The 144,179-nt window shown below is 43.6% G+C and overlaps 2 protein-coding genes and 2 long non-coding RNA genes across 4 annotated transcripts in view; 1 reads left to right on the forward strand and 3 right to left on the reverse strand.

Moving 5' to 3' along the window:
• Positions 1-1,256: 1,256 nt before the first annotated feature.
• On the reverse strand, positions 1,257-78,366 carry garnl3 (GTPase activating Rap/RanGAP domain like 3). The gene is given in 33 exon segments (XM_084687131.1): positions 1,257-3,538; positions 3,541-3,646; positions 3,746-3,863; positions 4,037-4,258; positions 6,821-6,880; positions 7,938-8,073; positions 9,306-9,424; positions 9,819-9,926; positions 10,229-10,295; positions 10,851-11,009; positions 11,090-11,256; positions 11,762-11,878; positions 15,208-15,312; positions 15,996-16,022; positions 16,204-16,318; positions 16,495-16,569; positions 16,666-16,788; positions 17,410-17,525; positions 17,710-17,816; positions 18,153-18,198; positions 18,309-18,417; positions 19,748-19,851; positions 20,133-20,231; positions 20,321-20,396; positions 20,629-20,655; positions 20,780-20,843; positions 21,383-21,447; positions 21,917-22,035; positions 22,923-23,022; positions 25,363-25,437; positions 47,516-47,585; positions 77,834-77,992; positions 78,108-78,366. Coding segments are annotated over 32 exon segments (3,162 nt in total). The 5' UTR covers positions 77,935-77,992; positions 78,108-78,366; the 3' UTR covers positions 1,257-3,478.
• Positions 70,923-73,032, forward strand: LOC146236025 (uncharacterized). The gene is made up of 5 exons (XR_014740974.1): positions 70,923-71,167; positions 71,323-71,424; positions 71,541-71,667; positions 71,823-71,948; positions 72,073-73,032. It is a non-coding gene; the product is annotated as an uncharacterized LOC146236025 (long non-coding RNA).
• LOC146236026 (uncharacterized) lies at positions 74,620-77,800 on the reverse strand. The gene is made up of 3 exons (XR_014740975.1): positions 77,297-77,800; positions 77,129-77,216; positions 74,620-74,717 (listed from the first exon to the last, which is right to left on the reverse strand). It is a non-coding gene; the product is annotated as an uncharacterized LOC146236026 (long non-coding RNA).
• A 32,462-nt stretch (positions 78,367-110,828) lies between the features above and the next one.
• LOC146236027 (carboxyl-terminal PDZ ligand of neuronal nitric oxide synthase protein) overlaps positions 110,829-144,179 on the reverse strand; it is a 36,348-nt gene continuing 2,997 nt past the window's right edge. Inside the window, exons 3-11 of the mRNA XM_084687395.1 lie at positions 128,965-129,057; positions 128,730-128,788; positions 127,197-127,305; positions 126,632-126,773; positions 126,368-126,519; positions 123,926-124,087; positions 122,598-122,802; positions 121,280-121,607; positions 110,829-113,243 (exon numbers count right to left, since the gene is read on the reverse strand). Coding sequence (XP_084543521.1) covers positions 112,682-113,243; positions 121,280-121,607; positions 122,598-122,802; positions 123,926-124,087; positions 126,368-126,519; positions 126,632-126,773; positions 127,197-127,305; positions 128,730-128,788; positions 128,965-129,057 — 1,812 coding nt within the window. The 3' untranslated portion in view covers positions 110,829-112,681. The remainder of the gene's footprint in view (positions 113,244-121,279; positions 121,608-122,597; positions 122,803-123,925; positions 124,088-126,367; positions 126,520-126,631; positions 126,774-127,196; positions 127,306-128,729; positions 128,789-128,964; positions 129,058-144,179) is intronic.

Here is a 144,179-nt window from a genome sequence, read left to right on the forward strand (position 1 = left end):
AATAGTGAGAATGCTGTTCTCACAATAAAAATATGTGAGATAACAATGGTTTGGGCTCGCCGAAAAAAACCTAATGAAAAGAAACAGCAAATGTGATGGACACAATTTGCAATAAAATGAAACGCGTAGTGAGGAAAACAGGGAAATGTTTCGTTATTTTGAAGCAAATTTGCTTTGACAACCAATATTCAGCTGCTTTCGCTGGCTAGCGAACAGAACGACAATATAAAGTGGATATACTTTCAGTAGCCTATAGATCAGTGCATTTTGTTACATAATTAATGCATTTGCTCATGTCAAAACCACCTGCACATTTCGCTGTATGGTGAATTAGGCTTACAATTCTGACAACTGGCTCAATTATTGTGCATGTAATGACTTAGTCTATGTTATGAACTAAATGTTTAGATGTTTGTGGTGGTAAGACAATTGAACAGAGAACCAATAGCCTACATGTTGATCAACATAACATAAGCAATTTATAACGTAGGAAACAGCAGACAAATGAAGGCTACATATCATTGCATTGATTACTTGGACAAGGTCAGATTGCCTTTTAATAAAGATGGCAAGCCATGAATGGGGTTATTATTGAGAAATAAGGTGTAACAGTTTTTATATTTAGGGAAATGCATATTTCACACCTACAAAAAAATTGGTCTGCTTGATTGACTGTTAATCTGAATATGTACTTTTGACTGTTGATACTTACATTTCTGGGTCACTGATGCTTTTATGCTTTTTCTCAAGTGTTTGATTGGGAGACTTCTACTTGTACTTGTGTCATTTTTTTATAGGTAAAGCCTACTATTACTTGAGTATAACTTTTGAGAATTTGCTGCATAACTCCTGTTAACAATAAAGCCCTCATATGCATTGCAGCTTTATCTGACTTGAGTCTTTGATCATTACACCCATCACCTCAATCAAACAACTAACAAACTGCACTGAGTCTAAGTCCCCCAAAGCCTATATGTCAGATCGCCTGCTAACAGGTAGCTCATGATGACATGACTTTCTTAAGTCACCCTAATCCATCTCTCAGGTAACATTGCCCCCTGCCTGGATACAGATATGTTACTGGGTCCCTTTGCCCTGTGCACCCAGGGCATTGTTGTCTGTTGTAATTAATTAAATGTACTTGAATCAATTTTGTTAAACAGATGTTAGATAGCTACCCCTAACATCTGTTAAGACAACGACAGTACAAATGGATCAAATTCCATAAATATTTATTACATATCAATGAACAGAAATGACTACTCTCATAGCAGTGGTCTACAGCACTTGTTTAAAATAATTGTTCAAATAATATTAATAATAATTTTTAATAATATTTTTGTTTCATTTGAGGCCACAATTTTAAACACAAACATTTACAAGTAGTACTTGGCATTAAAAACAATGGCGATACAATATTTTAAGACACTTGGTGTTTTTTTTAAACTTTTTTTTTGTCATTTTGATATCACAGAGAGGTTCAGCAACAGTCTAAACAGTAAATATTGATTTAGATACAAAACCACTGTGAAAACGTCAAGGGGAAGGAGAAAAACAGAAGAGGGTGGGCTAAAATCAAAAAGAGAGAAAAAGGAGTAACAATCAAAGTGATTAAGCAGTATTAGAAATCTTCAGACAGCAACCCCCTGTTGACCCATGTGTTATAGGAACCAGAATATTGAAGAACAAGTATACTTTTCTTGTAAAAATAATTCATTTTTTTTTCATTTTTTTGAACACCCTATGTTGTGTAATAGTTGATGGGATGCACATTGACTCAGGCAAACACAGTGAGAAACAGAGAATAGTGGGTGAGAGAGAGTGGAGAGTATCAGGGAGAAGGGGGTGTTCATGCATTTTCAAAAAGGGGTTCCATTTTGCAAGAAAATAAAACACTTGCGCCAATATGAGAGTTGCAACGCTAACTTCCTGTCGTCAACATATGGACTCTCAACAGTGTTAGTTATATTGTATTTGCTATTAGAGTTATTCTGGATTATGGCTGTGTCTTAATGCTGTTTTTACTGACTTCTGGTTGTGCATGCATTAATCACTCACTGTTTTCTCCTGTCCCATTGCACTTGGTGAGCTCAGACTTCCACCTACCAAACTCACAAGTCTGAGATCGATCTTTATGGAGAATACATAGATATCCTATGAGGAAGTTTTTTTTATACATACAAGCTACATAGGACTCCCAAGTGCCATGTAGTGTGGGTTTGAGAGTTTCAGAATGGACATCAATGCTGACGTGATAACACTTCCAGTGGTGGGATGCTGCCGTCTACAACCCTCAAAACATGAGTGCTATAGGACCAGTAGGTCTGGAGAGGCAGTTGCATCATAGGAACTGTAGTTTTGTGGAGTATGCTGACGATTGGCACTTCTGGGAGATTTCACTTTCAACCCTGTTGGTCCACCTGTCTGCCTCTCTACCTGTCTACCTTTCTGGTTCATCTGTCTACCTGTCTCTCTATCTAGCTGGCCCTCTACTTGTCTGTCTCCCTAACTACATACCTGTCCAACTATGTACAGTTCTTGTCTGCAGTACCTAATAACCTGTCTCACTACTTGTCATCATCTTACCTGTCTGTCAACTAGTTTGTTGGTTCACCTGTCTGCCTGCATACCAGATCATCTATGCATCGTTGTGTCTGTCTGTCTGTCTATTTGTTATATGAAGGAATAAATAAGACAGGCCAATGTGTAGAGCATAAAACAATACATTTACTAAATAGGTGACTTAATTGTATTTTTCTCATATCTATAAAGGTATACAATGTTTTTCCATGTGTATGCATCTTAACATATAAACAGATGTACACATAGCTATGCATATATTACACAACATTTGAAAGTGGAAATCATCACATAATAATATGCAGCAAATCTGAGAGCTGCGGGAACAGAAAGGGAGTTTGAAACACACGGTTCGTCTTCGTGCCTTGGTGCGTTTACATTCAGTTTTGGTGTGTTGAGGGGAACCATGAGCAAAACTCACTGAACTCTTCCCTGACATAGTCAACACCTGCCACCCCTTAATTTCTTTGGGTTTGTTCGCGGCTGTTAGACACACACTCACACACACAACACACAGCACACACACACAAACACACTTACAAACACACACACCTTCACACTCCAGGCCTGGGGGGTATTCCAGAAAGCAAGTTATGTGACATACCCGGGTATGTTAAGTCCCCAGCTGACACTCAGCGTTGTAGCAACATTGCCAGTAGGTTGCTGCAACATTGTGAATCAGTTGGTGGGTTAACGAACCCGGTTATGTTGCATAACCTGCTTTCTGGAATACCCCCCTGATGGTAGGGTAAAAGTGTGTGGAGGCAAGCAACAGGGAGATAAACAAGAAGAAAAAATAAAATCATCTAACAACAAGCAAAACCAACCCACACAAGGAAAGGAGGAGCCCAAAGATGTGTGAATGAGGTGGGTGGAGAAGTGCATGATGGGATTGTCTTCACTTGAGGTCCAGGACATCTTCTTCGAAGGAGGTGGAGAGGGTGAAGGGGTTGGTCAGAAGGGGGGAGTCTCCTCGCAGAGCACCGTTTTCTCTGGCTCTGCCTCTGAGCCAGAGGAGCAATGCCGTTGAACTTCAGAGTCTGTGTCAGCTGACTCAGATCCAATCCTGATTGGATTAAAAAACAAACCACATACTGTTCAGTCAATCACACAGCAGGCAACAGTATGATGCTGACAATGCTGATAATGATCAGCATTCAGTCACCTTTCGTTAGTTGACGTCAAAGCCCGAACCCTGGGCTCTTCCTCAGTAGTTTTCCTGCTCATCTTCCTCTGTTTGACCGTGCTGTTGTCTGGCTTACCACTCGGCTCCTCAGTCAGACCTGCACACACAAACAACATACATATACATACACAGTTTTGTTACGCTCTCTTGAATACTTCATGTAAGGATCATCTCAGTGTGTACCTCCCTGTGTGTCCTTTGCTCACCTATCTTAAATGTGTTTACGTAGAAATGAGTGTTTGTGTGATTGTGTTGTATGCAAAGCCTTACCAAGCAGCTCCTTGCGCGTGCGGCTGGCAATCTCCTTGATCTCCATGCGGGACAGCGAGAGGGAGTGTGTGGCTGGGCTGAGGGGGGTAGGGGCCACCATGCTAAGGGGGGCGATGGAAGTCACCACCTTGTTGACCAGCGGGGACTTGAGAGGCCTCTCGATGCTGCGACCCACCAGGTTACTCAGCGGAATCTTGAAGATGTGCTTACAAGCGGTTTCACCTAGGATGGGGGGTAGAAAAAGACACAAGAAAAATTTGAGAGGATAAGGGATAGAGAAGTAAAGAGAGGTGAGAAAGAAAGTGAGAATAGAGTGTAAAGAAGGACAGATTTAGAGAGAAAAACTAGATAAGACAGAGAGCAACGAGGAAGGATTGGTGTAATTGGTGAGATGGTAAAAAGAAGCAGAGAAAGAGAACAAGACAAGACAGAGAGCCAGAGGAGACATATAATAAAAACAATTAATGGAAGAGGAGGGATAGAAAGCCAAAATTTGAAGTCAAAATAGAAAGAGACTTTTGAGACTGTTACATTAGAGAATCTTGAATCAATGTTATGGCTCAGAGGATTAAATTAATTTGCAAACATTGTTTGCACATAGCACAAAAACAAACACACACTTGTCAGCCTGAGGTATTAACACAAGTTACTCAAACCACATAAAAAATACACCCACGCTGCAGTCTATCAACTGCTGAATGACACTTTGGGGGAATGTATAAATTCTTCCTAATTGTCTTATTAACATGGTTTAATATGACCACTCAGTTACAGCCTGCTATGGTTTATCATTTATCATTTATTTTACTAAATTAATAATTTAACAAGTGCTGAATTTCATTGGACGCTTGGATCTCTGAAACGGCACTGTCTGAACAGTGGCCATGTGTCCGCCTGCATGTAGCCACCAGGGGGTAGTGCTGTGATTCTCCATCGCAGACTTATCACACGGACACATGCATCCGCTCACACACACACGGGACACACACACAAGCATGCATGCACAATTATGTGACTAAATCAATGAGGAGGCTGCATTGCGCAAAACAGAACCCCACATCCTTCAAATGTCAGGGGGTCAGAGGTGAAGGAAACAGCAGAAAGGGTGAGGGAGTCACAGTGATGTCTGTTGCAAACCCACAGCATCACAACCCCCCCCCCCCCCCCCTCTACCTTCACTACAATAATAGACGACAACTAACATGGCAGTTCAATTGAAACAAGCATGCAAGTCATGTGCAATATACATTCTATCATCGGGCAGCATCCATATATTCCACATGCGTTTCTGCTCCTGGGGAATAATGCATAAGCATAACCTAGTTACCTCACTAGCATGAGATTCTGATAAGGCTAATAGCATGAATGGCTATTGCTGTCCCATGTTGTGACAAGGTCTAGACCTGATTATGATTGTTTTGTCCAGTCAGCACCACAGGGACCAGGTTATAGCTATTATGTCCCAGCCTTTTCGGGGAAACGGACTATAGCACATTGTACCGGAGGCAGGCTAACTACTTTAGACTGTCTCAAGAAAATAGGGTTGACAAATATGGGGCTTTCTGGCGACTGAAACAGCGTCAGTAACAGACTCTGTCTGATGTTACTGGAGGTGGATGAATTGCAAACTTGGTAAGTGACTCTGGTTTATGGATTAGCTGTTAGCAAATCTGTGCTAGTCGTGGTAGCAGTGCTTTGTGAAGGAATTATGGTGGGCGTAAACGAGATATGATCAGATTGGATGAATGACAAAAAGTCCCCAGCAGCAGAGACGGGTAGGTGCACAGACCAGGACTGAACAGGCACTCTAGGGATGGCAGGTTTGTCAGTGCCCCCACTCCCACTCCAGATTGTGGTACCTCTATTTGGATCACCACTTTGGATCGGAGAGGGACTTTGACAAAAGTATCCATGGCGACCGTGCAATCTGTAAATGTTGTAATGCTCAGTAATGTTATAGCAGACCTGTCTTCTTCTCCCCCTGTCTCTCTCTCCCTGTCTCTCTACCAACAATTTGTCACCCTCTACTTTCTTTCCTCCCTTACCTTTTTCTTTCTCTCTACTGTGGCAGGGAGTCAGGTGGCTGAGCGGTTATGGAATTGGGCTAGTAATCCAAACATTGCTGGTTCGATTACTGGCTGTGCCAAATGACGTTGAGCCCTTGGGCAAGGCACTTCACCCTACTTGCCTCAGGGGGAATGTCCCTGTACTTACTGTAAGTCGCTCTGGATAAGAGCGTCAGTAAAAAAAAAAGACTAAATGTACTGTCTTTCCTCTGCATACCAGTTTTTCTATCACTTTTGCCCACCCCTCCCTTTTCTCTCTCCTCTCTTTCACTTCTCTCTACACTCCTTTTTTACTCTCTACACATCTTTATCCACACAACCTCTCCCTCTTTACTCTCTATTCCCTTATTCTCTCACTATCAATATCCCTCTCGCCCCTTTCTCTCCATTCGTCTCTACTTTAAGTAAATGGACAAGTAAGTTTCCTCCCTTTGTTTCACTCACAACTTTTGATTTACCTTTGTATTTATGTCTTTCCAGCTCTCGCTCATAACCTGTTCTCACCTTGTTGCCTCAAGTGTTTGTGACAGTAATAGGGATAGGGTTAGGGTTAGGAGGCAGGTAGAAGAGAACACCGAACATTCACTTCATGTTCAATTGTCTGTTCTACATGCCAACGTGTCTGATAGTTAGACAGTGTAGTATGTGAGTGCGTGCATGTTAATGGGGGCAGCATCCGCATGGCATGGCGTGACACACAAGGTGACCCCTCCAGTACCTTCAGCGTCCTTAGACACGTACAGGGAAAGCTTGGTACCGTACGGAATCCGTATAGAATCTGAACCAGGGGAGGAAGAAGAAGGTTACACAGCAACACAAACACGCACACAGACACACACTCACACTCAGAATAGTTTCATCTTCTCAAGGGACTGTGAAAACCCTGTTCCAGAGGCATCATGGCCAGTCTAAGAGTTGATCAATTGGATTAAAATAGGAAGCACCCAGGAACAGATATAGCATCTTCCTCCAAATCCAAATCCCCTAGCAACAAGCCCAACCCATCAAGCCAAACAAAGGTACCATCAGCTACTGACCGCACACACACACTGTTGGGCTCCTCATTTGGATGTGTGAGTGATGTTCTAAAGCAGTTTCTGTCCGAGGTGGCCTGGTCAGTAGATTTACTGCTATTGTGTCTGATGATTGCTGCCTCGTCGGAACAGATAGAAGTCAGCAGACGGACATCCTCCTTGTCTGTTCCCAGCTATTCCCTGTCCTTTGTGTGTGTATGTGCACATAGGAGTGTTTGTCTGTACTCACAGTCCTTGTGAGTCATGAAAAAGACCATTTGCATCAGAAATATGTCCTCCATATGACGTTACACAGCAGGAGAAAGTAGACCATTGTTAATCAGAGTCAAATGTAGGATGGAGGGATAGATAGATGAGGGAAAGGGTAGAGGTAAAGAAGGGTGGGGGAGGTGGAGAGGAGGGCTGATATTGATCTGCCCATCCCAGTAGGTCTTGCTCTCCCTTGGGAGGTTTTGTCACTTTACCTGTGTTTGTGAATGCGTGTGCCAGTCTACTTTATGGTATAACATCCCCTTGGAGAGTGTGCTCTAAAGGATTCATTGTACAACTGCAGGTACAACACAACAAGGCCCTATGGGAATATTATCTTTCAAACTGCTACGACGAGCAAACGCTGTCACTGCAGAATCAAACTAATTCTAGACAGGCAGGCTTGAACAGTGTAAGAGAATTCCAGTTCTTGAATTCTGCTGTTTTTCTACGTTTGGAATCGATGTGAGAGTAATTGTGCAGACTGCCATGATATGTATAAGCTCTTGTATGGGCCCTGGGCTGACTGCGTTTCCAGGGGGGCAGTCTTACCATCGCCAAGGGGGGAGGGGAACACGGGCATCTCGTATCCGGTGGGTGTTTGAGGAGAACTCTGGGAACTGGTGTCTCTGGAGCTGCAGTTGGTGGCGGAGTTGACCGGAGCGGATGATACAAAGTAGATATCCGACTGAGAGATGGAGCGAAGAACAGGGAGAACAAAACGGAAAGGAGAAGAATATAGAAAGATATATGGCAGAAGGAGGAAGAGTATTGAAGAAGATAGAACAGGACCGAGAGAAGGACAGAAAACACGGAATGAGAGATGGGGTGGCAGAGGAAAGAGTAGGTAAAGAGTGGGAGATTGACAGAGCCAGAAACAGAGAGGAAGGAAGACATAAAGAGAGGGGGATAGAGAAACATTAAAAGAATAATTAGCAAGTCACGAAATTCCATTTGAATAGTCAGACAGTCTGATTTTGCGGCATGCTCGTTTCCATGTGCTGGGTGGTAAACCTCCCAGGGAATGACTTGAGGCCGAATTATACTTCTCCGACTGCGTTACGGACAGACGGACAGACGGATGGAGTCGGACGGATTGGTTGAATTTATACTACTCCGACGGCTCTGCGTGCTGAAAACAATAAACTGCCAGAAGAGTAGGTGGCGCTGCACTGCGATACTAGCTAGGTTATCGAAAAGTCGGGAGCAAATTTACAAATCAGCCGTTTCATCAATAAAATAAGCTTTTCATCAATAAAATAACCTTTTCAGCAACTACACTGCCCATTTCTCGTCACATTTGAATTCAGATGCTGATTTACACGTACTGTTTAGCTGAAATATGAATTGTAAACTTACAGCAATGGCGGTCAAAGGATTCTGTTCGTCTTGTTGGTCATAGCAACCCCGCCCCTGCCCCTGACACAAGCGGTTCTTAATACGGACCAATCACCGCCAAGGGGTATCCGTAAAATGTTGAACGGACGGATAGTCAGAAAAATCAGGAGGTGAACGTAAAGCTCTCCGAGGGGCTCGGAGAGGGCACGGAGAGGGCGTTCCCTGTCTCCGTCTCCGTAAAAACGCAGAAGTATAAATTGGCCTTTATGACTGTATTACTATTGCTCTCTGTGCAGCCTGATTGCTAGGCTAATTTCCCTGTGGGATAATAAGGGCTGATTGCAAAGAGAGAATGCAGAGAGGGTTTCGCCTACAGTTCACAGCATTTAGCTGGTTTTATACTAGGATCACTATCGTGTTTGCAAGATACTTTTACTGATTAGTAGAGATCTTGTGTTGTGTTACGCTGTATTGTATTCTGTTTTATTTTGTGTGATTGTGTTTATATTTGATTATAGATAGTAGGACCTATCTGTCTGGTGATGAGGACACAACTGTATTGTCCGGTTCAATCATTCTCACCCTGGATGCAGTCAACTGTAGCTCAGGAACCACGGCTGTGTACACCAGATTGCCGTTGACAACAAGTCGGATCTCGATGGAGTCTGTGGTGAAGGCCAGGATATAGGGGAACGTACAAACTACAAGAACAACAACATCCGCAACATAGGTTAGGGCTCGTCCTGCACCAAAATCATGTCACTGTGTTGTCTTTCTGTTAATTAATGACTGATATATAGTCAATAAAAAGTGTCAGAAGTATGGAGGAAAACTACTGGTAGTAATTTGTCATATTAACATATTAACAAGCAGCAACTGTTTATTGCTAGAGGGGAAACGCAATGTAATCAGTCTCACACAAACACACACAGACACCCACACAAACCACATAAGCAAATAATCCTCCTCAAAAATAAATTAATAAAACCCTCAATTGTCGCGGGTGGGCCAGACCAACTGCATTGTTACCATGGTGACGGCTGCAGCCATCCAAAAGCTGGTGTGGGGCGTGGCCTGGTTGCTGTGGTTACCTACCGATGGCGTTGGGCATCTGGTTCCAGCTGAAGTGGAAGTCTGAGACGTTGGAATGGATCATAGGGGTGGAGCCACTAAATGGACACACCTTCTTGTAGTAACAGATGTCTAGAAAGAAGAGAGAGAAAGTGAGAAGAAAGATAAAGAACAGAGAATATGAACATTCACACAAGAAAGAGTGTGGTAGACCTGTAACATACCAGTACAATCACAATACATGGTCTTAAATATTTATGTGCAGAATCTAACCTACAAAACAACAACTCTTTTTTTAAATGTATTTCTCAGGAGGGATTAAATTCACCAGGTAATCATGCATTTTAATTACAATGTTCATCAATTTGATAAACAAGCACACACAAATTCACGCACACACACACACACACTCTCCTTGGGGAGAGAAAATTTACAGTTGTAACACAGCAGCAGGCCTGCCTCCCCATCCTCGTACACATCGATGGCTGCCACGAAGTTTACCTGCACAAACATAACCCCCAACCTTAGTCAGCAACCTGATCACAGCATTGACAGCACCACGCCACTCAACATGAATGGCTTCTCCAACCTTAGCTCCATATAAACAAGAATTGCTAATATACAGATGACATGGGTTTACAGTTCTTTGACTGTACATGTGTGTGAATCATGTTGACACAATAATTCCCTCGCTAGTTCATTAGTTACATGATAAGGAGAGTTATTGTTTAGTTAGTTGTAATTCTGTCATTTTGTTATTTGTTTGCTAATCCAGGGTGTGCTGTTAGCTGGGATGCTAACAGAGCTGGTCCAACTGAAGCTGTGAGGAGCGAGGTTGTTAGAACAGCTGCCCCAGAGGCTCATTCTGTCCGAAGGTGCTGAGGGAGAGTATTTACCCAGTAAACCAGCATGGTTGTTTGTGCGTGTGAGTGTGAGAAAGGGTTTGACCCCGTGTTGAGTATGTGTATGTGTGGGTAGTCCACAAGGTTGCTATCTGTGACCCAATGTCTTATATACATTAAGAGTGTGTGTGAATGTGTGTGTGTGTATCCAGACCCGGTTGGCATCTACGTGGTGCAGCCGGTAAGCGTCTCCAGTACTCTCGTTGATCAAGTCAAACTGGTGCTTGTACGCCACACAGATCATGTTGTCATTTTCCCCCGTTGGCCCGTCAACCAGCGCCATGACGACTGGGGGATCACAGAGGCAGATTTCCTGCAGGGGAGTCACAAGCTCATTAGTATGTACTGTATACAGGAGGATGTGAGTGCATTGTCTTGTGTGTGTGAACCCACCCGTATGTACTGGAATTCCTCCACTGGTGAGTCCGCTCCCATGGCAATGGCGCCAAACCCGTCAGGGCGTGGCTGTTTCCTGGTGATTAGGAGGAGCTTGTTCCTTATGGCCGCCACTATGCGCAGCTCCACCCCGTGGTGTGTGTTGATGGAGTAGAGATGACAGCCTGGTGGAGAAGAATGGAGGGATGAGAAAACAGGTGGGGCAGTTAGTGGAGAGGAAGATAAAGAAAGAGAGTAATATAAAATACAAACTCAGACTACTAAATACAGTCTCACAAGAGGATCCAAAGAAAGAAAATGAAAAACAAGACATACAAGACAAAACCACAACTCAAGAAACAATAACTCAAAACAGTTAATGTTAGGCTTCATATCTCGCCAGCGTTTTCTGAGCCTGGATGAGTACTAAGAGCCGCTCTTTCTAGAGCTGGTTAGGAGCTAGAACAATAGGGAAGGGAGTTATTGGGAGGTGGAAGAAAAGAGAAAGAGAGACAGAGAAGGAAAGAGAAAGAGAAAAAGGGGTTACGAAAGTGAAGTGTGGGGTGAAGAAGAGAGAAAAGGAGGGGTGAGGAAGAGAATAGTTTGGCTGTAGTACAAAATGTTGTGTATTGTATGTGCTTCTAGCTCCAGGATAAACCGTTATCCTTGAGAGGGATTGTGTGTGCTTACCTTTAGTCTTCTCCAGCTTGTTCTCTCGGCTGTCACACTTGCTCCTGACCAGCTGCCTCTCCTCCAGTCCTCTCTTGAGCGTGCTCAGTCTGAACACATAGAGACGAGCATCTTTCCCTGAGTGGGGAGACAAACCCAATCACCACTGAGATACACTATCCTACTTCCACGGACCTTCATTTTGTAAGGGGATGATACATGACAACAGTCATCATACTTCCTGAGAGATTCAGTAACACAAGGTTCTTATTATTGGGGATATATCCATTTACATTTAGTCATTTAGCAGACGGTCTTATCCAAAGCGATATCCTTACATAGTATTTTATGATTTTGTTCATTCATTCTGTTTGTGCAACCACCCATAGGCAAGCAGCCTGTGGGTGGTTGACAAAGATGGCTGGATGGGGATGGACAGGGATGGCTGGATCCAGGCGCAGGGCGCAGGGGTATTCATTACAACAATAGAAAACAGGAGCAAAAAAACGTTTCTATAAAAAGTGGTTACTTCAAAATAAGTACTAGCAGGTTTGGTAGACTGGCCAACAGACAAACAATACCCCACAAAGGACAGGGTGTGAAGCAGTTTAAGTAGCGGCAGTAAGTGTCAGAGGGAGAACAGGAGAGTGGAATTTGCAATCAGTACTCCGAGGACCGGGATCTGCTGTGAAGGGTGCTTTCATGAAGTCCGGTGAAGGGTTTGCATTTCCCAGCCCTATGGGAAGGTTGCGGAACAGGCGCAGGGACAGACCTTGCACTGCCAGTGCTGAGGGTTGGTGAATGAGCTGACAGAAGGCTTGCCTAGACCACTATCATATAACATGCTACTGTTTGTTAAAACCCAAAGTGGTTCTCCGAATGTCTTTTTCAATTCCTTTTCAAGTGAGAGAGTACAAAGGCTGTTATTTTAGAGCGAAGCTCTCAGGCATATTAAGTTGAAAATAGTTCAATTTTGAAGTTAATCGGTGCAGGGCGTTTGGTAGAACCCCGGTATTTTTTTCTGAATGGTCCTGTCTCCTTTTCTGAGAGAAAAGTGCTCGGGGATTTTTAGAATGTTTGTTTGGTCTCTGTTTTAAAGACAGGTGTGTTCGACATGGACTGCGGCTGCATGAAACGACGGGCGAGAGTAGCCGCTTGCAGTCGGGGAGGAGTTGAAAACGGCTCTGTGAAGTCGGACATTTCAGCTTCTCGTGGTTTGCTGCGTTGACGTCAGTCACGGCCGATTAAGCGCTGTTTGCTTACTTTACTTTATTTTAGTCCTGTCAGTTTAACACGTTATTAACGGCGTTAACGCAAACCCAAATTAACGGCGTCAATTTGATCGTGCGATTAACGCTCTTTTTGGCCTAGCAAACTTTGTAGTTTTTTTCACATGCTGTTGCAACAACTACCTACGTTAGAAAAAAACACCACACCGGATCTAGCTAGACCGGAAACAAAACAACAGGCACGCCACACACACTTGTTTGGCTTGCGAGCCGGCTAAAGAGTAGCCTGGTCCTAACCAGACCCTCGTACATTTAATTTGTACAGAGGGTCTGGGATCGCTCCATTGACAAACGTTAGCTTATTGCAAGCGTTCGCCTTAGCCAACTCCTTCACCACTACTGTAACGGAGCTAGCTGCCATAGCTGGAAAATCCCGAACCCCGTGGGGGTTGGCCACAACATCATGGCCACCAACAAAACTCAGCAAGGAATGTTCTTGCTCCGGCTTTAACCTATGGATATTCGGCAGCGTTGCCACAACCGCAGAATAGTTTCACTCGCATCTTTCTCCGCCGCCATGACTGAACTACTCAATTACATTACATTGACATTAACGTCATCGTTCTCAGCCACTCCCTCTGTTCGCTGATTGGACCTACAAAAAATATGTTTCTGGAAACCGACTTCAGAGCCGAGCTCCCAGACCTAGTACAGAAGCAAAATCCAAATTGAACGGAAGTACGTAGGAGGGCAGAGCCAGGCTAGCTAAAGAGTAGTAGCAGAGCCCGTTTACGTATATTAGACATTCTCTGGTATTAGGCAAACGTTACATTTAGAGTGGATGGCGAGCACGAGACGCCAAAATGGATGCCAATAAGATTCTGAATGGAAAGTTTACTTTTAAAAAGTTGCCAAATGGTTCCATTGAAAATACCAAAGTACTCTTTGTGTTTTGTCGTTGTAAACTGAGCTATCATCGCAGCACGTCCAGTCTGAAATACCACTTGATGGCCAAGCACACAGCTGATGCGAATTCTCCGCCCCGCCTCGTTAAAGCCAGGCGATTGCAATGTTGTTTTCAAAAAATATATATTTGCACGAAGCAATCCGAACCACTTTTCCAAAAAGAGAAAAAGAAATCAAGGGACAAAAAGAAATCAAGGGACATTTAGAAAAGATAAAAATGTGCGATTAATTGTGATTAATCGCGAGTTAACTATGACATTAATGCGATTAATCACGATTAAATATTTTAATTGTTTGACAGCACTACTTTATTTATAATTAAATGTAGTCTTTCCGTTAGTGAAGAGGCGGGGTAAAGCCCTTTCTTCCAGACATTTTATATTCAATTCAACTGTTTGGTCCGGATTTGAGCATTGGCGAAACTTAAGGTGTCCGAATATTACAAAACACGCGTCAAAGTTGTTGTGTGTGAGTCTGGCCAATCATGAAATAGCTGTGTCGTCACTTAAACCTGTGCAGTTGCTCTTGAGAAAATGCGCTCGGCTACACAGCCGGCAGTTCTCGAATCGATCTCTCGATTCACTGTTTCAAGTCAGCCGCCTGCAGCGCCACATGAAGTCGGGTCATGTCGAACGCACCTATCATTTGGAGCATGTCTGCCTCTGATGGTGCAGGCTGACACTCAATCTTAAGACTATTCCGCATTCTTCTTTTGTTCAGAAATATATATTAGAATTCAGCCTGCTGTTGATTGACAAGCCTGTGTATAGATTTCTTTCTCTCTGTCCACCTCCATAGTAAAACAGTGGAAAGGTCATCTCAATAGGTCATCATAATCCTGCTGGAGACACACACAAACACGCACACGCACACACCGACACACACACACACAAACAAACAAACAGTATACACATGCATATACACACATATACTGTATGCAGTATACACACACTCAGACACAGAGAGAGATCAATGAGTTCACTGGAGCGACTGAGCGAAACAGCAAGAAGGAGGCGAGTGAATGTTCAACGCAGAAGAAAGAGAGGGAGAGACAAAGGAGTGAGAGAGCAGGGGAAGGGGGCTGGGGCGATATGGAAAGAAAGGGGGGGACTGTCTAGAAAAGAAAGTGTAGGGAAAAAGAGGAATAAACAAGCCCCCTATGAAAGTATATGAATTTATAGATGTATGGACAAATATTGGGACTTGACTGGATGACTGGATGGATGAAAGGATGGACAAATAAATACAAGTATGGGGTCAAGTTTCCTTTACCTTTATCTGCCCGGGTGATGAGCAGGTCCTGAGGTTCTAGAATGTGCATCTGCTTGACCACCATGGTCTTGTCAAACACCTGCACTGGAGGTACCGCTGGAAGTTCTGCAGGATAAGATCAAACTCTGTAACAGTGATCCCAGGGGCGTCGCTAGACCCTTTTTACTGGGGCACGTGCCCCAGTATAAATCTGCTGTGCCCCAGTAAGAAAAGATTTGTTAAAAGTTTGAGTTTTAACAATTTACTTTATTAGTCAGTACATTCATTTACATTGATAATCCTGGAAAAATAAACACTGTATCCTAACTAAAGAAAGTTTCTAAATAATAGACCAACAGATCATCTTATTTTTACATACTAACCGCATCAATCCAACTTATTATATTGAAGCTCTAAAAACAGTATTTGCGAGTCATTGCGAATAAAATTGTCTATTGTCTCACATTAATTGACTCACACTAACTATTGTCCCTACCAAAGGTGATATCAATTTTACGTCCCTGAACTGTACGTGAAATGAGTAGGGGCCTGTGCCCCTGTAGAGCTTCTAGCAATGCACTTGAGTGACCCTAACAACCCTGATCTAACATTGTCTCAGAATGGGTCTTTTCTTGGTGAAGTGACCAGCTGCTAGCCCTGTCAGATAATATAACTACCAAAAGACAGAGATGTCTGCAGGGGTTGAGAGAAACAAAAAAAGACTATTTGAAAATAGAGTACTCAGAGCAGTGATATTCTCAGTTTTTGTACAGCACTACAAGAGCAAGAGTTGAGTCTGTCAGACTCACCGGTGTTTGCAAGCATTGGATCAGGTGCTGAAACACAGTGAAGCAAAAAGTTAAACTATAAATTACTATTGATGGGATTATAAATTCTGTTTTAAAATCCAGAATATTGATCTGGATTACAGTTTTTGTTCAAAAATTACGTCATTCATATTTCAATGGCTAACAGGAGATAACAACAACATTCTACTAATGATTCAGATCAACTCACCGTCCAATAACATTACCCCTGCCATCTCCGTGGCAACCAGCAGTGACTGACCCCAGGAGTCGGCACACACGGTCTCATGGGGAAATGTACTGCAGAAAGACTGGGACTCCCAGGGCTGCAACACCCCCCCCCCACACCCCCCCCCCCCACACACACACACACACACGCACACACACACACACACACACACACACACACACACACACAGGGTTTAGAATAGATTTGAGAAACTGTCTAGGGACTCATACCCATCCCATTATAGGTAATTGAAAGGCCTAGTCAGATGCTCACCTCCTTCCTACACAGGCCTGTGGTCACCAAACTGGTGGGGGCGTCTCCTCTCACTATGGTCTTCAGCTTCAACGCCTGGACAACACAAAAACGTGTGTTTGTACATGTGTGTACTTTTTGTTTGGTCCATATGTGTGTGAGAAAGAGAGCAAGAGAGAAAGAGTATGTTACCTGTCCTATCCTGACAAACTCAGCCTGTCGTGCCTCCTCCTTTTTACGTGCGGACTTGGGCGACTCTGGGAGCACGTCACTGAAGGAGCGTCTGTTCAGCATGTTCTGAGGAGAGAAGGGAACCTACACATGGGAGACCAGCACACACATACACACACATACAAACACATGCACACACAGAGGCACAGAGACAAACACACAAGCAGAAAATGGTCTCAGAGGCAGACCCTGGCAGGAAGCAACATTACAGCCAAGAGAAGGGTGAGGCATGTGTCAAAAACAACAGGAGAGAAAGAGAGGGAGAGAGAGAAGGGGGGGGGAGACAGGCCTGGTGAAAACAAAAACACGTTTGTGTGAGGTAATGTGTACTTTATGCTCTGTTTGTTCCTATCTGTGTGTGTGTAGGAGAGAAAAAGAGCCTCTTTAGAGAGAAAGACAGCATTGCAGTATATATTTTGAGGCAGCAGGCTGAGACTGAAGGAGACTGCAGTGGAAAAGAACAAAACGAATTAGAATTAAATAGAACTGAGGAAAGCAGAGTAGAAGAGACCACACTAAGACCATAGAGTGGAATGTTCAGGACAGAGGGATTAGGAACAATTGCAAAACGGAATAGACAATAAATGATCAGACCCCACTACTACATTCATGTTCCTAACTCAACAAATATGACATAGTCCCGACCGGAGCAGATATGACCATATTCAGCCTGGCCTGAGTCCAGACCTAGAGCTGAGTCTGTACCTTGTGGAGATCTGGGATGAGGTCCTGGTAGAGGGATCGGATCAGCATGTCCAGAGTCCTCTGACGTTTCTGAGCAAACGTAGGCGTGTCCAGGGTGGCTTTCTCCCCATTGATTACTGCAGGAAGGAGGGATAGCCACAGTGGGGAAGAGAGAGGACAACACAGGAAATTAGGGACAGAGTGGGAGAGAAAGAGGCATAGGGGTGGAGAACAGAGAGGATGAGATGGAGAGACAACTACATGTTGATCTCGGCTCAACAGTACTGATACAGACAGCTCAGTCCTTGGTGGCAATCTTACATTTGACTAGCAAAAAGTCCCTGAATTCCTGGTGGTCTGTAAACACAGGTGGGGAGGGAAGGGGAGGTCCAAACAGGGGAACACTCTCCTCTGAGAATATCTTCAACCTGGGACATTCAGACACACACACACACACACACACACACACACACACACACACACTGGGTATCATTGTAAAGGTATGCAGCCAAACAACATTTCACTGTCCTGGTCACACACATACTGTAAGGTAAACACACAGTGGTCAGACACACAGTGTTCCCCTAGATACTTTAGGTAGTAAATAACCTAGGGGTTATTTACACAACCCCTAGGTTATTTACACAGTGTAAAAATGAAATTTTTACCAAAAGGTGTAAAAGATTATTTGTTGGTCATGTGTTGAACAACAAACAGAATTTAAATGTCAAGAGAACATGATTGTGAAACAAAGCCTGACTCACCTGTAACTGTCGTTCTGACTGTTATATCTGACCAATGCAAAAATATCTGACAAGGATGTTGAGGAAGCAGGTTAGGGGAGTTGTTCTTTCACCATCACTATCATCATCATCTACATCCTCATCATTGTCATCATCATCTAACTCAATAAGGGATACGTGTGAAGTGGGAGCGTATCATGGACGGTTTGAAGGATGGAGAGGCGTCATCTCCCTCCTGGAATACGATGGTGACTATGTCGTTCCCAATATGTCTCTTCCTCTCCACCTGAGAGAGGAGAGGAAAGGAGAGGAATGGAGAGGAGAGGACAAAAGAAGAGAGGAGAGAAAGGAGAGGACAGGGGATGAAAGCAGAGAAAGGCGAGGAAAGTAGAGGAGAAGAAAGAAGGTAAGGGAGAGGAGAAGAGAGAAGATGAAATAAAAGGCAGAGAAAAGGAGGACGATGAAAACGTCCTCAAAAGTGAGAAGGAAAGAATGTTCAAAAGTGAGTGAATATCATTAGACACCAGTAGGGAGATGCCGTGGCTCTGGCTCTGTGGATCAGACTGGTGATAAGGATGTTGTAGCCAAACACAATTAGCTGACTGTAAAGGTTGACTCATCATGAGCAACATCTCAAAGATAGCTCTCCAACTTCCTTTGATGATTAGATTGTTCAGTGGAGTGTGTGTGTGTGTGCGTGCGTGTGAGTTTGCATGTGCGGAGAGTGGAGGTTGTTGTGCCTCAGAGCTCTGTGATTGACCCCTGACCCTTGCAAGCTTGTTAAGAAGCCACAGTGATTAGAACACTTTCCTCTGCAAGATGTGAAGCACTGTGGAACCCTGACATTGGTGAACACCTCCTTTCATCCATCCCACCATTCATCTTTTTCTTCCTTGTCCTCTCACATTCTCTCATCGCTTCCCTCTCTCATTTTTCATTCACTCCTCTCTCGATATTCCATTCATCACTTTCTCTTTCTCTCTCTCCTCTCTTTCCCAGCCTCTCTCCTTTCCCTGCTTGAACAGAACCATGCACCCCAAGGCAGAGAGGGTTGAAGCACAGACCATAATAATATCTAACACATACAAAACACATACACACCACACACATCGACATGTTTGTGTTTAGAATTGGATTGGATTCATTTAAAACAGTCCAATCGATTTAATAGGGAATGCCACACACACCAATCACCCCTCCTCTGATCCTGTCAGTTCTTAGAGACTTTCACTGAAAATGTCAAAACATGTTCATTTATTTGTTTTCCTGTGGACCTGTAAGTCAGTGACATTGTCTCATAAATCAATTCCTCCGTTTTTTATTCATTTAAAGGAATTTGATGGACAAATGTGATGTGTACAGTATTTCTTTAGCCTGAGTGACAGTGTATGATAGTCTCTCTTTCTCTCTCTCTGTCTCTTTATCTCTCTCTCTCTGTTTATCTTGGTAAATGGCCTGCCACCATTTTTCTCAGAATTTCAGCTTTGAACATTAATGCAATGGATACACACAACACACACAGACTGAAACAGAGACATACAGACAGACACTCAGACACATGCAAACACACACTCATACAAGGACAGACACACACACAAGCAAATGCACGCACACACCTGCTGCTTATTCTCCTTAGAGTAGGGGAGCATGGTAGAAACATGGAACATCAGCTCATGGCCCTGGTACACTGTGTAGATAGAGTTCATTCCTGTGGTATCGTCTGGAAAAAAAGAGAAAAAGAGCGAGAAAGAGAGAGAGAAGGGAAGGTGGAGGTGGGCGGGCATGAGTGAAAGAATACAAATCTGTTCCAAGAGTGTTTTTATGCAGTGAGAGAGTAAGAGAGAAACAAGAAAGAGATAGAGAACCATCGAGAAGCGAGACTGGGAAAAATGAAAGGGAAAAGAGAGCAAGAGAGAGAAAGAGAGAGAGAAAAAGAGCAAAGGGGTCAGAGGAAGAGAGAATGCAAAAGAATAGAACGAGGCGGAAGGGCCTGTTACTTACTCTTGGTGTCTAAGCCTCCTCTGTAGCCTGCCCAGCCATGTAGGGATATGCTGTCTCCTAGCAGGTTTAGGAACTTATCAAAACTTTCGCTGCCCATCTCTGGAGGACATACACACATAGGAGTGTTGGCTGAAGTTAGACAGGTTCTTTGCTGAAGTGAATGTGAATGAGATGGAAGAGAGACTCACCATTACTAAACATCTCGTCATCTGTCAACTGGCCATCTTTGGCGTACAGAACACCAAATTTAAAATTGACAGAACCCTGTAGAGAAGGATTCGTTGAGATCACATCCTGTTGAACCCAACCTATGAACTGTACTGTGTGTATACATGTGTGAGAAAGACAGAGGGAAGGGAGAGACGAGAGAGCGAGAAAGAAGAGGGAAGTAGGGAGGAAGAAAGGGAGCAAAAGTGGGGAAAGAAGCGGGAGATAGAGGAGAGAGAGAACTAGAGAGAGAGAGAGGAAGAAAGTTCAGGACAGATACTCTACCTACCTCTTGTTCCTCTAACACCAGGAGGTCCTGCACAAGAAATCTGTATCAGTTTAACTGTTGTTACCTTACACACACAGGACGGACGCATTTTTGCACTCTGTACATGTCACGGACTCGCACACACTAAACAGTGTGGATCAGAGGCTCTCACCTTCTGTATATCTGGATTAAGAATCTCCCTGGGCCCTTTTTCAAACCTGTCTAGGTTCATAGCACTGGGAAAGAGCGAGATAGAGAGACAGAGGGAGATAATTTATGCCAGGGCTGTAATCATAATATGACAGATCCCCCTCCCCCAATATTAAAATCTGGTCAAAATGTCCCCCCAATATATTGATATAAAAATATAAATTAAATATACGACAGGCAACCACGCACGCTGTCTGAAATTATCATAAAAAATGTAATCATATTCATAACTAAACAAAGTTTTGACATGTTGACTCCATGGCTACGGCCTTGATTTATGCCACAGAATAGATTTTTACCTTGCGTCACTTGTTGACACACTGGCTCACACTGAATCAAACACTTGATACCTTCACTCTGTGATAATCCAATGTTATATATTGTATAATTTGGGTATTGTAAGTACTGTATCTTTAGCATTTCTTTCTATTTTATCATTATTTTTTTAGAGAGGTACTATATAATGTGCAATTTCTCACTTTTTGGCTCATCATTAGGGAGGTAGAGAGAGGGAGAAAGATGTTTAGGAAGAGTCTGTCAGTATAAAAGTATTCGTAACCCTCACCTTAGGATGGATTTGACTGATAGTGTTTTGGTGGGACTGTAGGGCAGACTGATTTTCAGGGTGCCCTGAGGAAGAGGACGATAGAGAGAAATAAAGAAAGAGAGAGAGAAAGTCAGAGAGAAAGAGAGAGAGAAAAAAGAGAGGGAAAAAGAGAGAGAACAGTGCTCAGTCATTCATGCCAATCAAGCATAATTTAATTGAACTGAATAATGTAATTAAACTGAGAGATAAATAGAGAGAAAAGAGAAGATCTTACCTACATCCAATCCACACACATGCACACACACACACACGCATGCATACACCCACCCACCCAAACCCACACCAACGCCCACACGTTTTTTTTATCTATCCTTGTGGGGACTATATTTGTTTCCCTAACCCTAACCCAAAACACCCCCAAAAAACTAAATCCCAGAGATATAGCAATTGATGTGGGGACCAAGAGCATTTCCCCACAAGGAGAATGTTGCTATCCTTGTGGAGATTTCAAGGGTAGTAAAACAAGGCCACACACACAGCAGTGATACTCACACTCTTCCTCCAGAGAATGGCCCGGTACTGAGGGACCCGTTGGTTGTTCTGGTCTGACAGAACCACAGACAGGTAAAAAGGGTTCTTCTCGGCATCTGTACCCACGTAGTTCTGGTGGACTGGAGGGGGAGAAACACACAAACACAATTTAGTGAATGAACAAATAACATCATATATTTATGAGGAATTCTCATCAAATTTTACAAATAGTGAAGACACTTAAGTATAGAGAGATACAGATAACTCCATACAGCATCATGTCCTCCACACTGGTAAACCCTCCCCCCACCACCCATCCCGCACACCTACGGGTTTACACACCTACAGTACACCCCTGTAAGAGGGTCGTAACGGTAACTGCCAGAGTAGCGATTTAATGTAACCTCGTTTCTATCATTGAAGAATCCGCATGCCAATGTTGCAGATAAACAGTTAGACAGTGACATATCTTCACTAGTGCTGCTCTTGACACACATGCATTAAAATTGAAAGCACTATTAGATTGCTTGTTTGGTTGTTTGTCACTATGAAACTACTCATGTCTGAGAGGAAATGTTTGTTGCCTTGGGGAAGGCTGGTGATTATTTTTGTGGAATATGTGGAATGTTTAGGTGCTGAGCATCTGTTTGGTGTGTTTGTGTGTGTGTGTGTGAACTTGTGCTTGAGAGCGGGCCAGTTTGTAAGTGTGCACAAGTCTGTGGGTATCTATGTATATTCGCTATGTGTGTGAGTGTGTGTGGGTGTGTGAGTCTATGCATGTCTGTCGAGAACTGCATCACCTTTAATCATGGCCATTCGATCAGATGCTCTGGTCTGCAGCCTGTAAGGTCTACAGTCTTATGTGTGTGCAGAAATAACTCCTCATGTTGACAGACTGATTACAGGAGGAGCCAGCTAAATGCTAATAGTATTAGCCCTTTAGGATGAGATTCTGGTTACTGTCTGCCTCCTCTGGCTGTGTGCATATGTGTGTGTGCGTATGCTTATTCAAACAGCAAAACGGAACCTTTCCCCAGGAAGTATTTGAAGAACCATCTGGTGTGGTATTCTGGGTTCTCCAGATGGACATCGGTTCTTCTCCAAGTTCCTGGAGTGTAGTCCGTAGTCTGTGGGAATCACACGTGCAAACACACAGAGCACATTTTTACCTTGTCATCATAAAGAATACAATGACTCTGTACAGTTTTGTCCCTGGGAGATGCTGATTACAACCCTACTACATGCGTCACACACACACACATACACTTGCATTGCATTTGCATCAGGCAACATCCTGTTTTGTATTGTGTATGCCGTACATATGTGATATGTAAAGGGGCTAAGATGTGTATTGTGACTGATAAAGTATCTTATCTAATCTTCTCTTTTCCCAAAACCCTAACTCCCACCTTAACCCAAAAACCTCATGTAGACCCTTAACCTCACCCTCAAAACTATTACTAACCCCTAATCCTTAATGAAATTCTAACTCTATCACTAATGCTAATCTCAACCATTAACCCCCTAAAAGCCCCTAGAAATAGCATTTGAACTTGTGAGGACCAAGAAAATGTGCTGAGAAATAAAACATTTTACCCTTGCTTTAATGTTCTTGATGGGACTTCTGGTCCCAACAAGAATAGTTAAACAAGGCTGCACACAAACACACAAGCGCAAAGAATTGTGTCCACAGGTTGTGGTGTGGAGATGGAGAGAGGAGAATATCCTGTGTTATCTCAAGATCTCCTCCCGTCAATGCCTCTGTTAAGCCATCCGTAAGTCCCCGAAGATCAATACACCTCCTTCTCATTGAGTTGCTTCACACACACACACGTACACACCCACATGTACACGTACACACACATGTACCACAGAGCCAACAGACAAACCAAGGCACCAGTCTGACCACCAAAGCAAACCAGAATGCCTGGTAAACCACAGTAAGACTCACAAACCCTTCTCCTAAAACCAACAAGAAGAAAGGGTTTATCACTTCCTTATCTTTCAAGAGAGGCTTCAAAGGGTCCTACTCCCTACTTGCTCGACATGGGGTCAGAAGGAAGAGCACATGGCCCTACAGTATTTAGTTATCCAGTAGACAAAGGAGTCTGAGGAAAACTGACCATTTATGGATTTACAAACATTCCTCAAGGACCACACGACTCAGGGATACTTCGATGACAATAATTGATGTGTTATAATGTGTGCTTTTCTCATATTTTAAAATGTTGTTTTAATTGATTTGAAGTTTGATAGTAACTTCCCTAGGTAGAGATAAGTCAGTCAATCTTGATATCCATATAATTAAATTCTACTAACAGATAAATTTTTCAATGTTGTATATATATTTTCAAGTATAACCAATGCATGAACACTTTAAGCCCTGAACCCAAAGTTACCGGTCATTTCACACCTATACGTGAATCCCAGAAACCAACCAAATCATAGGAATTTACCTGGAGTGTTTCTTTGTAAAAATAGGTTAAACAGGTTCTGAATATAAATCAGGTATATTTATTCTTAAACAAGCAAACCATGCTAAAACACACATACGCACACACACAAACACACAAACAGACACAAACAGGTGCAAGAACACACATGCACACGTACATACACACGCACACACACAGTTAAACACACATATTTACTGACATGAGAAGAGGTTGGAGAAGAGATAAGGAAAAGGTTTGTTTGGAGAGAAAACATTTAAGGTCGCCATGGCGACTGCTAAGTGCTTGAGCACAGGGGGTTGCTGAATGAAATAAAGGCTAAAAATGGACACCCTTCCTCACCACCACACCGGAGGGGCCATAGACTGCTATTGATATTGTTGATGTGCAGTGTTTTAGCAAGCATGATGACATTCCTAGATTCAAAGTGTCTAGGAATGTGTAAAAGTGTCAAGCAAATAAAATGAAAAACGATATGAAATGTAAAGCATGGATTTAACAGGGTTGTATGGATCGTAGCTCAATTGCTAGAATACAGCTATTCTCCCCTTCCCTTGAGTGTGTATTTGAGTATGTGTGTATGTCTATGTGTGTAATGGGGGTTGGGTGGGGGGCCTGATGAATAATGTGTATTATGTATTGAAAACATTTACAGAAAAAAAGGCATAAAAAATAATCCTTATACCAACATGAAGACGGAGGTAAAAAGCAGGCGAGTCTCAATAAAACCCCTTGTTTTAAAATTACAACATCACTTTTAGCTCTCTTCAATTGCTCATTTATTTTTTTGAAATACCACATTTTTCCAATGGCATTGCAAGGCAAGACAATTTGATGTAAATGTGGTCTTAAAAAAAATGCTATGTGTTTTTTGGAGAGCTAAAAGTGAAAGTGTAATTTTAAACCGGGTCTCACAGGGTTAACTTTCTAGGTAATGAGAATTGTATTCTACTGTGGCTGAGCTTTGAGACGCGTGTGTTTGCGTGTGTTTGCCAGAGGTCCAGGACCCCTCACCTCATCTGATGAGCCGTTCTCCACTCTAAAGCGTCCAGCCCTCTGAATGGCCCCGTCTGCATCACTGGAGATCAGCTGGAGAGATGAGGGGGAGAGGGGCAGGAAGGGAGGGTTGGAGGCACAGAGAGGTGGAGGGGAGCGAGGAAGGGGGAGGGAGGGATAATAGGAGGGAGAAAGATCAGACAAAACTTTCTAAATGAGACAGCGTCAATCAAAGGAAGCATCTGGACGAAAAGTGACATGATGTTAGGAGGAGGAACACAGAAGACACCTGGGGTCTCATTTATAAAACTGTGCGTAGGATTCTTACTGAAAGTGTACGTACGCCCAAAAGCCTAAAATGGCGTACGCACACAAAAATTCAGATTTATAAAACCGTGCGTACGCACACCTGTACGCAGGGGGGGTTCTACACGGGGGCCTACAGGGGCCAGGGCCCCTGTAAAAAATGTCCCTGGCCCCCCCTGTGGCCCCCTGTGAGCTGACTGAAAAAAAAGCAGTCATCATGAAATGAGGAAGGGACATTGCAGCCTTTTTGAGGATATTTGCACAGTATTAAATAAATATATTTAGTTGCAGTTATCTAAAGGTAGGATATGTGATGTTATCCTGTATTCCATGCAGTCGGGGAATCTCCCCCTCCTGAACTCCCGCAGTGGACAATCTGATGGTGAGGAAGCGCTGAATTTTTATTTTAAATTTGAGTTGGATTGTACAAGGTGTTTATGAAACAAGAATCATTCAGTACAAGCGCAAATAACACTGCTGGATGTAATCTTCATGATGATCATGAAATTGAATGAAAAAAACGTGTGTGAGGAAAACAAAATATATAAATATTAAGAGTAATGTTCTTCCCACATTCAATTTCTGCAGTCTGCAGACTCTGCAGACTACAGTACGGTCATCTGCGTCGCCAATTCCAACTGTTTTCAAAATGTGCGTAGGCACGGGCGGAAATCCCGGGGGGGACACGACCCCCCCAATCCTGGGAAGAATATGATTTGTCCCCACTAATAAATCACTGTAAACATAACTATGTAATTTCAATAACACTTATAATAATATGCAATGAAAGCGCTTTGCTGATTATGGACACAATGGCGCTTTTTAAAGTTTTAAATGATTGCGAACCCCGCCCTTGGTCCCACAATGGTTTGATCCACAGCCCCAGCGCTCAGCAGTGATGCAGGTGCGTGTGTGAAAATCGGACAGTATCTGTATGTGTCGTTGGTGGCTGATGTCCAGTAAGTAGTTTAGTAAGAAAGGATTGGTTTGACAATTTATTTCTAGCACTCAATACAATAACACATTCATATCTGTCACAATTTTCCCTGCATTGATCACTATGTTAGCTAGCCAGCTAAGTAAAATCACCAGCTTTTTGCATTATAGTCAGTAACTGAGAGAAGCTAGCAATGCAGTAGTTGTGTTCCTTATCTGACAAGGTGACATGAGTGTCTACCATCTGAAATGCACGAAGCCAACGTAAAATTAATCCAGTTAATCGCACCAAAGCAATTTCACTATGTTTGCAGGGTTCACACACACTAAACTAGCTGCATTTGCATAGCTACCAAACAAACCGATGGAGCAAACATTAGCACCTCCTCCATTTGGCGTTGTCCAAGATGAAAACTTTGCTATCGTCAATTTAATCCAAGATCAGCATGGATATTGTAGTTCTTCGAAATCCATTTGCCATGGTTAGCGATACTGAACAGAACTATACTATATTCTACCATTTTCATAATTATCTTAAATGGTCTTATTGCAAAAGCTAAATCGTCTCCAGGGACTTCGAAGCACCTGTGTGCCGATCTGGAGTAAACTGGCGATAGCAAAAATGATGACAAATGCCACACAAACGGAATTGGGGCTCGCTAGCTCTGCAAATTCAGATATTCTGGGTTAGTAAAACCAAAACATGAATTATATTAATATTACAAAAGGTTGCAGTTTGCATTGTGTAAAAGGTGAACTCATACAGCTGTCAATCCTTGTCAATGCAATCCGTTTCACCTTTCCTAACTGTCTAGCTACCTGGTAGATCGAAACCTATTCTAGAAGAATCTTAATAAATGATAGAAGCCCATCTCCTACTGTAAATAAACAGCACATTATGTGTGCGGCCAGCATGGTAGAAAAATAGCAGAAAAAAGAAAGACGGACATCAGAGCATTTCAGGACACCAAAACGCAAAGAAAGAACCCTAGTGGCCTAATCTCAAAGACTAGTTGATAAAATGTTCATAAAAATGATGTGAAATGTGCTAATTGAATGTTTCATAATGATGCCATTAGGCAGAGGAGGCACCAGATGACAAACAGACAATAGAGCTGGAGGTAGGCAGGAACAAACTGGCAGAGACGGGGGGGTCTCGGGTAAGTTTGTTGAGTCTCTTGTTTGGCAACATGATGGGTTCTCTTCTTCAGACTTGTAAAATAGGGAAATAATTGGACAATGCCATGGATACCCCCACTCTCTACCTGAACTGGTGACTGAACCAAGATTAGTTTGAGGCAATGGTATTGTTGTTGTGATTAATTGTGTAGTATTGGGTACTGGTACTAAGTAGGATGGCAAACACCTTATGTCTTTTCTAGGAGACAGACTGTGAGTCAGTGTGGGTGGTAAAAGGGAAAGAGCCAGAGAGAGACTTCAGATGACAGTGTCACAGCCATGGCAGGACCGGGGGTCAAACTTTTTGCCAACAGCACCAGTATAGGAGACAGTGGCACAGCACTGTCACCTCAGTGGTGGCACAGAACCATATCAGCCACACCCACAATTTATAGAACCGCAAACTCTTGCCAACAAAGTGTTGACACTTCAAGAGGTTTTGCAATTTTCCCCGATGTTATGATGGTTCAATTGAGATTATTTTAGATGAGACTACACCACGCCCTTTGTAATTACATAAACTGCACCCATACAGTGTACAGTACATACGGGCCTTTCTTGGTATTGCTGGTTGTAAATACTGTATACCTGCATTCATACTTGACTGATAAGAAACACTACTTATAACTACATTGCAGCAATCATTTTGGTGTCCCCCTCAGAAATTGCTCTTGAGAAAATGTCATATAATTGTCCCCCCCAAAGTTGATAACAGATTTTCACCACTGTGCGTAGGCCTACGGAAGGGTCAGAGTTTGCGTGGAGGACCGCACATTCTCCCGTCAAGTTTGTTTTTTATAAATCACAACCTTTGCGTGGAAAGTGGCGTACGCACATTTTCAGCCCCGTTTTGTGTGTACGCAAGCTTTATAAATGACACCCCTGGTGTTTCTCCTAAAAGAACAGTTTCCATACAGAGTTCGGTCCCCAAGCAATCCCAAGCATAGAGAACAGTCAGAGTCAAACAGAGGCAAATATCTCAGTATGTATTTCCTGTTCCTGCCTGTTCAGTTGTTTTGTTTTGGGAGTTTGTTGGTGGTGTGGTGTGTTGTTGTGTTGTTGCTGTGCTCTCATTAACAATAATGATACAGATCTTTGTTTAAAAGGATCATCCAGTGACAACAGAGGACCAGCTGGAGCCAGCTAACAACGAAGGGAGGAGGAGAGGGGGATAGGATGGAGAGTAGAGAGAGAGAGGTTGGGGTGGGGGGTTGATGAAGAGCTATGGGGAAAAAAGTGGGGATTGACAAGAGAGAGGGAAGAGATAAAGATGAGAGTAGGAGGAGAGGATTGGAGGAGACAGTCAGTGCAGGCTCTGAAGTATCCATGCCGCATTCACCTGTCTCACCATCAACATGCCATCTTCTGTGATCCCCTGAAAACCCCTTCGCCCCTCCTCAACCCCGCCCCTTACCCCTTAGAGCGAACAATGCCTGGTTGCCAGGCAACGGAATACGATTTCTCTTTCTCTCTGCTCCCTGTCACTCTCTTAACCCCTTGCTCCGTCCCTCTGTCATTTTTCCCTGTCTCCCTACCATCACGCTGTCCATCGCTCTCTACTATCTCCATCTTCTCTATCTCTGATCTGAATTTCCTTATTCTCTTATTGTCACATCTCCTTTGTTTTCCTTTCATCTCCTCTCCTTTCCACACCTCTCCTTTCCTTTCCACTCCTTTCCTTTCTTTTCCTTTCCTTTCCACTCCTCTCCATCTTCTCCTATGAGCCTAAAAAGGTCTCTGCACTGCCAACATATCACCAGACACAGAAAGCGGTGTGTTTCAGCATAAGTAGGTGTGCGTGAGAGAAGCCTGTGTATGTGCATGAACATATGTGTAGAGCCTGTGTGCATATGTGAAAAGAAGCGGAGCTGATTCATGCAGGAGACACGAGACATAGCGTGCCACTAGCAACTTGTCATATCACGCTGTCAGGACACACTTTCTTAGCAGGGCGGGCTATTTAATCAGGATATTGCTGCACTCCGCATCTCTTAGTGCAGGGGTGTCGAATCCTGGTCCTCGAGGGCCGCTGTCCTGCATGTTTTAGATTGTTTCCCTGATCCAGCTCACCTGATTCAAATAAATGGTCGCTATAACAACCCATTTAACTTATAGGTCCATGTTGTTTAATTGTAACTTGTTTAACTACTTGCTCTTATGGTTCTTCCCTTTGGCACTTATTTTGGTTGATCACAATATGTGGTTCATGTTTTGGCTACTCGCAATGTTTTGGGGCTATCTTGTTGTTATTATCAGTGACCTATGCACTTTGTAAAGCTCTCTCTTGGAAGTCGCTTTGGATAAAAGCGTCTGCTAAATGAATAAATGTAAATATAATTTAATTAGGTGTGTGTCTGCTGATTCTCGTGTTAAACGCTGCGTCGGATCGATCTTGTTCCAAGGTGGCGTGAACAAATTTGTAGTCAGGTAAGGACGTCAATAGGCGGATTTCCGCTGTGTGGGCCTGAATCTTTAGAAACGTTTGGTCGAGTGTGGGAATGTGGCCGTGATTCGGCGGCACAATGTGGGATCTGTCTGTTCTGCGAGTAGTACAGCGTTTCCGCAGGAGCTGCCCTGTATGTAGGCTATATGTGGTCATCGACGTCTGGACTGATCCGTGTTGGATCTGGAGTGGTAGCCGCGCGTTGCTGGGCTCAGTAAGTTGGCGTGTTCTGAACTTCTGGTGTGGTTGTTTCTCCTTTTCTACTGGGCTGTGCCCTTACACCGTGTCTTTCAAATGGTTGGTCCTCCGTAGTAATGCAACTGGTGTGGCGCATCGCTCGTCAAATTGGCTGGTGTCAATGCTGATGTCTTCTACGGGTCCTCTACTGTGAGAGGGTGTATACAGTGGCCCTGAAGCGCTAAACACAACGGCAAATAGCAAAACACAACGGCAAATAGTAAAACACAAACGGTAAATAAGAAAACAACAGCAAATAGGAAAACACAACAACATTAACTTCTGACGGAAAAGGTAGGGCCTATCTACCAGAAGACGGACCCTCCCGATTGGACAGACTGACTGTGTGTTTTAACACACTCTTTTAAGGAAAGAGAACACCTATTCTGAAAACATGGATCCCTCGAAGATACTATTCTTTTGCTGTTTTTAAGAATGATTTTGATGCAAGGCATAGGCTACATATGACGTGATAGTTGATATGTTGTCAACTAATCACAACATCAGGATGAGTAGGCCTATAAGCACTTGAACTCACGCGTGTCAAATTACTTCTAGTTATCGGTGTTCGTTGGCATACAAAGTTAGTCTTCTCTTATTAGCGTAGTTAGTGATTAGAGCTAGCAACAATGAATTGCAGATCAAGGGTTCCTATCGTCCAGCTAGCTCTCAACGCTCGTCAGAAATTTCAGGTCCACGCACTAAAAACAATGACCCTCTCACTGGCGTTTTCCTATTTGCCGTTATGTTTTCCTATTTGCCGTTATGTTTTCCTATTCGCCGTTGTGTTTTTCTATTTGCCGTTGTGTTTTCCTATTTGCCGTAGTGTTCTGCACTTCAGTATGGAGGATTATAGGGGCCAAAACTAAATAAATAAATACTATAACAGAAAGCTTAAATAAATGACTAATTATATAATTTAATGCCTAATTGACATACAAAATATATAAATTACTAATTAAATAAGACACTAAATATATAAATGTTACATGTATTTGTGTGTACATTTATATATATTTACGTTTTAATGTGTTCACATTTATTTATTTATAATTACATTTATTTCTTTATCCTTACATTTATTTATCCTTACCTTTATTTCTTTATCCTTACATTTATCCACGGTGTAACTTGCTGCACCTAAATAAATCCGTTGTCCCCGGTCACCAAGTCAGGGGGCGGGTTAAAGCCTGTGATTGGTGGTTCAACTTGAATCAACTGCTTTTGACTAATCCAAGATGGCAGCACCTTGTGCGGATTCAATAAATGAAATATTGCATGCTACAGTGGTAGCATGTTGGCGGTAGCGGAAGAGATAGAGGCAACTGCCAATTCACTTTTTTTAACATTATATTGAGAGCTTTGCTGAAATTATAGCAATAATATTGACCCTAACTGACACAGACATCAATTCAAATGTGTTCACGATCGTCGGCGAGATGATACAGCATAGGGGTGGGCAAATCGATCTCAAGACCGACAGTATTGAAACCAACGTTGGTATCAATAGCCTGATTGATACTAGCGTGATAAGATCGATACTTACGTTTAATTCTACATTGAGTACACAACTCCCATCATAGTGGTTGTGCAAACACCGTCTAACTTCGCTCGAACTCACTTTGCCCCTCCCCTGCTAGGCTGAGTTGTTGCCGGCGTGTAGGCCTACATGCAGTAACACGACTCAGCAGCACACATTAAAAGTATTTTTGACAAAACTCATTGTCCTGTGTTTTATCATGATCATAACCATGAACAATTAATTAATCAATCAATTAATTAAATGAAAAATCATTGAATGATCATTGAATTAAAAAATTTCATTCAAATATTCATATTGATGATGCATTCACTTAATCAATTATGAGGCATTGCTTTCCCCGACACAAAAGTAGATAAACTGCTTTTCTAAGCCAAAAGTATTGCAGTCACCGTCAATGTTGGGATGTCGAGGCAGCGCCTCAGTTGGGATGTCGAGGCAGCGCCTCCGTTGGGATGTCGAGCATGTACACGGTGATTCTTCAACATAGCAAGTGTGGGTACTCTTGTTGTGATCACAGATTCCTCACAGAACTCCTCTTTCTGTCCCCTCTCTTCCATGGTGAAATACCTCCATTGTCGTTCATCAACGGTAAAGAGCGAGCCCCTGTTCGTCACCGATGCCGGGAAGCCATGACGGGTTACTGGTTCTCCAACCGGCTGGAATCCTGTGCCGGCGCTGTGGTCTGGATCCTAACTGTACAACAAAAGGAAATACTCTTGCCTATCTCACATTGCCGTGAAATGGTGATTCAGTTTCACTTTCAGTGTGCATCCTGATTATATTGTGTTCTGGGGAAAGTGCGTACGAGCCACTGTGGAGGAGGACTATTTCGGTGGAGCAGCAATACGGTCGCGACTACGGTGCACTCTAACTTTGGGTCAGCATACGGGTCGTGAGTGGTGTATGGACTGCCGGCATAACTAGTGATAAGAGTTTCACCTTATCATTCCTCCGTTAAAGTGTGGCCTATAGGTGGCTAATTCTTATTTATGCAAATCTGTGTATTTATGCTATTCCCATGTGAGGCTTTGGGTTATGAGCCTATTGCCGTTTTTCTGTATATATACCTAGTGCCGTTGTCGTCGTTATCTACCGCTTGTCCGGGGAGCGGGTAGCGGGGGCAGCGACCTAAGCAGGGAGGCCCAGACTTCCCTCTCCCCGGCCACTTCCACCAGCTCTTCCTGGGAGATCCCGAGGCGTTCCCAGGCCAGCCGAGAGACATAGTCCCTCCAGCGTGTCCTGGGTCTTCCCAGTGGGACGTGCCCAGAACACCTCACCAGGGAGGCGTCCAGGAGGCATCCTTAGCAGATGCCCGAGCCACCTCAGCTGGCTCCTCTCGATGCGGAGGACCAGCGATTCTACTCTGAGCACCTCCCGGATGACCAAGCTTCTGACCCTATCTCTAAGTGAGAGCCCGGACACCCTGCGGAGAAAGCTCATTTTGGCCGCTTGTATTCGCGATCTCGTTCTTTCGGTCACTACCCATAGTTTGTGACCATAGGTGAGGGTAGGAATGTAGATAGACTGGTAAATAGAGAGCTTCGCCTTTCGACTCAGCTCCTTCTTCACCACGACGGACCGATGCAGAGCCCGCATCACTGCAGATGCCGCACCGATCCGCCTGTCGATCTCACGCTCCATTCTTCCCTTACTCGTGAACAAGACCCCGAGATACTTGAACTCCTCCGCTTGGGAGATCTCCTCCCCGACCCGGAGATGGCACTCCACCCTTTTCCGGTCGATAACTATGGCCTCAGATTTAGAGGTGCTGATTCGCATCCCAGCCGCTTCACATTCAGTTGCGAACCGCTCCAGTGAGAGCTGAAGGTTGCAGCCCGATTAAGCCAACAGGACCACATCATCTGCAAAAAGCAGCGACCCGATCCTGAGGTCACCAAACCAGACCCCCTCAACTCCCTGGCTGCACCTAGAAATTCTGTCCATATAGGTAATGAACAGAATCGGTGACAAAGGGCAGCCCTGGCAGAGTCCAACCCCCACCGAGAACAAGTTTGACTTACTACCGGCAATGCGGACCAAACTCCGGTCGTACCGGGACCGGACAGCCCCGATCAGGGAATACAGTACCCCGTACTCTCGGAGCAACCCCCACATGAGCCCCCGAGGGACCCTGCGGACTCTGCGGAGGGTATAGAGCTGGTCCGCTGTTCCACGGCCAGGACAAAAACCACATTGCTCCTCCTGAATCCGAGGTTCGACAATCCGACGGACCCTCCTCTCCAGGACCCCTGAATACACTTTCCAAGGGAGGCTGAGGAGTGTGATCCCCCTAAAGTCGGAGCACACCCTCCGGTCCCCCTTTTTAAGAGGGGAACCACTGGACTGGTCTGCCAGTCCAGAGGCACTGTCCCCGATGTCCACGCTATGTTGCAGAGTCGTGTCAACCAAGACAGCCCTACAACATCCAGAGCCTTAAGGAACTCTGGGCGGACCTCATCCACCCCAGGGCCCCGCCACTGGAGCTTTTCAACCACCTCGGCGACCTCAGCCCCAGAGATAGAAGGGCCCCCCCCTGCCTCCACGTCGGAAAGCGTGTACCTAGTGCACGATTACGTATTGCGGTGCTGTGGATTTGCTGTGGATTTGCTGTGGGATGGCTGTGGATTTGCTGTGGATTTGTTACATGCTGCTGTGCTTTTACTTGTCAGGCATAGACCCATCTTCACAATAGTCCCCTGGGGGTTAGCCACCGTAGCTGTTGGCACCAGATGTAAAATTGTGAATTACTTACAACGGTAGCAATAAGTACAACAAGTATTTTAATTTCAGAGCTAGATATCAATACATTTATATTTTTATAAACTGGCTCACCATGTTGGTTGTTTGCCCAAGGATCATAAAGTTCAACCTGCTATCCGTTACACATACACACAGCAGTCCAGCAGTCTTATACATTTGTCTCGTCTGGCATGTGGTTTTGTGTTGGGGAATAAGTCGCTGCACTCTGCTCGGATGTCGAGACTGTGTCTCGTTGGGTGCGGCAGGGAGCCGATGCAAGCAGAACCATTATGCCAAATTCAAGTATTACAATTATGTATTGTACCGTGTGAAAAAAAAGTATCAAGTCAATTCTATATACGGAGTCTTCCTGCATGAAACAAGCAGAGCTGGTTCATGCAGGAGACGCGAGACATAGCGCGTCACTAGCAACTCCTGATATCACACAGTTGGGGCACACCTTCTTCTGCCTCTCCTCTTCTCTACTCAAACATGCATAATAATACGTCTGTAGACACATAAAGACTCAGCATGTTTCCTGGTGCTGGTGGGAGAGGTTTATATCTTGTAAGGCTCTGTCTTGCTTTGTGAGCCAGAGAGTGAAAAAGAGGAAGAGACAGAGAGAAGAGATAACAGTGGAAAATAAATGTCAATGCACTGCACTCTCTTTCCTTCTCTCTCCATCTCCCCCCCCCCCCCCCCCCATCTTTCTCTGTCTCTCTCTCTCTCTGTTCCTCTTACTCTGTCCTCTCTTTTAACACTAACTGTCCAATTGCAGCAAGATAATGGAGGGGAACCCAATGCAGCGTGCAAGGACAGCAACATGACATTAGGTGTGTATGCATGTGTGTGTCGGGGGAGGGGTTAGCTGTCAGAGAGAGAGAGAGAGAGAGAGAGAGAGAGAGAGAGAGAGAGAGAGAGAGAGAGAGAGAGAGAGAGAGAGAGAGAGAGAGAGAGAGAGAGAGAGAGAGAGAGAGAGAGAGAGAGAGAGAGAGAGAGAGAGAGAGAGAGAGAGAGAGAGAGAGAGAGAGAGAGAGAGAGAGAGAGAGAGAGAGAGAGAGAGAGAGAGAGAGAGAGAGAGAGAGAGAGAGAGAGAGAGAGACAGAAGGTGAGTGAGAGAATACATTTGTGTGTATAAGAAAGTAGAGGTTCAAAACACTAGTATTGTTTATTCATGCTGGATTGAAAGAGAGGCAAAGAGATTAAGAGAAAGAGAGATGCATTTGTCTGCCTTGTGAGTGCAAAGGAATATCTAGATGTGTACTGGTGTGCCTTTGTGTGTCTGTGTGTGGTTGTGTGTGTGTGTACACTACCCATCCTGTAAATCATGCAGCAGCAAAATGGCACAAGAGGAAAGCTTGCTCTCTCCTGATCCCATGTGTGGTTGGCTGGGGAAGGGAGGTGGTGAGTGGACAGGGTTGGAGGGAGGAGATGTGTGAGAGTGGAAGGGAGACTGTGCGGTCTTCACCTCCGTGCTTTAACAAAACAAAGCCAATAAAGAGCACTAAAAGAAAGAGAGAGGGTAGAAAGGGGGAAATATCCAGTATATTTACAAAGAGAGAGAGAGTCAGGAGAAAAAGGAAAAAGGGATGAAGAACTATACAGCCACTGGGAAAGAGAGGGAAAGAAATGGCAACACAAAAACGAAATAATAAAGGATGACAGTCTCCACAGTATAAGACCCCATCGTTAAGGGGGTCTAGTGTTTAGAGGGTGTACATGCACATACATACACACACCTTAAAGAGCTACCCTTTGAGACAGGACTTGAACATTTCACAAACTCAATTGAAAACTCTGCAGTTATAAGAGGCTGTGTAATTTCCCTGAGGCCTGCACAGAGAAGTGTAGTGCAGGGAGAACGTTTGTGTGCGTGTGTGTTTGAGAGAGATTTAGAGAGACAAAAAGTGAAATAGAGAGAGAATGTGTGTGAGTGAGTGAGAGGGGAGAGATAATGTAAGAGTGTGAGATACAGAGTGAGGAAGAGGAAGTGAGAGGGGTGAAATAGAAAGGGAAAAGAGAGGGAACAGATCAATGCTATTGTCCTGAATGATAAAGAAGAGCTCTAATCAGAGAGGCTGCTCATGCACACTCACAATTCACTGGAGAGAACCAGGGAACGGAGAGAGTTATAAAGATAGTGAGATAGATAGATACATATAAAGAGAGATCCAGAAAAAGAGAATGGAGGAGGAAAGGAAGATTGAGGAGAGGGAGGGATGCAGAAAGGGAGATAAGGAGGATGGGGAGGGGAGTAGAGAGGGATAGAGAGGAGGTAGGGAGGTGAGTGACAAGCACATGAGAAAGGAATGAAGATGTACAAGATGTAAAAGAGAGTAACAGAAGGGAACATGTAAAGGAAAGAAGAAGAGTAGAAAGATGTGGGAGACAATACTGGGGATGGGGTGGGGGGGGGGGTCACACTCTCAGTGAGACCTCTTTATAGACATCTATTTTCTGCCTTCCTGTTTTCTGGAATATTCCAGAACAACATAGTGTATAGAGCAGCATTGTACTTCAGGTTCCTATATGGTGTGGTATGTATTACCGTAGTGTAAAATGCCTCAGGGGAAGGCTATGTCAGCTGTGGGTATTGTGTATGAGGTGGGTGAGGAAGTTGTCAACTGTGACCTTTCTAGGAGTGACAATCTCTCACCATCACAGAGAAAGGGAGGTAAGAACAGAGATAGCTGATAGAATGAGTGTGAGGAGGCTTGTGAGAGACACAGAGATAAATAGGTGAATGTTAACCAGAGAAAAAGACAAACCTAAAACAAGGGGAGACAGAGAGAAACAGAGAGATATAGATAGAGGGAAAGAGACAGAGAGAACAGGTGTTGTTGAAATCAGAATAAGCAAGCTAAGTGTTGGTAAATTTCCGCTCACACACTTGTAAAATAGCCAGTCCCTGATCACATTTGACTGGAGGGGATAAAGAAGTCTGGGGTTGGGGGACCCCTGATGGTCTCCCAGTGATCACTGGGACATTAATGAAGAATCAATGCTATTAGCTATCTCTCTCCTAACCTGCACAGGCTTGTTTACATTGGGCAGATTTATGACTATGTCAGGATAATCCTATTCAATTCCAAACTAAAAGCCTTTAGTCCTTTCCATTCAACTCTACTGACCCCTAACTCACATAGGATATGGACACAACGGCGACATCGCCACCATCGCACACCAGCAACATCACCACACACACAACACTACTATGCTGAAGAAAGCTTGGACAGACTGGGGCTAGAATATGATTATTAGGGTTCCTCCGGTAGGAGGGAACCTGTTGTTTTTGTTGGTGTTCCTATTATTTCTCCATGAAATGGCTCAAAAGCTCAAAAAGTCCTTGGCCACTTTTTTTCTTCAAATTTGGCCCAATGATACAACAGGTCACTTACTACTCCCAGATTGCTAATGGCCCACATACACCCATAGGTGGTGCTATAAGCCACGCCCAAAGTCTACGTGATTTCCCCTGCGCCCCCATTTCTCCAAAATGCCTAGAAATTGGTACACATGCCCCACACACACTCATGGGAAAAAAGCCTGAAGAACCCATAAAGTCCGCCATGATAGATTTTGGTGTACAGTGAAAATTTGGGTAAACCTACAAAACTGTTCTCCTCTTGACTCGTAAGTCCAATTGTCTTCAAACTTGGTATATATGTGTAGAATACATGTCGTCCTATAGGGGCAAATGGAATAAGGAATACAATGTAAAATGGCTGAAAGGGGTGTATTTATGTAAATGTCCACATTGCTTCAATATCTTTCTGTCAATAAATCAAATATAATTTTGACTGATGGTTTTTCACACCTTACAGGGTTCAGAATTACATCACTCTTAAGTACCATAAACAATTTCACTTTGATAAGTCAAAAAATGACTTAAACTTCGTCCCAAAGCTGACCAAAGCTAATACTCTGTCCCTTCAATCGATCAAATCTCAACAGTTGATGTGTAGCAGAGAGGATAGAGAGGCTGACTTGTAACCACATAATCTTGAGTTTGAATCTCCATTTAGCCAAGCATGAATTTATTTTGCTCTCTTGTTGTCCAACTCTTGACCTTTTACAATGTACATTTTTATAATATTTAGCCATTTTGAGGAGGAACCTGCATCGCTGCTTGCAGGTATATTTTATTATTGATATTCAAAATAGATAAGGATACTCAGAAAAATGATGTTTGCATTCATGATGTCATTCAACTGGTCAAACACACCTACAGGGACACACACACACAGTGACATAACCACTTTCAGTCTTCTGCCAGAATAATGACTGGTGCGAGAAGCAGACCACACCTAGGGGGCCCTGCAGGGAAGCCCTGGCTGCCTCAGGGTACTTGTATATGGGAAGGCCCCCTCCAGGCAAGCCTGGGGATCATAGGGCCTCAGCAGGAGCGGGCCAGCGCAAAGCAGAGCACACATGAATGTTTGATGGGAGATGGTTTTCATCTTGACAGACTGCTCCAGCTCTGACGGAGAGGACTGTGTCATACCAGAAAGAGAGGGAGAGAGAGAAGGAAGGAGAGAAAGAAAAAGACAGGGCATGTGTGAAAGACCAGCAGAGTGACACACACAGATGTCAGTCGAGGGTAGATGATGTGCGTGACACAGCAGTCAAAGGTCTTTCAGGAAATGATGCTAACAGTAGGAGGCAGACTTGGAATAAAGCTGTCACCTGGTCATCAAGCTGTCAGCTGACACACATCAACCCCGTCACCCCTGGGAGGAGTGTGTGTGTGTTGGTAATGGAGGCATCAGCTCCTATTGCCTAACTGCCTATTCTCAATCGGAGGGACACACATACACACACACTCTGTGCCCACTGCAAATCTACTGTCTCTATCATGTGTGCGTGTGCCCATACACACACACCAGCAACTATAAAATAATTTCCACATAAACAACCAAGCACACATGCCCGACACATTTACAAACATACACACACACCATCCTCCTTAGCTCTCTACTACTTCCCCTCCCTCGTTGCTTTGTGGGGCTATTCAGAGCAGTTCAAAGGCTGTGTGATGTTCCCTGCAGACGGAGTGAAGAATAATCCAAATCTACTTCATACGTGACAAGTGTTTGATTCTGCCATCACAGATAGTGTAACAGGTGTAAATTGAACTAATGCTGTATTCAGCTTAGTGTTGTGGCTACAGAATGTACAGGAGGGGCACTTGACTTGAGGTTGGTCACCAGAATGGCAGTGGGGTGCTAATGGCAGACACTGGATTGCAGATGGAGGGAGAGAGGAAAAGGTAGAGAAAGGGAAGGAGGAATAGAGGGAGGGAGGCATAGAGGGAGAAAGGCAGAGAGTGAATGATAGAGGCAGGAAGGGAGGGAGAGAGAGGGAGGAAGGGAGAAGGGATAGAGAAAAGAAGTGGGAAGGAGGAGAAAGGGAGAGAGGAAGTGATGGCGGGAGTCCTAAAATTCTACACAATTTATCTTTATATCACCCTACTCTATATTAACCTCTTTCTCTCCCCCCCTCTCTCTCTCCTTCAGTCTTTATTTGTCCCTCTACCTAACTGTCTCTAATCTGGAGTTTTGAGACACCCATGTAGGCCAAGTGAAGCCGTTTTTAGTTTTATCCCGTTCCCATATAAAGTGGCCGCTTTTTGTAACAACATTTAAAGAGTCCAAGATGTTTTCTCAATCAATCTTGTCAATATCAAGTAGCGAAAACGAGGAAATTAAGGCAAAACCTTCAAAACTACGTGGTAAGGATTTTAAACAGTGCTATATGCATCTCACGTCCATAAAGAAAGAAAAGGTATTTTACCTGCACACGGTGGGATACATTCAGAAACAGGGCCGAATGGTGGCTTGGCTAGCAGGGTGAGAATCAGAAAATAGCGAAACATACAAACATTGTCTAGAAGTTGAGTTTGACAATGTTCCCGAAGACACTGGGTTTCACTCCACTTGCTACAGGCATTTCATTGACATTTATGGCAAAGGCAAAAGAAAGGCATTTTCGGTTGCTTTCGGTGAGAAAGATAAATACCTGACTGCATTTACAAATCTGGGTAGCAGTTTTAACCTGGACCAGACTTACTTTGTTCTTGTTCAAGTATTTTATTGTCAGATGCACAGAACAACACAAGGTCAGACTGGGCACTGAAATTCTTAAGACAAGACAACGTAAGCACCTGGCATGACCTAACATATAAGTACATTGAACATAAATTACATCTATGCTAAGCTTAAATAAGTAAACCTCCTAAATATACAGATAAATATAAAAATACTATACAGTAAAGCCTAAGTACACATAATAACCTATTGCTAACCCTATAAACCTATTCTAAACTAAGTGAAGTACAGTGAAGTATAATAGTGCAATAGTGCAACCAGGAGCTGAAAGTGACAGTGTGTAAGTAGCTAGTAAGAAGTGAATCAATGACCATGTCAATGTCCATTTAGGAGCCTGATGGCGAAGTACAGTGAAATACAGTAGTGTAATGTTACTGATAGTGCAACCAGTAGCTGAAGTGACAGTGTGTAAAGTGACTAGAATGAAGTGAATCAATGTCCATATCAATGTCCATTCAGAAGCCTGATGGCCCTTGGATAGAAACTGTTGTCCAGTCTGTGTGTGCGTGACCGAATGCTGCGGTAACGCCTGCCAGAAGGCAACGGGGTAAAGCAACTGAAGTATGGGTGGTAACGGCCTCTTAGAATCCTGACAGCTTTCCTGAGGTAACTTGTGTGGTAGGTGTCCTGTAGGGCTGGGAGCTTCCTGCCGATGATGAACTCAGCAGAACGGACCACACTACATAGGGCCTTGTGGTCCCTGTCTGTGCAGCTCCCATACCACACTGTGATGCAATCGGTCAGAATGCTCTCTATAGTGTATCTGTAAAAGTTAGTGAGGATGACTGAGTCAATGCCGAACTTCTTCAGTCTCCTCAGGAAGAAGAGGCGTTTACGGGCCGCTTTGACCACCTCGTCCGTTGGAACAGACCAGGTGAGATCATTGCTGATGTTCACCCCAAAGAACTTGAAGCAGCTGACCTTCTCCACTTCGGGTCCGTTGATGTGTAGGGGTGCATGCTCCTCCTCCTGCCGCCTCCTATAGTCCACAATCATCTCCTTGGTCTTGCTGATGTTGACAGAGAGGTTATTGTCCTGACACCATGATGAACTACTTTGTAACTACTTGGCAAATATGTGTGCCACCTGTATGGCCACTCATCTGCCAAAACCGTGAACAATGCAAGATACAAAGCATTCTGCATGGCATCGTCAGCTTTGCCAGAACTATCCATGCTCCCGACAAGTGACGCCCTGTATCAACACTGCAAAAGCGCAAACTATCAAGCAGCCATAATGAGACATTCTCTGATGGGTATAATGTGTGTGGCACCTTGAGGATGGGGAGTTAGCAGGCACCTGGAGGACTCAAGAAAGCTGGCAGGATTCTACGAGATTGTTACCACCCATCATTCAGTCTTTACACCCAACACACTGCGTTACATTGTACGCACGCAGTGTTACAATGTAACCCGTTACAGTAGTCAGACAAATTTTGTTAGGTAACGAGTAACTTAACGCGTTACTTGTTTAATTGAATGAATCCGTTGCTAGTTCCTTGTTCAAACAAGTAACGCGTTACTTAATTTAGTCTTTTGGTCGAGAGCACTCAGCATGTAGCTAAAAGTCTAGGAAAGTTGAGGCTACTTTTCGCTAGGTACCTACGAAAACGTCTTTATCTGCTAGACAGATAGGTTCCCCTTCGTTCTTTTGGTGCGCAGTCTCACGAGCCCAATTTACCCGGCGTCATGGAGCCGAACAGCTAAATAGTTATTTAAGACTTGCATGTACAGGCCTACGTAATGTGATATGGGTGTGACTCCAGAGGGTGTGATGGCAAGGCCACACCTTAGGCTTGCCAATATAAGTGGGTGTGAGATGGTAGGGTCACATCCATACTTGAGGTGCACGCCGGCAGTATTGTTTGTCATCCGGGGCTGATTGCAGCGAGTGTCGGGAAACTGATGGTGTCTCATCGGCTTTCTGTGTTTTGGATGTGGTCTATGTCACTGTTTCCTTGAGCGGTTAAACGCTGTTATATACCCGATCCACTACTGAGCCTTATAATAAAAGCTATATTTTTGTATTAATTCTCAGTGCCTCTTTAGTGAGGGAAACCTGGGTGTACTGGGCATTACAGTAATGTCAAATTAAATAATGTATAGACCAATTATTTGTTTGTAAACATTCGGGATGCGCACGCAATGTGGCTGCAGAAAACCGGGAGAGGATAGCATTTTAAATGGCAAAAGGACCACACGGATAATACAAATAGGTAGATTTAAAAATACCAAAAAGGTTGAGGAGGACAGCCTTTAAGAGAGAAAGCGATTACCCATTGATTTGTTGCATCTGAATTTTGATTCGGGTCACGAAAGTCTTGAAATTTGAGTGAGAATGTCGCCCGGTAGCCTACAGACCACATAGTCGAGCGGCAACCATGTCTTCACGTCATGTCACAAAGTTCATAATTTTACAGTTTTACAGTCAATTCTACATCTAAAAAGTCAAGCAGTGCAGCTTTTAAGAGATACGGGAATTCTGCTTTAAGCCAGCTGGTCCGATTATTTTTCTGATTTGTTTAAACTGGCAATCTGAGTGAGACTGCATCCCCGTACACTGTTTTGACGTTAGCCTCAGTCAGTCTCGCTCACTGGCAGTGTGGACAATGTTGTATTTCACTCCATACTACACCAGAAACGTCAGGGAGGACTGCGTAGATACGAGCCTGATGAAGATAGCCAGCATCTCTGATTTATTTAACTGAGCCTGTTTCATTCGTCATTTGCCTGAGAAAGCAACCTCCGTTCGTTAGCCAGGCTAGTTTTGCCCGGTCACTTGGTCAGGCTATTTAAGGGTATTGGGGTCAAGTGACTTTTGTGCATAGACAAGTGAAACGTAACTGTATTTGTCCAAAGGCCAAAAGCCTCAAAAAGTTAATATCAAGCCCTGTAATCCAGTGGCCACAGATATATGACCTGATCGACACTCCAAGTGTAATAGACCGGGGAGAAGTTTGTCTTTTGCAACCGACATGCGCAGTTGAGCCTGCTTGACAGTTGTGTTAAATGTGCCTTCTGGGCATAAGAGTGACCAAGGTGAATTGTCTCAGAAATAAAAAACTTTTCTTAATGTAACGCAAAAGTAACTCAACGCCTTACTTTTACAGCAAGTAACTAAGTAACGTAACTAGTTACTTTACAAGGAATGTAACTAGTAACTGTAATTACTTACTTTAAAAAGTAACGTTACCCAACACTGCTGATGAGTAGGGATAATACTGATGAGTAAAGATGATTCTGATGTGTAGGGATAATACTGATGAGTAAAGATGATTCTGATGAGTATGTTACTGATGACTAAAGATGCGCTGTGTTGTATTTTAGGTTGATTTTGAGCTGCAATTAATCAATTGTAGAATTGTCAAATGTTTGGCATTATTCAGAATTAAGCCAGGCGGGGTAGCATCTTGAGTCATTTTAGCCAACTTGGGCCAGTGTGCTTCTTTCCTTTTATCTGTCTGTGAATACACTGTGCCTACTGAACATTTTGATGTATTTGTTTGTATAAAACATCCCAGTTTTGCTAAATTTACAATGTGTATGTTTAATTTTGCTTGGTGCCAATCCGTAAAGTATAAGCATATTTTCTACAAATTTACCATATTTCATGGTCTACATTCACACTTGAGTATACTAATGCACCAATACCTGTCTAAAATGTTTGGGTACATGTATAAATGACAGTCTGAGAGCTATTTTGTGTTGATAAAATGAATACAAATAAAATTACAAGCAAAACCAGCAGCATAAGAATTTCTTTTTATTTTATTTACAATTACATACATTTATGGATCGTGACAAAAAACTGCACTCCGCTATTTTGCAGAGAACTTTTAACCCTTTACTGCCTGGGACAAAATTCTGAACATTCCATATGCTGTTGAAATATGATGTTCATATTAATTTTCATATTTTATGAATTTTCATATTAAATCATACACCTTAACTGTTCATACCATATTGAAGAGGAGAACTAGGGGATTTTTATGATGTAAATAATTATATGATTACTTATGGAAAATCATATTTTATCAAGGTGGTTTTAGGCAGCCATTTTTTACAAAAAACGTTTCCATCCACCATACCTCATCAGACAACTTAATTTTTAACCACTTTAATTACGAGATAGAGAAAAACTTTGAGCAGGTGGAATATCCACAAATCTGTGGGCAATGTAGAACAGAAAACAGATTAGAAATATCATATTTTGATTAAAAGTTATGACCATTCTAGCGACTAGTGGAGACATAGGGGAAACCGGAATTATCCTCCCCCAAAAGTAGCTAGCGCTATGGCTGGATACTCCTCTCGATAACAAAAAAACGTTGGAGATTCTTCCACAGTAGACCGAATTGGCCAAGCAAGGCATGTACATTTAGCTTACAATGTACATAATCTAGCTAGTTAATGTTGTTTTTCCAAGCTTTTTTAGAAATCTGCTCAAATCGAAGCTAAACAATGCTACTACCGTCATAGCTGCCTGTCACAAACAGCCAAGCCGGACACGTCATTCTTTCCTGAAAAAACTCGCGTCACTGCCACAAACAAATTCTTCGTAAGGAAAAAGTTTAGACTTTTAATTGACAATATTGACAACACATATTAAGAAACTTGTCTTTACTCATAATATCGTCTCCGATTTCAATTCGAAGCTGTAAATCTAACACTGTAGGCAATCTCCCGTTGTCTCCGCTCTGGCTCCGCCTCGGAAAACAATGGCTGCCGTTGCTGACGATGTATTTATTTCCCCCTCCCAGTAACCCCTTAACCAATGGTATGTGCTTTGAGCTTAACTTGTCATGAGTATCTGGCAGTTTTCAGAAATAAAATCGGTGATTGGACGGCAAAGATATTAAGGCGGGAACCATGGGAATTTTATTTCCCATATTTGAATGGTCCGGCAGGATAAAGTCCATAAGGGTGTTGTCTATGCAAAAATGCATTTAAAAATGAGTGCCCAGGTGTGGGAACGAAAATCACTTTCTAGCCACTTTTTCCTACCTCACCTTATGGCCTAATACCCAGCCTACGAATCTATGCGTATTATATGTGAATATGCACGCAAATGAACACGTACACACAGAATAATAATAATAATAATAAATGTGTATTCTCTTTGTCCCTTGTTGTATTTGGAAAATGAAGCTACAGTATCTACCCCCCCCCCTCTCTCTCTTTTAAGGCTCTGTGTAAAGTCATCACACACTCGCTTGCTCTCTTTCTCTCTCTTGGTCTCTTTAATGGGGATTCACGCTCAGAATTATTATGAAAGCCATTCTGTCCCAGCATTGTTTAATGAGTTTGGAGTAACACTACCAACCATGAAGACCACAAACAAACAATTACAATTCAAACCACAGGGCAATTTTTCTACTCCTATCTCACCAGACAACCGGCTAAATTAATTACACATTTGATTACCTCGACATTAGAACAGTGCGGATGCAAGCTGTAATTATCAGTCCGTAGCTTCCCTGCAGCATGGATGAAACTGGGCCTAAGCCAGCTCCTACAGCGAGACCTGGCGTCAGTGTGTGTGTATGTGTGTGTGTGAATCATATTGTTGCCGCAGCCTTGTAAAGCTAAGGTGGATGCCACCTCTCGGAGGCATCTGTGTCTATGTAGTGAACGAGAGGTGATAACATGATTGCTGGCAAGTCACAACATCGCTCTAAAGATCGCCTCAAATAAAATGATTCCGAATCCATCTGTGCTTCTGTTGACTCTTTCTTTCCACTCTTTCTTTCTCTTGTTTCTTTCTCTTTCTTTCACTCTGACAGTTGAAACAGATAGTAGGACAGGCCGCGGTCAGAGATGCCTACGGCAGCCTTGCTATTCAGAACAAACGCACCTGGTTCCAGCTGCATCATGTGTACTAGTATCTTACTACAATTCCAGGTGATAGACACACACACATATGTTGTTACACAATACACATATGTACACATATGTATGGCACAACGTTTAACTTGTGTGCCATACATGCCTTTCGCACACACACTTTACCATGCCGCTGGAGATAACAGATAGGCAACAAGTGGTAAGCACCAGGGCTAATCAGACAGAACCCAAACAAACACACACTGTCTCGGGCAGGAAGTGACATAGCTGTGCGGCACTCCACAACTTCCTGTGCCTGTTGCTTATCAGGACAGGCAGGCGCCAAATAGTTCCATTCTCGCCACACACACAAACACACACACACACAACCTCTAATAGCACAGTCATGACTCAACACAAGGGTAATAAACCACAGTGCTAAAACTCTGCAGCAATGTGTGCGTGTGTGTCTGTGTGCGTGTGTGCGTGCGTTTGTTTTGAGGCAGCAGTCCTATGCCTCAGTCTATGTAGGCCATGATGGCTATGCTCATCACGACAGACCACACCCAAACACTTATGACTCATTCTCCCTCCTTCCCCTCCTACGTGTCTTCCCCTCCCTTCATCCCTACACACCGACAAAAGGGGAAAAAATAAAGGACAGACGGAACTAAAAAGGGGTCCGGACATGAAGAAGAGTGATGAGAGAGAGAAAAGATGGAGGGGGGAAAGGTGAAGGAACATTCTCTGCAAAGGGGGGTGGAGGGTTTGGGTTGGGTGAGGGGAGTGGGAGGTGGAGCGCAGGGAAAGAAGGACACGCACACACAGAATAATAATAAGTGGCAAGTGTGTAACTCACCAGTTCGACGGAGCCATAGTGTTTTCGGCTGAAGTCACCACGCCTACAGCCCAGGTCCTCAGAGGCTGAGCTGCAACACACATGCATGGTCAGTCAGGACAGTCCCTCCATTGGAACACACACACACACACTAATAGACTAACACACACATAAGGATTACTGTAACGTACACTTGCACACTCATACAGGTTGCATGTCTCTTTATCTCCTATTTCCCTTGACTCTCACTCGTGTTACTCTCCTCCGTTGTCTCTACATTTCCCTCTCTCTCTTTTTCTCTCTTTCTCTCTCTCTCTCTCTGGTTGTCTGTCTCTCTCACTCGCTGTTTTCTCTTGGGGTGGAAGTGTCTTTGCCAGCTAGCTGGGAACAGACGCAGTAGCAGTGTATGTGTGTGTCTGTGTGAGTGTGTGTGCCGAGACCAAGGCCCAGATTGAATTAAGTACCAGTGATAGATAGAGTCTGCCTGGGGGAAAAGACTACTCTACCGCACAGTCACAAGTACAGCAACTGTGTCTGACTGACACACAAATAACAGACACACTATACATATTGCAAAGGTTTATGCAGGTCTATAGTGCCAAGCCGACAACATCGGCTAGGTGTCTGAAGGAGTCTGTGTTTGCAGGTGTATTGTATGTCCTGTGTATGTGTCCTTCCAAGTGTGTCTACGTGTGCATGTCTTTCTCATGTACAAGGGTCTGTCTAGCTCTCTGTGAGAGTGGGCTATCATTACATTGCCATTAACATCTACTGCAATGAAAGCATTGATTGCAGTGTGAGCACCCTGACAAAGGTCTTCTATTGTGTGTGTGTCTATGTGTGTGTGTGACAGAGAGAGAGAGGTTGTGAGTATGATTGGTTTGGTATGGTTTGTGTTGTAAGAGCTTGTCCTTTTCAGCTTAAGTTTTTATGGCATATACAGGAGCTTGTGTTAAGTGTACAATTCTCTTTCTGAGTGTGAATTTGCACAGCAGGGTATTAGGTAGTACATGAGGGTCTGTACATATAAAAACACACAAAGTAAATAGGGCAGGTAAATATATCTCTTTCCATCTGTATTCTCTCTCTAAACTCACTCTGTCTCCGTCTTCCCCCTCTCTCTCAAGTGAAAAGATGAGCAGAGAGTGGAGTAATAATACATATAGGGGCCGTCTATTCTCTTTCTTTCCATCCATTCCTCCCTTCTTTCTTTCTTTCTTTCTTTCTTTCTCTATTTCTCTTTCTCCATTTCATAGCCTAGAAGTCTTGTGTTTCCTGTTCTCTCTCTGTGTCCATGTCCCATGTCTTTGTCTCTCAGTGTGTGCTTCTCCCTCCGGCAGTGGCGGCAAAAGTCCCTCCATAACACACAATCTCTACAACTCTATCTCATTTACAGTCTTATATCCCTCTTCTCATTCCCCTCTCCTGCCCTTCACCTGTCCTTACAAGGGGGGGACACCAGGAGATTGAGTAGGAGGGGGGTTGGTTATGTTATGGAGAGGAGTGGGGGGGAGGTACTGATAAAGAGATGGAGAATGCTCTGACGACCTTCACATACTCTACATGGGGCTGATGAAAAATATCCAGTGGAGGAGAAAAGACAAGAAGAGAGGAGAAAAGAAGAGACGGGGGAAAGGTGAGTGGAGGTCTTTTATGGGTGGATAGGGGTCACAGCCGAGTAGGGTTGGTGGTGGTGGGAGGTTATAATAACACAGGTATTCATGAGCCTGACAGTGGTATGTGCTGGCTGTATGGTTCTACACACTGCCGGTCTTCTCTGCTGTGGCCCATCTTGCTACAACCCTAAACTTTATTTTGACAGGACATGCAATGAAGAAACAGACAGAAATCAAGCATGTATGCTTGCTAAACTAACCCAAGACATGGAGACTAGGATTACTGATGATAATGATGACCAAATGGCTAAAGATAATAATGAGTGATGAAGGTGTTGATGGATGAGGAGAGGAGTGAAGATGATAGTTTGACCCTAATAATAAATAAACAACCAAGAAACAGAGCCGTGCTGTCTCTCTCTCTCTTTCTCTTACTCTCTCTTACACACACACACACACACACACACACAAAATCAGGGCATGACCCTATAACCCCGAGGTGAAAGATCCATTTAGCATTACAAATGTAGAGCTAAAACCTTTTTTCTGTAACATTTTGTCAAGGGATCCATCTATTGTTACAAAATGTTTTGCATATTTAGGGTGTGGGATAATGACTATGTTAAATCATCTCTGTTAACAACATGTAGCCCCAGCACTATTGGCTCAGGCTATAGGGCCCAGTCACTCCTCCACCCCTCCCTCTACCTAACTCTGCACCCGCTATGAAAGGGCTCGCCCTATACTGCAGCTGGAGCTGCACTCTTAAACACTGGAGAGAGAGAGAGAGAGAGAGAGAGAGAGAGAGAGAGAGAGAGAGAGAGAGATGAAAACAAAACAATCACTCGGACATTACGGACTAAAGATCAGTGACTGTCAGTTAATGTGTCCAACAAATACATGTCTGAAGAACACTATTCAAATAGGTGTTCTTTTCATCTTGAGCAGCGCAGACTCCATTCTTCCTAGAACTAAAAGCATTATCATCAATTATTTAAACGTTTCCGTGTTCCTTCACGGACAGCGTCCACCACCATAGCAGCAAACAACCCTATCGATATGCCAATGCGTTTTACAGCGCTCATGTCAAATTTCAACATTACGGACGCTCAACTATATCCCAGGGCTCTGGACAATCTTGTCGTTTTGGAACTGTGTCCATCGGTGTGGTGACAGACAAGGCACCGAATACCGAATTTATAACAGGTTGCCTCAATGCGCACGCATCGTTGTCACCTCAGGGTACTTCAGATTCAAACGCATAAATAACCGAAAATAAAATACATATTCAGAGGTGCAGGCATCTCTATTGGACATGGATTTCATAGGCTATGAAAGGGGTTCGCGAAAGAGTAATGCCACAAAGCACAAGACAACTGTTGTCACTTTACAAATAATTCCAGAACCCTTAACATAAAACCTCTCTGGAAATCCACGTAAATTTTGAAATACTGTTGACTGACATGATTATATGCCACATTGTACAAAACAAAATAATTACAATGTACCAGAAAATACTGCAGTGACAGTGGCTCCGGAGCGTCGTATGACAACAGAGACAGGGGAGCATTCAACAGATAGGCTGGTGTCCGTAAAGGAAGCCCCAACAAAAGCTTTATGTGAATAAATTAATTTGTTAATTTACCGTTGGTTGAAAGTCAACAGTTTGGTAGAAGCTGGATCAACACTGTTCATGTCCCCATGCGATATCGGTCCAGCAAAGAAGGCGGTATTCTCTCCCTCTTTCTCTCACTACAAACGCGTAACCATCACTGTTCTCCAACTCCCTATTTACATCCAAGCACCTTCTTTTCGCTGTACTTAATTCGAGTTTCCTCCACTGTTGAAATGTGGGTTACCTACGGGAATGATCTCTGACACATGCCAGAAATTTGTTGTGTTTGACGAATAGTTATTGTGGGGTGTGTGCGCTATGAGTCTGTCCCTAGCTGTCCAGTCCGGCACGGATCTCCGCCTATGGACACATTTAGCTCGCGCGCTCGGCAGCGTGCACTGCCTAGCCTCCTAGTATGATTGCCACAACATGTCTCCACACAGGCACAAACAAGCACATACACTCTTGGCACCGTGTCAGTCACCTCTCTAATCAAGGGTGTTAGAAAAACATTTTTGTAGTAATTTAGCAGATGCTCTTATCCAGAGCAACTTACAGTAAGTACAGGGACATTCCCCCGAGGCAAGTAGGGTGAAGTGCCTTTCCTATGGACACAACGTCATTTGTCACGGCTGAGAATCAAACCGGCAACCTTCTGATTACTAGCCCGATTCCCTCGCCACTCAGCCATAACTGTTTAGTTTTTGGGTGTTTGGGCCTTTTCGAATGATGACTGACTAGATCACTGATGAGGGTGGTGTCCAACAAAAGCAAGTAGCCTGGTGTTTTTAGCTTCCCATTTCATGTAGCCTGTGTGTAGGGCCTATTTGATTGATTTCTTAAACATGGGTCTCATAAAATAAACGGACAAGTACTACTAAAATAAAGTAAAACATAAAGAAAAGTGGTGAAAACAGTAGACTGGATCATTGTGTAACTAAAAGAGTCAAATAATAGGCTAATAATTATGATTGCAAGAGTGGTCTTCATGCATTTTGCCTTGTGTGATTTAGTTTGTAACTTGAACGCAGTTACATCACCACCAATTATGTCTCCTGTTACTGCAGAATGCTGTATCAAAGTACCAAACAAGAGCAATTGTTGTCAACACGTGTCGAGCTTCATCATTTTCAGTGCATAGCATTGTGTGTGCTGTGGATCTCTGTGTGTGTGTGAGAGTGCATGTGGTGTCCGCATGCCTTTGTGTGAGTGGATGCACGCGCAATAGTGTGTTCACATGAGTAATGAGTGTTTTGAATGATGATAGTGCTAATTGCTCTGTTAATGGCAGTCCCCCAGTCTCTGTGGAGTAACCATGGCCACACAGGTGGGGTAATTAGGTCCAAATAGGATGAAGAAAGGAGGGGATGGAGGGTGAGGGGGAAAAAATCCTAAGAAGTGAAGAGTTGTGAGGGGGCTGATGCAGAGGGCAGAGATCTTGAGAGAGGGGTGGGGGTGGCCTTGTGGAGGTAACTATGGCCACATAGGTGGTGTGAGCAGGCATGAGGAGGGGATAAAGGGTGGGTGGGAAGGAGAGCAGGAGGGGGGTGAAATTATGCCTGAGAGGTGTAGAGATGTAAGGGTCTGAAGTGTAGAGTTTGCGGGGGGGGGGGGGGGAGGGACGACGACAAGGAAGACAAGGAGGGTGACACCAAGATAGATAGATTACAGCATTTAAAAATATAATGGATATGGGATGGATTGTACACACACTGAGGTGGGACATGACCAGCGGACAATCCAGCCCAGATTTCCAGGTGTCTCTGTTACTGAAAAGCATTTATATGACACTCAATAACACCCACCTGAGGGGGAAAAATGACCTATTATCCATGTTCTATGGAGACTAAAAGATATGTTCTGCTTTGTACTATCAATCTCAATGTTCCAATGGTTGTTTGTTTGTTGATAAATGGTCATTTGTTTGTCAATGCATTAAATGTATGATGCATTAGATAAAATGTGTTGGACATGTGTGTGTCAGATAGGTGTATGTGTATGTGTATGTGTTTTTCAAGGACACTTTATCTTTCTGTGTTCGGAATTCATACTGCACCCACTTATACCGAAAAAGCTGCTAATTACTTTCTTACCCCCGATGTGGTAGCTATAGGAAGATGCTTGGAGTGTGTGTGTACATGTGTTGGTATAAGTGTGTGTGTGTGTGTGTGTGTGGGGGGGGGGTTGATCTCCAACACTCAGTCATTCTTCTGGCTGGCTCTTATGGCCTACCCATAATCCCACTTGAAGCCAGATCCAGGAGATGATGATGTCATATACTCACAGAGAGCCTCCATTCTATTCCCTCTCTTTTCACCCAGTCCTGTTCAGTGTTCAACTCTTTTTTTCTCTACTCATTTACTCTCTCTTGACCTCTCACCTTTCTCATTATACTCCCAATGGGCCTCATTCACCGATAAAGTTATTTCTTAAATTTGTTCTTAAGAAAGTTCCTAAAAAAAATCTATGTGTGATTCATGAAGTGTTCTTAAACAGCCGAATTGTTTGCAGGTGTGTTGTTAGAATGATGAATCCCAATATTTTGTAAGTTGAAATCTCGTGCCCCCTTGCTCCCATTTAGCATAGGTAAACGCCCCGTTAATTCCCATAAAAGGGCATGATATGGCAGGGCCGTGTGCACACTCAGAGAAATGTCAAAACGATGTGGTATAGACGGTGGAGGCCTCGACAAAAGACAGAAAAACGTAATAATAATTCTGAAGTGGAGGTACAGCTGCAAGAAGTTAGCGACAAATGACACATCATATTTAATAGCGTCAGCTGTGGATACAAAGCAGTAAATAAAACCGATGCATGGTATGCAATTACTCATGCAGTGAACGCTGTATCTGGAGAAGAGCACAGAATTGATAAAGTGAAAAAATAAATGGTCTAACTTTAATCTGAATTCTTAAGCAATAAATCATAGAAATCAGTTGATTGTTACAAATATCCATGAGGACTGCTCTTGGTAGCCTAAAGTGTTCCAACAGGTAGCCTACTTGTCGTCTGTGCAAATAAATCGGTATGGTCAAGGAAGATGTGATCCCTCCTCAGTGAAAGATCTGCAATATTTTGCAGCAGCAATAAATATGCCATTGTGTGGTGTAGTCCTAGTGTAAGGAGTAATCCTATTTTGGGCCTATAAATACAGTGAGAAGTCACTTATTATTTGATGGCAAAGTTCCCTGTTAACATAATTGATTTGAATTGAAGGCAAAGCAAGGCTAGTTTACAGTTTTTTGAATGACCCATCTCAGAGTATCTTTATAGAATGTACGGTTACTGTATTGAAAAAAAAAGACAGAAACATAATTGCTGCAGTAAAGGCTTCATTTGCAACAGTGCAAGAAATTTGCAATATAACTTCCATTTACAGTATTACTCTAGCTCTGGCCCTTCTCTGAGCGCCACCACATATTGTACCTCCTCTCCCTCTCCCTTGTCCCACTCCTCTCCCTTGGCCTGGTACTTGTCTTCCTCTCCCTTGTCCTGGTACTTGTCTTTCTCTTCCTTGCCCTTGTCCCACTCCTCTCCCTTGTCCTGGTACTTGTCTTCCTCTCCCTTGCCCTTGTCCCACTCCTCTCCCTTGTCCTGGTATTTGTCTTCCTCTCCCTTGTGCAGGCTTTACTGTATTCTTACTTTCTTGTGTTGCTCTATATTGTTCTTTTTCCACACCAGATCATCCCAAAGAGGTCCGTTGCATATGTACAGTATTTGCATAACTTCAGCTGTTTCTCAGTAGCAATGGAATAAAGTACAGGGGATATATTTGTTTTCAATTCACAATATAAACAGCTGTTCACTTTAACTTTAGCCAATAATTTAGGTTTTGAACATGATGTTATCTGTTTTGCTGACAGTGTGAAAGCATTGGTAAATTGGGCAGTAAAAATCAATTGTTTTGGTCTTGATTGAGCTTGTGTGTAAAAGAAGTTCAAGCATTTAAAATGTGTATTTACTAGTAAGTAAGTAAGTTAGTAAGTAAATTGTATTTATAAAGCACACTCACAACACAGCAAGGCTGACCGAGGTGCAGAACAAAAGCACAAAAACAGAATCCAAATACATTAAAAAAACACTATAAAATACACAGTAAAACAAAATACAAAACAGTCAACAACAGAAAAACAGTAACAGCACAAGTCAAGTGGTGGGAAGCGCCAGAACATAAAGGTGGGTCTTAAGCCTGGATTTAAAAACAGACAATGAAGGAGCCTGCCTAATAGATAGGGGAAGCTGATTCCACAGCTTAGGACCAGCAACTACAAAGGCCCAATCACCTGTGCATGCACAGCGTGATCGATTTACTCTATGCATTTTGTGTCAAAGCAACAAGAAATGTGTTAATTGTATAGCCTACACAGACGGATGTTGTGCTCACTGTGTTAAGAGTTTAGGAAACTTGTTAAATGTATTGAAAAAACTGTCATAGCAATGGTAAAATACTGTATTTCTATAGGCCAAGCACAATTCATACACAATGGAAATTCCAAGTGCTTTACAAATGAGCAGAAGTGTAAGTGTAGTGTGTATTTATTAAAACAAACAAAACATTTGTAAAATTATGAAAGTTATTGGTTGGAAAATTATAAAGGAGAGAAATATTCCATTTTAAATTAGAATGGACGAAATAGGTACAACTACTTATTTTGCGCAAACATGTCAGCTCTCAATTGTGCGTAAGAGTGCTCTTGGGTGTGCATAAATTCCGTTCTTACCTAAGAACAAATCCCAAATAAGAAACCATTGGTGAATGCCATAATCTTCGTGAAAACAGCGTAAGTGGGGTTTGAGAACACATTTGTTCATAAGAACATTTGGTGAATGAGGCCCAATGTCTTTGGCTTGATTAACTTGCTGCCTTTTCAACCTTGTAAGTTGTGTGTGTGTGTTTTAATACCAGCCCTCCACTCTACTCTGCATTCCCAGGGCAGAGACAGAAATGGTTAAAGTCAGTATATCACCATCCTACCGCTGGCCCTAGTCTTAGCCAGCCCTAGACCCAGTTTATCACTAGACGCATCCCCTGCCTAGCCCTCAGTTTGTAAGTATAACAGCCCAACTGAAAGAGAGTGGTGGAATCAACTCCCCACCTCCATCAGAGACACAGCTTCCACCTTCAAGAGAAGGTTCAAGATGCACTTGTTCCGGGAGTACAACGGTACTTAGGAATGGTTTGCTGAACCCAATGCTAGTTTCCTCAAGGATCACAATTACTTTTGCTTAGACTGTTGCTCTTGTTGGTTAGTGGTAGCTGATTTAAACTGTTTCTTGTATTCTATTTTAGTTAATCCTATTTTTATTGCTTTCCTACAGGTACACTTGCACTTAGAGATTAATGTTTTAATTCTAACTTACTTAACTTCATGCTCTTATGGTTTCTTCCCTTTAGCACTTATTTTTTGGTTGTTCACAATGTGTGCTTCTTGTTTTTGGCTACCCGCATGCATTGGGGCAATGCATCTTGTTGTTATTATCAGTGACCTATGCACTTTGTAAAGCTCTCTCTTGGAAGTCGCTTTGGTAAATGAATAAATGTAAATGTAAGAGAGACAGGGAAAGTGAGGGGGGGAGTAGTAAGTGATTGTGTGAAAGAGTGTTGGAGGAGGGTGATTACATATGGTGAATGACCTGAGTGCAATAAAGGAAGGAGAGATAGACAGAGAGGAAGGAACTAACAGATAATCAGATGCTAGCTAGTCAGTCTGTGTCTACAGAATGAAATGGCGGATTACACGCACGCACACACACATACACAGGCACACCATGCAAGATAAGGCATGAAATGTGAGCCAGGGTAAAGCTGATACACCTAGTAGGCTAGCTGGTCTAGTCTCCACCAGACACACCCACCAGGTCTCACACATCATCCAAATATACACACGCACACACCCACCCTACCACACACCTCATATACTGCTGGAATGTTCAGACTGCAGCTGCCAGGTCCATCCATATTTCATGAGTAGAAAACCCCCACTGAGACACACTGCATGGGAAAATCACCTGACAAACACCATTGGTGGACTTTTGTACTAATATTGTCCTCTCCAGAGGTTGTTTTGGTGATGTGAGAGCACGAGCATGTGTTGTCAATGTTGCAGAACGCTTGTTCCACAGGGACAGTGTGGGAGCGCTCAGAGGGGAAAACTTGAAAAAGGGACTGAATGACACTTTGTCCACTTATCCTGGGATTGAGTTACAAACAGCCAACCTGAGATGCGTGAACAACCTCCATAATTAGTGCCCCGGGGGTATGAACACACACACACACACACACACATTAATGCCTCTCACCACACTCATCCCACAGTACCTATTCACATACACAGAAGAACAAACTCACACACACTACTATCTCCCCAGTCGATACATATTGACCCCCCCCCCCGCCGCCCCCAAACTGTATTGCTATAAACCATTGTTTCTTTGAAGTGTGCAACCCTAACAAGGGAAGTGGATGGAGCACTTCCTCCATTAGAGGTGAGCCCATCAGTGGGGTTTATCTGTCAAGAATCCTATAATACGTACGTCAGCCTCTGAAACGCACAGATAAAATGTCAATAGGGTCTTCGAGCCAACAGGTCATGTGACGGGGCACCTCTGGACCAGAGTGGTCATCGGGAGAATCGGGAGGATTTCCGGTGGCCCGCTCTGCCCACTCATACATTGAGCCGGCAGATCGCCTGCTTTCTCTTTGTTTTTTCACACACCAAATAAAACTATAGTGTTACGTTTGTTAAGTTACTGTATGACTGATAAGTAAGCTAATAGGCTCCACAAGGTGTAATTTTAATAAGCGCATGATCAGACCGAGCGTTAAAAAATTCTATTTTCAGTTGTAGCGCATGCTCTCTTTCTGTATGGAAGGCCGTTTGTGCCAAAACCCCAAACAAATTGTAGGCCTATGTGTAGGCTATTAGGCAAAAACCCAGTCCCATATATTTATGCACAAAGTTGAACACTTTATGAAATGTCTAAAGTTGGCCAATTTAGATAATGTAGGCCTTGCTTAATATTCAAAGCCAAGGGGGTTGGTATATTTTGCAGTGTACATAATGCAGTGTACATTTAAACACAGTTTCATTTGTAAACATTTCTAAACTGACGGAGGCCAAACACACCATATAACATAAGGCTACAGCAAAATATAGGCTTTTGACTTGACTAGGCATTCATTTGCCTAGTCTTCGGCTTAATAATAATTATTATTATAACAATGTATATATTATAATTATTTACTAACTTATTGTCAATCTTTTTTTATATACAGGTCTACTGCGAGCAATTAAACCACAGGTCAGGTAATAAAAGATAAGCACAGGAGAAATCGTCAAATCATAATCAATCATAAGGCCTTGCAAGCCCTGGAAATTTAAAAAGCAGGGAATGAATACTTGGCTAGTGTTCTACAGTTCATAGAAAAAATCCTCACAGAACTTTCCTCTTAATATTAAAACCTACAGTAAATAGACAACGACTGAAAATGAAGACAATGGCCCAAAAAATATATATTATAGAAAAAATTGCCTAATCATTCAAACTTTCCGCAATCTTGCAAGACTCTCTGGGTCACAGGTCACGTGCCATTCGCTTCCATTTCTGCAGAAGTCGGGTACCTTCTGCAAAAGTCTGGGCACAACTGTTCAGAATGTTTCTGGTCGTCTTTTTCTGCCTAGCGCAGACACTACGTCAAAAGGGAGGTGTCTATGTTGGTCCCAGCATCAAAAAGGGGGTGGGTATGTTGGTCCCAATGTCAAAAAGGGGTTGGTATGTTAACGCCAACCAATAGCATGGAAGCATAGATGGTCCAACAATCTGTACAGATGTTAAAAACTGCAATTTATGTTGTCTGTACACGGTTACATTTGAAGTCTCTACACAAACGTTAAATTTGGGGTTTTGACACAAACGGCCTTCCATTATTGTCAAACACAAGCAAGTGTACCAAGGTTCTTGCAATGGAGACACCCCTAAACCATCATTTATTGTTGTGGAGGGAGTTAGCACGATTAAGCTGATGCGAAAATAATAAAATGGATGGGGAAAAGATGCCACAAGGAACTGAAAAAGCCAGGTAAAAAAGAAAGACGTCACTGGATAAATCTAGGGTCCTGCAAGGGGGGTAAAAATTGTTTTTCTCAAAGGCCCAGAGTGTTTGAGGGAAAAATTTGGGTTGTAATTTCCGGTAAATATAACAATATGAGTCCAACGTAATGTTTATATTACGTAAAGCACAAAAAACGATTTAGCATTGAAATTAATGCAAAAAATCTCACTTGCGCACTAGCATTCATGTAAAGTTCAGATTTCAGTTCACATCAACACCTTTACTAAGTCTTAGGTTTGGGCTAAGCCATGAATGTTTACAACGTGTGGCTCGGCCCCTGGTGGGGATGTGCTGGTTTTGGCCATTACACTCCTGGGCTGAAAATGGGTCCCACTCCGGCCCTGCGTCTGGAGTCTATGCGTGACTGCCCTCTTGCATGTTGAAGATTGTGCTCTCCAGGAGCCCTTTTAGATAATGCTGTTACAGTAACGTGTACAGTAATGTGTGTGTGTGTGTGTGTGTGTTTGTGTGTGTTGAGGGATGTTCACAGTAATATGCCACAGGTAATGAATTAAATCCAGTGACGCCACACAGCAGTTGACAGTACACACAGCCTTGCAGGTCCACACCCTCCACACACACACCAACTACTCAAATCAACATGCATTATGATGAGTACACAAGACGCAGGACAACCCCCTTCTGTAACCTTGACAGACAGTTGTTTTTGTCTATCCTTTTGATTAAGCCCATTGATCTTGTGTCATGAGCTTATAGAAAGGCACTCTGTTGGAGATATGGCTATATGACTATGATTATATATTGACTATGAAAGTGGCCACTTTCTTACAAGTGTATTGTCTAGTGCATGTGCTATTTCCAGTGCATGTCCAGTGCATGTGCTATTTTTTCTACATTTCTCAAAGCTGAAATGCTGCTTTCTTTGAATGTTTAATGGTAGCCTTATCAAATGTTATGAACTACAAATGGAAGTATACCATTTTGGTACAACACGAGTTGTTTTTCTTTATGTCTCATATATTTCTTAGAATGTTGCCACTTTCCAATTTTTTTACAGTGTGAGAGGACGTGCATGTGGATGTGTGAATGTGCATGTAAGTGTATGTGAATGTTTGTATGTGTGTCTGTGGTGTGTGTGTGTGTGTGTGTATGTGGTGAGACTTGGCCTTTTCAAACTATCCCAGGATTTACAATCCCCAGATACAAGTTAAAGGCCCTGGGAATATTTGTGTAGCTGTCAGCATTGTGGTGTATAGGTGTATTCACTTCCAATCATTAAGCGTGTGTGTACATGTGATGTGTTTGTGTGTATATGCATCAGTTACTTCTGAAGTTTTCTGAAGTTGAGGGTTGGGGATCAGAAGCTGTTGACTCAGTAATCTCTCTAATCTATGCTCTGTCTCTGGACTCCACATCCTTAAATCCTTCCCTCCTACACACCCCCTGTATGTGTTTGGGTTTGTGTGTTTGTCTGACAGACCACAATGCCTTTCCCACAAGGTACACACAGCCTTTGAAAGGCTCACTTTGATATGGTATAAATTGAAGACAGGGATCATAATGAGAAGTGTCCCCTCATTCCTCACGTCAGACAAAACGAGTGCTGCGTGGAACCATTTCACCCCCATTGAGAAACCCTCTGAGCACTTGTGCAGTTCAGACTTCAACCTATTTGAATATGAATTGATTTTAGGAAGTCAACACCCATACCCAAACTCAAAGTTATGGAGGGAACTGATATTGAGTTAGTAGAGAACTTCACATATTTGAATATTGTGATGATAGATTGTGCTTTTAGGCTAATGCAGATGACATTTTAAAAATGGTGCAACATTGTCTTCTTGAGAATAATTTTTATTTTAACATTTTTACAGGTCCACAGAACTTTTATTGAGTTGGTGCTGTCTTTTTGTATTTTGGTGAGGTTCGGGAACCTCAGTCTGGCTAATGACAATAGGCTTGGTCGGCTTGTCAGAATGGCCAGTAAAGTTATTGAGGTAAACCAAGCACGGCTCTCTGATCTTTACAATCCGCAGGTTGTAAAGAAGGCACATGCCACACTGAACTGACCAACTCTGCAGAGGGAGTTTTAGCTGCCTTAAGGTAGAAGATTTAAAGGGGCAATTGACTGTTTTTTGGTATTTCACACTGTTCCTTAAGGTCTCCAAATAGGGTATGTAACATTGTTTGGGTTGAAAATGGCCCGGGTGCTGTTCTATGCCCACTGACAGATCCTCTGAAATGTTCCCGGGAAAAAACACTAGCTTTTCTCCTTTTATGGTATGCTCATTAATATTTAGATGAGCTGCTCGCTGATTGGTTGGTTTTCAACGAGTGAAGCTCGAGTGAGCAAAAACGCAACATGGCCAACAGCAGCACTCGCTGAAACACCGAAGTTGGAGACTTTAAATAAAAACGTGCAAATAAATCTATTGTGTCTACACAACACTGTTTTCAACAGATTGACTATATATCATTTGAAATGATAACATGACTTGTTTCCACTTCTGTTGTTGAAGCAAACTGGATTGACTTGGGTGGGTAGAACGTTAGGCTACAGCTTAGCAACCAAACCATATCCTGATTCTACTCGGCTTCAGTTAGCTAGCTAGCTCTAAATAACTTGCTGAAAAATAACATGACCAAGATCTGGACAAACATGCATCTTGAATTGTAGATTTACATTACAAAGGTTATTTATTTGAATGAAACACAGTCAGGAACATGAATCAACGTTAGCCCCATTGCCAATAAACTAGACTAAATTATCACACATTCTACCTATGCTCTTGCGTTAGCAAGCTAAACTTGTTTACATGCCTACAGTCTAGGTGTTACTAGTAACAGTTACTAGCAATGCTACCGTATCCTGTATCAAGCACCTGCCTTTCTCCAGTTCTTTCAAATAGATTATCTAGACAGGCGTTAGCAATAAGTCAGACTGCTGTTCGTTTTCTGGCTATTTTGCAGAAGCTTCCCTTCTAATGCCGACTACAGCTAGTCTAGCTAGAGTCATTTGATGTGTGTAGAAACTTATTTAGCATTCTACCTGGTATGCTATATTATACAGGAAACGTTAGCATTGCTAATAACTGTTAGCACAACATCATACTGTCCTTATAGGCGGTTGCAATGAGCATACGGTCGGAACAGCACCTCTTTCCAGGTTCATCTTCCTAGCAAATCCTGCTTGCAATTGTCCAAGGTTGTCAAAACTGTCTTGGGTGAAATGTTCAGAGCAAATGAATGATTGAGTGTCGAACTTCGCTGGGATCTTCTCATAGACAACAGCAGCCATGCCTGTTGAATGTTTGGCTCCTTGGGAAGACTGTGAGTCTTAGCCTTCCCTGTACAGCCTGGAACACAGCTTTTACAACCGTGGTCCATTTTCAATATCCTTGTTATAATTCAAAACGTTCTTCTTTGTAATTCCTTATAAGTAGCTTACACAGAGCAGCGCGCAGCTAAACTAGTATCGGAGATAGGCGCTACCTCGGGCTGGTCTGGATGTAAATTCTGGAGCGTGACAAAGATACAGACCAGAGCCAATAAGAGGGCGATCACCGGTCCTACGTAGGACCGGTAGCTTTGTTGAAAAGCTAGTGTTTTACAGACAAATTTTTTCTTTTCGAGATTTGAATAGGAAAGAGGTGTCAATGGACTTTGATATTCACGGTATGTTCATTTTACCCACCGAACTGTCGTCATTCAACTATGACAAGGTAAAATCGGTTTTACAGTCAATTGCCCCTTTAAAGCGCCATCTCATTGGACAAAAAAATATTTTGTTTGCACAGCAATTAGTGGGCTGAATTGGCACAAAAAAAAACCTTGCACTCAGCAATTTTCTCATTTTTTGTCTTCACATAAAGTGATCTGACACTGTACTGTATTGCTTTGTGTTCTCTGTGTCCTGCCCGGTATGTCGTCTTTCATGATAGATTGAAAGTGATTTCTCCTAGCAGGATAATAAAATGTTACTTTATTTTTTACTTTTAGTAAATACTGCTGCTGCCCTTATATGAATAGATTGTTCAACTTGTTTGGGACATACTGCTGTGTCAGGTAATTGCACCTTAAACTGGCACAGACCAATTCATATTGTTCCGCAATTGGATCAATGTTTCTGCAGTTGACACTTCTTCTGCTGAACAAAAGCTTATGGGTCAAAATAGCCAGAAAACCTGGCTTATTACCATACTGCAAAATGCCACCAGATATAATAGGTGATCTTGGATGGCTTTGGTGCACTGTATAAAGTACTGCAGAACCATAAATATGAGTTGGTTAAGGAATAGCCTAGATTTTCTCAATGGTGTGCTGGTCTCTTGTTCGTACTCAGGTGATGGTTTAATGACTGCGTGTCTGCTGTGTAGGTAAGACTGTACTACACTGTAGCTTCGGCAGACAATGCCAGAGTAGACAGTTCCAGTCTGTGTGAAGATTTTTCCCACTGTGGAGACTGATGAACCAATGGGCTGGCAGGATACCTCAGCAGCTACCTGCCCCCGCTTAACAGCAGTACCTGATAATGAGCGTAAATGTCTGAGAATTGGAAGTGAAGAAAGATAAGCTTTCTCATACCAGTCCCTATAATAGTTTTTAGTATGCTGCGTTGTTGGGCTGTATGAGACAGTGGCAGGCTTTTTGGAACTGCTGACTGTGTGTGTCTATCTGTCCATGTGTGTTCATGTATCTAGCTTTTTGCTTATATATCTGTGTGCTGTGACAATGTTTTGTCTAGTAATGTTGAGTGTGTGTGCATGTCTCCTCATGCATGCAAGAACTGCATGTCTGTGAAAAGTGTGTATTTTTTTCATATCATGGGCAGTGGGGTGGGGGTGGGGTCGTTTAAAGGGGAAGGTTAATGTAGGGGAAGGTTAATTCCCCTGAAGTTTAACAAGGAAACCATCATCAATCGCCTGCACTCGACACACTGACATTTTGCTGAGGCCACTTGGTCACTCCCTGGCATTTGGTATGCAGGAGAAGAACGAGACCAGGGTCTGAATCCAAGTGAACCCTGGGTCTGGTGTGTGTGGGGGTGTGGCTGTGTGATGGGAGGGTACGGGGAGGTTTCCCCCAGATCATCCTGCCTGTCACCCTACCATCCCCTACTGGTGGAGTAGCAGTGCTGCCAGTTTATCCTGACTTATAAACACACAAACATACAGGCTTGGATGTGCCTGTTCACTGCCGTGCAAGACTAATGCATGCTCCCGCCCTTTCAGGCTGCCTCATTCCTGTGATCAGTCTGCCCTCTCGTGGACATGTTTTGTGTTGCACATTTAAAGGGTATTTTAATGTAGTCATTTGATCCACTACTGCAGATTGCCCATGATGCAGTCGATTATAAAGATGTCAGTGAAAAACACAAATACAGATTCCTTGAACTATAGATGGTGCATAGTGCCCGTGATAAAAATGGTGGCACACACTCCTGGAATTATAGATAGGGCACAGTGCAATGATGTCCGTGACACAGATTTCTATATTTATAGATTATATGCTGGTGATGCCAGTTATTTTCAGTGGTTTTGGTACCTATATTTCTTGATTTAATTGAAATTCTCTGTCATCTCTGAAGTACTAGTTCAACTTCCACTTCTATTCTTGTCAAATGGCCAATGCTGTGGTAGCTTACATTTATGCAAACGATTATGTAGCCTTCATTTGTCTGCTGTTTCCTACGTTATAAATTGCGTATGTTCTGTTGATCAGAATGTACTATGTTGGTTCTCTGTTCAATTGTCTTACCACCACAAACATCTAAACTTTTAATTCATTCAGAAGTCATTACATGCACAATGGATGAGCCAGTTGTCATAATTGTAGGCCAAATTCACAATATAATCGCTTGTACATTTGCAATGTGCAGGCAGTTTTGACATCAGTAAACAAAATGTAACAAAATTCAGTGATCTATACTGAAAATATATCCACTTTATGTTGTCGTTCCCCTTTGAATATCAGTTCTAAAAGTGAATTCGCTTCTAAATAACGAAACAGAATTTCCCTATTTTCCTTACTATGCTTAGTTTAATTTGATTGAAAATGTCTTTGTTAACCTGTGTTAACAACACATTAGTTCAATTGCGGTTCTGCAGCCCGTTTGATTATAAAAAGGACACCTGCAAAATATTAACTTTGCACGGTGCCCGGTTCTCAAGATCAGACAAGAGGACCAATCAGAGTGAAGGGGTTGGACCGCGAAGAGAGAAAGCCAAACTGGAGGCTAATAATCTCTCATTATTTCATGTTGAAATGCTTATCCAAACAACGTCAATGGCGACACTGCACTCTGTTGGATTATAAAGAGGACACATGCAGAATATGAACTTTGCAGAGTGCCCAGTTCTTGAGCTTATCATGGGAAACTAAACCCATTCGAATTTGTACACACACACAAAGATTCCTGGCATTATTAGAGAGATGTTGCAAAATGTAATACGTAGTTTATTTACAATTTATGCCAGAATCCAACCTGGAGGAAGGATTGAACATTTTGTCTTCAACTGTGTGTTTCCTTGTTGAGCAGGTCTGGTTGCACTCATATCTCCTACAGACTACTTCCAGAGTGAGTAGCAGCCTCATGCAGTAGGAAACAGGGAGAGGATGTGGTTGGGTTTTCAGTTCTGTAGTCGTGATTGTACAATGTCCACAACTCACCACTGGTGTTCTGGATCCATATCTCCACAAACTCCACCGAAACTTTATGAAAACAGATTCCCTCTTTCTATTTCTTTCTCTTTTCTCTCTCTCTCTCTCTCTCTCTCTCTCTCTCTCTCTGTATCTCTCTCTCAATTCTCAGAATCTCTTTTGGAACAAACCCTAACCATATCTTTCTTTCTGTTTCTTTCTTCTCTCTTCTCTCTACACTTAAAAAACAAGTTGAGGTTTTGGCAGACTTCTGTTAACCACAGGGCAGAAAAGTATGAGAGAAACACTCTCACACACAAACACAAGCACACACACTTCTTCTGGGTATGTACAGGTCAGATACTCTGATATTTGAATTAGCAACACACACACACCTCCAACTACCAAAGAGGTGGTTATGTCGTTTATAAAATGGTGACACAGACACACAAATGTCTCTAGCATGTGGCTGGCGGCTGGGCTCAAAGAGGCCATGTCTTTACCCATGCCCTGCTAGAACGCACGCACACACACTCACACTCCTCATTGGGGTGCTTCCAGCTTGCTATAACGGGAAACGTTTTTCCAGGCCGAGCTTCCCGGAGCAGTGTTCGCTCTTCTAATATGTAGGTATGTGTCTCTGTGGCTTAAATGGAAGCAGATGTCCTCCACTGGAGCAGGAGTTTACACAGGGCTGTAATCAAGGCTTAGCCCTTTCCTATTTTTCTTTGCTCTATTCAGTCTATTTATGGTGGAAATGAGCCTGGTGTGCTGTATTGTGTGTGCGTGTGTCTTGTAGCATATGGAAGTGATTATCTTGGTGCACAGTGAGTCTGACTGTACTCTACCCTCTACTCAATTCTAGAATTTTCTGTATCTACTCTTCCTTGGTCACAGGAGTAGTGAAACACATACTGCAATGCACATGCCCTGAAAACAATACAAGTAGCATTTTTTTAGGACTCATTTGATAAGGTCTATAATCTCTATTTCAGATCATTCTGCAAGCATGCCCATGGCTGTCAGTCAGGTTTCAGTTTGGTTGAGAGAGAGAGGCAGAGAGATAGAGAAAGAGAGAGAGAGAGGGAGAGGATATAGTATAAAACTTGTCGAAGCTGTGGTTAGCCACACGGATAGCCTGGAGGGAAGGTCTGCAGATATGATTACGGTGACAGATGCCACCATGCATTGGCTTACATTGACACAGAGCTTTAGACCAATAACAACTCAACTACTCTCCACAACACAACAACAGTTCTATTGTATTGTTTTTTCCATAGTTGAAAAGGCAGCTGGTCCCAGGAGTCCTGTGAGTCTGGCATCAAACAGGATATCATATGGCCAGTCTGAAAGGATATGACACGCTGTCATGACTTCAGGGTAGCACACATAAGGATACCAGGGGTCCCTGTCCTATGGTAAGGAGCACAGTTTTATGGAAAGTGAATCGTAATGTAAAGGTATGCTCTGGGAGGACCACTGAGTTTGGTTACTATAACCTGACAGGGGGGGGGGGCATTTCTAATAGCAGAATAGAAAGAACAGGAAATATGACAAATACAGCGAAGTGTTCAGTAATTGGATGCTCAAAACACAGTTTGACCCTGTGGAGCCAGTGCTACTCCTTATCTATTTATGAGCCATTATTGGCCTTTAACGTCTTCTTATCAATTTAGTTTTAAATCCACAATACATTATATCATTAGGGTTAGGGAGATGAGGATTTTCTCACTGTGAGCATCAAGAATTGATCTTGGATATTGGTTCACATTGGTCAGACTACTGACTGATAGCATCATAAAGAAATAAGTGTGTTTACATATCCAGGACCAGTGCAAACATTGCATGCCCAGTGCAGCTCCGCTCTCTTCTATCTTACTCTTGTCCTGCAGTGGGTCAAGCCTTAAGGCTGATTTATACTTTTCCGACTCCGTTATGGACAGACGCACGCACGGAGTCGGACGGATTGGTTGAATTTATACTACTCCAACAGCTCTGCGTGCTGAAAGCAATTCACCACCAGAACAGTAGATGGCGCTGCACTGCGATTCGAGCTAGGTTATCGAAAAGTCGGGAGCAAATTTACAAGTTAGCCATTTCATTAATAAAATAAGCACATTTTCAGCAACTACACTGCCCATTTCTCGTCACATTTTAATTCAGATGCTGATTTACATGTACTGTTTAGCTGAAATATGAATTTTAAAAATTTACAACAATGGCGGTCAAAGGATTCTGTTTTCTTGTTGGTCACGGCAACCTCGCCCCTGACTCAAGCAGTTCTTAATATGGACCAATCACAGCCAAGGGGTATCCGTAAAATGACGGACGGACGGATAGTCAGGAAAAACAGGAGGTGCACGCAGAGCTCTCCAAGGGGTTCGGAGCAGACCCCCACCCCTCGGCTTGAAGCAACGGCCCTGGTGGATTTAGGTGGTATTGCATTTACTGTTAGGTTCCCGTGTCTTCCGGTCGTTTTTATTCAATTAACTCCAGTCAACATTTACAAAACTATCTCCCCCAATAATTGCAAACTAGCACCCCATTTATTTGCCCACGTCAATAAAAGATGCCTGCAAATGTGCTCGCGGATACTAAAAGGGCACGAGCACAAAAGTTCACATTGGTCGATAGCCGATTTACATTGAGCTGAATGAGCCATAGATTTATATTGAATGAGCACAGGGAGAAATGGCTTGAGTTGCCTGCCTTGTTGTAGCAAGTTTAGCAAATCGTTGTCACACATACATGAAATGTTATTTTAAAACAGATTAGATTTTTCGTAAAAACGTTCATGACATGATCCAAATATATTATGTTAAGCGCGAGCATAGATTGTTGACATGTCTATCTGGAGCAAAGACGAAGATTAATACTTTAACTGTTAACCACAATAGGAAATTATATATATCTAAATAACATTAGTCTTGCCTTCAGAAGCTTTTGTTAAACACACCCATTATTCTTTTTTGATCGTGTCATCAAGCCAGACTGCTTTTGTGGGACAATGAAAGTCCTCAGTGACTGGGTGACTACTTCACCCAGAGCCATAGAAAAAGGCTTTTTCTATGGCTCTGGTTTCACCCCCACTTACATCTGATGGAAACGTCTTGTAGCCTATATGGTTCTATGAATATGCCCCTTTCAAAGGCAAATGTTCAATAAAGTATATTTTAGACACACTTCTGGAGCTTTTATTTATTACATTATTGACACGTCTTGTTAGATCACGTTATATCCATTAATAGACATTTTGTTTTGTAGGATGAACATATAAAACAATATTTCTACACTGATGATAAATTGAAGGCAGTGTGAATTGTGGCATTTCGTTTGAATATAAAGTTGACAGTAAGCTATGGTAAGTCTGCATTAACAACTGAAAGGAATACTATAAAGCGACAGAATACATTTCCGTTAAGTTTGCATCATGTGTCTGATTCTTATCGGACTTGGACCCCATTCTGCCCATAGATTCTGCAACTGCAATGCCTTAGCTCACACGCGCGTAACATAGAGTTAATATAACTAGAGTAAGCTACTTCTGTCTTCCAAGTTGGCGTCCCCATTCATTTCTATGAAAAGTGCTCAGTGGCGCAGTGAGGCAAGCGAGAGCGCGAGACTGGACGAAGCCATCTTTCCACTTCCGTGTCTTCCGGTCTAGCTTAAAACAGTGGCTCTTTTTTTCCCTAGCTCCGAGACCTCGTGCACGCTTGCAACTAGCTGTACACGTCATACTTTGTGACAACCAGTCGCGGGCATAGATTTATATGGTTACAAGCGTGTGGGCATTGCAAACTTAACGGAAATGTATTCTGTCACTGTATAGTATTCCTTTCAATTGTTTTTTAGAAATAGGCTATAGGGCTAAATATAGGGCTATTCTAGATGGAACTCATCACATAGGTTGCTTTTTTTCTTCGTGATATGAGTATGATTTCCAACGCATTGTATCGGATGAAATAAACTGTTAGCATGAACACCTCCGTCTTTGTTCTCGCCAGGCAAAGAAAGCTTTATAGTTATTTTGGTAACCGAAATCTTCCATAATGCAGACTTAGCATAGCTTACTTTCTTCACACTGCCTTCAATTTAACATCAGTGTAGAAATATGGCCATGTGTTTTATATGTTCATCTTACAAAACCAAACGCCTATTAATGGATATAACGTGATCTAACAAGACTTGGTAATAATGTAATAAATAAAAGCTTAAGAACTGTGTCTAGAATATACTTTATTGGACATTTGCCTTTGAAAGGGGAATATTCGAAAACCATATAGGCTACAAGACGTTTCCATCAGATGTAAGTGGGGGTGAAACATATAGAGTCAGTGAGTGAGGACCTTCATTGTCCCACAAAAGCAGTCTGGCTTGATGACACGATCAACAAAAGAATAATGGGTGTGTTTAACAAAAGCTTCTGAAGGCAAGACTAATATTATTTAAATATAGGCCTATATAATTTCCTATTGTGGTTACCGATTAAAGTATTAATCTTCGTCTTTGCTCCAGATAGACGTCAACAATCTATGCTCGCGCTTAACATATTATATTTGCCATCATGTCATGAACGTTTTTACGAAAAATCAAATCAGTTTTAAAATAACGGGAATAAACTATATTAACAACATTTCATGTATGTGTGACATTTGCTTAACTTGCTGCAACAAGGCAGGCAACTCAAGCCAGTTCTCCCTGTGCTCATTCAATATAAGTCTATGGCTCCTTCAGCTCCATGTAAATCGGCTATCGGCCAATGTGAACTATTGTGCTCGTGCCCTGTTAGTATCCGCAAGCACATTTGCAGGCAACTTTTATTGACGTAAGCAAATAAATGGGGTGCTAGTTTACCCATTTCGGATTGGTCTCAAATTGAGCAAAAATCGGGATAAATTATTCTATGAAAAAGCTAGTAGTATGAGCCAGGTTCGAGAATCGAACAAGAATTATTGGGGGAGACAATTTTGTAAATGGTGACTGGAGTTAATAGAACGACCGGAAGAGTCGGAAACCTAACCTTAATGCAATACCACCTATATCCACCAGGGCCGTTGCTTCAAGCCGAGGGGCGAGGGCTTGGCTCGTAACCATATAAATCTATGCTCGCGACTGGTTGTCGCAAAGTATGACGTGTACAGCTAGTTGCAAGCGTGCACAAGGTCTCGGAGCTAGGGAAAAAAAGAGCCACTGTTTAAAGCTAGACCGGAAGACACGGAAGTGGAAAGATGGACGCATCCAGTCTCGCGCTCTCGCTTGCCTCACTGCGCCACTAAGCACTTTTCATAGAAATGAAAGGGGATGCCATCTTGGAAGACAAAAGTAGCTTACTCTAGTTATATTAAGTCTATGGTTCGGAGAAGGTACGGAGAGGGAGTTCCTTGACGGAGAGGGCGTTCCCTTTGTGCATGTCCGCAAAAACGCAAAAGAATAGACGGTTTCAAGATGACAACATAAACAAACGTTACTGCGCATGTGCGTTGTTATGGCCCAAAGTCAACTTCCGGCGAACTCATAACAACAGTCTAGCTTTTTCTGATTCGTTACTATGTAGCCAGTTAATTATAAATATGTAAAGCCAGTATTATATGGGGTTACAAGTTGTAGAAAAGAGCCGTTATTTGGAAAAGCTAAGTTGCTTTAACGTTACGTTACCAGACCCGTTCAACAAAATATTGAGACAAGAATGTTTTTCTACGGACCTGTCTAATTTAACCGAGATCAGTCAGGTGCATATCTTTGAATACTTGGTTGAGAGGGAATGTGTCTATTCAAGAGAGGCGTTCAAGGCATATCGCAGCTTGGATTCCTACAACTATTTCCACTCTGGAAAAGTCAAAAGCATCCTTACGTATAAATATGTAAATAACAGTGTGGTTTACAGGGAAATCGATGCAGGTCAGACTCTTTCCAAGCGCTACTCCGCCTGGATCGTTGCGACGAAGTCCGGCGAAGTCCAAAGCGGGCATTGCACTTGCATGGCAGGGTAAGTAAGAGGCTGGCTAACAATACAGCCATGTTTCATTTGATAACAACATTTGGATGGGCCTTTTAAATGCTTGCAATTACCCATGCCAATGGAATGTCTCTGGATCTGTGCAGCAATGGAGAGGTGTGTAGCCATGTAGGCACGATTTTGATTACTGTGGAGCAGTGTGTCCAGGATGGACTGCAGAGTGGCCCATCTGTCAGCTCAAAACCAAGTGTTTGGTCATGGGTGACTAAGAAGGTGAGCATTTAAAAATACTACTTCCCTGCCTTTTAAAATCTCAGTGTGAAATTTGGGATATTTTGTTTGAGCAATATGAATGTAGCTTTGATAATACTTTAGGTCCAATGCAATGCTACATATGTTATAATACTGCATTTTCCTCAATAATTTAGATTTTTTAGATTCTGTTGCTCAATGCAATTTCATCAAACCTGGCAAGAAGCGGCAACAAGCTCCCCTTCTGTCTTCCCCCGCTAAGTTCATGTGGGTCACCCCAAAAACTTTTTAAAGCCCTGAAGGTAAGGTATAGTCCACATATGCCCAACAAATACACAAGTTAGCCTAATGTAAAATATTTAGTACCATATAGGATATAGTATGTGGCTGTGTAGGCGAGTAAGGTCTTTTCACCATTTGTTTTAGGAAGTTGTGCCAGATTGTGCTCTCTTTTCGGTCATGTGTGACAGCAGTAAGACTGCCTCTGAGGCAGGTCGTCAGGATTTCACCAGCAGTCAGGGAGAGCAGGATGTGCAGAGAGGAACCTGACGTGTTCAGCAGCTTAGCTCAGCCCCATAGTGAGCATGGTAGTGCTCTGAGTTGTCCAAAGTGCATGACATTTTATGATGTCTTCATTAAACTGAGCCCTGAGCAAGTGGTGGAACTTGAAAGAAACACCAGAAAACAGAGCATAGAACCACTGTGGCATGATGCAAGCAAGCTGCTCATAACAGCAAGCACAGCCAGCAAGGTGCCTCAGCGAGAGACAACTGACCCAGCTAAGTCTGTTGCTGAACACCTCTACCCAAGGTTCCAGGGGAGTGTGGCCACAAGGTATGGGAAGGAAAGTGAGGAACTTGCTAAGATGCAAATGAAAGAGAGGGGCTGCAAAATGATGGACAAAGGGTTGGTGGTGTACAGGAGACCCATGGCTAGCAGCAAGCCCTGATGGCATCATTGATGATAAGCTGCTATAAGTGAAATGGCTCATCACCCTCAGTACTTGCACATCCCTTAATGATGCATTCACTGCCACAAACCAAGACATCAGAGTGCAGAATGAGCAGTACATTGTAAACCCAAAAGTTAGTTACCCCGAGGTTACTACAGAGGTTTATGACAGTGACTGTGTCACAGTGACTTTGTCAACACATATATGCAGAGGCTACGTGGCTTCTACTTCAAGCACATGCTGCCAAAAATTGTGGATGAATTTGTGGAGGGAAGACTGCAGTTGAGCAACAAATACAAGGACATCAAGGTCTCGAAAGCAGCTCAATAGTGCTGATTTAGCATCAGACATTGAGGAAGGGCAAGGCATGTTTTTCTTGTAGCAGCATTGGTTGCTTTCCTGCCTTTTTAAATATTTTTGTGCCACCAATATTTTCCAATAAAACATTTTGATAAACAGAAATGTTAGTCTACAGTGCTTTTGGGGTCAATAATAATAATTGATCAAACCAAGTTTTTATTCATTCTTGCTTTATTTTGGTACCAGTGGTTTCCCCAGGTTTGATAGAGCCGCAAACAATTACAATTTTGTCTATTATGCAAAGACTGGTATAGTTTCTCCGTTTTGCCATACTGACTGGTAGGGTGTTCCGAAGAATTCTGAATGACTTAAGTTTTCCTATGGCCCTTTCCACATGGATTCTCACTCGTGACTTTTCTAGAGTTTGTTACCTCTAACCCTGTCAGTTGTTTTCTTCCCTTTGTAGATGCTGGTACATGGAGACGGACACATTTGGTGGCAAAGTATTCACGAAAGTTGAAGCCCCAATCAGCCATTACATGACCTCCTTGTTCAAAAAGGTCAATCAACCCGGAGTTCTTTGTTATAACCTTGTAACTAGCACGACCACCCCAGACTCTTGATAAAAATTTAAAAGCTCCTGTTGGACAAATGCCAATGAGGAACTTCACAGTATTATGTGACTTGTAGTGGGAGTAGGTGATTGCTCGAGTTTGCAAACTAGTTGGTCTCTCAATTAACACTTCCGTACAGTCTAGGATACATCTAACATGTTGGAAACCTGTAGTCTTGAAGAGGGTGGGGAGATTTCTTCTTATATCTCTTCTGGAGGGCCACCGAACAAGGCATTGCAACTCTTTAGCCATCACCTCGAGCCATTCATGGAAGATGTTTGAGACAGTCCCACAACTAACTCTAAAGCGAAAAGCTAGGTCTTCATGAGCTAAGCCTAGACGAAGCTTCATCAGGACCACAAGAAACTGCTTGGGAAGGGTAAGTATGGTTGAAAGAAGCGTTCCACGTTGCCATCAGGTGAGTGAGGAGGGTGAAAAACACAGCAGCAGATGGTAGACCAGAGTAAAAATGAGTATGCTTGTCATCATTTAAAATAAAATCAGACAGACTGCCAAACATAGGATCTTGCAGGCGTTTTTCTTGATCTTCCAATTTCTTCTCCAGTAAAGCCACTTTTCTCTTCAATTCAGCATTTTCATTTTGTAGCTGGTCAATGTCTGCCATTGACATATCTGTACCCACAGCAGTGCATCCTTCTTCGGGGTCAGCATTAATGACCTCTATGGAAGGAGAATCAATGGACTCAACCTCCGATGGTCTACTCTGTCTCCTCTGGTACCTTTTCAACTAGTCTGAGGTGGTGGTTTTGTGCGCAAACACTGATGGCACATAATCTGGGTGGCATGGGTCCACTGATGGTGCACCTAAAATAAAAGTGACAGAAACAGTTGGTGTTAACAATATTTCACCTTGTTGAGCATCATACATGTCTAGCACAATCCATAACCATTCTGGTTACATACACATTCCAGTGTAAAAAGTGTATCCTACTATTTCCATTATATTGCTTAAAACAATGTAGCGACGTGTACCTAGCATTAGCTAACTAGTTACAATGAGTTTAGTTAAACTAACGCGAATTCATAACTTTTACTGGCTTGTTACTGGTCATGTAGCCATTACCTATTGTTTATCATGAGTTTGTTACCTGAAACAAAATGACTGCTACAGATCCTTGAGTTCTTGCCTGGCTGCCAAGCCCCTCTTCGCACAGCGTTGATCCATGCTCGTCGTTTCCCCTCTTCTTTAGGAAACCGAAAAAAAATTATTTGGAAAGGGCGTTTGTTCCTGATGTCAGGTTGCACCCCACAGTAGTGATGGGAAGTTCGGCTCATTTTACTGATTCGGTTCTTTGAATCTCGTTCAGTAAAATGAACTAATCTTTTTTCGAGTCATTCGTTCATTTCAACGGGGGTGGGGGGGGAGGGGGGGGGGGCGGATCAAGAACATTTCCGGGTATTTTTGGCGTTCTTGGTGACTTGTGTTCTTTGGATTAGAACCGTACTTGGGCAATGAAAGATCACGTCAAACGAGTTCACAAGAACAGAAAAAAACTCATTTCTGTTTACTTGGACGAGCCTATGCAACAGTCCCTATGCGCGGCCATGAGAAAATGAACTGTTCGCTCTTTGAGAGGACTCGTAACTCCCGGTCCTTGAACGAATCGTTCACGAACGACACATCACTACCCCACAGCACAACAACCGGAGCCCAACGTCAGTCTGCTCATTAGCTTCACTTTGACATATTTTGTAGTTGGTGCCGTATTATCCAGTAAATACTAACCCGATACCTATTATATAAGTCTATGCCCGATACAAACTAAAATTGACTGAAGTTGACTTCGGGCCAAGCCCATAACCTTGGTGACAAGCATACGTTCGATAAAAGCGTCTATAAATTGGCTTTTAGCCATCTGGTTACCTTACACACAGGGGCGGTTCTACATGGGGGCCTACAGGGGCCAGGGCCCCTGTAAAAATGTGGCCCCCCTGAGCTGACAAAAAAAAAAGAAATTTAAACCAAAAAAGTTTTTCTTCTTCTAGTAGTCATCATGAAATGAGAAAAGGACATTGAAGCCTTTTTTGCCCCAGTAAATACAAAAATTAGAGAAACATATCAAGGTATTGAGAGACCTGAAGAGCTGGAAGAGGGAGAGCCAGAGACGTTTGTATGATTTTAATGTAAAGCAAAATTAAAGTATTTAATGTTTAAATATCATTTGTTTGTTTTTAATGTGCCCCCTGATTAAACACTGGCCCCCCCTTGGCCCCCCCAGTAAAATGTGTCTAGAACCGCCACTGCTCACACACACACACACACACACACTCATAAGTATGCATAAACACACGCACACACACACCATGGGCTATTATTCCTGACTGACTTTGCAGTACTCCAGAGCAACGTGTTCACAAGACTCTTCGCTGAGCTATGCTGATAACATCTAGGCACATCTTGTTTCAATAATACATGTTTGGAATCATTCAAACTCAATTTGGAGTAATAAAGGACTCTGTTGTGGACTACTCCCCTAAATGCCTTCCCAAGACCTTATAGACTGTCTGAGAAAATATCTTCAATCCTTAGAGAAATGTATAAAACGGTGTTTCTGTTCCTGCATGCGTTGTAGCATGCTAATCCACCGAGAGACTAGATCTCTTCAGATCTTACTTCTAGACTCTCGACAACTCTTAAGAGCTCCGGGGCTAAACCTCACTAAATATTGCAACAAGAGCGCAGTGCCCCACGTTAGCACTTTGATTGATAATCGTTTAATTCACTGGTGTCCGAGGGACCGTCCTGAAATCCTCACGACTGTGCTCAGCCGCCAGAAGGCAGAAGTGAAAGGGCTGCCTCTTCACTGTAAGGAAAATAAATCAACTTGCCGACTGAAGGCGCAATTTAAAAGTAAAGTGTTTGGCGATGAGTCGCCCCCGCAAACAGTGCCCGGCCGCCGAGCTGCGAAGCGACCGCACCGTGTCTATTCTGAAAGTGCGAGCCACCCACGAGAGGCCACACCGTGGGAGACGTCGCAGGCACACGACTATCAATGAAGAACAACGCGAGGGAGTGCAAAATATGTGTGTTTATAAATATATAAGCGAGAGGGGGTTGGGGGAACTTCCCCACGCAAACCAGGGACTAATAAGGGATGCAGTAGGCTACCCTGTACAGCCTACTTCCTTAAGCTAATCAACTGATGTCGTTTGAGGCAGATCAAATGGCCAGGCAATTGAATTTAATTAACACAATTCAATGTACGGAGATGGGCCCAGAGCGGTAGTATAGCGCCATCTAGGAGGAAAAGGGGAGATACTTCATAGTCGGAGAAAGTGTGTCGGTGGTTGTTCTACTTCAAAAGATAATAGCTTAATTCAGTCCTTGGATTGAACACAACGTCGACATTGTCACAGCGTGTCAGTGGTTTTGCTTTTCCACGACAGAGTTCGAATGAGTGGAGGTGAAGCTTCGGCCCAGTATTGTTTGACACTCACAGCCTGCAGAAGGCTGCCAGTTCTCAGAAAGAAGCAGGTACCTAGCCCCCAGGGGTAACGCAAGCGTTCAGTCTGCGGCTCGTTAAAGCCCGTCCTGGATACACAGGTCTGTCATCCACTCACCCACTGTCATTGTGTCTGGTAGGCTATACTTTACCTTGCAGACTCCTATACGACCTGGTGTGACTGTCCATGCTCATCTCTCATGCCTCACACTCAAATGAATCTCACGGATCACAGGGGCACTGTAGGTGACATCCATAATCTAATTTGCGGCAAAATTGATAGCAATGCAGCATAAATGGAGAATGGGTTAGTAGCTTACAGTCGAGTGCAGGCACCCATGCGTAACGCTCGCTCCGGCGAGTGAATCAGCCAGTACACCGACACACGGTTGTGGAAGGATTTAAAAATATATATTGTTATAACAATATTTCAATGAAAACCAATGGAGACAAACACGCTGATCCAGAACACTCCTATCTATACTCTTGCATTTTGGGCTCAAAATAATGGAACTGATTGACAGAGAGAAACACAGTCAATGGCTTACGATCATATCAACTATTTTCAATACAGCCTACAATCTTGGGACAGGGCGATGTTTCTCGTGCAACACGGTAACACTGTGTATGTTTATTTTGGGCATCCCTCGAGCGCTGGAGTGGAGCATGCTCACCGGTGACCGGGTCAATAGTCAATAAAAAAACTGCCTCACATTTGTCATATCTATATTGCAAGAGAAATAAAATGATGTGCCTAACATGAAATGTGTGAGGAGCATACTGCCATGGTCCCCTCTCTGGATACATTTGGAAAATAGGCGACAGTAGACTATCCAAAAAGAAACTCTATCACCTACCTTGTAATCTCAAAACTGCACCCTTTCCTAAGGAGCAAAGCTCTCTTCCGCATGATGCCCGCTTTCTCCCGGCCGAGGTACACATTGATATCCGAATTCATGGATGCCGGGTGAACAGGTTTACTCCGTAACGACAAAAATGCTTCTCGTCAAGTCAAGCTAGGGCAGTGAAGGGAAAAAAAGGGACAGTGATGAACGGAAGAAAGGACAGACCAAAATAAAATGCTCTCCTCAGCTCACTTGGAAAAGAAAAGTGAGTAGCAACTTCCCTTACTTCTATTTTATCGAAAAACAAACAGGTTTAGTGCAGCATGTTTGGGCCGCTGGTTTCAAACTCCACACGGTTAACCGTCGCTTCTAAAGCGCGGGCACAGTTGGCATTTGGCAACGTATTTGACAAAGAGTCTTTGGCTGATAAAGAATACGGTAACGGTCCGTTGTTTAGTCGTCTGCTCTCGAGCGCTGTACGGTGGACGGTTCTCTGGGTTATATTCCACACTACTCCCTCGGTGCTAGAGCGCTCCCAATGTCGACTCCGGGGAAGGGATGGATGGAGTGCACGGGAGAGAGATACAGAGAGAGAGAAAGAGAGAGGGGGGGGGGGTGAGTGAGAGGGTGAAGGCTCCACAACAAGGGGGTTGAAAATACATAAACGAAACATTTAAATGCAACTGTACTAAGTTGTACTAAGACACTGAAATAGTGAGAATACTGCAATAACAATCACACGTGCTTCAACTTTCATACTTGCTGCAGTGCGATGAGAGAGGGGGATAAGACTAAAATATGTTAATTAAAGTAAACCTATGCCAGAGTGGCCTTTTCCCCAGACAATTCCATGTATGAATAGGTTTATCTGCTGTTTAAACACAGTAAACCCATGCCCAAACTGAAATACTCGACAGAAGTCAGTGTGTCTGTGCAGCAAACCCTAGTGTTGATTGTGTGTGTGTATGTGTGTGTGTCGTATGATTGCATCAGACAGAGATCAGCAATGGAGTGTCTTTAGGTCAGGAGGTTAGAGCTCAGGATGCTGTGAAGGGTGGGTGGAGCAGATGGCTACACAGCAACCTCTTGGGAAATCTGCTCTTCTTTACGGTTAATAGACTCAGGCAGCACCACACACACACACACAGACTCACACAAATACAACTTATAATTTAATTGAAAATATGGAGTTGACAACATAATAGTTGCTTCTTTGTACTCACGACTTTATACCTGCTAGACAGAAGCAGAAAGTGTTGCAAAAGTTCATTGAGTCACCTTTTTATAATGCATCTCTGGAGTTGAATCAAGGTTTGTGAACACCTCGGGTCATTACTGCTTGGATGTTCCCTTCAATGCAACAGGAAAAGTATGTCCTCATCTTTATATCCAGTACCACATACACACTCACATTACATACACGTGTCACCCTCCCCTCTTTCACTCCCTCTCTCCAACCCGTTCAGCCAATGTTTTGATTAGGGATTGTCCAAATGTGACTCACAGCAGACCAGATGTATTAGTCAGTAAAGTGAAGGAGGGAGTCATCCACAGTGGGTGCGGCTGATTGGAGAGTTAGCACGTTTTTGGCTCTGTTCCTTGAGCCCAGAGTTCTCCTACTTTTTAAGTACCTGACATTATAGTGTTCTTGTTACATTTACATATTGCCATTAAGTGCCACTCACTGAGGAGTGAGTTTCACCAGTTCACACCGGCTACATTCACCCCTCAAACTCACTCCGGCCGGTTAGCTGATGCTAACCTAGCGATCCAGGTCATGGCACCAATGTAACGGGTTTGCAACGAACATGGTCTTGCTAGCAAACTCTGTCAGAGGTATCTGGCCGCACCGACCAGGAGTCAAACTCACCACCTCTGACATGCCAAGCGCAACCACTACCAGCTACGCCAAAGAAAAGCTAGCTATTCGTTGACGCGGGTGGCCCATTACATACCTGAGGAGTGAGTTTCACCAGTTCACACCGGCTAGATTAGTTAGCTAGTACAAAAACTACCTTCACAGTGCAAACCTGCTAGCCTTACATCGCCACCCATTCTACAATAGAAACATGTTTTGAAAGTTGTTAGTGTAGTAGTATGGAAGCAAATTGTGACCAAAATTAAAATGCATTTCCAGAAATGCTTTTTAATTTTAAGAAAGTAGCTGCATTATTTGACTCATAAATGAAATTAGTAATCAATCATCCTATTTGCATTTTAATTTTCTTCTTCAAGAGTGCTCAATCTTTCACTTAATTAAATGAAAAAGATAGACATTTTAGATTAAATTAATTTTCAAAATATGCCTCAGCAAATAGATACACAAATTCAATTTGAAATGTAAAATGTGAAAATTACAATTATTTGTAGAAAGGCTTTTTCATTTTAAGAATGTGGCTGCATTATTGGACTCATAAATAACATTTGTAATCAATCATTATATTTGCATTTTCTTCTTCATGACTGCACATGTTATGCCATAATCAAAAAGAAAACAGAGCGCACATTGCTTGTTCGTTTTTGTGGTCTGCCCTCAAAGTACTAGCCTGGTCCTAACCAGACTCTCGTACATTTCATTTGTACAGAGAGTCTGGCCTCGCTCCATTGACAAGCGTTGACTTCCTTGTAGGCGGGTACTCTGTTGAAGTTTAAAACTATTGGATCTGCCCAGGACCACTCTGATCTGCCATAAGCAATCGCTAGCGTTTGCCTTAGCCAATTCCTTCACCACTACTGTAACAGAGCTAGCTGCCGTAGCTGGAAAATCAAACTGTTCCCGCACCCCATGTGGAGGAGGGCCACAACATCATGGCCACCAACAAAACTCAGCAAAACTTCTTCTTGCTCTGGCTTTAGTTTATAGATATTCGGCAGTGTTGCCACAATGGACCGAATGGCTTCGCTCGCATATTTCTCCGCCGTCATTACGGAACTACAGCACAAACTAGCGCACAACATCAACGTCATCGTTCTCAGCCACTCCCTCTGTTTGCTGATTCGCTGGTAGAAAATCAACCTGAAAAATCTGACTTACGTACCGAATGGCCAGACCATAGACATAATAAAGAGTAGATGCCGCATTGACCGCTACTGCCTACTGGCACTGACGAGCCATGGGGCCGCCATCTTGGAAAGGTCAACCGCTCCACTCTGTAATCTGTTTGGCTGGGGCAATGAGCTGTCAGCACATTTAATTAATCATACCGAACTGAATACCAAACTGATTTTCACGCGGTTTGCTTTGCTGCAAAGGTCATACATGTAGCTATGATACAGGACATGGTTATTCTTTTAACAAAATAAAACCAATAGTATGGTAATGTTAAATTTTAGTTGTGAAAAGTAATCCCCCGAGCCCTGTTTGCGATTGTCTGCCGATTTGAGCAGGAATATGCTGCACAGTGCTGGTATCTTGTTTATTCTGATGCTAAGCAACTAGGAATTTTCCATTTCCAAGATGGCGGTCGCATTTCTCGCGCCCAGCAGCCAATGTGGCGTCTACTCTTTATTATGTCTATGGGCCAGACCTGGTAAAGAAGCAAAATCCAAATTGAGCGGAAGTACGTAGGAGGCCAGAGCCAAAGTACTGTCCATAATTCGAAAACGAAAAAGCAATCTGAGCAGCTCAGGAGAGTGATGTCAGTAGCCACTCTTCTTCAGCTCCCTGCTGACTGAGCTACCCATCTTGTTCGGTAGGGGGCCTACGCCAAACAGCTCCGCTATTTCCTTTATTTTTAAACCATTTAATAAATAGCTTTCAATGGACTCGATGGTTGGTCGTCCTCGTCCCATTAAGGCTCCACAGCCTCAAACTATGGCAACCTCATGAATTAATTAATAGACCAGCTACCAATGATTTGAGTGGATACTATTTGATGATCCATTTTGTGATTTCGATAGAAAGTGAGCACGTCAAGTTAACTTATAGCTACATAGTTTAGGTATGAATTAACTAATTACTTGCTAAACAACAGCAAACTAAAATTCATTTTAAGCTTATTTACATTTTTGGTTGCATATTTTCTGTCAGTAGATGGTACCGTTTGAATCACAATCCCAGCTAAGATACTGCAAGAGCAACAACATTGTTTGAATCAGCTTGTTTCAAAGGGGTTTCTTTATTAATTACATGCAATATGAGTACTAGTAAATTCTTAAAAATACCATTAGAAGAGTAATATTAAGTCACAATAAAGTTAAGTACAATTTTGACACAGGATTGAAATTTTTTCCTTATTTTTGACGCAACAGCTTTCAGTTAGGCAATGTGAGGCTTCCACATCATCATTAGCCTACCTATTGCAATAAGGAAAATAACAGAACCCTGTTTCATTCTACACTTTCACTAAGTGTAAATAAGCAGCAACAAATGTATGTTGTATGATTTCTTATCTATGTAATCTTCAATAGTAAGTATGCATAATAAATACAAATATACAGACATATCAGCTGAATTTTTTACTGACACCTATGAAAACTTACGTACTTCTCCAAATGTTTGGACATTTCATATTTGTTTAAACAATAAGTTTAGAGGTGATATTCAAAGAAAATTCCCCAGCTGCAGAGGCCGCAAGCACACCTCACGATTGTAAGGGAATTTGTTGTTTAGTGTGTATTGATGTGTGTGGTGTGTAAGGAGGGTGAAGTGTGCTGGTATGTAAGGCTGATGCCCCTGCTAAGAGCCTTCTCTAATGGACCAGTAGTGACTTCAGAGGCCACCTGCCAATCAAGACAAAGACTCTGATGACAGGAAAGGAAAAAACAAGAAGTGTAGGCTGTTGGTTGTACTACTACCCAATACACAGCCAAAAAGCCCTTTACTAGTAACATTCTTATCCAATTACAGCTAAACCCTTATTTTAAAGACACATCTTGCTACTTATATTGTCTTCCAAAATTCACATATGCTAGCACTATTGCCTTTCCCCCCCGCCATGAGTAAAGTAAGCCAATTACTTACCGTTAGGGTTGGATAAACCAGGAGTTTCAGTATGTGTGTGTCTGATCCGGTGATGTGTTGGAGTAGGCAACCACTGAAAACTGGGTTGACCAAGAAAGATGTCCAAAAAGATGTCCATTTGAATTCCTTTCACATCCATTAGCTCCAAATAGAAAAAAATCTGAGTGCTATGTTAATGTGGTGCTTTGAAAAAGCCAGGTTTTGGAGGCCATTTTACACAAAAATCAAATGTAGCCATTCAGAGGACATTTAGTACGAATATATACTGTAGTTAGCTCAAGTCATGCGGTGGGCGTTCTGGCTCAGGCAAATGGACCAATCTGGCTTACAGAGATTTTGAATTTCAGTGTGGGTGTGCTTCAATAGTTAACGAATGAAAGACCAGTTAATATGTCCCCCAAAACGCAAAAAATGCTGTTACAGTGCATCTAATTAGTAATACCATCATTTCTATGATGCAACGTTGTATTAGTGTTGGCTACATGCTGTGGCCCACTGTACAGTCTAAGGCCCTGTTGTGTCTCTGGCGGTTGGGGCTTGTTAGTGCTGCCCAGTTAGTCAGCTCAATGACCTCCAGATTGCCTTGTAAGGTCGCCCTCATCCAGCCAGCCAGACGGTCGTTACTGTACATGTACAGCTGCCATCTGTCAGAGGAAAGGCCAGGGTTGGAGTGGGGTAAGGATGAAGGAAAGGGGAGAATGGACACAAGAAAGGAAGCGTGGGAGAGTGAGAAATGGGAGAGGGAAGAGTGGGAGGAGAGAAAACATAGAATATGATCAGGCACATACGTGTCAGGCTGGGAAGGGAGAGCGGACAGTCACTGCTCTTTCTCGCTGTGATCGATAGAGGAAAGAGTGGGAGGGATGGGGCATGGGGAAAAGGAGAGGTGGAAGAGAGAAAGCAAGTGGGGAGGGCAGGCTGGAAGAAAGGGAAACCTTACCTCTTCTCCAGCCCATGCAGTAAATGAGGAATCCCATTGTTTGGTGGGGAGGAGGAGCCAGAGGAGCAGAAGGAGGAAGGTGTGGGCAAGGGGGAGAGAGGTTCTCAGCATGGTGGGCCAACTCGGCAGTCAACATGCCTATGGCAGAGCAGTAGCTGTACAAGCCTTCATAACAACTCATCCCTTGTCTGACTTTTGGTTGGCTGCCCACAGCTTGGTTGGAGACACAGGACTTGGATTGGCAACTGCTACTTCATTCTGTAAGTCCTAGTGATCCAGACCATGGTTAGACAAAACTCGACGACCACCCTTTGAAGTATTGATGAGCATTTGCTTTTGTCTCCCTGCAGAGCCAGATGAGTGTTGAATGTGTCAGTGATTCCAATTCTCTTAAATGCTTGCAGCACGCAAGCTCAATAGAAACACAGTATTTGACAGGATGTCTGTTTTATCCTGATATTGGAAAACGGTTTAATAGCTGTGTCGTCTCTCCCCTTACAGGAGCACCTGCTTTATCCACTAATGATGACACAATATGACAGAAAATTACAGGAATGATAGACAAAAAACCAGGGGCCTCATGTATAGACGTTGCGTACGCACGAAAAGATTGCATACGCTGGTTTTCATGCACACGGTGTAATGTATCAAAATTAACTTGACGTGAGAATGTGTGGGCCGTCTATGGCGCTAAATCAAATGTTTTGTTAATTCGAGAAAAAAAATCTTTAGTCGAAAAAGTAAAGCTTGACATTGAAAATGCAAGTTTTGGTCGAAAACGTAAAAAATAAAACCATGTATTAAAAGAAAAAATTAGTGTACCAATTTTTTTCAGGTCGAATGAAATTTCGATTAAATTTTGGAATAATTTTGAAGATATTCATTTTCACTTTCATATTTTCACAGTTTCACATTTAATGTTTTCAGATTCAAAACTTTGTTTTTCTTTTTTTGGGGGGGTTGAGTTTCAGTTATTTTTTTTGTTTCAGACTTTTAGACCTGATTTTGCATAGGGGGGCGTGGCTTCAACTCAGAGGCGGGAATTATGAGTGACAGCCTAACAAAGAGGCAGAAGACTCTGCATGGCGTCCGTTTCGCCAACAGTCTTATACTCAACCACCTTTAAATAACAACCAATAATTATTATTTGAAACTGAAAAAAAACAACAAACAATCGAAGCCGTAAAAAAAAAGTTTTGAATCTGAAAACATGAAATGTGAAACTATGTGAAAATATGAAAGTGAAAAATGAAAATTAATAACGTATTCTAAATTATTCCCAAATGTAATCAAAATTTTATTCAACCTGAAAAAAATATTGGTACACTAATTTTTTCTTTGAATACATGGTTTTATTCTTCAATTTTTCAAGTTTTCACTTCCTAAAGTGAAGTTTTCATGTCATGTGAGCTTTAATTTCGAGTTTTACATCGGATCATTTCTTCTTAATTTCTGCCATGGTCCGGTTCTCAGAACCCACAGCATTTACGGCCCTATAATAATGCACTTTATATTTAGCTAAATCTCAAAGTGCTACAGGTTAAAACCAAGAAAGGGCGCAAATAGTGACAGTTCTCCACTCCGCTGACTTTCTTTTGTTGCTAATACCTGATAACAGGCCGCCGAACAGGACACACTTTCTTGCCTCCACCTCTGTTGTTAGAACCTCTATCTCACAGTCTGTGATTTTTAGATTCTTTTGCATGTTCAGCCATTTTAATTCAGACAAAGAAATTAGGTTTTGAGCGCATTTATAGGCCATCTGCATATTCATTTATGGGAGGAGGCAAGGTGGAGTCAGTGGCTCGTTCATGTGCGGTCAATCTCACGTTGACTGTGATTTTATAAAGGGAAGGTGCGCAGGACCCGGTGAACGACTGGTTTTATGGCATGCATCCCATGGGGTGATCAAGTATTTATTTGCAATAAATAGATAGAATTGTAAAGCACATGTTAGTCATGGCAGGTTTAATGCTGCCTTCATGAAGATCTCTCTCTTATCCTCTCTCATTTCCCCCAGAGAGGATAGCAGAAAGGAGCTCAGTAATATGGTAATGACAGTGATGGGCAAGCTACTTGATATGTGTAGTGAGCTAAACTACTATCTACTCTACAATAAATTAAGCTTCACTACAGCTACCACAAAAATGTAGCAAGCTAATATACAAAAATCTGTCAAAAGGAGCTTGATACATTAGTAGCTACTGCATGCCAAGTCAATGCAATTTTTGTGATCAACACAATTGTCAGTCAGATATAGGCTAAACTATGTTTAGATTTATTTATTTAACAATAGCCTAAAACACAATGCTAATACACAATTGCTGTTATCTAGTCAGACTAGCCGCGCAGGCGCTGTGTGAGTGGAGATCAGAGGATGACAGCCCTCGCTGTACTCAGCTCTCGTGAGATCGGTTGTAACGTGAACTGCAGAACGGGATGTGAGATGCTTTTTCAGTGCTTTGTCAACACAATAATTCACCAACCTTATGTATGAACATCAGAAATGTCCAGGAGAAATTAGCTTTCGAGGACGCTACTGCGCTACTTGATCAATAAAAGAGCTTAACTACTGAAAAGTAACTTGGTTTTATAACTAGGGACGTTACCGCCAAGCTACTGACAAATGACTTGTGTAGACAGGCAGTGGAGACTCTTCTTCCTGAGTCTACTGCTGCCTCTATTGCAATCTGTACTGCTACCTTTACTGTTGCCGACAGCAGACATCCCAAGTCTCCCGGAAGGTCCGGGAGTCTCCCGCATTTCAATAGCGGCTCCCTGACGCTCGCAAATGCTATACAATCTCCCAGAAATGGGGGAGCGAGAGACTGTGAAATTGTCATTTTTGTTAGAGATAGGTGCATATCGCGCGTCATGAGAGGGGGGGGGGGTTCTAAAGTGCTTGTTTCTACAACACATCAGTATAGGAACACAGACCAGCCCTACAAGCTGTGTAATCACTCTATCATCGCCCAACCTGAGAGGAAAAGTTTAGCCCTATTAAAACTCTTTCTTGCTGACATAGTAAGAAAAGGGTGGGAACTTTGATGCCAACCTGTTTTACCTCCCCAGGGCTCAGGTGTGTCTTGGTGACAACGTGAGGTGCCAGCTTGGCAGGGAGGGTTGTGAAAGTCAGTTGGATGCCAACTTTGATAAAGCCGCAGAGGGTTCAGCTTGGTTTGGCAAGGAGGGCAGATATCAGTATTCTTTGATTGATGGAGGGGGAGATAGAAGCAGAGTGAGTGGAACTACCACAGAAGGCATTTTATGGTCCACTCTCACAGTTAGGTTAGCCTGGCAAGTGGAAATGTGAATGTTATGAGTAGAACGTTCTAATGATTTTACCACTGTTCACAAGTGGACATTTTCAAGAACACTATCCACTATCTCCAAGCGCGCCTAGCAACTTACTTTGAGGTTTCTTATAAAGCAGGCCCACGAGGGTAATTAACGCAGGCTGTGTCCATAGATCATGCTGTGGGGGTGAACTGACCTCTGTGTGTGTCTGTGAGCACAACGATTTAATAAGCAGGTGCAGGGAGAGTCTCAGAGGGGGACTCCTGTAACATGGACTGGGATGGTGATGAAAGGAGGAGTCTGAAGAGTGGAGGAAAGATAAAGACTGAGAAATAGAGTAGGAGTACAAGAAGACTCTTCACCTTCCATTTGGTCTAATATTTGCCGTCTCACAATGCACGCAAAAACACAAACCAGCTAGCATGCACACACATACAGTACATAATTAAAAAAAAACACTTAAAAGTATGCTATCAAGAATCAAAAACTAAAAGCCCCTCAAAATATCAAGAGACCACTCAACCAGATGAGCAACTAATATATGATGCAGCGAAACATCGCCCTCTCCACCCAGAGAAACTACATTGGTAATGGAGAAATCCACTGGTAGGATACCAAAGATCAGAAACCCCTCATTAAGTCCAGTCAGTACTGTAGCCTCACAAGTATGACTCATGGGCAAAGGAAGGGTGTGTGTGTGCGGAGAGCAGCGTTTGAGACTAAGGGATATCTTTTTGAAAGAGGGAATGGAGATTTGGGGTGTAGGTGTTTGATCTCTTCCCAGTCAGTACTTACAGCAATGTGGCTGAAAAGGGTGAAATTGAACCAGCGTTTCTTGAATTGGCCGCCTTCAGAGGTTACGTCAATACATTGATATCCTCCAGTATTATAGGCCGGTCATAAATACGGATGTGTTGCTATACTTTTAAACAACCGTAAGTACTCACCCTGTCCCTTTTTAGCTATCATCAGTATGCCATGTAATGTGCTTACTGGAGATACCATTAATTTGTCATTGCTGGATGGAATACATGGGCTGCTAAGGGGCGAATTATATTCTGTGAGGCTCTGTTTGGATTAAGTGTTCAGCTGCTGAATTTTCTTTCTGAAGTGTGTGTGTGGCGTGTAAGTTTTCATGCCAAATTCTGATTTAGGATTTTACAAGGTGAGACTAAACTAGGGAAGGCTAGGAATTTAACAGTAACTGAGACTAGATTCAGCTAGACTAGAATGCTAAGGTGTTAGCATTATTGAATCGACTAAACCAGACCATGCTCAACTAGGCTAGACTGTTAACATACTGGAGAATTGCTCAGTATAGACCTATTCACCATGATGTCACAACAATAATAGACGTTCTTCCGGGTGGCAAAAGCCGATGGCACCACTAGTAAATTGCTTGTAAGGGACACCCACCGTCGGCTGTAGTCTGACACAGACAAAATCATTTTTATATCTGCCCTCTTATACTACTAAAGTAATTTGTGTATTAATTTGACCTTGTTAATTTCATCACTCTGGATTTATTTGTACTCAAGAGAAACACAAGTATTTGTATATCTGTAAGATTTTCTTCTTTCTTAACATTTCACGATGTTTTTAACTATGTAACTATGTTATAACACTAGCCTGCTGGATCCCTTCTCTGGTCAGTGGAAGCCGCTCACGTTCTGCCACCCAGAAGTATCTTGGTGCCTATTGTTTACAAACATTCTGAGAAGCTCTATAGTATCTATCAGAATGAGAAGTATGGCTACTCACACACACACAAAGAGGTCAACTCAGGGCAGTTCACGCCCACAGCATGATCTATAGACACAGCCTGTTAATTACCCTCTTGGGCCTGCTCTAAAAGAAGCCTCAAAGATAGTTGCATGACAATTTTGGAGATAGTGGATAGTGTTCTTGAAAATGTCCACTTGTGAACATTGGTGAAATGATTAGAACTTTCTACTCATAACAATCACATTTCCACTTGTCAGGCTAACCTAACTGTGAGAATGGACCATGCACAGTATCGTGTTTGTGTGCTTGCATGTGTGTGTATGTCCGTGTGTGTGTGTGTGTGTCCCGTTACGTTCTGACACTGCTTTGTTACTTCTTGTCCTATCTCTCCCACTCTTCTTCCTTCCCACATTTACTTTTTCTTTTTCCCTTGCCTCCCTCTCTCCGTCTACCCGGCTTTCCTCCCCCTTCCTTCCCCTTCCCTCTCCTTCCCCCTGGGTTCCACTGGTCCTGAATCATTCAAATTAGACGCTCATTTTAATCCTCCCTCTGGTGCTCTATCTGGGATGTGCACACACACGCACATACACACACACACACCCAGCAGGCACAACCAGATTTCTCTTCAGAACCCTTTGTACAAGTGGGTGTGTATACCTCTTTGCTTGCGAAATGTATATTGCGTCACTGTCATTCTTGTGTAGAGGCATTAAGTAATACATTTTAAAGGTTAGACAAAAAAAATATATAAAAAGATTACTCAACAATCCTTACAAATATCAGGTTCTGAATGTCACCTTTTTTCAATACTACAATCTAATAAACACATACATGCTCAGAGGAAATCCTGTTGGAGAGGACTAGCTAAGTTCCTCAGGGTACTTCAGGGAGGACCAGCTAACCTTCACAAGGTACCTTTAGAGAGGACAGTCTGGACACCCTGTCACTATTAAAAGGGCATCACTTTAAACAACTATATATAAATATATATGAGATGAGTTACCTAAGCTACTGAAATAGGGATTCAGTAGAATGTCTCATGTCTCAATGCCTCAAAATGAAAGGTCACTGAAAGATATAGCTGACAGCTGCTCAATGAAAACAAATAATGGTGCCAAGATAATCTACGGATGTCATACAGAGTTGAATTCTACAGTGAATACCATGTCTGAAGTCAACGGGTTTTTTCACTCATAGAGTGTTCATGGAGTTTTATTTAGTTGCACAGAAATACAGGTGGACAGGATGGATGAACAGAGAAAGTGTTACGCCTGGTGGAGGATCCAGACCACTGCGCTCTCTCTTTCCCCAGTACTAGGATTCCCTCCAACACCTCCAAGCTAAGGATGCGTAATTACGCACACCTGTTTCATGTCAGCTGTTACAAATGATGTTTCTTGTTTCTGTATATAAGGTGTGAATTTTGTGTTAGTCCTTTGTCAAGTATTGTCATGTTTTCTTGTTGTCACTATGTTTTAGCATGTCGGGCATTATGATTGCCATTTGAGCTACGCTAAGATTAGAAGTAATAATTCTGTGTTGTTGTTTTTCTAAAGACGCCTAAGTTGTTTGTCTTGTTTCGCTGATGGACATCCATTAAAATAAAATCTCTTGCATTATATCTGTCTCCTGCCTACAATCGACTCAACTTGTGACAGAGAGCCAAACCTTCTCGCAGCCACCTGGTCTCAATCTTTTTTTCAAAAATACTTAATCTGGAATACATTAAATTGTACCTCATGGGCCCACAACCAGAGTACAGTATATTGCTCATTATTTATGTGAGAGTTGAAAGCTCAATCTAATCTTGACCAATATATATGTAATACATTTCTTTCTTCCCTTACATGGGTGATAATGACATCTCTTTAACAGTGTGAAGATCAATGTATTGTGTTTGAAAATAAGATTGAGACCAGGTGGCTGCGAGAAGGTTTGGCTGTCTGGCTCTCTGTCACAAGTTGTCAGATACATCATAATAATTACACACCTATTTGTCTTGTACACCACTCCTCTTGTGTTGCTGTTGTTGAATGCCTCTATAACTGTACACAAACACACACATAACAGTGAAGATGGAAAGACCGAGGATACAGGAGCATGGTTTCTTATCACCGCACCTGTCAATCAAACAGACACCTGCACTTTGGGGGTCAAAGCTACTACTCAACTGCCATCCTGTCCTCTTCTTCTTTTTTCCCCTTCTCTCTTTCTCTTTCTCTCTCTCTCTCTCTCTCTCTCTCTCTCTCTCTCTCTCTCTCTCTATCTCTCTCTCTCTCTCATGTCCTCCTCTCTTAACCTCTTCTCTTTCTCTCTTTCTCCACTCCTGTCTTCTCTTTTTCCAAGGAACCCCAGTCTGTAATGATTAAACAAAAGGTTAATAGACATGGCCCCATCCTAACTTTCACCCCCCCTCTTTCTTTGTCGTTCTCTCTTTCTCTCTGTCTCTTTCTCTCTTTTTCCCTCTTCTTTTTCGTGCTCTGTTGCTCTATGATTATAAGTCATTGTTCTGGATGAAAGGGGGAGTCTGTTTTTAGTAACATGCAAGGGATGCCAAGAGGTGCCTCTGCAGTGTCATCTCATTTAAATGAGGGAATACACTTTGTAAAATATCCATGTCTACATTTAAAGCTGTCATTTTGTGTCCTATGAAATGGTTGAATGAATTATGAGTTAATGGATGTGTAACCCCCCCACCCCTAAACAAGCAGTGATGCGCCCCCCCCCCCCCTTACTAGCCTTTATCTTTGACAGATTAAACGTAACACTGATCCACTAGTAGCTTTGCCTCAGATGCAATTGATCAAAGTGGAAGCTAAATCAATGTACTGTGCCCTCGTTGACATCAATTAGCATTCATGAGAAGCTAAGATATTCCTAACATGGTCTCCTCCCGACCAGCCAATCATCAGACGGCCTTATCTGAAGCTAATAATTGGCTGTGACTGAAGATGAAGGGTTGAGAGATTCAATCTAATTGTGGAGCGATGGGAACTTTACTTAGTTAAAGTAAGTAAAGAATCAATCAGCTAGTAGAGAATTCATAGTGCAACCAGTGCCATTCCCGCTCTTCTGTGTATGCATGCATTTGTGTGTGTGTGTATTCATTTTAATTGTGTGTGTTCATGTGTGTCCTGTGTCTCTCTTTATTTCACAAGAGGATGTGACAGCAACAGTGGAGTGAATGCTAGGACTGGGTCACAGCCTGGTGAACCTTACTGTCAAAAGTTTCCTTCACGGCCAGTGCTGGGTAGCCTGGTCCTACCACAGTCTCGTACACTCCATTTGTACAGAGACTCTGGGCTCTTTTCATTGACAAGCGTTAACTTCTTTGAAGGCTGGTGCTCTGTTGAAGTTTAAAAATATTGGATCTGCCCAGAGCCACTATGGACCTGCCATAACAAATCGCTAACGTTCGCCTTAGCCAATTCCTTCACCACTAACAGCGCGAGCTGGAAAATCTAACTTTTGCCGAACCCCATGGGGAGGAGGGCTACAACATCATGTCCACCAACAAAACTCAGCAAACATTGTTCTTGCTCCGGCTTTAAGTTATGAGTATTCGGCAGCGTTGCCACAACGGACCGAATGGCTTCGCTCGCATCTTTCTCCGCTGCCATTACTGAACTACAACTCAAACTAGTGCACATCAACGTCGTCGTTCTCAGCCACTCCCCCTGTTCTGTTGATTGGACCGGTAAAAATGTGTTTGGAGAAAACCGACTAATATAGACCCAGACGGAGTACTGAAGGAAAATTAAAATTGAGCGGAAGTACATAGGAGGGCAGAGCCAGAGTAAGTGCTGGGTGGAGTTCACACATGAAACTGAGATGAGGAGGAGAGGAGGAAGGAGAATTTGTGTGTGTATGTTTTCCATGTGTGTGTGTTGTGTGGGTGAAACAGAAAGAGAGAGACATGATGGAGAAAATATATAAGAGAGAAATACGTAATGTCTCACACATACAACTGAACATTATACATTTATGTGAAAATTAACAGAAGGTATAATACAAATGTGACAAGTGCTGGTATTTTGTTCTTCAAATAGGTCAAAGTAATTTTTCATTTTATTTACAGATTCTGAAAGTGCAGATTGTAAACTTTCAAACAATTACTCACACATTAAAATCAGGGCCGTCCCAAGGCATAAGCGAACTAAGCGACTGCGTAGGGCCCCCGTGGCCACCACAGAGCCCCCAGGAGAACATGAAATTACAGTTTAATGTTGTTTAAAATATATACATATATATTAACAATGCCAAGGGGCCCCCAAATAAATTATGTTTAAGGCCCCGTAAAGGCTTGGGCTGGCCCTGATTAAAATAATACAGCTTACATTTACGTTTACATGTACGCTTTTATCCAAAGCGACTTCCAAGAGAGAGCTTTACAAAAGTGCATAGGTTACTGATCATAACACCGAGATATCCACAAACATTGCGTGTAGCCAAACATGAAGCATACATTGTGACAAACATAAGTGCCAAAGGGAAGAACCATAAAAAGTGTACAAAAGTGTTCTACAGGAGTGTACCTGTAGAAAAAGCAAGCAAGAGTTTTAAATCAGGTACAGCTAACCAACAAGAGTAACAAGTCTCTAAGTAAGAGTCATTGTGATTCTGGAGGAAACTAACATCAGGTCCAGCAAATCATTTCTAGGTGCCGTTGTATTCCCGGAACAAGTAAGTCTTAGTACAGCTTAAATCAATTAGCAGAGAATATCCCCTTGAAAGACTTTTATGTGGTAATGGGTGCGAACAAAAATTGGTTAACTCCACCCCCAACCCCTCCCTCATTATACTACCTATCATTTTCTTCATGTTATCAGCCAACCTTTAGGAAACAAGCTTACACGGCTGACAAGTTAGTATTGCTAAATGTACATTAAAATGAACTTCAATTGCAAATACAAGCATCATAAAATTTGGAAAATTAAATATTTCCAAAAAATCTTAGGCTTGTAAGCCTAATATATTAAGTATATGCATATCTGCAAGTGCATGAGTATGTATGAATTGACATTGTTTCGATGTCTGATGTTTAGATGTTTACTATGAAGTCTGGATGTATAATGTATGGACCACAATCTGTAGAAATGCGGTCACCTCTGTGTGCTGCCAAATCACGTACCATAGAACACAAGAATAAGAGAGAGAGGGCAGTACTGTAGCAGTTATTAGTTATTCATGAACTCTCAGTCAGACCATGTTTTGGAGATGAGGCGCAACGTGTCAGAGACATCAAAATAATTACCATACTGTCCAACACATAGTTTTTACATGCCACACTCAATTACGATTCTTGTTTTTGATTTGATTGTTACTGACTTGCTTGTAAGGCTGATCTGTCATTGGTTTAGACACACACACACACACACACACACAGTAAGATAATCTGTCTCTCATTTGCATCTAATTCTGCCTCATTCAAAGGAAGTGTACTGAATTTCCTGGGCTAATCACAAAGTGCTTGACCTCACTGAAACTTTAACACACACACACACGCACATGCACTCACACACACACACACACACACACACACACACATAGTTTATGGTGGATAAGATACAACCTGTAGCTCTGTCTCTCTCTTATTCCACCTCTTTATCATGGCTCCCCATGTCCCCATATCTTTCTCTTCATCATCATCCCTCATTCTCCCTCCACTTGTCTCTCTCCCTTCTTCTCTCGTTCTCACTCTGGGTGGCTGGCATGCTAGAACAGTGATGGAATTACAATGCCCAGAGGAGGAGATGATAGAAATACAAATCCACATTCCCACACGTCAGCAGAAAGTAACAGAGCTTTGCTGCAGAGCTCACCAAGTATGTGTGAATGTGTGTGTTTGAGTGATTGTAGGTGTGTGTGCGTGAATGTTTGTGCGTGTACATGTATGTGTGTATTTGCAGTTAATGTGTGTAAGTGTGTGTGTTCATTTATGGTGTGTACAGGCAGGAGTGTGTATCCCACAGTAATGAAAATATGTTAACTAGAGAGGGTACAATTTCTGGGGAAATTGTAGGGTGTGCTTGTTTGTGTCGGTTGCAGGTGGGTCCGTTTTCCCTTCTAGTGATATTTTCAAGCATTTAGCCTACTCATATTGCATAATTCATTAAGAACACCTTTTGAAACAAGCGAGCAACAACGTTGTCACTGGCAGTATTCAGATTGAATTGCGATTCAAACAGTACCGTCTGCTAACTGAAAATAAGCCCCCCAAAACGTAAATAAGTTTGATATAAATTTAGGGGGACATGGCTAATTCAAAATCAGTTTGCTAGAGGCAAGCTAGCTGCTGTTGATAGCCACACTTCACTGATTGTTTGAAAGCGCAAGAAATTAGAATGTTTCTTTTGACATAATAATAGCTGTGGTATTGAAGACAGTACTGTAGCCTAATACTACACACTGCCAGTGGGCGCGCCGAGTCTGTGACTCTGAGGCTAACGTCAAAACACGCGGTCTCACTCAAATTCCAAGGTTTACACAAATCACAAAAATTTGCTGACCGGCTGGCTGTCTTTGCAATCGCCATATCTTTAAAACACTGCTGTCCATTTAGATGTAGTTGAACCTGGTACGGAATTTAGAAAATACTCATCAGATGCAGATCGACAACAGCTGCCGCAATCGTCCATGGAGGCTGACGGAGCTCTCACGTAGCAAACAAATCAAAGTTTTTACAGAAACCTACATTAAAATCTCACCGCCTGGCTGTATTCACAATAGTAATATTGTCATAACATTTCCCTTTTTTTGTGTAAAATTGAACTATAAAATTACGAAAATACTACTATGACGCTTTCTAGCATGGCTGCCACCTAAAAGTCTAGGCGGTCTCACGGTCGACACGCACTCGTTCAATTTACAAAGACTTTCACGACCAAAAAAAAAATCTGAGATTGCAGTTCCACTCGAAATCGCTTTCTCAACAAAGTCCAATGGTTGGGAATTTTTGGGGGTGGTATTTTTCATTCATAATCCAAGCTCCAACTTGCGTGCTAGAACGTCTCTATCACCTTGTATCCATGCGTCGTTGCTAACGTGTGCTGACGTAGTGACGTAGGTTAGTGAGTACCCTTTGTTGACAGAATGCATTTTTTTGCCACAAAAACATTGTAACCTCCTAAACTGTGCAACGGAATTTAAATCCGTATAGAAGCAACGCAATCGTGACCAAGACGAACATTTTGACACCGACGTTGTCTATGTAGTCCAAATATTGACTGAGGCTTAGGGGAGCGAAAATAAACAATAATAAAAATAATAAATATATATGTGAGATAACAATGGTTATCCCCAATAAAACCTCATCCTCGCACTTTACAGAACAGTCCTGGTTTGTCGGAGAAGTCCTGGTTTGTCGGATTTCATTTTATATTGTACAGTATTGTTAGTATTTATTTGTACATGTTATACTGTATGCACCTGTCCACCAAAGTAAATCCCTTGTTGTGTAAACTACTTGGCATTTAAACTTGATTCTGATTCTGATTTCTGATGTCTCCCCTCTTGTCAGTGGGCATTTACAGTGACTATGAAAGAAACAGTTGGGGGGATAGGAGGGGGGATGTAGACATAGAGAGAAATAGATAATGATTCACCATTGACATAATCCATTATCCTTTCATCATAGACAACTTCTCTTACCATCAAACGGATTGCTTTGCAAGAGTGTGTCGAGACATATGTGCATGAGTGTGAGAGGGCGATTTCTTCAGAAGTGTCCAATTTGCAGCCAATCATGGTGTGAATAAAGCCTTTTCTCTGTCCTCCAGACTCCCTGCTCCTTATTCCACTGGCATACACCCTCTTGTTGTACTCCTCTCTGCCAAGGCTAATACCATACTCACTGCAACTGATTTCATACAACATCAGTCTGTCCCCTGTCTCCCAACGTTAAAAAGCCCAGAATGAACGTGCTGTGCGTGTTTTTGTTGAATCTTCCCAAGTCTTCTGGTCTCTGTTGGGTCTACTAGATTGTACTACCTATTGTGTATTCCCCATAACATATTCCCTTGCAGGCTGTTCAGTCTAAAGGGCAGTGTTTATTTGTATCTTGGTCTCTGGAAAAAGTAATTTGTTGTCGAATTTTGTGACTTTACCCGTAGGTGTTTTGATCTACTTTATATCTTACCAATTAACAAATGTTATGGCATCTGAGCTTTATGTCAGTTAGTCGGGGTAGAGGGAATGATTGAGACCATCAGTTTTTTGTGTGGGTGTAAGGACATTGTACCAACTCAGTTGAGGGAAATGGCATTGTGCGTAGATTAGACTCATTATTAGAGAAAATGAGCAGATTAAGTTTATACGTTCGGTGCAGGCCCATCTGTCTTTCTACCTAATAGAGTTTTGTCTTTGGCACCTGAGCTTATGAAGCAGGAACAGGTGTGCTACCGAAAAGAAGGGGAGTGAGAGGAGAGAGAAAAGAAGAGAGTGAGGGAAAAAAAGTGGAAGAGAGAGAGAGTGGGAGGGAAAAGAGAGAAAGAGAGTGAGCAACTATAAACAGTTCCAAGGTCATTGCAAGGTCCCCAGACTGAACAACGTAATTTGTTTGAATTAGCTTGATGAGTTGATCATGGGGCAGACAGAACCGTTTTCATGTACTGCATCTTATCAATGTGAAAGGGGTGGGAAGGAGGGGGGCTGGGATAATGTTATCCCACATGATAGGTGTTCAGGGGGTGGATGAATGCACCTTTGAGTGTGTGTGTGTATGTTCTGTTATCTCCTGACTGTTATCTCAAACAGCGACTGTGCAGACAGTAGGAGGAGCGAAAAGTACCACTGAGTCTGAGGGAGTGTATATGCGTGGAGGAAGCAGTACAAGAATCTGTAACTTCCTGTAAATAGGTGTGCATTATTGTGTCTGTACAGTATACACTGATAAACCAAACATTATAATAATCTGCCTAATATGCTGTTGGTTCTCAGTGTGCCACCAAAACAGCCCCTACCTGCAGAGGCACACACTCTACAAGACCCTTGAAGTTGTCCAGGTATCTAGCACCAAAACATCAGCAGCAGTCCTTAAAGTTGCGAAGTGGAGCCACCAGGGATCGGATTTGTCTGTCCAGCACATCAATCGGATGAGCCGTAACAATTTGACCCTCGTCCAAGTCGCTCATTGTCCTGCTTAGCTCCCTGCTTCAGCCAAACTCCAATGAATGTGTTCCACGTACCAAACAATCGGGCAACCTCATACACATAATACACACACTGGCTACAGAACCTGATCTATATGGTGTCTTTCAGTCGGTTAGTACAGTAGGATACTAGAGGGGTCAGCAGACATCCCCATATTGGTAAACAACAATGAAGGAAAGGGAAAAGGAGAGGAGACGTAAGGAAAGGAAACAAAGAGAGAGTAGAATAGAGCAGAGAACAAGAAAGGACAGCAAAGAAGAGGAGAATTGAGGAGAATTATAGGAGAGGTGACATGACAAGAGGAGTGGAGAGAAAAGGAGAGGAAGCACGGTAGAAAAGAGATAGGATGAGATTTGACATGCAGACCTGCTACTCTCTCTGAAACAAAGAACCCATTCATTCACAAGCTTGTATCTTAGATTATTTCATTCTGATGCATACCACATAGCATCATGTCTGTGTGTCTGCAGCCTCTGCATCAGGGAGACCCTGCATGGTGCTGTTTTCAAGGCTGCTCAGTTTGTGCTGTCCCCCATGGCGATAAGACCCTGCTCTGTTATCAAGACATCCCTGCCAAAACAATCACTGCTAGTCTAACAACAGGCCTTCACAACACACCACAAGACTGAGAGAGAGAGAGAGAGAGAGAGAGAGAGAGAGAGAGAGAGAAAGAGGGGGGGGGGGCGAGGCAAAGAGGGATAATTGTGTGAAAGAGATAGAGAAGGAGGAACAGGGAATGTTAGGGAAAGAGGTAGAATGTCGAGAGAGAAACAGAGAGATAGAGAGAGCTGGGGAAGGTTAGATAAAGGGAGAGTTAGAATGGGGGGGAATAGAGAATGAAGAAATGGAAAGTGAGCGAGGGAAGAAGGAGAGAGAAGGTCCTCTATTATGTGAATGTGCTTCTGTAAAACTTGTTCACAAATGCCACTGATGCTGGTGTCCAAAGCAATCTGCTGCTGATGTGATGTAACAAATTGACTGTGAAAACACGGCAGATAGTGTGGGAGCAACATCCGTGGAAGGCTGACTAAGCTGACTTGGTCTGTTCAACACACACACAAACACACATTCACACACACACATTCACACACACATGCATTTTAATAACGTCTAAGGTTATGAGTTGTGGCAGGTATCTCATTCTATTGAATGCTGACTCATGCTGTAGTATAATGTAATAGGATGAAGCTGCAACTTTCTTTCTGTGAGACTTTTCAGTACTGAAGGCTGCCTGGCATCACCTCTGGAATTATTCCTCATTTGATGGTATTTTCTGCTAAGCTCCCACATTTTGGGCCCTCAAGAACAACTCTCCTTATCCTGCCCAGGCTCTTTATGATGTGTTTTTATTTTTAATTTCCAGTATTTGTATTTGTATACACTGTTTATTTTAATCACTCTTATTATTATCAGAGTCCAAGTTTGCTATCAAGTTCTGTACATTGACTCCGGAGAGCCAATGGAATAAAGAGGCACTTCTCTGGGCATTCAACAGTGGATTAAATGATGTAGTGAAGGTAGACCTAGCCAGTAAGAAGTGGGGGAACTTGATGGTAGACCCCTTGATTTGGATACAGTTGAGTTTACCACCATTCCCGTCCCTACAAATCTCATTCTCATCATGAGATTCTCTCCTTATCCCAGTGGAATCCCATCAGGACAAAGAGGTATTGGGCCACCGCTGGCTGCAGAGTTAAAACCCTGTTAAATTCAATTAAACTTATCATGGAGCCCTGAAAATAGTTTAGCTAAACATTGTACCTCCTGCCAAAGTGTGTTCAGTCTACTCTTAGCTGTCACATGAAGTTACTGGTCCTATCAATATTCATCAAGGGGGGCCAAGCACAATGACCAACACCATGGATGAATAATCCATGCAAATCCCTAAAGAACAGTCAGATCAGACCATTAACTTTTTTTGTACCATAAAGGATGGGGATGCATAGTCTATTGGGTTTGAATAAGGAAAAAGAACAAGTACCCCTATCCACTTACGTCCACTGCTTTTGCTCTGCTCAGAGGTACCACTGTGTTCATCAAGATAAACCTTCACATCTCTCAGAATCAGAATGGATTTTATTCGCCATGAGTGTTTGCACAAACAAGGAATTTACTTTGGCAGGGAGGTGCATACATTAAACCTATAGGAATATTGAAACTTAAATATGTGAACTATACAAAAGGAGCAAAGTCTAGCTAATACTAAGGGGGGTCTAGCTAATACAAAGGGGAATAATAAAAAAAGAATATAAGATATAAGTAGTAGCCATAATTTACAATCTAATCTAAAAAATACAGAGTGCAAAGAGAACGATACAATAGTGCAAATTGCAATGTGCAGGGTGTCATTATTGTGATTTAAAGTCAGTGTGAGTCGTTGGCCTTGTTAAAGTGGCCAACAGCGGATGGGAAGAAACTGTTCTTGTGGCATGAGGTTTTCGTCTTGATGGACCGCAGCCTTCTGCCGGAGGATAGTCGCTGAAACAGTGTCCAGGGTGGGGTCGGCCATAATCTTCCTCGCTCGCCTTAGGGACCTCGAGGTGTGCAGATCCTCGAGGGAAGGCAGATTGCAGCCAATCACCTTCTCAGCAGTGCGGATAATACGCTGCAGTCTGCTCGTCCTTGGCAGTGGCAGCAGCGTACCAGATGGTGATAGAAGTGAGGATGGACTCAATGATGGCTGTGTAGAAGTGCACCATCATTGTCTTTGGCAGGTTGAATTTCTTCAGCTGCCGTAGGAAGTACATCCTCTGTTGTGCTTTTTTGGTGAGGGAGCTTATGTTCAGTTCCCACTTGAGGTCCTGGGAGAGGATGGTGCCCAGGAAGCGGAAGGACTCCACAGTGCTGACTGGGGAGTCACTCAGGGTGATGGGGGTGAGTGGGGCTGTGTTCTTCCTGAAGTCCACAACCATCTCCACTGTCTTGAGAGCATTGAGCTCTAGGTTGTTCTGGCTACACCAGGTCACCAGGGATCTCATTTATAAAGCTTGCGTACGCACATAACGGGGCTGAAAATGTGCGTACGCCACTTTCCAAGCAAAGGTTGTGATTTATAAAAAACTAACTTGACGGGAGAATGTGCGGTCCTCCACGCAAACTCTGACCCTCCCGTAGGCCTACGCACATTTTGAAAACAGTTGGAATTGGCGACGCAGATGACTATACTGTAGTCAGACTGCAGAAATTGAATGTGGGAAGAACATTACTCGTAATATTTATATATTTTGTTTTCCTCACACACGTTTTTTTTCATTCAATTTCATGATTATCATGAAGATTACATGCAGCAGTGTTATTTGCGCTTGTACTGAGAGATAATTGTTCCATAAACACCTTGTATAATCCAACTCTAATAATAATTACCATTAACATAATATCATTTTAAAATTACGCTGTAACTTAAAGTGCTCTTGGGGGCCCCCTTGGTGTATGGAGGACCAAACCTGCCATATTTACAAATGAATGAATGAATAAATAAATGTCCACATCCATGCATTTAGACAGAAATAAACGAATATATATATTAATTAATGCACAATTGTCAATCAATAGTTACATATATTTTACATTTATGTATTTATTTATTTATTTTGTATTCATTTATGTATTGATTTATTGATTTATTTATTCATTCATTCATTTATATATTCATTTATTTATTCATTTATTCATTCATTCATTCATTCATTCATTCATTCATTCATTCATTCATTCATTCATTCATTCATTGTTCCCAATATGATAATGAGAGGAGGCCAGTAGGCGTGGAAACTGATGTTCGGACATTGCAATCAATCCAGAGCCATAGATTCAATCTAGCTAACGCCTGGGACACACTGGCTGCGAAGCGCCCTGGAGCGCCACAATATACTACGAATGGCGCGATGTTGTTCACACTAGACGCGCATTTCTCCACGCCGGTCACCAAGCCTTTCACCTTCTCTGAGATTTTATTTTCTACGTGTAAAGCTGACATGTACATAAACATGGCATAGGCTACAGGCTATTTAGGCAACTTCTTGCTCCAACAATAACCGTCGCAACGGCATCCCATTCCCAACATAACGTGGCAACGTTTGGCTTTTGTAGCCGTAGTCTTTGTAAAATATGTGCTATGGGGCATACAACTCCATTTAGGACTAAGCTACTTTTCATCTTCGATGATTAACTTTGTGTCGTCAATCTTCACAAATTTCTCTTCTGCTTGATTGGGGGCTATATGCCAGATTGTCTATCTCGCTCTTACACACAGGACAAATATGTTGGTTTGACAATCAACAAGGATTTTTTATTTTAAAATGTTTACGTTTTTATCGGGGTAAACACATGGTTGGCCGGTCAGCGTAGTGAAGTTGGGTGTTAAGTGATAGCCCACAACTAACGTAGTAAAATCTTTATAACATGTTTGTTCATCCAAATATCATATATGGTGAATTAAATCTTTGTTTTCAACAAGGTCGGCCAGCCTGTCCATGTAGGCTATGTTGTCCATGACAGCAAGGATGGATGTAAGGCTACATAATCGAATACAAAGCGTGGAAAACGATTAGCCAATGGTGTGTCAAATACCGCCTACCTATTTTGATTGACACATCTCATTAACATATTGAGAAGAAGAAATACAGGAATGAATGAATGAATAAATGAATGAATAAATGAATGAAAAAATTAATGAACACATGAATTAATAAATGAATGAATACATGAATGAATAAATAAATGAATAAATAAATGAATACACAAATAAATACATAAATACATGTAAATTATAAGGTAATATTGATTGACAATTGTGCATTAATTAGTACATGTATTCATTTATTTATGTCTAAATGCATGGATGTGGACATTTATTTATTCATTCATTCATTTTTAAATATGGCAGGTTTGGTCCTCCATATTGGTGGTCATGGGGGCCCCAAGCAGCCGCTTAGTTCGCTTATGCCTTGGGCCGGCCCTGAGAGGGGGAGATGCCCAACTGCATGGAATACAGGATAACATCACAAATCCTACCTTTAGATAACTTCAGAACACAGTGTATAACTAAATATATTTCTTTAATGCTGTGCAAATATCCTCATATGTCAAAAACTGTTGTCGTTAGGCTCCTGTGCAATCGCTACACTCCACGTCCTCGTTATCAGTCCAGACTTTAATAGACTACTGTTCATAACAAAAAGCTTTTGGTTTCAAATTGTATCTCGACTCCGGGTATCGTCTGGCACAGTTGACGCCACTCGCACAGTTTCTTTTATTGGTGATCCACGGGCCACCAAATAATGTGGTTTTCGGGCCTCCACCAATAGGCTAACAGTGTCTGAGAACTTTCGCTAGGCTTTTGGGCGACGTACACTTTTAGTAAGAATCCTACCCACAGTTTTATAAATGAGACCCCTGGTTGTCAGCTTCCCACCTGTAGTCAGACTCGTCCCCGTCAGAGATGAGCCCAATGAGGGTGGTGTCATCCGCAAACTTCAAGAGTTTGACAGACGGATGACTCGAGTTGCAGCTGTTGGTGTACAGGGAGAAGAGCAGAGGAGAAAGGAGCACATCTCGTATGAATCAATGAGGTTGATGAATGGAAAATGTCCTTTAGTGTTCCTAGGAGACATTATGAGTGTCTGGTAATGGCCTTTGACTGATCTTAATCCTCTGCAGTGTTTCAGTCTTGTGGATGATATTCTGAAAGACTATGTAATCTGGATTATGTTTATCTATTCTGGATAATAAGACTCAGCCTTGTTCCAGTCCCCAAGAATCTCCAGTATCTCCATAAAGCAAGACGCCTGATCCCACGCCTAGCCAGGTGGACCCTGTTCTTTAATTTATAAAATTGTATTTGAACATTTTGTCCAGTAACAAGAAATGCCAAAGTTGACAATTTTGTCACAGTTTGAAAGCTCTGATATCCTGTCTTCAGGTTATTACCCATAAAGCAACGGTGAGATGGAGCAAGGAAATCAGGAGCTGGAGGAAAACCTCCTATGCATGGTTTCCACCATCGTGACATCCTGGAGCCAAAGACTGATGTGATCACCCATAACCTTTAGATGGTTCCATTGGTATGTCACCTTTCAAGGTCTAGCTAGGTTATGTTCCACCAGTCGGTGGTACCATTTGCAGAAGGTCTGGTGGCCAGATGCCATCAACCATGGAGGTTGCACTAGTCAGGGACCAGATAGTCGGTGTTCCACATCACAGGGACCCTTACAAGACACAGGCTCAGGTTGAACAAGTGCTGGAGTACTCCTCCACACAGCTGGGTGGCAAAACTCCTCTGCACTGTTAGGCAATTGCCCTCAGAGTCGGAAGGCTTGTGTCTGTGAAGCTTTTTCAGCTCGGTCTTCATTCAGGCAGTGGGGAATGACAGTGGAGCAGTAGTGGGGGAAGGTGATGGGGGCAAGTTGGAGGGAAAGCTGGAAGGGCCATTGTCAAACCTGTTAAAGAATATATAGAACAATATGTAGAACTGTTGACTTTTCCACACACCTGCCTCCACGTTTAGGCCAGCCACATTACATTTATTACTTAGATTCTTATTTTTATGACAATCACATTTTGGTATTTACAATATATTTTAATTGTTTTAATTACATTACTTTTATTCTTTAAAGGATAACTTATGTCTACACTGTTGAGAAATCTTGGGAAGGAAACTATCATTGTCATAAATGTTGTTGATGTGAATATGAAAGTACCAACTAACTGCTGGCATCTTGTACTGTACTCTAGAGAGTTACAGATTGTTGCTTGCAGAGGAAATATCATTGGCATTTCAGATGTATGTCCTCACACCGTAAGAAGAATATGTATGTGTGTGTGTCTGTGTGTTTGAAGATGTCAGTGTTTGTGTGGTGTGGTTTTCATACACACAGAGAGAGACACTCACATAGATACACACACACACACATTAGGCTGGGGCAGGGAGAGATTTCCATCATAGATTGTAATCAAATAATTACCTCTCTTCGGTTCTATAGTCACAGAGTGGTATTAAATGCCAGTATTATCATCAGAAGCATTCTGCGGAGAAGTAATCCATGTTTCTTCTAACATTCCCATACCATACAGACAGAATGACATACAGACTGAGACAGACTGTAATGGAAGACCTTGATTTTAGTCTGTCATACTCTGATTAATCACTAATATACGTTGATTAAACACCTTGTGTTATTACTTTTCTGTTAGGTTAGATTAAGGTTGTGAAAACACACCACAATCAACTCTGTAGTTGTGTCGTTGTGTGAGTGTGGGGTTACTTGTAAAGATCTGAAATGGTGGTACTCTCAAACCCCAAGGACTAATAATTTGTCATGATGACACACACAAACACACACATTACATTAAGTATTTTTTTTTTGTCACACACATACACACACAGAAAGAGTGCAGGCTTCTTACACCACCATCACTCTTCTAAAACGGAATAATAGAATCATCTCTTCTTCTTCCCTGGTTCCAGTAGAGCCCAGTGTGGCTCTTCTGCTGGGCCTGTGGTGGTTATGGAAGGCATGTTAAGTCTCAGATAAGGTTGCCAGTAACAACATGATGCCGTAAATCTATATTCATACTTTCTGTGCAAAACCATTAAATATCCTATTCCAGAAATCCTCTTCAAACAAATGTATGTTGGTATTACCATGCACTATAAACAGAAAAGAATATGCTCTCTACATTTCACTTTGAGTGCCTTTCATCAATCATTCAAGTGAGAGGAGTGAGATTAAAACATTTCAGTTAAGTTTGGTATCAAATATTTTACTAAATTAGTTCACCTTTAACTTCATTTAGTAAATTAATCACCTTCCCTTTGTGACTACAGAACTCAGATAGGGTTAGGGTCCAAACAAAAACACCTGTTATGCCTTGCTAACACTCCTGCTCATTTGAACTAAGCAACTGCTAGGCCTCTATCAATATAGAGTGCTTTATTTTTATAATACCAAAAGAGTTTGTGTGTGTATGTGTGGGATTGTGTGGAGTGTGTGTGTGGAGTGTGTCTGCTTAGCAGACCATAAAGAATTGACTTCCATGGCTGTGAGCGTTTGTGTGTATGTGACTGCGTGTGTGTGCATGTCCTATGCCTGAGCATGATTAATTAGGCCCATTGGACTGTTATCTTGCAAAGCTGCACGGCCCATTTAAAGCAACACAGGTGGGCCCATTAATTTTAGACCTAGAGGTCCAAACTCAGCCTCAGCCCCAGCCTCAGCTCCAACCCAAGCCACAGCTACTGGAGGTTGAGTGAATGTCTGTGTGACTTACTTCTGCTTCAGTTAACCTCGGAAGAAAACATTTCCCTGAAAAGGAAATGGTTTGAACCCTTAGGTTATTGCGTCTGCTGTGGCCGATTCCAGACAACCCACATCCCCCCACCCCAGTGAGCGACCACACACACACACACACACAAACAAACACTCACACAGACGATGCCTCTTGTCCTGGCCATCCCTACTGGATAGCTGGAGTCAGGAAGCGAAAAGGACTACACATGTCACAGCCGACAGAAATCATAATGTACAGTGTGTTAACAATTCAGAATGAGAAAATAGGACAGAAAGAAAAATATGTGCTGGCAGGAAGAAAGCAGTAGTGAATTCAACCTCTCATGTCATCAATGTAAAAAGAGCAGCTGTTTCTTGTAGACTACATTACAGACTAATTTCTTCAATGTTCCAATGAAGAATCCAGAGGCGGGATCTCCTCCTGACTCTTTCACAGGTTCCCATTGGCCAGACCCTGTTGTTCCTTGGCGGTTCTACCCCTTGTGCTTCATCTACTTCTGTGACAGTTGGGTCATAACACAGGCCCTTCATAGTTTACATCTGGCTTCCCAATAAAGCCATGACATAGCGAGACAGGACTGCATTCGGGCAGCTGAAAGAAAAAGTGAGAAGGCCACAAACCAAAAATTAGAAACATTGTGTTTCTGAGAGAAACAGGCAGCAGCGTATCCTCATTTTAAAATCGTATTATCTCTGTATTATTGAGTCTGTCAAATTCATCCTGTCTTTTCAAACTTGATTCCTTTTGGCAGCAGCATTTACTGTACATTCGGAAACCTTTTGGAAATATACTCATGTGATTGTTCAGGTCATCAGAAGTCTTTGACTCTTATAAACTAAGCTCTGATATTGATTCCCTGTAACAATCACCACCTCTTGTCCACAACAAAATCGGAGGGTGTCTGTGGGAATGTGTGCCTATTCAGCCACAAGATCATTTGGGAGGTTGGCGGGGCTGGACTGGGACAAAAAAATGGCCCTTACATTTTTGCTCAGACCGGCACACCACAATCGGTCGGACAGCTACAGCATTAAACATGTTGGTTATTTTTGCACACGTTGAGGCATCAACCTCTAGACTTCTTCTAGACACCCCCCTTGCAACTTCTCCACACCCCCCTTGCACTTGCGTTTTTGTTTCTCCATCTTAATCCACAGATTTGTCTCTGAGCCACTGCATCTGACACAATAAGGGGGAGGGGTGGAGCCTGTTCAGAGATGTGATTGGGCCAACCCAGTGTTAGTATGGAAAATGAACCAATGGGCCACTGTCCCTGCTTTATGGGCCGGTGGTTGGCCAACAATAAGTTTATGCAAAAAAAATAATTATATATTTATATATATTAAATATCATATCAGCCCCAAGTACGTCGGCCCACCGGGCATTTGCCCGGTATGCCAGAATACCAGTCCAGGGGTCTCATTTATAAAGCTTGCGTACGCACAAAACGGGGCTGAAAATGTGCGTACGCCACTTTCCAGCAAAGGTTGTGATTTATAAAAAACGTGCGGTCCTCCACGCAAACTCTGACCCAATGATGACCGTACCGTAGTCAGACTGCAGAAATTGAATGTGGAAGAACATTATATATATATTTTTTGTTTTCCTTACACACGTTTTTTTCATTCAATTTCATGATTATCATGAAGATTACATCCAGCAATGTTATTTGCGCTTGTACTGAGTGATTCTTGTTCCATAAACACCTTGTACAATCCAACTCAAATTTTAAATAAAAATTCAGCCCTTCCTCACCATCAAATTGTCCAGTACGGGAGTTCAGGAGGGGGAGATTCCCCGACTGCATGGAATACAGGATAACATCACATATCCTAACTTTAACTGCAGAACACAGTGTATAACTAAATATATTTATTTAATACTGTGCAAATATCCTCATATGTCAAAAACTGGAAATACAGTCGTCAAGCTCCCGTGCAATCGCTACTCTACGTCCTCGTTATCAGTCCAGACTTTAATAGATTACTGTTCATAACAAAACGCTTTTGTTTTCAAATTGTATCTCGACTTGCAGTATCGCTGCCACAGTTGTCGCCACTCGCACAGTTTTTTTTTAAAATTGGTGATCTACCGGCCACCACATTTTCGGAGTTTTCGGGCTCCACCAATAGGCTTACAGTGTCTGAGAAGTTCTCAAGCGCTATGATTCACCGTAGAGAACAATCGTATGCCAGGGTCATGATGAGATACTAGATTAGCATTCATGAGGTGCTTTGCATTGACTATTTATGGTTAAAAATGGGCGTGATCAGGGCGGGGTACAATGCTGATTCACGTACGCACACTTGTGGGTAATCTGTGATTTATAAAGGGAACATTGCGTACAGGTGTGCGTACGCACGGTTTTATAAATCTGAATTTTTGTGTGCGTACGCCATTTTAGGATTTTGGGCGTAGGTACACTTTTAGTAAGAATCCTACGCACAGTTTTATAAATGAGACCCCAGTCCTGGAGGTTGGGCACTGATATTAGGGGATTAGACCTGGCTTGTCAACTGCATTAAAATAGCCCAAATGTGTTCGATGGTGTTTAGGTCAGGGATCTGTACAGGTCAGTAAAGTATTTTCACACCTAACTCATTTCATACCAAAACATAGACCTCCAGTGTTTCCCGCAGATTAGAAAGCTATTTGTGGCGGGGTGGGGGGGTGGTGAGGGTTGTTTCATGTCAGAGCATACCCCCCCCCCCCGACATGAAACATGGGGTTCAAAATAATTCCTTCGTTAATAATTAGTTACACAGAACTTTATTACATATATTAATCCAAAATGATTAACACCTTCACAAAATCAACAACAAACAAATAATTTCTGCATATCCGGGAGATTGTATAGCATTTGCGGGCGTCTGGGAGCCGCCACTGAAATGCGGGAGACTCCCGGACTTTCCGGGAAACTTGGGGTGTCTGTTCCTAGATCTTTACCTACGGCACTAATGCTGAAGGCTCGCTGATATAGCTGTCTGTCTTACTAGAACGGCGTATACATGCATCGTTGCTAACGTGTGCTGACGTTGTGACTGTGCGAGAAAGACGCGCAAGAGACTGGGGGAGAGCAGGGAAAGGAAATGCAGCTAAAGTTGAACGAATACGCTGCGTGTTTTTACCTAAATAGTGTTACAACATTTTTTTTACGGAACTCAATATGTGGCGGCCGATGTTGATTCTGTGGCGCACCGCCACAAATTAGTGTATGTGTGGGAAACACTGCTCGCTCTGTGAATTAGGACATTATTTAGCCAAAACAAAAAAGGGTTTTCCCCGAGTTGCCACAAAGTTTGAAGGACAAAATTATGTTTGCTTCAGCATTAATATTTCCACCAATAGAACTGAGGGCTCCAGCTCCAAACTATTAAAAACAGCCCCCATTGTGAATTCGCTTGATAACACCCCATAGCAAAAAGCGAGTTTTATACAGAAATGCTTTGACCGGTTTGGAAAAACTTGACTGATTGCACAGATTCCTGTGGCAGAATAGAAGCAAATCTTGCATTAATATTCCAAAGCATATTGGAAAGCCTTCCCAGAAAAGTGATGGCAGATCTCTACGGTAAAGACTATGTACCAGTGTCAGTCATGGAACTCTATAGCTCTAATTAATCTGAAAACTCTTCTGGTGTAGCTGTAGTACTCCAAGGAGCGTGAACCATATAAGACATGTGTGGCTCGAAGGGCATTCTTTTTAGCTTGTGAGCACTAGATGTAGTTACGTACAAACGGTTTGAAACCCAGGATACTAAATGCATGTGTGTTTGAGTCAATCTCCACAGGACAGAGAATGAGTGTGCCACAGCAGAAATGTCAGACAGATGAGATCAGGTGATGTCTGGTATTGAACAGGCTGAGATGGAGACAATCTCTCCAGAGAGGGGTGAGAAAGAGAGAGATACACACATACTGCATTACTGACCACATTACCGTATTTTTCGGAAATAAAGCCGCGGTTTATACCCCTATTTAAAAATATATATATTTCGATGCAGCTCATTGCACGTTTTTATAACAAAACAACATTAGAAAACACTTTTTTTCGTGAATGCTATTTAAACCGTTAAGGAGCAGCGTCGCACATAGCGGTATTGTTTGAATGCGGGTCTCACAGCGCAACGTCGCATATGCCTGTGCGATTTCGAACATTCCAGCTGAATATTTTCAGATGGACAAAAATTACCACAAACGCTCAAGTATGGCTTCAAAATGTACTAAAGAGAAGGCTAACAAGTAATACTAGCATGGTAGTAGCATTGCTTCCATTTCAGAAAAATAACTTGCTTTGGGGACCGTCGGAAATATTAATAATTATCACGTGTCTAAATAAATAAATATTAGTTAATTCCCAGGAATTAGAAAACATACATTACGCACTTACTTTCATTTTCTAAGTGTTACACAACGGCATGCTGTAAGTTCGCATATACCCGTGCACTGCTTGGTATCATTGTTCCCGGATCAAGTGCGGCATATATTCCAGTGCAGTTTATTCTCTAATTTACAAACACAAAGCTCCCATTCTGGTGGGGTGCGGTTTATAGAACATGCAGCCTATTTTCCGAAAAATACGGTAGGTGGGCGTACTCAGAAAAATCCAGAGATACAGAATCAAAAACTCAGGAGAAAGCATGCCTTGTTCACCTACAACTTTATTAAACTCTTTCTGTAATTCATCCCAGTATTATTGCTGTGTGTCTCATCACCATCTGTTATGTGCTGTTAAGGAAAGCTGCTCTCTCCTTACTGCAGTGACTTCCTCCTTCAACTGCATTTCTAATGAACCAATCAATGGTAAACACTTGTAGCATGCCACCTCTCCTCTCGCAACACTCCCACTCTCCTTACCCTCCTTGATTATCATCTTCACCTCCTTTCTTCCTTTGTTTTTTCTCTGGTCTACAGAGCCACTTTCTGGTTTATAATGTATTTTCTTACAGTGCAAGAAGACACATACACGCACAATGAATGTGCATAAACGTGATGTCCCACGGCCTTTCTCTAGTAGGGTTGACACACTTCTTTCTTTCTTTCTCTCACACACTCACTCACTCTACCACCTTCCAAATAAACAAACATACTCCATCTCACTCTCACCCGAGAGCCTAGTCTGGTAGCTGGCTACGATAACGGCAGAATCTTAAGGGTCCTTAACGGTGGCTTGTCTTCTCTCCTCAGCCTGCCATCATCCTCATCGCCTTATCTTCTCTCTCTGTTATATGCTGCAACTGGGTTGCTCTCTCTCCTTTACAAACCTGAGGTCTTTACATAATTCAACTCCTCCCCGTCACGGATGCAATTGAAAGCATCTATGTTCTTGCCCTTTCAAGTACAAATACTGTCATTAAAGGATGTGTGATGTCATTTATAGGTTATCATTGTTCTGGCTGCTGGACAAAGACTGGATTTCTGATTGCATGTATACCATCTCCAGTTTAACCTCAACCTCTTGTACTGATCTGGACAAGGAGCTCTCCATCTTTTCAAATATGCTTGAAAACTACAGTACTTAACTCACCAACATGGACTCCCCCTCGTACTCCTCATTTGTTTATTTGAAGCCAAGGAGCTGTGTCATCATTTCGAATACCCTTAATCGTGGCAATGCTTATCTCCAAAGATGAAACACACCCGAACAGTACTGTGCTATGCTAACCATAGGACAAAGTTAACCAAGTCTTGTTACTCGTTAAATCACTGCATGTTACACATATGTAGTCAACTTTTCTGACTTGGTTGTGCACACGTATACACGTCCATTCACTCACACCATACTGTGCATGCCAATACACAAAAGCTCACAGCAAAGTTCAGGTAAGCTCAGTCATGTTTTTGTCTCTTCCCCTTTCCTTTCTTTCACATCCTGTTTCCAGTCTTTATGCTATTGTTCTTCTGATGGCCATCACAAGAAAGAGCAGCTTCCTCAACAGCAAAGCGCAATCATACACCCACCCAACTACTCCCACAACATACTGACAATGCGCTCGATTGATATACCTTGTCAATGTGTGTGCGTCATGTAAAATAACATCAGTCACTAACTAGCAAAAATAATGTAGTGAACTCTCCTTGACACCTGGCTACATAAACAGTGCAAGACCTGCTACATTGTATCTCCGTCTGACCTACTTCCACTACTGAAAAACACCAGATCATTCTTCTCTATATAAAAATACTATGATTTTTCTATATGTCAATAATTTATACAACGTATTATTTTTTCGGATTTCCGGTGAATGTGAGCATGTACTTTCAGTGTAAATATGTCTCGTGTGTGGCTCGTGGACGGAGTAAGTTCAGCAAATGTCCTGAAATCTCATAGTGCACCTGGGGCCTTACAAACTATATTATTGCTTCTCAGAGCTATCAACGCTCATATGGAGCTGATTGTAAAGTGTAATGTGTATCATGTGTTTTGCAATGGGCTGAGTCTTCAGAGGCCAAGATTAAAGCCTGGGGCTGTGGTACGCTCCCCGGCCTGCTGTTTCTAGCTCCGCTGGGGGACGCTGGAGTCCTCGGGGCTGCTGTCCAGCAGCTCATCCTCGGAGAAGCTAATGTGGAGACAGGTTTCGTTGGCGGGGGAAGAGAAGGGCAGTGTGTGCTGATAGCTGTCAGAGTATGTGAGTGGGGTTGGGGGTACCGGGCCAAAGGAGGACAGGGGCGCCAGATCCCTCCCGTCCTCTAGGGGGCTACCACAACAGCTGGAGGCCGTCAGGAAGGTCCCGTGGTCTCCAAATAAGTCTTCGTCCTCGTCATGGAGGGGCGAGAGGAGAGACTTGGTGTCAGAGCGGACTCCAGAGTCCTCGCTAGTGGAGCACGAGCTGCTCTCTCCGCCCTCGCCGCCGTTGCTGAGGGAGTGGAAGTCGGCGGAAGACAGCGAGCACGGCGTCCCATCAGGAAACGATTGGCTGCTGCTCTGGCTGGGGGCCTCCACGGGTGTTGTCAGGGGCGTGGCTGTGACCTCCGACCCTGGAGAGAGGGTTCTGCTTGCTCGCTTCCTGTTCAGTGCTGGGGGTGGGGGGTCCAATTTGGGGATGATTTGAGTGAACCTGGCAACCAGACAGAAAGAAAATAAATCGAATTTCAATAACCTATAAAAACGGATTATACTGCACTCATACATTCAAATATCACTATGCAATGTACCTCACCAACCAAACATTCCTAAATATGTATCCTCTTTCTGGAATCAAATAACAAAATAATTCCTGTACTCAAATAATAAGGACAGGCACTCAACCGTATCAATGCAAAATGGAAGAAACCAGTGCATACTGGGGCTAGACAGTGCAGTGAGGGTCTTCATGTAAGTGTTTGAGAAGGTTCACTAAAGCTAGAAGCATCATGACCGTGAAGAAAATAAGCCTCTCCTCTAATTTCCACTTTTGAAATCCAATGCATTGTTAGGTAAGCCGTGTGTGTGTGAGAGAGTGTGCAAGAGAGAGCATTCTAACGTAGGTATGTGTTAGTGGATGTGTGTAAATGTGGGTGTGCAATGTTTTCATGGCTGCCTGGGTGCTTATCTTGGTCCCACAGCTCCCCTGTCGGGAGAGAAAGGGAAACGAAAGAAGGAGGAAAAGAAAGGGAGGGAAACGGAGAAGAGAGAGCTGCAGGCTTTCCCCGACTCCATCGACACCAACAACACACGTGCTATAAATAGCTGCAATGCAGTCTCCCTGCTTCTACCACACAAAGTCCATTACACACACACTCACACACATACATGGGATCCTCCCATGTGATTATTTGGTGAAGTCTAGCCTGTGGCTGGCCTGAGTCTGGTTGCTGTAACAAACTAAGCTGTAAATGGCTCCTAAATTAGGAAAGGAAGGCTGTGCCTTCCTGCCATACAATGTGGTTAGGTGCCATGATAGTGTGCTGTTGTAACTTAGTTGTATAGGTGACTGTATGTCTATGTGTGTGTATGTATGTATTCTTGAACCAGATAATAGTGTTTGGTTGTTTCCCTGCTTCTCTCAGCTCCAGTGTTATTTCCATACGTTTGAGTCAGCATTCCTGTCTTCTGTCACATAACTGACACCCCTTACTCTCTCCCTCTCCCCCCTTTTCTCTATCTCTCTAGTTATTCTACGCAACCAACCTATTGCCTTATTTCTTCCTCCCTTCATTCTGTCTTTCGCTTTCTCCCTGCCTCTCATCCTGTCCTCTCCATCTCTCTGTGTCAGTGCAGTCCCACCTGTTTCCCTCTCTTTCTCTATCACACCACCCTTCCCCCATCCTCCTCTCTGATTCATGACACGTCTTCATGGCATGGGGGGGGATATCGAGTGAGAGAGCAACACACACCACACACACATAGTAATTTAGTGAGGTGACAGTCATAAGTGTGGTCTGTAACTCTTGCCCTGAGGGTTCTACCCTGCCTGGGGGGAGAAAAGATTTAGCATGACTCAGCCATACAGAACACACATTACACTCAAACACACACCCTAGAGACAGCTGTTATGTAGACAGGTCCTCACTGGTACATAAATACACACAGCTTGCACAGACACACACACACACACACACAAACACACTCTATTATTCCCTTTGCATCCTTTTTTGCTTATCTGTATGTCCGTCCACCTGTCTGTCAGGCAGGCCCCCTAGAGTTTTGTTCAGCTCTGACTGCCTCCCTATAGAAACCTGGAATACCAGACTGATTGATTACCTGACTGCACAAAAGCCGAGAGAAAGATATATATATATATATATAGAGAGAGAGAGAGAATGGCTCGACTAGCTAGCAGGGTAATTTTCTAGATAATGGAACCACTTTGGCAGCAGTGCAAACATTCCACATCTTATTGAGCAGACACACACACACACACACACACACACACACACACACACACGCGCTACTGCTCACACACACACACAGACACATATCTCTGACATTTTTCATATATAGACATATTGTTAAATTTCAAGCAAAAACACACAAACAAACAACGTTTTCATCAATAATTACACACCAGATAAGACACCAGAGCAAAACTATCATCACACATAGTAAACGTGCACATTAGTGTTTTCAGAGTTGTGTCCCAGTCACACAAACACACACACAGACACGCACAAGCTCTGCCCTCATGCTTTCTCCACAGACATTGATCCAACATGCCACATAACTGAACTGTATACTCACATCCAGAGAGAGGTGGAGCAAAGGAGGAGGAGAGGAGGGTTGGAGAAGAGGAGGGTTGGAGAAGAGGAGGGGAGGAGAAGTGGGAATAGGTTGAGTGGGGATGGTCTGGCAGGTGCAGAGGAGAAAAAGAGCAGGGCAGAGGTAGATGAGAAGAAAGGTATGACAATGTTAGGGTGGATAGAAGGATAAGGGGATGGAGGGATGAGGGAGTGGTTAGAGAAGGAAGAGGAAAAGCAACAAAGGAGGGTCCTCGCACCTGTGGCGAGAAAAGGGAACAATCAGGCTAAAAGATGCGGTATTGGAACTTGTCTCTCTCTCTTTCTCACGCTCTCTCATCTCTCTTAAAGGTCCTCTTTCTCCCCCTCCTCCTAGTATCTCTCCCCTCTCTTTTTCTCTCTTTTATCATCCCCCTCTCTCTTTCACTCTCCCCTCTTTTACACCATAACTAGTCATTGTCTTCTCTCCCCTCTTTCTCTTCTGTCGGAAATGATTAGCTACACACTCAGGACCAGCCCATACGTCCCAGCGTCACCTGGAATATCTGACGCAGACGAAGACCCCATCAGTTTAGTGGATAAGGCTGAGGGAACTAAGGTCTGTCATAGCTGCGTGCATGAGGTCTTACGGCCACAAAACAACTGCCACTCAAAAACAACAACTTATCAACAAATCAATCTCAGGCCCAATCTCTCGACCCTCCACCGAGCAAACAAACAACACAGGCTCCACCGAGTTCTCTTTACTCAGAGACACAGGAAAGAGACAAGAGAGCAGAGAAATGGATCAATAGAAAATCCATTACAGTGGCTTAATCTGCAGCGTTTGATAATGTCTGGCAAGAGAGAATCCATCTCCTAATAGAGCCGGAGTCCGCCAGTGTCCGTCCGTCAGGCAAACGGACATAAACAAAGACAAAGGGTGATTCTGATACAATTGACAGACACAAACAAACAGACTCACTGATAGACAGACAGACGTTGCTGCATCCTGTTGTTCACATGAAGCTGCCTAATGTCACGTTAGGGAGGGAAGCAAATTTGAATAGTATGCAAATCTTGACTGGACAGGTGGCTCTGGATTGGGTATCTTGCTGGGTAACTGTTGCGATGAGGCCTGCCAGTCCACGATTAGGGGATTATATGTTGTTGGGGGTGGGGCTACCTCCTGTAGGGGTACAAGGTTCTGGAGCTCCGACCTGATGAGTTATCTACAGGTGGTCCCACAAAAACCCCATGTAGAGGTGTGAGACAACAGAAGATTAAGCAAAAGAGTACGTGTCTAGGTGGCTAACTGCTATGCTAATGATATTAAGTATTAAGCTATTCTGCCGCTATTAAACTATGGGTATAAAACCAAATTACCATCAATAAATACTACCAGGGATGTATAACTCCCCATTCATGCAGTGAGGTATATGTTTGTACAAATAATATAGAGTACAAATTCGGCTACAAGCACAACTGTGCATCTAAGTGGACAATAACTTCCTAAAAATCTGTTAAAACAAGTTTGACTTCCTGGACCTTCCTGGCATTTTTGGAAGCTCAGATAGAGGGCCTGTGAGAGAGGACTCCTCTCTAGAACCTGGTTCATTTGAGCAGTGGAACAGTGTGTAAATCCACTTGAAAACAGAACCCTGTAAAGTAATCTGAACAGCATCACTCTGTAGGGCTGTATTGGGAGAGACCCCTATGTCACTGGTCACTCAGACATTTGTCTGGGACAGTCATTCAATATAAATGTTACATGACATTCACACCTTTCAGCACACACCACTTGAGGGGTGGTCTCAACAGGTGAAGAGGAAGGTGAACTGAGGAAGACTGAAATTATCATAAAAGGTTGGGTTCAAATATATATATATAGTTGTAAACTGCTTTTAATGGCATGTTTGATATGCTTTTATTTCTTATTTTACGCATTACGTGTTAATATTGTTTTCAGTCGTGTATTTACACTTTACAGGTTTTGCACAATTTGTGCATGCAGCAGACCCAAATGTATCTGTATCTCCCAAAGGCGTCATGTTTAGCTGCTGCAGCCACGAAGCAAGCCGGTGATGGTCCAATTTGAATTTGTATGTGTTCTTGCATGCAATCATTCTTTCATATAGCCAATGTCCCTACTTTAGTATGCCGGTTGAGTGTATACTAGGAGAAGCTAAACCACTTCAAGTGTTTATTATACAAACTCTGGTGCGTTAGGTGACTAGTTTCATTTAATTATGACTGCCTTTGTTAATGATTTCTCTGAAGGTATGTTTTTGTCTTGATTTTTTTCATAATTATTACGTATTGATTATCTTACTATTTAGATAATAAACTATCATTTTGCATTTAAAGTTATGTGTTCTCCTCATAAGTATCTCTCACACACCTAGGCAGTGAAGCTATCTGGATTGATAAGGCTATTAACTGTTCATAAACATATTGAACTACGTCAACTTGAGGCCTCAAAGGATTGTCACCCATGTCAGAGATATATGTAATTGAGCATTTAGCGCTCAAGGTTACAGGTAAACGGTATACGCACCTTTCAAAGTGATCAGACCCTTCATTTCCCTGTCATTCCCTGCTCTCAAATCAAATTGTGTTCCAGTCGTGGGCAAGAAATGTCAAGCGTGGACTTGACAGGTTAGAAGAGAGAGATGCAGAGAGGCAGAGGGGGAGGAGGAGGAGGAGAGAGAGAGCGAGTAAAGCCTGACAGATAAAGGATTTTTAAGGCTGATACCGATACAAATATTTGGTGTTCCGATATTCCGATATATATCGGCCGATATTTATGTGTGTCTGTTGTAGTAGCACATTTATGGGAGTGTCAGACTGTAGGCAAGGCGCTAAGTGAACGTAGGTTTGAGTGAAAAGGCCCTTCTATGCCTATATCAGCTGGTATGTGTGTGTACGTGTGCTGTCTAGACCTTACAGTGAAGGACATAAGTGTGAAGTGTGTGAAATAAACCCTGAACGTTATGTGTGAGAAGATTCCTAGATGGTGCAGATAGTGATTTACCTGTGTTTGTGAACGTGGATGTGTGTGAGAGTGGGTTTTCCGTGTTTAGTTAGTGCTATTGAACTAAAGCAGTAGAATAAATATTTATTTACTGTGAGACAAGTACCAAAATTAGGCTCGAGAGAACGGAGGGGAGTTTGAGTGTCTGCGTGCGTGTGGGGGGGGGGGGGAGTGACAGGGGAGGTGTGTGTGTGTATGGGGAGCGGTGTCTGACAGAAGGGGTTGTGTGTTTGTGTGTGTGTAAGGGTGGTGGGGAGAGGTGGTGGAGTGGGGGCTGTGAAAACATAAAGGGCTACTCAGCCCGGGGATATTGATTGGCTTGGGAAATCTTGAAAAAAAACGAAGCAAAAGGAAGTGTTAAAATTTGCCTTCCGGCATGGGAGAGAGTGACAGGTGGTGGGTCATGGAAGAATTACTGTGTCAGGTATGGGGGGGGGGGGGGGGGGAGCTAGTGGAGGAGAGGTGGGGGGGCCAACTGTTATGACAAGATTTAACCTTTACTTTCTGTAAATTTGCCTGATACTGCTATTTGTCTGGTGTATGAAGGTGTGTGTGTATCTGTGCAGAGTCTGATCTGTGAAGTAATAATAAACTGTCCAGTTTCGCCCAGTTTCATTAGCAGAGCTGGGCGTCTGAAGGAGACCATGGGTATCAAAGGAACATTTCATTATTTACATAACCCAAGTCACTCCAAGAGGGGTGGGGTGGGGCAAGAGAGGAAAGACAGATGGAGAGAAGCGAGATAATAAACTGAGTAAAGAAAGGGTGATGGGAAAGGGTGATGAGAAAGGGAGACAACATTGTTTGGACAGTGAAACTCATAAACCTGGTAGTCTGGTCATCTTTTTTGAGAAACGGTTTAGAAAGAGATGATGAAGGCAGGAACAAAGATGAAGAGAATGAAGAGTGAAGGATGAGTGACTAAGAGAGCGTTAAATAGCCAGACAGATAGACAGACAGACAAATGTACTGTACATACATACAGTATATATACAGTATCTATACATATAGATAAATAGATAATTTGTTGGGTAGATAGATGGACAGACAGAAGCAGAAACGTGTGTAAGAAAGCGAGGAAGAAGGGTAAAAAGGAGACCAAATCTCTGTTTACAAAGTGAGGAAAGATTGACATTCTACATTCAACTCTACTTTCCCTCTCCTCCCTCCTTCTCCCTTTGCGTCCTGCTCTACAGGCCTCTATACTCTACCACAACACCAGTCTTCTGCCCTCTACCCCCTAGTCACCTCCCCCTCTCTACTTCCACCCCTATTCTCCGCCTGTCTTATCCCCACGCCCCCGCTCACTCCTTTCCCAGCTGGGACTCATGTAAACCTGGAAACTCATGGTCAGACACTGCTTGAGGACTAACAACACAGTCTGAAGTTTACTCTCAGTCTATGCGTGTGGGTGTGTGTGTTTCCCCTGCATGACAATCAGGCCTTTATTTCAGCTTCATGTGTATGAGAGTATGGCTACAGATGTGAGCAGGGCAGCAGGGGGGGGTTAGTGGGACACAAGCTCCAGTCAACCACTAGTGTTGAGAGACTGCATGGAGGACACACACACACAGATACAATTAGACAATGTGTGTATTTACAGGTCCAACATCCAATCAGAACTCTTCACTTCCCACAGCATGTTTGGTAATCAGCTTTACCCCACATTTACATTTAGTCATTTAGCAGACGCTCTTATGCAGTAACATTTACAGTAACATTCTCCCCAAGGCAAGTAGGGTGAAGAGCCTTGGCGAAGGACACAACATCATTTGGCACAGCCGGGAATCAAACTGGCATCCTTCTGATTAATAGCCGACTCCTTAACCGCTCAGCCACCTGAGCCCATCTTTACCACTCACTGCCTAAAGAGAGTTATGCGTCTATGGCTTTGAGTCATTCTAAAAAGAGAGAGTAAGGGAGAGTGTGTGTGTGAGAGAGAAAGACAGTGAGAAAGTGAGAGCCAGAGAAGGAGACAAAAACAAGTAGAGAACGATGAAGACCAAAAGAGAGGACTTGGCAGAACAGAGGGAAACCTGGAGGAAGGAGAAAGACAGGTCCATTGGCAGAATGGCGAGGGTTAATGTGCTCCAGGATGGAAAAGATAAGAGCAGATTAAAACCCCATTAAGAGCTAATTATACTGTTTGGCGCAGTATGGATACGCTTTGAGGAAGGGGATTTGTGCATGTATATGGGAGTAAGGTGAAACAGACAGAGGAGTGTGTTTGTGTCTGTCTCTAAAGAGAATGTAGCAAGATAAGGGTAGAGATGAAGCTCAAGGTGGCAGAGGGATTTGGACGAATGAAACCACAGGAACACATGGTCTAACTGTGTCTGTTGGCTGACTAGTTAGTTAGCTGATTAGTAATCCTTTTGTAACACCCTCATCTAAATTAGAGAGGAGTGTGTGAACTTGACACCCACACCCCTCCCGTCTTCCCCCACTTCTCTCACCCCTGTCTTCTCTCTCTCTCTCCTCCTAATCTCTCGATTAAAGTCACATATCCATTTATTCCGGGCTAGCTCTGCTGACTAGGCCTTTTCTCTCCTCAGAAGATGAGAGGGGGAAAGAGAGAGAAAATGAGAAAGGGGGTTGGGGATAGTGAGAGAGGGTGACAGAGAAAGCGAGACAGTCAGAGAGAGAAAGCGAGACAGCTACACAGACGTACGGTCAGAGAGAAAGGAAAAAAAACTAGAAGTAGAGGGAGAGTTCTATCCACATGCCCACTAGCTGGGAGAGAGGGACAGTTCTGGCTCAAAGTCGCTGTAGTCGAGAAACATTCATTGGTGAAATGGCCTGTTTCTGTCTCTTGGTCTCGGACATAGTGTACAGTGTCTGACAGGGACAGTCAGCCAGCAACCGCCATCACAGTCAACTCCTATATTGCTATACACAGCAGCAGGTTCAGCCTGGGTCTCTTACCGTTCATCCAAAGCTCCAGAGTTACGTGATTCAAACCGGACCACCTCATTGGAGGTCACTTCTGAGCTACCCTGGCTCCCAGCTCTCCCATTGGCTGGTCTGATGAGGGCATCCCCACCCCCGTTCTGAATGGCAGTTGGTTTGGTCCCATTCTCCAGGTTGAGGAGGTTGAGGTAGGACTCGGCACCATCCATCTGGAGAGGGGTGTTTCTGAACATGCCTGCGGGGGTGGAGGTGATTGGCTGGTCCGAGTTGTAGTGGTTCTTAAGGTTCAGGGACAAAGATCTGGTTGACGTGGTAACAGAGCTCCATGGTGACTCCTGGCCATCTATAGTAAACAAAGAAAAGTGTCGTAAATAAATTTTGGTACAATTTAACAGGACGAAAAAGATAACTGGAAAACACATACAAATATCTCACCAATCACACACACACACACAAACACGCAGACACACACAAACTCTCGAAGTCAGCATGTTTTCTAATCCTTATTTCTTATTTTCCTGCGTCAGTTCATCTCTCTTCTCTAGCTCCTCATCCCCCTCTCCCTCTCACTTCATCCTTTCGTTCTTTCTCCCCCCTCACATCCCTCCCTCTCTCATGCTCACCATCCCACCCTCTCATCTTGTCTTCATCCCAATTGCTCTCCCTCCCCTTGCTTTCTCTTTCCCCAACTGGGGGGGAGGGGGGTTAGAGACAGCAGCTGCCAGTGAGTGGACCATGTCTTACATTATCTGGGAGAGCATCCTGTGGAACCAGACCTAACCCGATTAAAGTTGGCATTAAACACACACCCGTCCACACACACAAGCATCCACACACTACACTAAGCCAGCAACAGCATATGTAGGTTGCTGCGTGTGTGCATGCTGGACAGTACCAGTTCATCTTGTGGGGCAGAGTCAGTGTGATCTAATTTGTTGTTGACAGTTTTCAGAGCGTTGTGTACACAGCAGCAGTGTGTACTGTGGGTGTGGTCCCCTCTGGTCATCAAACTGGCAAAAAACAGTCTGATTTCTTACTACTGGCCGGCTAGATATCATCATGGAGTCTGGCTGCTTCCTAAACTCAGAAAAAAACCTACACCGGTCTCTAAGGCCAAGCACAAACGAAAATCTGTTTAATGCTTTTGTATGTGTTCAGGTGTTTGAAATAGCTCTCCAGGAACACGGTTGGAGTGTAAACCTAGAAGAGGGCCAAAGGGTCAAAGACAGAGTCGAAGAATTGCCTACTATTCACTTGGCCATTATTCCTTTTGAATTACAACACCTGGAGCTCCAGTACGTATTTGGTGTATTACATATTTTGAGTGTCTTACTCTGTGACTGAGTGTGCCCACGCTCCCCCTGCTCCAGGCCCTGGGTCTGTCTGGGTTCCGGGGTCTCCAGCTCTTTGAGCTGCTGGACCAGCAGGGCCAGGTGCTGGAGCAGGTCCCGGTTCTGGAGCAGCAGCTGGTGGACCCGGGCCTGGGCCTCCATACGGGCTGCCGTCTCCGCAGCCATCTGATCCTTCAGGAGCTGTACCTGATGGGGGAGAGAGGAGGGGTCAGAGACGGGGCCTGCTGGAGAAGGGAGCTGGATTCAATGTATCATTGGGGTGTGTGTGTGTTACGTAGATATAGGCAATCCATCGTTCAGAGACATAAACTATTTTATGAGTCTGGTAGTTCTGTTTGTTTATATGTCAGGGTGAGTTCTCCTGGATGAAGATAGAATTCCATTTGCTATTACAGGCTACAGTCTCCCCTCTCCCTCTCCCTCAGAGACCTCAAGACTCCACAAGGGGAAAATCTAATTGAATGCTTCGAATTCCGTTGCTTGGATCCACCTGAAATTGAAAATAATGAGGGGGCCCAGTTTGTTTGTGTATGTAACTAACTGAGTGAGCAAGAACATTATTTTCTGGGCAACGCGGTCGCTACGGAAATTATATGCTAAACACAAAAATGCGTTTGTGTTGACGCATGCAGGACCAATTTTACTGTGACAATAGCAGGCTTGATTTAGTCGTTCTCCAGTGCACTGGGATATGCCCTTACTAAGCTCTCACTGCGCGTGTGGGAGTCCATCACACCATTTCTGTGCAGACAGTGGCCCCTAGTGGTCATGCACAAAGTTGCACGTTGGCAGACAGGCGCTGGACTGAGGCTCGATGGGGTGTGCGGGACTCTGCATGTGTGGCGGACCTCTTTCACATAAAACACAGCATGCTACACTGTTTTTATGCTACGACTGAGTGTGTGGGTGGGTGGAAAGGTAGCAACACGCAGCGTCTGTGTGTGAGTCTCAGTGAATAATGTCTCATGTGAGTCAGATGGCTGAGCTGTTAGGGAATCGGGCTAGTAATCAGAAGTTTGCAGGTTCGATTCCCGTCCGTGTCAAATGACGATGTGTCCTTGGGCAAGGCACTTCACCCTACTTGCCTCGGGGGGAATGTCCTTGTACTTACTGTAAGTCGCTCTGGATAAGAGCATCTGCTAAATGTAAATGCAGAGTGACTCTCACTGGGGTGGACATCTGGACCAAACTACTACTAACAGATGGGCTGGGTGACCCTCAACTGAGGTTTTGTGTGCATGTGTGCACGGGCGCACATTTACAAAGTTGTGAGTTTGGTGTCAGTCTTGCTTGTATTTGTGTGTCTTACCTGGGCCACAGCCACCTGTGTGTGTTGCTGCTGTTGCTGGAGCTGCTGCTGGAGCAGCTGGAGGTAGTGCTGGGCGGCACGTGGGGCGAGGGACGGAGCGCCGGGGCTTCTGGGAGAGAGGCCCTGGGACGTCAACGTGTACAGGGAGCCGCTCTCAAAGTCCTGGGGACATGGAAACACGGAAATCAAAAACGAGACAAAGCTGGAATGTGGACGTGAACGTGGCCCGCTGGGTTCTTTCTGTGTAATGGGCTGTTGCCAGTGTGTCGGAGAAAGAGAGGGAGGAAGAGAGAATGTGTGCATATTTGTGTGTGAGAGAGAACCTGACTGTTCAAAAGTGTGTGTACGCGTGAGTGTGTCATGAACGAGTTGCCATGGACGGCATTGTCACCGTGACTGTGGTGAAGGTCATGGTCTGTCTACCAGACAGCCAGAGAGAGAGAGAAGGAGATCCTAACAGAGAAGTAGATGTGAATCTCTTTCTCTCCTTTTTTCAATCTCTCTCCTACCGATGCTCCCTGTGTCTCATCCCTTTTCTTCCCTCCATCTTTTTTTCCTTCCATCGACATACTGTATGTTTTGCAAAGAGAAGAGGAGAGGAGGAGAGAGGAGTGGAGGCGAGGAGATCCCAGCTGCTTTCATTTACCAGTCTGGGTTTTTGAATGTGCCTGTGTTGGTGTGTCTGTGCTTGACTGTGTGTATCTGTGTTTGTCTTTGTGTTTCCACAGGCAGTTATGTGAGTTCTACAGGCAGCTGAGTATGATTGCGGGAGAGGCAGGCATCTTTTCTCAAGCAGCTTTTCTCTCTTTTCTTCTCCTCTCGTCCGTGGGGGAAGAATTGAGTGTGTGGGCATGTGTATGCATGTCTACAGGGATCTCATGACAATCCTAGCGTTCAGAGCAAGATGAGTTTACGGAGTGTGTATGTGTGTGTATCAGGGCCACTTAGAGGGAGAGAGATTAGTGCTCTGTGTGAGAAGGGTTTAGGAAAGGATGAAGAGCCTGTGTTTCTGGAACAACCCTGGTGATGTGAATGTGTAATGACTAACTAGCAACATACCACCACTGGAGGGAGCTCTAACAATACACTAACATAGTTTCCTTTTACTAGGAAACACTAAGGTAATAAGAGATTTTTTTTACGAAAGGCTGTGGTACAAATTTCAATTAGAATATAACATAATATTTACAGCAATAGATAAACAACCTGTGTGGAAACCGTTTTTTAATTTTTATTTTATATATATATATATATATCTTACAATATTTGACAGAGACTATATTGATAATGTTTGCTACTATCGCCATGGTGCCATGTGCCATAGTCTTAAGAGAAAGTATATATTTTGGTCATCTTTGTGTGCAGAGGTGCAACAAAGTGCTCAATGTTACTTGACATCTTTTGACATTTTCCCAAGTGTCCTTCTTCAGGAACTAATTTGCTGTGTCATTGCCAAAAGGGTACAATCAGTACTTGGTGCAAGGTGGGTTTCTCCCACACTGTGTCATAATGACATGAGGAAATCCTACTTCCCCTGTCTCTCTTTCTATTATTTCATCTTCAGTCCCTCCATCTCTAACTCTCTGCCATGATCAAGCTATCTTTTTCTCCTCCTTTCCCTCTCTATCCCATCTTGATCACAATCTCAATATTCCTTCCTTTTTCTCTTTCTGTCTATACACCTCCATTGGTTCCTTTCTCTCTGTCCCTCCATTCACTTTTTATCAGTATGGAACAGATGTTTAGGTTGACTCAGCTGGATTACTGAGGCTTCTCTCCAAAATCAAAGAAAGCATTCACATTTTTTTGTGTGGATTATGTGGCCCCCCCTTCATAGCCCCGAGGAACGTTCTGGTTCTCCCTCCATGTTCCTCCTCCTCTGATCCCTCTTCTCTCCTTGAGGAACAGATCCTGGCCCCTTATTTGGCCGTTGAGTGGGAATGTTCTAGACGGGGTAATGCTTCTCCAGAACCTGACTGACACGGGAGTGCAGAGGAAAGTACCACGGGACCGGACTGACACAATGTACCCTTTCTCTCTCCCTCTTGGTCACTCCTCCTTCTGTCTGTCCATATCTTATCCTCCCCTCTCCTACCTTCTCTCCCTCTGTCTCTTCATTTCATCTCAGACGTTCGACACTGACTCCGTAGGGAGGCTTGTGGGGGAGAGTGTGTCAGCAGAACACAGTGTGTCAGCAGACAGAGGCAGAAGAGCAGAAACAGAACAGAAGAGCGCTCATGTAACAGTTTCAGCACGGACACTGCTATCATCGCACTGGCCAGCTGCTAATGTGAATTATAGAACAGAACGTTCCCTGCTATCGTCGCTGAGCCATCATAGATAAAGTGTGTTTGTATGTGTGTTAGCTGTGAATGCCTGCACGTGAGGGAGTGCACGCGTGCGCTTGTGTGCACGTCTTTGTGTGCGCGAGTGAGGCCTCACCCTGATGGTTTGTCCAGGTTTGACCACATTCAGTTCTGCCAGGCTCTGGAGGATCTCGTTGACCGCTTGCTCACACAGCGCCCCTCCTGCCGGGGGCTCCGCCGCCACCACGGCCCCCTCCTCTTCACGCTCAGCTCCTGTCAGCTGACCACCTGGGAGAAGGGGCACGCACACACACGCAGCATTACAATGTAAAACCTTGACTCATGTAAATAGTGCCTCTGTGTGTTTGTAGACAGTGTTGGTCCAGTGTTGGTCGCTCACCCTCCGTGGCAGTCTCCTCTGTGGACTTGTCGCTCTCTCCGTCTGCTTGTCCATTGTCGTCCTGCTGGGCGTACTGCAGACTTATCTTGTGACACACCTCGAACGCTTGGCCGACCGTCCTCACTATACGCATGGCCTGAGTCTGAGAGACAGAGAGAGAGATGTGAATTTCAAGATAAATGGAGATAGAGATAAAGAACCGGAATGGAGACAGAGACAAAGAGAGAGAGAGAGAGAGAGAGAGAGAGAGAGAGAGAGAGAGAGAGAGAGAGAGAGAGAGAGACAGAGAGAGAGAGAGAGAAAGGAAGAAGAAGAAGATGAAATAGAGACAGAAAAGTAGAGGTGAGTGCCAAAAATAAGAGTGCTACATTTTCATCCCATTTGCCTCTGTTAGACACTCGACAGCAAAATGACACTGACATAGACAAAGACTCAGCCAGAGGTAATTATCTGAGGTTGTGGTAGGGACATACAGTACAGAGATAAAACCGAGAGAGAGAGAAATAAAGACTGAGTTCCGGTCTTTGGCGTAAAGCATGACGTAGGTAGGTGGGTGTCCTCTCACTTTCTTCTTGGATTTGAAGACGTTGCACCTGAACGAGTTGCTGGAACCGTCTCTGGCGATGTAGCTGAATATCTTCAGGTCCTGGGAATCGTGCGATACGTAAAAAATCCTAGGAAAAAAACACATCACCCATGTCGGTTGAAATGAGCTTACAGGAATTCACTTTCAAATGAACCTGACAGATACCTAATATGTACACTGTCTTGTATATTCTGGAGATCAAAGGGAGAGTGTGTGTGGTTTGTATACCACCTCTCTGGTGGCTGTCATCCTAAATCATTCAGTGTCTATCAAGACTTCCGTAGCAGATAGGAGGGGGGAAGCTTAGGCAGACTTCCTATGCCTCTGTAGATAAGCGTTTGTTTCATTTATGGGCAAACACGTCGATGCTGCTTTGCTATACTGTGACATGGCCAATTAAAAGTTCCAGGGTGACATTGCTGGCACACATTTTTCTCTGTCAACATTCTCTTGCTTCCGGGCTTAGTGGTAGAGCATTAGTTATGGTCTTAAGTCCAGACCAGCTACGAGATTAGGCAGGATCCGCAAACAGAATATTAACAATCGTTCTGCTGCTTCTGTCCTGGTCACTGTACCCTATAGGACACATAAGACTCTGGCTCCAGGCCAGAACCAGCCAGCCAGGACTGATGCAGGGCTATAAACCATGTCCTGCAGGATCCCGGTGGCACTATTCGGAGCCTAGCACTACCACCAACGCTGGGAGAGGAATGCTGCAGGCTGGTTTCAGTACATCTCTGGTCCAGACCCCCCGCCACAACGTGATGTGTGGCTCAGCCAAATGAGATCCACCCACAGAGACATGCGTTCATCCCATAACATATCTCATTCCCTCACCATTACACACCAGCTGCCTGTCCTCTCTGCAGCACATTAGCTAGTCAATAAACTAGATGGTCAAATAATACTAATACAAATACTGTAAGCTCTATTAAAAGTACAATAGGTCACACAGACACACTGGACGTCGTCCAGCGGCCCGAGCACCAGTCAAGAGACGTCCCTCAACACTCTCACATGCAGCACACGCGACACATGAATAGTTCATGGTGTCCCCTACAGTAGGTAAGTGTGAGTACGCTTAGCACATACTGTACATCAAGGCCCACTAGCTGAGCGTAAGAGAGGGACTTGGGTTCATAAAAGCATCAGGGTCATTCCCCAAGGCTCCTTTTAAGGGTGTCCTCGCTACAGGAGCTGTGGCTACTTGGCCGTATACTAGTCTGTTCTTGGTGGTTTGAATGGACATGGTCATGATAAAGTTGTAGTCCTTGATGGATCTGCTGCACTTACTATTCATATTCAGATAAAAGTGCCAGCTGAGTGAATACATGTAAACAAAGTCTTAACGAGAGGTTGTGATTGGGGAGACTTCAGTCTAGACAGGAGACGTTTAGTTCCCGTCAATGGCCATGTCAAATTCCTAAAGCAGAACCCCAGAAGGTGAGCCTTACTCCTTCAGGTTCCTCTGTACAGCTGGGTGAGGTCAGAGGTCAGAGGATGTAGGTATACCTGTAGATGGGGTCCTGCATCACCAGCATCTTGCTCTCGTCCCAGGTCCACTCTTTCCTCTTGGGGGGGATCAGGGGAAGGGAGGGCAGAGGGACATACTGTATCAATCACAGCACATAGACAGACCTGTAAATATATGGTTTTCTTTTTTGCAAACCGAGACAAATATGAGATCGTGAGCTTATTGACTGATAATGATGCAATCACGTGTCCCCTCCCTTTGGTCTGGTCTTACCTTCTGTTTCTTCCTGAGAACCACCTTGACTCCGTCCACCGACACGATGATGCTGACCTTCTTCTTCTTGATGTTCTTGGCCTTGAACTCATACTGAGGATTACAAACACGCACAACCCACGGTAACACAAGGTGGATATGACATTTTAATCAAATCTCAGTGTTCAAGACAACTTGAAAAATGCACTTTACAAAACTGCACCCACCCCCTCAAGTACATGTGCACACATTATTGACCCAATTGCATTTTGGTGGCATAATATTTAGTCATCTTCCTACCCCTCACACACCCACACACCCACACCCACCCACACACAAACACACCCACACCCACACACACACACACACATACACACATACACACACACACACACCACCCACACACATCCCCTGCCCACCTCACTCCAGTTTTCCCCCTGTACTTTGCTGCCACCTCATTGCACAGATGAATAGATCACGATAACCCTAACATAAAGCCAAAGTGGAATCAATATGGCCACCATTGGGACCATCAGGTTCTCGCCGTCGGTATATTAGCTGAAGCGAAAGGCTAATGTTAGCGTTGTCCTTTGGGACGGTTGATTCCCCTTCCCTGATACACACAGTGGTTCAGGGGCATCCGCCAGCCCAGAGACATCCTCTCATCTCCACGGGCAGTGATGAGTCATCTGTCTCTATAGTGAGGGAAGGTTGGTGCAGGGGGGTCTATCATTAAAGCACACCACCTAGTCCTCTGAATTTTCCACACACTCATGCTCCTCGACACACACACAAACCCACAGCCACATACACACTCACACAAACACACACACACAGGCGGCTCCTGTATATTTCAGAGAGGTAAAAGAACAATGAAGAAGGAGCCAGAATAAAAGTCATCTCAGTCTCGTTCACTGAATCGGACATGGCAGCTGTGTGTGAGTGCACAGTGACTAACACCCGACCTCCTTGCCTGTGTGTGACGTGTGTGTGTGTGGTTGTGTGAGCATGTGTGTGTGTGCTGGAGGTACTAATATGCCCGTTACGTCTTCTCCGCTCAGCATCACTCTGCTCCTCCTCACTTAAACATGAACCCCGGTCCAGCGACGGCTCCCACCCTGCCTACCACTCCAGACCACCAGGCCTCACACACTCATGTAGAACATGGACTATCTGGGCTGTGTTACCTGACCGGCTGGGAGAGGAGAGATGCAGAGCCGGGAGCAAGGAACAGATATTAAACAACCACTTCCTTCATTTGTTGACCTTCTGGAGTGGCATGGACTAATTGGCAAGCTAGCTTTTCTGGGCCTGCCTGTGTATTAGGAGTGTGAAAGCATGAACCAATATGCTTAGAAAACATAAACAACCTATTCTCTGTGTGTGTGTGTCTGCTCACCAGCTGTGGTGATTAAAGATTGAGAGTCTAATTACCCTGCCCAGAGTCCTCAGAGGGTTGATTATAGCAATGCAGAGAGAGACAGAGACAGAGAGAAGAGAGAGCAAGAGAGAAAGAAAGAGATAAATAAAGATAGAAATAGAGGGGGAGGGAGGGAGAAAGTAAAGAAGGGAGACAAGAAGGGAGAACGTCGAGCAAAATAATATAGTACTGGATTTCAACAACGTCCTCAACATCTGAAAACCAAACAGCGCTGCACACACCCACACACTTCCTAGACACAAGCAAATAGTAAAGCACACCACTTTCACTCCAGTTTAAGTGTGTCAAAATAACGTGAAAAAGGCAAACATTAGTCTTGTATTATTCACATTTTATGTTGGCATGGCGATGCAAGAAAAAAGTGTTTTGTAACTTCATCCAAGTATGAAAATTTTATATTTTCTTTGCTTAAGTGCAAATGTGTTTTGAAATATTCAGACTTTAATGCACCTACATTGTTCTCCTTTCTCTCAGAAATACCGGAAAGCAAGCAATTAAAAGTTCTCACGGCATACCCCACCACTAAACTTCAAGATAGCAGGTACCAAAACTCTCTATGTGGCAAAGAAAAAGTGGAAAAGGCTGAGATATTTCTGTAACATTTTGGTCTTCAGAGAGAGAGACTCCACTGCAATAGAATCATAAACAATGACCGACCGGACGTGCTCTGCAACCCTAACCCTGCTCTGCAGCCATACTTTACATACTGTCATATCCAGCAGCTTTTAACAGAAAACATCCATCTAACATTACTGCAGCGAACTGGCATTATTCTTTGTGTCAGCAAATTCCGTACTCCTCCCACTAAAGTCGATGCATAGGCGAGGGCAAGACAGTGGGAAATTTTCACTCGGGTCTGGCACATGCACAACTTAATTGAACGTTAAGTTACGTAACGTATCTGGCTGGGCCTGAGGGTCTAAAACCTACCCGTCTCTGCCGAACCGCCACAGAGATCCCAGTCAGCATTTTACAATGTAATCTATTAGAACAGCGATCGTCTGGCGAATAGTGATGATAGAGCGCTAAGTGGAACAGGGACCGGTGAAAAGCAAGCTGGCTCCAGGTTCTTAACGCTGCCTCAGCTACAGGCTAACCCATGTAATGCTGATGTGCTTAACCCGCAACTGTGCACAACGATTTTGAGTTATGAGGCTGCTCTACTCTATGAACTGTCCTTGTTTTACTATTCTTGATGTGACTTCTGGTCCCCACAAGAATAGTTAACCCAGCCCATACACACACATTCTGAGTGACTGGCAGACAGACGTTTCTATTTCAAAGCGAAAATGTTTGTCAGGCTTTGACAGACAAACATCTTGACATCTAGTTGCAGCAGACGGGTGCCTCATTGAATTTACAATGGTATTATCAGAACAGGCTTCTTTTACTCAGAGATATGCCACAGCCTGTTTGGCCGTGGCACTTGGGGAAGACGTTCTCTCCCTGCCGGGCAAAAAAGAAACAACCAGAGAAGTGTGTCGCCTGCCGTCGAATTCACCACACTCAAAAAAGGAACGATAGATAAACGAACAGATGCCAAGGCATGAGAGTAAGAGTCAATCCACCATGAACTTGTGCTTAAAAGGCCTCCTTGTCCCACATCTTGGTGTCATCTCATGGAGTCAATACTTCTGGAGGACTCGGAGAAGTGTCCGCTCATCCTGAAATGGTCGTTTGTCTCCCCCTTGTGCGTTATTCAAAATCATGACTTTGACAGTCTGAACATCTAGGCTGTTCAGGTGGCCTCCAATCCCCCTCCCCTGCCACCCCCCTCGAGAACAGAAACACACTTTTACCCCCCCATCCCAACCCCAACACACACAGATATGAACACACAGCCTCATCAGTGGGAACCCCCCCCCCCCCTCCCATGTCCTTGAGTGGGCAAACCAGTAACATCTGAAGGACTTCAAAACCACAGAACTTCAAGACCCCCCCCCCCCCCCCTTCTCAGGGCAACTAGTCCGTCGGTGTCAGAGACATAGAGGGCCGTTTCACAAGTGCAACACTGGGTCCACAGATGGAAACACACCGATTCACCGTAATCAATCACCAACGTTTCCCCAGAAAAATACCCACATTCTTTGCTCAACCAAAACTCGACTGAGCACCTCTGAAAATTGACTAATCTAAATTAGAAACGTAATTTTCTTTCTATAAATGTCACAATGTTCTTCATTAAACCATTTTGTGAGATGTTAACAACATTTTTCAACCCAGCGCGTGTTAGCATGCATTAGCGAAGTAGGCCAACGTACGGTTTTCAAGTGGTATGCCTACATCATGTTCAAAGTTGTACTATGGAATGTAAACCGTTGTTGGCCGAGTGTGCATTCAACATGTTTTGAGTCACCTGGTACTTTGATGAAATGCTTCCATACCACAGATTTCTTTGCCATTTTTTCTAAAAGATTCATAACACCAACTGTAGACAAAGTATGGTAGAGTTTGTAGTTTGGCTAACAGCTACAATTGTGTTCATGTGCCATGTGCAAAAAAAAAAAAAACGCAGATTAATGAAAGGGAAAACAGTAACACGCTTAAAAAATATATACATATATTTTTAGAGTTGCTTTATTTGTCTTAAATAATATAATCTACAATTTCTGTAGAACATTTCTTTAATTCAGCAATGGTGTCACAGGCGGGAATCTCACACTGCCATACGGCTGCTCGACAAAAGCCTCTTTTTCGCCGACCAAGAGCACATCGACTGAGTGGGGACAGCCCTAGTTACCAGTCAACTGTCCCTCAATGACAAGGTAGCCTAACAGGAGCCAATCCATTGATCGAAGATGAGATTGAAATGAATTTTATGTTGGCTAGAAACAGAAAGAGGAGGGTGGTAGGGGTTCCCAATCTTGTTTTCAAAGAAAATGCCATGAAAAGGGGTGGATCTCAATTTTGCAACCAAAAAAAAGACGGAATGACCGACTGAGAAACTATAGACTTCCCAGCAGCCCTTTGGGGGTGTGTAGGGTGGGGGGCTCAAGAGCCAACGGAATGCAGAGGGCATTGTGGGTGACTGTCGTGGCTCTGGGCCCCACACAGGGCCTCACAATGAGCCCTATAGATAGTATCCCGGCAACCGTCCTCAATACAATTCTGGAGTTGAGGGGGGGATTTTTCTTTTTCCCTCAAAATAGATGTTTTTGGGAGATACACAATGAGACGTCCTGTTCAGCTGGTGCACCGAGCTGAGAAACGCAGCAGCTGGCTGACAGACTGGCATTTCAACCTGAAAAGAAACTCCACTGTGTGGACGGGGTACAACCGTTGAAGGCTGACACGGAAACAACAGAAATTCCCTCAAACTGAACGGTGGCTGTTTCACTCTGTTAGTATCCTGTATCTCTCGGTTAGCCTTGGACATGGCCAAACGGTGACTTGAACCGTTTTTTTCTGTTACGAAATGACCTCCCCGAAGAGAAACTGCTCTCTCACACTCTCTCTCTCTTTTCTCTCTCTCTCTCTCTCTCTCTCTCTCTCTCTCTCTCCCACTCTCTCTTGTCTCTCAACAGATGTAAAGAGAATCAGAGCTCTCGCCTTCCGACAGCAGGGGACAGTCTATGAGTGAGCAGTTACACAGGCGGTCGTTATGACAACAACCTTGACCCACATCAAAAGTGTGTTTGTGTGTGTGTGAGAGAGAGAGAGCGTAAGTGAGAAAGTTTGTGTGTGTTTGAGTGTGTAGGACTGCGCAAGTGTGTGTGTGTGCGATTGACTTCCGCCTGAGTGCAGATATTATTGATTGGGCTCCCGGGCTCCACTCTTGGCAGCACACAGAGGCTGTCTGGCACTGGCTGGTAGGATAGACAGAGAGAAAGAGAGAGCAAACCAGAGAGACAGCATTAGTGGGTTGTCAGATCTAACGGACCTCTCTCCTAATGTAGGTTACAGCAGGGTTACACGCAAAGGAGCACTCCAGGGAGGAGCTGTGTGTGTGTGTAGGCAGGGGGAGGCATCGTTCGAGGCTTACCCTTTGCTGTGGTACAACAGTAGTGCTGAGATAAGGGGAAATGGCCAACCAGAAAAGAACACCCCTGTAAAGCTGTAAGCCACTCTTAGACCAGGACATGTCTGATTATATTAGTGTTCTTTGCAGTCTGGCACAACTGTGGTGTGTGCCACTGCTTGGTTGATTCTTGCAGTGTGTGTGTGTATGTGTGTGCTATTTCCATGCGAGCTGGGACTTGAGTGCCTTTCTGAGAAGAATGGCAAAGACAGTCCCAGGGCTATAATGGCAGGTACTCTCATACAGACAGACACATTCACACAAGCACCAATAAATGTTAGTCAGCAAATTACCAGAGATACACAGAGAGGGGTTTAAACAAAGCTTAAGGTTCCCGGACAACAGGAGTCCAGAAGGGGAGAAGATGGAAATTGTGGGCTTGTGTCCATAAAAGGCTGATGTCTAGCCTGGACTGGCCTGGCAAGGCATGGTCTGGTATGGCCTGACAAAGGGACTATGATGGTAATAGGATTACTAGGAAGAATCCTACTGGATCAGAGGCCACAACCCCCCTGCACTCTAGACAGTAAAACAACACATGCATACGCACACACGTACACACACGTACACACACACACACACACACACAGCAACATGCAGGGTTTACCCCAAACATGTAGGTGGAGGCGCCTTTAGTCGGCTGCAGTAGATTTGGGATCGGGGGCGCCATCTGTCCTAACAGCATGTCCTCCGAAGGACGGCGTATTAGCCGAGAGAGAGTCTTAGTTTGGGGACAACAATAGGACTGATGCCCCAGCTCACATACTCCGGCAGCTACACCCTTCAGGTCAACAGTGGATTCAACTGCATTGGAGCACTGCCAAGAGGCAAAGATGGAGGCAGATGTGAACACATTCATATCAGACGTGTGTGTGCATGAGTCAGGCAGCCACGGTCCGACAACGTGGAAATTAGAGCTGATTTACATCATGAGATGGCAGAAGCTCTGCTATAGGTGGGAGATAGGACATAGAAGACAGAAGACTTGAGAGAGCAGATAGGGGATAAAATAGAATACGGAATAGGAGATAGGGGACAGAGAACAGGAGATAGGGGACAGGGGACAGAACAGGAGATAGGAGATAGGGGACAGAACAGGAGATAGGAGATAGGGGACAGAACAGGAGATAGAGGACAGAACAGGAGATAGGAGATAGGGGACAGAACAGGAGATAGGAGATAGGGGACAGAACAGGAGATAGGGGACAGAACAGGAGATAGGAGATAGGGGACAGAACAGGAGATAGGAGATAGGGGACAGAACAGGAGATAGGGGACAGAACAGGAGATAGAGGACAGAACAGGAGATAGGAGATAGGGGACAGAACAGGAGATAGGGGACAGAACAGGAGATAGAGGACAGAACAGGAGATAGAGGACAGAACAGGAGATAGGAGATAGGGGACAGAACAGGAGATAGAGGACAGAACAGGAGATAGAGGACAGAACAGGAGATAGGAGATAGGGGACAGAACAGGAGATAGAGGACAGAACAGGAGATAGAGGACAGAACAGGAGATAGGAGATAGGGGACAGAACAGGAGATAGGGGACAGAACAGGAGATAGAGGATAGGGGACAGAAGAAGAGAAGGGAGATGGGAGGCTAGCCTTTTATGCTAAGTGTGTTTGTACATCTGATCTGGACGCCAGAGAGAGAGAGAGAGAGAGAGACATCTAGAGAGAGAGAGAGAGAAAGAGAGAGTTCCAGAGATCTCTGTGACCAGAGCAAATCAGTCTATGATCTCACAGTGGAGGTCTGACTACAAAGCCATAAACACACTTTGCCATGATCACAGCTACAGAATAAGGTCAACCCCCCATGCAATCACACAGACACAATTGCAAGGATTCAGCTAGACCCATGTCTAATGCACATGATCAAAGGCACACAGAGGTACAGTCAGAGGTAGACACATACACACACTTTACGGCCCCCCCACAGTGAGAAGGGAGATCTGAGGCTGAGGTTTGAGGAATTCTTTGGGAAAAAAAAAACGTATTATGTTCCAAATTATGCTAATGCCTCAGATGCATTAAGATTAAGAAGATTAAGAAGCAGATGCTGTCATTATCTATCTGGCAAACTGTATGATAACTTGATAACAACACACTATTTACATGTTGTTTATATGTGTGTGTTTGTGTATGCGGGGAACAGAAACAGACTAACAGACCTGGGTCGAGTCTTTTACACAGAATCCATTCCTCCTGGCCAGGCTCAAATATTTGTCTAATATTTTTCTATTTGTTCAACGCAAATATCGGCCCCAAAGTTCTAAGCTTTCTCCAAATGGTGTTCCAGTGTGGCACCACTGCTAGATCCGACACACCCTGACAGAAGCGTGCAGAACTTTCTAGTATCCGTCCAGATTCCTACAGTATGGAGATGTTCTACTCTCCCCACCTGCTTACATTATATATGAGTCATTAGTGACAGTTAACAACACACGTCTGTAAGCTGGGGGCCTGGGGAGATAGAGGAGAAGGAGGGAGAGAGATAGAGAGAGAGGGAAGGAAGCTGGTAAACTGTCATTTTTTTTATTATAGTCCTCAAACTGAGCTTGATGGCCTGTGCCACTATCGCACACTCATAGACACACTCGGAAATGTGCGGAAGTGCATGCATATACACAGCTAGGCCACCAGACACTCCTTTATGGATGCACAGGGGGAAGAAAGGAAGAAAAGAGAGAAACACCTTGAGGCGTCTGAAGTGGCAGAGCATCCAGTTGGAGAGAGACGAGGCCATGGAGATGATCACACACACAGACACACACTAACATTGTTCGAAGTAGGGCAGTGCTATCGTTCAGTTGAAAAGCCTCCGGCAGTGTCCTCAATCTTTACACAGCAAACAACTGACCTATAGCAGAATGACCCTGGCTCCGGGAGTCTGTCACCCGCTCGCACTGGCCTGTGTGTGAGAGACGGATGGACGGGGACAGATGAGGGACAAACTTTTTAAGGTTGGGTAAAGATTTACCCGAATGCTCTACACTTAAACCTTTTATTACTGTTACACACACACACACACACACACACACACACACACACACACACACACACACACACACACACACACGCGCACTCCCACTCTTAAAGAAAAGTTTCAAAAGGAGAAGAGGACATGCCTCAGCAGCAATGTTGGTTGCCAGGGAGACCAGAGGAGTGGCCTGACATGTGCAGTTAACTCAGGACAAACTGCAGATCCTGGAGAGCTGAGCAATAGAAAAAAGAAAAAGAGAGAGAGAAAGAGAGGGGGAAAATCGAAAGAGAGAGAGAGACAGAGAGACTGAGAGGGAGAGAAGGACAGAGAGAGGGAGAGCATGTAAAGCAAGAAAGAAAGAGAGTCCTTTCATTGACTCAGCTCTGTGTGACACAGGAACTCCAGACAGTCTGTTAAAGTCCCTGACAACATCCAGCTATGTATACTGAGCTGTGAGTGAAGCCATCTTAAAGCACTAGAGATTGCAGCTCTGCAGTTTCAGTGGTCAACATAAGCCTTGTCAACATAGACCATGTCTTGTTGGTGGAAGAGAGTGAGCTATGACTGCGATCCATCCTTTGTGGGAAGATAGGTAGCTAGCTACAGTACTTCAGGCTAGCTGTGACTCAGTGACTCACTCAGGAAAAATGAAAACCTTCAACCAGACACCTGCTCTTTTCACACCCGTGTGGACACTGACTTAAACACACTAACTCTCTGGTGCTCTCTCGCACGTATGCCCACACACACACACACACACACACACACACAGCAGTCGTGATTGAGGAGCAGTGAGTGGTAGTGACAGCAGTGGTGAAATGAGAGGAGATGAGATCTGTCCTGAAGATGTTGCCGGATGTTTTTCTGTGCCATCTTGGGACAGGGCCGGCGGTGAGGAGGTGGTGTTTGGGGGAGGTTATAGTTATTTAATGGTGGTGGCAGTGGTGGTGGGTGTGGGGGTGACTGGGGGAGGGATTGGGTGTGGGAGGAGATGGAGAGATAAGAGGACTGTCAAGGTAAATAAACCAAGTGATTAGAGAGAGCTGATACAGCCTGTGGGGGAGGAGGTGGGGGAGCTGGAGGAGCTGGAGGACTGGGGGAGGTGGGGGAGCTGGAGGACTGGGGGAAGTGGAGGAGCTGGGGGAGGTGGAGGACTGGGGGAGGTGGGGGAGGTGGAGGGCTGGGGGAGGTGGAGGACTGGGGGAGGTGGGGGAGCTGGAGGACTGGGGGAGGTGGGGAAGCTGGAGGACTGGGGGAGGTGGAGGACTGGGGGAGCTGGAGGACTGGGGGAGGTGGGGGAGGTGGAGGACTGGGGGAAGGACAAATGGATGAGAGGGGCGATACAAGCTAGGACATGGGTTGATAGTGGCTCTATTCCTCTGTGCTGTCCCAGTTAACAGACCTGGCAGCCTGTCTGTATCCCTGTCTGCCTGCTTGTCTACCTGTCTGTCTATCCATCGGTCTGTCTGTCTGTCTGGTTATCCATGTGGAAAAAGACCTGCTGTCTACCATTACATTTGACAAAGAGAGAGGGAATCATCTAACTCTGCCTAACGGACATAGCAACATGAACAACACAAACAAGCTAGAGAGAGAGGAGAAGGAGAGAACAATGCTCTGATTGAGTCTCTCCAGTCGATCCTATGAGAGGGAGTTAGTATGCAAGTCAAAGTTGGAGTCAGAGTGAGCCCCGCTGAGTGCTGAGAACAGGGGGAGGAGGGGCCAGGACAACAAGGCCAGTGGGCAGAGTGGAGTTAACCCCTTCACATCCACCCAGGGCGGGGGGGGGGGGGGGGGGGGGGGGGGAAGGTCTGAGACTGCACCAGCAGACACATGTAGGCCACCAGGCTCCGGTACATCTGTTCACACACAACCATCTTGTCAACAAAACAACCGAGACAATACACCAATTAAGTGTTTTCTTTCACCCACTCCCCAGAGCCCGCCCTCCCTTTTGTGACCTCCATACCCCATAACCCAGCCCCCCCCCCACGCCACCCCCCCCATCACCACAGATCAGTAACACCCCCAGGGAGAGTGTAGCTCTGCTCCCATTTAAACGACTGTTATTAAATTCAAGTGTGTGTATTTCTGTGTGTAAATCCCTGGAGGGTGTGTGCGTATGTGTGTGTGTTGGGGGGGGGGGGGGGGGGTATTGGTAATTGTTGCAGTGCAAACATGGGCCATAATGCAATAGCCAACACATGTTTGTGTCTAACGTGATCACTGGCTTAAATTGATCATCTAATGTCATGACATGCCATGTGATGCAGGGGTGAACACACATGGTCCTAAAATACAATACCTACAATTATTGCATAGCACACACACAGGACAACAAACATGCTCACAGTTGCTATCAGTACTGATTCTGGATCGCTGGGTTAGTGTGTTTGATGTTCGTGTGCTAAACAGACCATTTTCATTTCATTTGTCACTACAGAGGCAGTGATTATGGTGTTAGCTGCAACGTGTGTGTGTGTGTGTGTGTGTTTTGAGGGTGTGCCCTTCAAAGATGGTTGAGTTTAGAAGTGCTTCGGTGCCAGTGATGAGAACAAAAAAAACGAAGATCTTGGCATCATTAGACATAAGCAGCTTTTCGCCTACAGAGAGAAGGGGGAGGTTCGAAGGAGATAGAGAGGGAGATATGAGATGGAGAGAAGAGAGGGCTAAGATGGAGGCAGGGTGACAGTAGAGAGGGATGGGCTTCTTTCAGAGTCAGCAGGTTGCCTGGGTCGGCTGCAGGGGAACAGCTGTCCCTACTGTGATGAAGTGAGTCTGATGAAGTCTACTGAGTGGACTTAACTATACACTTGATGCTGGACAGACTGGACACACACACACTCACTGGGCGTACACAGTAAACACATACACGTACATATATACGGTTGTTTAAAAGAAACAGATCTCAACTGTGTGACATTTTGGCAGAGAGGATTTAGAGGCGGCAAAAGGCTCAGCTGTTGTCAGATTCCTCTGGGAGAAGAATTTAGGAGGTGTAATTCCTTTAGTTTTTCGGTCAATATTTGTTTGTTTGTTTGACATCCCATATATCACTGATCCATCCAAGTCTAAGCCCTTAGCAGACTTAGCGCGCGTGTGTGTCTCTCTGACACACACACACGCACCCCGGCGGCAAAACCACAACAAAACGATCAGCATTCATACACAGAGGAGGTGACAGTGACACCAGCAAGGTAGAGAGTTTGTCTCTCCATCTGTCATCTGCAGCACGCACCCACCTTCCTTCACAGCCCCCCACACCAACTGCTCGTCGACTCGGGCCCCACCCCCACCCCATCCTCTCCTCTGGAGTCCGCCTCTCCTCTGACACAGACAGGCGGACAGGGAGATGAGCTGACACACACAAAGACAGGGAGACGGGCAGGTGGGTAAACAGGCGGACAGCCCTCAACCTCGTAGCACCCCCTAACCTGTTGTTGACGTTTCACGCCTGGACAGACACTGAAGCCTGGGCTGGACTGGGCAGAGCTATTTTTAGAAGGAGAGGAGCAAAACAGCGGGGGGTGAATAGGGGATGGTGGAGGGTTGAAATACATGGACATGAATAAATATTGGGTCGGGGAATCCTTCTGGAGATGCTGACGATCTGAAAATAGCCCAGCTAAAGTGGGAGCCAGACGGTGAGGGAAAGTGAGAAACCGAAAGAGCTAGAGTGAGTGTGTTTGCGTGTGAGAAAGAGAGTGCAACAGTAATATTTCCCCCAAGGGCAAACAGACAGATATAGCTGTCTGGAGGCAGTGAGCTGTGAAGGCCTCGGTCCAGCCCTTGATCAGACAGCCTTGGTGAAAGGTTTACTGAAGCTATTACCATACAGAAATGGAGCAGCACACATATGCGCACAAACACACACATAAACACACACACAGACAGATATTCTTTTTCCTTCTTCATTTATTTTTCTTGGCCCCCGGGGGGACCACTATTCCAGCTCAGAATGTCTCCACAGGAAAGTCTCAACCAGAAAGGCCTCTTTTCATCCCATCTCAGCTTGACCTGCAGGTGTGTGTGCGTGTGTATGTGTGTGTAACTGCTTAGGCTTTGGCTCGCTGGGCTCAAACAGTGTTTTCCTTCCTTCTCTCCCAACATCACCATCTCTATAGAGATTATCTATCTGCTCTGCCTTCTTTCATCCATCCTTCTCCTTTCCTCTTATCTCTCTCTTTCCTATCCACCTCCTCTCTTCTGCTTTCATCCCCTCTTCGTCTTTCTCTCCCTCCCTCCCGGTCACTGAAATCTGAATGAAAGTGCTTATCTCGATCTCTCCATGGGCAGAGAACAGGCATCAGTCAACAACCGTTATTGGCAATATAAAGAAGGCCTGTGAGGCCCAGTTCAAATCAAAGAGAGAGAGGGAGAGAGAGAGAGAGGAATGGATAGAGAGAGAGAAAGAGAGAGAGAGGGAGAGAGAGAGGGGTGGAGAGAGAGAGGGACAACCTCCTGGCAGTCAATAGTCATTTAGATGGGAGCTAATTACTTGAAATCTGCCACTGACTACATCTCTGACCCCATCAAAAGCTCCTAGAGTGGCCCGTGGACTGATCAGAACGCTGGCAGTCCCACTTCCTGTGCCACTTCCTGTGCCACGCCAAGATGAAGGTCACGTCTCCGCAGGCTCTTAAACCCATAAACCACATGCCCCACACCTCGTCTTCACTTCTTTGGGACTTGATGTAGCTAGCCACTCTCGTTACGCAAAGAACTATACTATGTAGTAATAACTAATATTAGTAATAGTATTACAGAGTAATAGAGAGAGATAGTAATAACTCTCAATACTGAGCTATCCGAAACCTGAATAGTTGCTGCCTTGCTCTTAGGGTCATGGATTCAGTGCAGTTAAGGGAAGAGAGCTATACTTAGTACCAGCCCTTTTGTAATGCTAACAATGCGATGCCAACACATGAGAAACACATGAAGTGCATCAATAATTGAGAGTTTTTATGTTTTATGTTAGTCCCATAGACAAGACTGTGAATACTATTTCCAGATCGAGCTTGATGGTAGGCCACTACCATTCACTGAAGTTACTCCATCAGAAAAATACACAGGCTCACACACATTTACATTAAATTGTAGTCATTTAGCCGACGCTGTTATCCAGAGCGACTTACAGTAAGTACAGGGACATTCCCCCCGAGGCAAGTAGGCTGAAGTGCCTTGCCCAAGGACACCACGTCATTTGGCACGGCGGGGAATTGATCCGGCTACCTTCTGATTACTAGCCCTGATTATTAGCCCGATTACTAGCCCGATTCCCTAACCACTCAGCCACCTGACTCCCCATGCTGCTACCTTCTGATTACTAGCCCGACTCCCTCACCGCTCAGCCATCTGACTCCACACACACACACACACACACACACACACACACAGTTCCATAAAGACTATTCCCATAGGTTGAGCAGAGCCATAACTTATCAGGGCCATTCATTATTGAGATATAACCAGCCAGCTACTGTATTTTGCTGTCAAGAGAGCTTAGGCACAAAATCAGAAGCAAAAGCAGAACCCCCTCTCAGAAGCATGTGCAGGCACGCACACACACGCGCACATCCACACCCCATTCCAACACACATACATACACACACAGACGTGACCCTATCACACATTTGGGCATGGAAACACACAACCTAGCCACACACCACCCCAACACACGTTTAAATTACACATTTTAAACAGATATGCAGAGACAGTTGTTGACAGTAGTTGTTGACTATAGTTGACTTGCAGAGGAGTATTCCATTGAGAAATGGGCACAGTTACAAAACAATTAGCCCCCCTCTCAACCCTTGCACCCCTCCTGAGCATCTAATTATAACAGAACGGAATCCACCAGCCCCCACCACCAGCAGTAATCAAAAAATAAATGCATGGCATGTTTGCCTGCCTTTCTGTCTCTCTACCTCCGTGCTTGTCTATTTATCTGTCCACCTGGCTGCCAACCTCTCACTGTTTACCTTCCTGACCGTCTGTTTGTCTGTCTACCTGTCTACCTTCCTGACAGTCTGTCTGTCTACCTTCCTGACAGTCTGTTTGTCTGTCTACCTGTCTACCTTCCTGACAGTCTGTCTGTCTGTCTGTCTGTCTACCTTCCTGACTGTCTGTCTGTCTACCTGTCTACCTTCCTGACCATCTGCCTGTCTACCTCCCTGCCATCCTATCTCTGTGGCTCTCTGTTGCAGCCTGACAGCCTGTCTGTCTGTCTGTCTATCTCCCTGCATGCCCATGCATGCATGCATGCCTGCCTGCCTGCCTGCCTGCCTGCCTGCCTGTCTGTCTGTCTGTCTGTTTGTCTGTCTACCATCCTCCCTCGCTGTCTCACTGTCTATCTGGGACTTGGTGGCTTCCCTCACTTGAGTGGACGTAGGGAAGCTGGAGGGAGGGAGGGGTGTTTTTGCAGATGGTTTAACACTGGCTGAGTTAGTTCACGCCACTGAGCAAACATGATTAAGAGGGGGGCAGAGAGGAAGAAAGACAAGAGACAGGGAGAGGGGGCGATGGAGGGAAAAAAAAAGAGAGCTTCTTCCCAACTGTTTTATTTGAGCATTATGTTTACAATGTACAGTCATACTGTCATGTCCTTTAAGTAGACCTACAGTTCCACATTTCACATAACAACAGTCAGTTGTTACGTAAAAAGGCTGAATTTTGTATAAAAATACTTACGCAGGCACCACCCCCCCAACCCCACATCCCTCTACACACGCACACCCCCAAACACACACACATTTTGGTGCTTTTTTGTTCTACAGGCCCACTTACTCAC

This window comes from Hypomesus nipponensis, chromosome 22 (assembly GCF_054491055.1).
Source record: "Hypomesus nipponensis isolate SF chromosome 22, ASM5449105v1, whole genome shotgun sequence".
Classification (NCBI taxonomy): Eukaryota; Metazoa; Chordata; class Actinopteri; order Osmeriformes; family Osmeridae; genus Hypomesus; species Hypomesus nipponensis.